The following is a 122296-nucleotide window of genomic DNA, read 5'->3' as shown; positions in this document are numbered from 1 at the left end:
TTTTGAGATTTTTGGAGTTACCTTCTAAAAATTCAAGATGTTGAAATTATAATATATGTATATATAGGGTTTTAGAGATAAATAACACTAGGTTAATTCGAGTGTTTTGAGGTTTAAGTAATCTCTAGATAATCTTAAGGTGTCTTTCATACGAACAAATATTTTTCACGAAAAATAAATATGGATAAAGTGAGTGAAAAAATTATGAATAAGTTTTTCTTCCAATTATTTAACTTATTAATTTTTCATGTTCAAAACTTAACTCAAAATTACTAGTTAAATTAGAATGATTCTACATCGGTTTATATGTGTTTGAATACTTTAGTTGGTAAATCGATGAAATTGATATAAAATTAAAATTATATCATGAAAATAGGTTATTTTTAAACATTTATTATAGTGAGGCTGTTTTTATCACATTATATCAAAATTATTAAGTCGCATTAAGTTACATGGTATCTTTTAATATGATCTGTCATGTGAGATACATTTCAAATTTTCATGTACCTTTTTCATGTGTCATACTTGGCCACATCAAAAAGTGCTAAGTTTAATATAGATTTTTCATGTGTCATATGAGATATATTTTAATTTTTTTGAGAAAGTACGTTTGTTGCGAAGATCTAATACACATAGTAACTTTTTCAAAAGTTAAAAAAAATAAAATAAAATTGAATAGTGTATTAATTTCACTATATTTTTAACGTAATCTCAATTTAAAAAAATAATTTATAGATTTATCAATTAACATTCTTAGGGTACTAGTCAGTAAAATTTTAAAAACATTAGCAATAATTAAGTATATGTTTTTAATAATTTAAAAAAAACTTTCTTAAAAAATGATTTTTGGATCTAACTTAATTTTATAAAATTAGTTTATAAGGTAAAAATTGTTCCTTATTTATATACTCTTTAATTTATCTATTTATGGTTAATGTAAGATTTGAGTTTTACTCGATAGACTCTCTAATGTCAAATATTATAAAACTTGATACATGAGTAAACGATAAGTGACATTTTATAATGATTTATGAGAGGTAGGATTTGAAAATTTTCCAATATATGTCTTTAGATTCAACATTATTGAACTTGATGCATATATAAACGGTGTGAAACCATTTTTCAAAATGAATTTAAGATATTTATAATATACACCATCTTAAAAAATAAGTTTTTATCTCCTACACAATTTTAAAAAATTAGCTCGTAAGTTATCCTCTATTTAAGTTTTATATGTAAGAGTATCAGGTAATTTATGGTAATTAGTTTAATATCCATAGGTACACCAATAAAAGCTTAATATCCATTGGGAAGCATGAACGATATTGAGAAAACCATGTGTATGGAAGTTACAGTTAAAAGCATTTGAAAATCTTCCTGGTCACTGGTCACATGCAAGATGAATGCAAGCATTCGTTGGGAATAATCGGGGAACTTAAATATTTATATTGTCATTAATTAAGTTGAAGAAATTTACCCATAAACATTAATTACTACTGAACAGAGCTTTAACGTTTCTCTTCTATAAATAGCTAACCAACTTAAGATGGTAATTCACATCCATTTCTTAAACCACTAGTACAATATTACAGTAAATTGATTTTGAGCAAGTCTCTAATTCTGTGATAATTTGAATCATGAGTGGTAAAGGAGGCAACAGTGGCGGTGGTTCAAAAGGTGGCAGTGGCGGTGGCGGTGGTTCAGGGGGATATATGAAGGCCCCTGGTGGTGATGGAGCTTATATTTCTCGTCCAACATTTGAGAGTAACCCACAGGGTTTCTTTAGTGGTCTGCATGCTGCACAAAAGGACAATAACAACAAGAAGTAGTGCCATTCGACCTACTGTGATTAAGCTGTTCTAATAAATATGTAATTCTGGTGGTGATTTATGTCACTACTATTATCTCTATAAATAAAAACAGCATCTATTATATATACTTATGAATTTTACTTTCTGATACCTCCTCGTCGATCAAAGACATAGTTATGGAATCGAAGATACTGTTCTTTTAATTTTATTTTTCTAGCACATCTGAAAGTCATGCATATTATTAGGCATACACTTTTTAAGATAAATTAATATTTCATGTGATATTTTTCTTAATAGTATTAATGATTTACATTTATAAAATTTAATATAATTATTGAATTTGATAAACTATGTTTTAATATATGTATAAATAACTTTTTAAATTAATATATATATATATATATATATATATATATATATATATTAAAATATTACTAAGTACAATAAGATTTAGATATTTCAGTATATATTAATTTTAATTAAAAATATTTTAAAGTCTTTTAAAGAATATTTTTCAATAGTGTAAAATTAAATGAGGCAAACTAATTATTTTAATATATAAGATGGGAGAAGCAGTATAGATTTTGTACTTTTTAGAGATAAATATATGTAATTTATTTTATGTGTGAAAAGTGTACTTTAATTTACACATGTTAGAAAAGGAATGAGTAATTTACTTTTACCATATTAAGTTAAATGAGTTAAAACGTATATTTTAACATGCTAAATTGTTAAGCAATGGAATATTCACATCTTTTAAATAGAGAATGTGTAATTTAATCGTTGTGTTACTATATATTGTTTTTTTCTTGTATTAACAAATTAAATTAATTGATTGATTGAATTTTTGTTTCTTTTTGTGTTTATAAATTTAATTAATTAATTAATTCAAATTAAAAAAAAATCAAAGTGTAATAAATTGATAGCCGAAAATATTAGTTATAAATTCATGTATTATAAAAAAATGTTAAAAGATATTTTTAATGTTGTACAATTAAAGGAAGTATAACTCAATTTGGTGGAAGAGAGTGCGAGAATCATTATAAACCTCTTTATACCTAATTGTCCGAAATATATTCTTTACATTATTATTCTCTCGTAAAAGTAAGTGTTACATTGTTCTACCTTAAAATAAATATTCTCCAACCTTAACATATAAAAATATGTTACATATTACACAAATATATACACTACAAAAAACTTGACTTCTAGAGATGGACAAAAACTGTCACTAAAAGTTAAAAAAGTGTTGGTATAACTGATTTATACATTGACTCACAGACATTTTATTTGTCCATTATGAGAGTCATATAACAACAACTATTGTTTGTCTCTATAGAATTTTTAACTGTCACTATAGCCTTAATTTTGATTTATTGTATTTGGTTCATTGCCTGTAGGTAAAAGTTGTTGATATGTACTTACAATTCCTAGCTGTAGGTAATTTGTTTATTATTTTAAAAGATTATTTTATACCTACAATCTCTATTTATCATTTACTATTATTTAACTAATTTAATTATTTTTAATATTACTTATAATTTTTCAATATTAATTATTAATAAATTTGATTTTTAACAAAATTTAATATAATTAAATTTATAGATATATTATTAGAAACAATTGTAAAATGTACTATATCAAACTTTGCATGGACAAAAATATATAACACTTAACCATGACTTTATTTGCAATATTCAATTATGTGTAATATTCTATTTATATATTCATGGATGTAGCTTTATAATTCTTCAAACATTCAGATATATTGGATAGTGATAATGAGCTCATAGTTTGCTCTAAAAGAAATATTATCTCTATACTAAAATCTTCTCTTTTATTTTATTGAATTCAAAACCACATAGAATACTTTCTTGGCTTGAGATGCAAAAATAAATGGGTCATCACAAATATCATTTCCAGTATGTTGCAAATAATTGAAATTTACTAATGACATGCCTAAATTGCCAATTTTGCAACCCCTATTTATGTCAACCCAATCGCACCTAAAAAGTACAACCTTATATCTTCCCGAGTAATCCAATTGAATTATATCTGTCAATGCACCATAGTAGTTTATTTCCCCTTCCTTAGGTTGCTTATCTCTTGTGCTAGCATAACTTCTTGCCTTAACAGTAACAACAATGCCACTGTTTTGAGTCTTTAAGCATCTTTCACGTTTCTTTGTATGAAATCTAACTCCATTAACAATATAACCACTATATTTCCTCACAATTTCTAGTGGACCACGTGCTAGCCACTTGATATCATCTGTGACAATAACACTACCTTGCTCCTCCAAACGTGCAACCTACCACAATTTTAATAACATTTAATCACAAATTTCAAATGATTCTAAAATTCAATATTATTAATGGATGTTTCTAAACACTTACTCGTTCACGAAACCAATCTGAAAATGTTTGACTATGAATTTTGTCAATTTCATACGGAGATAGTCGACGATTTCGTCTCTTAATAAGATTAATGTGTTCTCTATGTACATGAATTCAATCAATATAAATTTCAATAAACAGCATTAAGCTCTAGAAGCAAAAAGTAAAGCTAAATTCAATCAATTGGTACTAAAATACATAACTTATTGTATTATGACAATAACTTCTTATATTCTTGTGGGAATCAACCTGTTTTTCATATTTTTGTCGCTGTCAAGTACAGTAACTATATTTTTTTGGGGTTGGTTGAAGGCTTGAAGCTCTATATATTCTCAGTTTTAAATCATGTATTTCACCATGCACATTCTGAAATCATGACAAATTTTCTAAGGTTATATCTTCCTTCATAAACCAACTATAGAAAACTAATTCCCAACTTTAGATTTATGCGATATATGAGTAATCACTAAGGTTATATCTTCCTTCAAATCCTGCTACGAACTTATTAAAAAAATATTAAATGAAAATGCAATGCATTAATGTCTTGAAAATATAAAACGCGTCTAATACTTGCATCCAAAGTTCCTAAATTGCAACCACGGAGACACCAATTTCGACACAACAGAACAACTCAGCTACATAGGGAACGCGAAGTTGATGAAAAACAGAGACAGAGATTACATCTACAACATTATGTAAAAAGAAAGTCCAAAACTATAAAAAATAATATTGCTATTAAGAGTTGTGGTTACTTTTATCTTCTGAATTCAAGCTTTAAAAGGACTTTCTAAATAATATTAACAAAAAAAAAAAGAATCAGAACAGAGACACCACACAAAATATCATTTCCAATGAAGAACATTTTCACTATCACTCAATCAAGCAACAAAAATTCAATATAAGAGAAGATTGAGCAAAAGAACAACTCAAAAAGCAAATCGCAATGAAATAAAGGATTCTAGAAAAAAACCTAGATTAGAAGAACACAAGTGTTACGAGATCTACAAATTTGGAACCAATCCTTTAGATTGAATAAATAATGTGTGAAACAAAGGCATGAAAAGAAGAATATGAAATCAGACCTTAAGATTGTTTAAGTTTGAAGCGATGAACAAACCCTATGAAAAGTAAAAGTGATCTTCATTCTCTCCGCTGCGAGCTATTTTGATTTCGATCTCCAATGCAAGTTATGATGATTTCGATCTTCGCTGCTTAATGAGTTGTGAATATTAGTGGTTACGGTAGGAAATAGAGAGAAAGGAAGAATTTGAAATCATACCTTTAGATTTTTTATGTTTGAAGTGATAAAAAACCCTTATGTAAAGTAAATGTGAATCTCACTCTTACTACTGTGGCTATTTCGATTTCAATTTCCACGCAAATCTCTCTTTTCAAATTAAACTAACTAAAATTAAGAAAAAAAACACGTGACTAGTCAAATTGAAATAAAATAGATTAAAGTAGTTATAAATAATTTATAATTAAATATTTTTTACACCATAATTGTTTAATATTTATAAATCAATAATTATTAATAAACTCAGTAACTTACTTAAATAATTATTAGTAACTAAATAAAATATTGGCTATCAATAAAATATTTATTAATAATTTTTCAAATTTTACCTACATTAAGTGACTATAGGTATATGTTTTTGTGATTTACATACATTAAACATGCGTAGGTAAAAGTATTTTTGAGTTTTTACTTACATTAACTCATGTGTGTAGGTAAAATTGTGTGTAGGTATAGATCATTTTTCTTGTAGTGATATATATATATATATAAATGATAAATGTAAAAAAAGTATAGTAATTTATAACTAATTATTATTTTAAATGAATTGAGCTTGATTCTTTTTTTTTGTCCATGAATTAATTAATTAGTTGAAATTTTAAGTCTAAAAATGTAATAAATTAAGTAGATTTTCTTATAATAAATTGATAGCCGAAAATATTTTTAAAATACTAAACCTCCTCAAAAAAATTAATTCTATAATTGTGAATAATGGAAATGAAAATATAAAGTTAAAGAGTTACTAAGTATAAAAGATCTCATGAATACATCTATATTTAGCCACATTATATTAATTATAATTTCATGTTTGTCAGAAAATGTTAAAACACCTTTCTTTTCATATATTTTCAATGATCTACCTAAGTGGTCAACTTAAATTTGGTTGAAAAGTTGTGAATTATTGTTGGGTTTAATTTTGATAGATAAAAAAAAAAAAAAAATTCAATGTTATACCGATAGAACATTTATAATTTATGATTCTTAATTATCATATACATGCATGTTGATCTTTCTAAATATTAGTTAGGTGCTTTAAAGTTTATGGGACTCTCAGTGCCTAGAATTTTATAAAAGCAATGAACTTATTACAAAATTAGGCAGCTTAAAATTAGAACACGCAAAAAGGGAAGTAGTACTAAAGTTATAAGTAAATATTACTCCTCTGTCTTTGCCTTTAATTTTAAGCCACTGCCGATGCAAGAGGGAATATATATGTCAAGAGTTCACTAAATTAAGGCAATAAGGTCAATCAAATAGTTAATTCAAATTAATCCAAAATGCAGAAAACTGGTTACCAAACGGAAGCAAAAGAGTTACAGAGAAAACTACATTCAGCTTAATACCATGTTTGGTAAATATTTCAGGAAATGTTTATAGCTCTTTTTTTAATTATTGATTCCTTCCAAATTATATAAGCCCATTCTGAATTTCCCACCTCATCAAGGTTATGTTTTAGCACTGTATTAAATTTATAGGTTTTATAACATAAATTAAACTTCTTTTTTTTCTGTTTTTTATGAGTACGTGTTGTTCTTCGAGAATTCAAGATAAGCATGCATATGCATGCCACTCCACCAGTCACAACTGGCATGGTAAATATAAGAAATGAAGAACAATTGGGCGCACGAAAGCCGAAATTGTTGAACATTAAAGCACTGGTCAAAATGTCAAATGCATTAAATTAAAAAGTTCAATTTTCTTGGGCGTATATGTGAATGTATAGTATAGGTGGTTGGAAATACATGAAATAGGGTTCATTAATCAAGAATAACTTGGCCAATATCCTTCTATATAAATGGCCAGCCAGATAAAGCATTAGGTCACATTCTGCATAATATCCATTAAAGTTTTATTGTGCATTTCACGATATCCAATGGACTGCAAAGGTACTCATGGCGCAACTGGTGGTGATAATAATGTGACCAAAGCGAAAGAGGTTAATGATGGTAGCAATTCAGCTGTGATGAAAGCTCCTGGTGGAGATGGATCCAACATTTCAAGGGAAGAATTCGAGAAAAACCCTCAGGGCTACTTTGCTGCTTTGCATGATGAACAAAAGACCAAGAAGTAAAGCAATGCATATTTTCCTACCAATATTATTTAGACTGGCCATATGCTAAAACCTTATTATATATTTATGATGCCTCCAATAATTACTGCTATATAATAAAACAGTCTAAATTAATATTTATGCTGTTCTTTTTTATACGTACTGCTTTTAAATCGCAACTTTACATTCTGTTAATTATAGTGTTATGTACTTGGGCGGCGTTCAATTTGACGGGTAAAGGAGATTCATTTTCAATATCGTTTGGAAAGTGAATTTTCTGTTAACATCTATGGACTATGGGAAAGAAATGTTAACGTTGAACTTAGCTTATAATATTGGAGAAGATTTTTATATCAAAATTAACTCTACTATCAACTTGTTTTATACAAGTCGTAAATGTTTTTTTTTATTTAAATTTCTCTACTAAAAATAAGAAGTTATTTTCAATAGAAAAATTCTCAAAAAATATTTTCAAGTTTATACCCGAATATGTTTCTACAATATGACTAAATGAAGATAATGTTATTGTTGGCATCATGTATATTATATATAATGGATATTTCTGTTCTTTATTATTATGTTTAAGCAAAAAAATACATAATTTTTATTTTTAAATATAAGTAAATTTTAACTATTTCGCCCATAATAAAAAAAAAGTCAAAATTTTCAAATTATTAAAATAGAAAGAATATTGTGAAATTATTAAAATTTAAAGGAAGGACATACGTAACTGACTAAAAAAATTGAAAATTAACTATACAAACACGTAAATATACGCATTGATTTCTAACATCTACATTGTTATGTTCAGCGTATTTGAAGTGTTGTTTGCGTCGATGATTTTTAACCTTCGCAGTCTTTTTCCCTTAAATGTCTTCGAAAATCAAAGGAAATGAGATTTTATAAATTATCCTTAATTAACACGTACATATAATAATTTTAAAATTACTAACTGATCATAAATTATTATTATTATTATATATATATTAAAGGAAAGCATTATAATGAAATAATTTTGTTGTTAGTCATTGTAAAATAAGGAAATTTTAATTTAGTTCTTTAAAAATTTATTTGTTTTGTATTTCGTTAAAAAATTTGACAATTCCGCTTGTTAGGATAAGTTTCTTTTTGGGTGGGGGGACAGGACATGTCATCTGCGACACTTTCCTTACGTGGCTGCCTCGTGAATCAACACACAGCATCAAACCCCCATTATTATTGGACCAAAAACTTAAAAATTAAATAAGCCCAAGATGACTTTGTGATAGTAATTTCTTTTTAAAATATTTATTATTAAATAATTTTATTCAAATGTCAAATAAATGAAACTTAAATTATTAAGAGAGAACCACATAAAAAATAGTCACAACTACATTATACTTTTATACTTTATCTTATATATTAGATTTATTATAATTTTTTATATTTTAAAACATTCATTTTGATATTTTATTTTTTAAATTTGGGTTAATTTAGTTTTTTTTTTTTTAAATAGTGATTATTTTTAAGAGAAATTCTATAGTACCTATCTTATTTGAGAGGGTACCGGTACAGTTTTTTTATATTTTATATTTTTAATAATTTATTTAAATATTTATGATATTTTATTCTTTTAATTTTTAAATTATTTAGTCATTTTATTTTTATTTTATATATTCTAATTTATTTATAATAATATTATTATATATTTAAATAGTTTAATTTTAATAATTTTTTAAGCATATTTTAATCTTTTCACTTAAAATTTTTGAATTTCTATATTTTAATTTTAATAATTTTTTAAGTATATTTTTTTGTCTTTTTGTCCTAAATTTTTGAATTTCTATATTTAAATTTTAATAATTTTTTATTTCTACTATTTATTAATTTTTTTTAATATTTTATAATATTGTTGAAATCTTATAATTTTAATCTCTATAATTTTATCTTACTTTTCATTTTATAAATATAATTTAAATTATTCATTTTATAAGTAAATTAGTTTTTCTTTTAATTTTTATAAGTTTACATAAAGAATATATTGAAATCCCTCAATCTTTGAGGGTACCATAGCAACTCCCTTTATTTTTAATTCTAAGACATAATTTTATATCAATTTTTGATTAATTCAAGATTTAAAATTCGTCTTATTAAATTTACTTATATAAAAATTGTTGAATACAAATAAAGTTTAAATAAAAAAGTATCATAAATATGATAAAAATAAAATGAAAATAATTTTAAAATATAATTAAAATTTTAAAATCTATAATTTCATATTTTTCTTGTTATTTATGGGACTTTCTTTCACATGATTTTTATTATGTTTATAATTCTTATGGATTCAAATGTCAATTGAATGTTATAATTTTTATATAGTTGAATATATTTACAAGTTTCATGTCTTGAAATAGTTAAAAATTAATTTAAAATTGTATCTAAAAATTAAAAATTAATATTCTTTTAAAAAAATCAAATTGATCCAAATATAAAAGATATTAAAATGAAAATTTTAAAATATAAATGTGAACATCCAATTTTGGTTATTATTATTATTATTATTACTATTATTGTGATTTATATTGTCTTGTATACTAAAAATTCACTATTGTCAAATGATAGAACCAACAGTCTATAGCAAATGAAAATGAAATTGTGAATATCATGAGTGACCAAAAAAAATTCATAAAAAAGGGTAATAATATAAAATACAAAAAATGGTAGAACAAATGGCTTGTAGCAACGTGCAAACAGAGGTTTTGAGATGTTTTTGTGAATGTTTGTCTCCCCAGGACAATGGTCAGCAACAATACAACAATGCTTCATGATGCTCATACCCATAGAGATATTGAGAGGAGAGTAAAACAAATGAGTAGATAATGAAAATGAGAGCTCATAAAAAGTTGGCCTATATACTGCTCTCTTGCAGATTATTTTTCCACACCAAAGCAAGCTATTTAGATGAATGTGGCAAAATAAAGCTAATTTTGGAAACCAAGAGAAAAAGGTTGCACAGAGGAAACGTACAGAAAGTCTTTCGCGTTTGAAAACACAACAAAGGCAAATGACATCTCCCAAAAAGAAAGGTAGAAAGTATTCATGTAGCTGGAGGCTTTACGTGAACTGAAAAAAAAAAAAAAAGAGTCAAGTGCTTATAAGGAACTGATAGAGGAGAAGGAGAGGAGGTTTTTTTTGGAGAGGAATGAAAAATAGAGAGTGCAGTAGCCAAGAAGGGGGAAGGCTCCACTGGTTTTTACTATTAATTTTTTTCTTCACAAGTGATTTCCTTCGATTCATCATCAAGAATGGGATATAAAACGCACGCAAAGGAGATATGAGACCCGACCCTGAACAAAAGTTGTAGCAGTACAACTTCTTCTCAATCACGAAAGTTAAGTAAATACATTTGAGAGATGAGACCCGACTCTGAACAAAAGTTGTAGCAGTACAACTTCTTCTCAATCAAGAAAGGTAAGATCTAAGTATTCATTGCGTTTTTTCTGAATATTTTATTGTTTCTTGTTTTATTATAGCATAGGTTCAGTTTAGCCTTTTCACTCTAAAACTTAGAGCAACTCCAACATGAATTTCTTACCATTAGAGAAGGTTGAGGTGGCAGCAAGAGTTTCTTGCAGAGGAGAGAGGGTTGCTTCACTAAGCAACGGTTGCTTACTTTTATAAATTGAAGGAGGTGCGGCGGAGGCGTGCGATTGGACAGTGGCGACGTGCGGGTGGACAGCGGAGGCGCGCCGGTGGACAGCGGAGGTGGACGTTCTGCCACAAGTGGACAGTGGAGGCGCGTCGGTGGACAGCAGAGGTGGACGTTCTGCCGCGGGTGGACAGCAGAGGCGCGTCGGTGAACGATCTGGCTGGACCTGCACGCAGCGGCGGCGGCAGTGGCAGCGGCGGTGGTAGACAGTGTTTGAAGGTGGAGTTGGAAGAAAAGGAAAGGGGGAGAAAAAATGAAAAAAACCTTTACGAAGAGAAGAAGAAGAAGAAGAGCGTTTAAAGAAATAAGAAATAAGAATTAAAAATTAAAAAATTAATTTCATATAATGTTTATGTATTTATTATTGCTTTATTTTATTTTTAATATCAACTTATTGTGTATTTTTTTCTCATAATTTATTTTCTTTTATTGTAGTGCAAGTGTCCTTTTTAATAAAAATTTTAATTTGGTTCATAAATGATTTGAAAAAAAATTCTAAAAGTTGAATTTCTCAAAGTTTCTTACCATTAAAGTAAATTTCTGTTTGAGTTGCTTAATGCTGACATGGCACACTGAAGACCACTTTTTTCAGTTACCAATGCATGAAGCAACTCAAATGAGTTGCTTTCATTGGAGATGCCCTTAGATATAAGCTTGCACAACACTCACGTCAACGAAAATGAATTGGTAATATAAAGCCTGCACATCATTCATGTCAATGAAAATGAGTTGGCAAAACATACTAGATGACAAGGCGATATAAAGAATTAAATAAAGAAAGAATGGTAAGTAATATTAAGTTTTAGGAAATCTGTACATTCTTACGTGATATCGATTTGATCATTTTTTTTAATATCCTTTTTTTATAGTATGTTTAATAACCGATTAAATTTACTTTATTAAACAAATTAATTAGACATGTATATTTAATCATAGATCAAATTTACTTTATAGATTAATTAAACATGATGTCTTCTTAATCGTGAAATCTTAGAGTACAAATTGTGATAACTTTGCAATTCTAAGTTCTCTTCTAAAAAATGAAATATTTCATAATTGTTAATTTAGACTAAGTCATTATAATAAAAATAGTGTTATATACAATGAAAACCTAATAATTTTATTCACTATAAGAAAGGAAGGACTTTTCTAACATTTTGTTTTAAAGATAATGGATTAATTAGATGAAACATTTATTTAATCCTAAAGGTTTGGAAGCAATCAGTGACAGTTTGATAGTCCTAAAACTCCTCTTTAAAACTTTAAAACATATCAAACTATTTTTAAAAAAGAAAATTAGCTAAGGAGTACACCTTAGTTGGTTCCACCACCCTTAAGACACAATTGTGACAGTTCAAAGATCCTACAACTACAATAATAATAATAATAATAATAATAATAATAATAATAATAATAATAATAATAATAATAACAATAATAATTAACGTAATATTCTCTTATCAACATTTATATTAATAATATCTATCATTTTAAAAAGGAATTATTTGAATGTAACATTCTTTGATTCTAGAGCTTAAAGGTGCAAGTTGTGACAATTTGTCATCTTAAAGTCTTTATTTAAATTCAAAGTATGATTAAATATCAAAAATATATTTTTACAATATTCAATATAAATATTTGAAGTCATTATATCAAAAAATTTATTAGAGGAATGGTTAATTAGGTGTGACATCTTTTTAACCTTTGAATTTAAAATACAAGTTGTGATGACTTGATATCTTTAAATTTTTCTTCTCCAAAACAAAAATATCCAACCAAAAATTCTTTTAAGACAATAATATCTATAACAATAATTATAATTATAATTTTATTGAGTTGACTTTGGTGTACACCTCAGTCGATTTTATATTTTAGGGTGAATGAGTTAAGACAGTTCAGGAATCATAAATTAAATAAAAATAAATTTTAATTAAAAAATATCAACACATAAATATTTTGTACAAAGAATTACGTGACTCTGATTCTTTATTATACATGGAGATACGTAGGAGCAAGAAATAAATATTGTCGAGCTAAAAAATAAAAAAATGATATTATCTTCCTTTTTATATAACAACAGTAATTTTAACTTTTTTAAAAATGTATTAGTTAAATTAGTTAAATAAAATACATTTGATCATTATAGTTAATTAATTTAGGGTGAGCTAAATATTTTATAAGTTATAAATAATTTGTTTAATTAATAAAAGGTAATCGTCTTAGGACGAATGTTGTGAGGTGCTAATACTTTCTTTACATGTAATCGACTCCCAAACTTAAAAATTTAATTTTTGTAGATCATTTTTTATTTGGTAATTTTTCTAATATTTTTTTTCCATAAAAATAAACATTAGTGACGACTTCATTATTTTTAAATTTTATATTCGTCATCCCGTTACGATATCGGTTGCAACAATAAATAACCAAAATGAATCTAATAAAATAAATAAGATAAAAAAAAAACCAAAAATATAATTTATTCTATAACCATTCATTAAAAAAAATGTGTTTTTATGGTACTACTTTTCATCGTGAATATAACGTGGTATTTTCATATCATTTATATATATATATATATATATATATATATATATATTATAATTTATAAAATAAAATATATATATATATATATATATATATTTTTTAATGAGATTAGACATGTGCTATGTATATGGCTTGATAGGATTGGTTCTCAGCGAAGGTAGGTACATGTCATTTTTGACTTAAGAGTTATCAACAATTTGCAAAGCATAATTTCTTCATTTCAGTGTAACATCCATCAGTGTTCATCTTTTGCCTTAATTAGACCGTAATCGCCAACGTGGCCGGCGACTAATTTAGAAATATAAAATAGTTTGATGATCTCCATAGAGCATGTTTAGTGACATTCCTTAAGTTACTTGTACAATACTACAATTAAACATTGCTTGCCAAACTTATTGTATTGTTAGTGAAGGGTGAGATCATAATTCAGAAGGCAGGTAAATTTTTTAAAAATAAAATTATCATTTACTCAAATAATTAAACTGTTGCTTACTTAAGAAAAAAAAAAGTGAGTTAATTAACTTCTATATATTCTTACCGAGAACATTAAGCTGGTTAAATATTTTTCAAAAAGAAAATTAAAGCAAATTAAATTCGCCACTCTTCGTGGATAACTTATTACTTGTGGTTTTTTTTAGAACACTTGTAAAAATATGCCTTTTTTTTTTCTCGCATTTAAACATATTTGTATTTAGTATATATAGGCTATTGTCTATACAATAATCTGTGGCCAATTTGCAAATCAATCTACATGTTTTATTTTTTTCGGTAAAATTCACGTAATTCTTTATTTTCTACCGTCAACCCAAAATGTTTATTTTTATTATTTTTTTAATATAAAAAAATATTACATCTCTTTAGAATCAAAGTCATAATAATTTATAGATATTTTCTCCTTAATCTTTTAGAATAATTTTTTCAAGATAAAACTATGATAGATCATAATTTATAGATATCCTCTCTTTAATTTTTTAAACAGACAATACTTTGAATTCAAATAATATTATTAATAAGGTTGAAATCAAAACATTGACATTAAAAAGAGGATTTAGTCTACTTGTTTCAATACAGTACTAAAAAAACTTACATAACTTAAAAGTTAAAGAACAATATTAATTTATTAATATATTCCTCCTTTAATCATTGAGACACATTTTAAAAACAAAATCATGATAGACTATTATGTACTAAAACAAACAATATTTCAAATACAATAATTTTTAATTAAATATTAAATTAATAATTAAACATAAATGTAAAAGACAGAAAAGCAATAATCAAGTTGTAGATTGTAACTAATTCATATTTTTAATAAGTTAAATCTAAGTTTTGAGTTTTTTTTTAAAGGAACTTAATTTTTTTAAGGCCAAATTTAAATTTGAAGTGTTTAACTTAATTTGACTTTTAACTCATTTGATATCCTCCATATATATAGGAGGTGATTTTTGAACTTAAGATATTTTTAGTATAAATTTATCTAGAAGTAATTTTAATAGAAAAATGAAACTTCTCTTTAATTAAAATTAACTTCCACAAAATCTAAAATTAAATTTTATGATAAGTTAATATTAAATAATTTTTATAAATTAATTTATATATAAATTAAATTTAACTTATGAAAAGTTTGATCTATTTTTTTTTCGTAAAAATACTTTATATTTATACAAACAACACTTAACAGATAGATAAATAAAAGGTAAAAATTGTTAGAATATGGGCTTGGCCATAAGAAGAAGCCCTTCTTCAAACCAGATATCGTATTTATTCTAGATTATCAATACATTTTACCCTTAAATCCAAATAATCTAGAAGCTAGCAGCTATTGTCGAGATGATATGGTTCTTAATTAGAGATATCATATTCATATGCACACATAAACAAGGAAGGACAGAAGGCATATGCTAAGAGAACCAATGAGAAAGACAAGCCCAACTGCACCACACGCCAAACCTATAATCTCAGCAGATTCTGATATCACAGAATCTCTCTTGTACTTACGGTCATAACTATGCTTATAATTCCATCCTTGTGTGCTTACCCTCTCTCTCCTCCTCACTTGATGAATTCTTTCCCTTAGGATGCTCAGATTTGCATCAACAATATTTGCTGCTGGCTTCCCTGCCAAAACAATCCATTATTAATCAAAAACTTCATTAGTATAATAGCTGTAACATTATTCATGTTTTACGGGACAATGAAAAGACTGAAATCATAAAAATAATAGAAAGAGATGGATATACAAACAAGTTAATTAATGGATTATTTTGTGCAAGAAATTAAATTTTGTCATCTTCTAGTGCACAGGTATATTGTTCTTAATATATATGATATATCTATTACCATTGTCACTAAAACTTTGGGATCTTTGGGATCTTATTTTGGGGTATTGGAGGAGCTTATTGTGCCTGCAAAAAGCTTGGTTTAAGGTGCAGAAAGATGATAGAGAGGAAGCCATGAGGTTGATGGAGTGATTCTCTTTTGATTCTTAAGATTTATAAAGGGCCATGTACCTGCCTCAAAAATAAACTTGATTGGCACTAATATTTAGTGAAAGTAGCTATAGCCATATAGAATAATAATTTAAATTTGAAGCTATTTGATTCTCTTTCAGCTAGCAGCATGACGTGCCTTTGATTAAAGATTATAATAAGAAATTAAGAAAGAAAAGAAGAAAGTAGTAGGACATGTGTATCGTTGGGAGGAGTTACACTTGGCAAACCATGTTGACCCATGCACAGAAACAGATCAGTGAGAGTGTGAGATCTGATACAGTATCACTATCACATGATCAAGAGTACTCGTGTTTGATGCGAGCTACATGTCAATGCCGCTTTGGTTTAGATAATGCAAAATATGTATATGTAATACCATATGTCTAGGGTTTATTATTTTATTTGTCATGTCATCTGCATAACTTTCTAATTTAAAACTATTATTCATACTTTCTTTCATTAGCACTTCATTCTCGTAGGTTTTTCCTTCACTCGAAAATTGTATCCACTTATCCCAAATTTCAACACATAATAAAATTATGCTTAAATTTTGTATGTACAATCTCTTCTATATAGTGAGTTTATTTTTATTTTTATTTGTACACAAACTATATATAATAAGTTAGTGTGTATTAAAAGGAAGATAAACATCAAATTTAAAAATAACTCATTAAATTTTAACCGTTGATAGAGAAATTACCGCATCAAAATTTAATAATTAATTCAGTATTTCTCAAACACATAGCATCCTTGTTGCAAAGTTGTTTTCAATATTAGAAAGCGAATTTAAACTTCGATTGTCATAAATCTAGATCTCAAAAAATTAGATTATGAATCTAATTTATAAAATAGACTTATATTATAACAATTGTCCCTTATTTATAACATATACTATTTTCATCATATATCACGTGAACGTGAGACATTCAACATTAATTCAACTTTACAAAAATATTATTTATTAAATAAATTTTTTTCAAACCTTAAAAACATTAGAAAAATGCTATCAAATGTTTATTAGGTCTCTTATTAAATAATCAAAATTAAAAAAGCTTTTATGAAAAACTGTATAGATGCATGTTGTTACTTGTAACTTTACTGTAGTTTTCAATAAAAACATTTTACATATAAATTCACTAATCATTACTGTAAAGACACTGATCAGCAAAACTCAATACATTTAAAACATGTTTTAATAGTATTATTGTTATTGTTATAATTATTATTATGTAATGAATGTTACTTTTCGAGTTTTCGTAACTGATTTTAATTTCTTTTTCTATTATACCCTTAAATAATAATATAGATGTATCAATTATTCCTATTTTTTTTCCACTATTTTGCTTCATAACTAACATTATAATCTATACTACGTTTTAACTACATATAAAAATCCATATCCACAAACTACATATAAACCAATTTTAAAACTACTAGATGTACATTCCCATTCACTATTTAACCTTTATTTTCTACCTTTTATTATTCATTTTTTAAAATAAAAATAACTATACGTACGTCCTCACTAATTGCATATAGAAGATATGTAGAGAGATGTCTCTTTTATTTAAGTAATAGCAGCAGTAGTACTAATAATTTTAATAATAAAGGAGATTTTTCATTTTTGTCTCCCCTACAATACAAATCATCTTTGCATTTGCTATTCTATTTCAACCTCACACATCGGTTACATTAGTGAACAAAAAATAAAATAAAATTCACCAACCTCACGTACAACAAATTTAATTCTAAAAAGTAAAAAAAATGCAGAGAGATAAATGTAGTATATATTATTTTTTATATTTGTGAATTTGAATCATAGGGTATATATATATATATATGCGCAATATTTATAAAAACAAATTAATTTTAGTTGGATGAAGAAAGTAATCCAATGCTAAAGTGTTAATATATTATACTTTCTTTTAGTGTAAAGAGATGTGTATCCCTCAAATATGTGGATTTTCATTCTCAGAATTGAGTTCAATTCCTTCCAAAATTCATCTTTCTAGCATTACATTTTACGTGAGTTCCCGTTCATATCATCTTGACAAATGCAATCAATGTAATAAATTGTCAGAAAATTTTCATATTGAGAATCAGACGAAGGAGTTTGCACTACAACAAAATTTATTTTTAATGACAATTATTTAATGGCAATAATTTAATTGCCACCATATGTAAAAATATTAATGGCTAATATATAATAGCCACTAAAAATATATTTATATTACACTAAAGTTTACTATTAGCGACAATTATTTAGAAAAAACTTAAGTTCCACATTGATTAGAGATAAGATAATTAAATAGTATATAAATGAGTAATAACTATCACCTTACAGGTTCATTTTATAGGGTTGACTACTAATTCACTATTCTAAATTGGTATCAAATCACTCATTGTTACCAACTTCAATAGTGCTATAAAACAATTAGAGACTAACTTTGACCTTATAAATCTCACATCGCTTAAAAGACAACATAATTAAAAAATAAATTAAAATATATATAAATAAAAGACAACTCTCATCTTACAAATCTCATATCGAGTAGAGATAAAAAAGTATATAAGTTATGAATTTAGAAAATGAAATTATAGGAATATATAAATTATTTAAAGTAAAGGAGACAATTGAAAAAAATAACTTTTAATAGCCTTTAAAATGGCTACTAGAATTGCCAGTAAAAAAAATAAGTTTTTCCGACAATTTAGTAGATATTTACCGGCATTTTATATAAATGCCGGTAATAGTATTAGCGACACTGGATACACCAGCCATTAATTAAATGCTGGTAAAAAAATTATGACCATTTATATGGCCGCTAAATAATAAGTTAATTGTCACAAAAAACTAGTTTTGGTGTAGTGTTGGTACATTAATTCAAACATTTAGACTTTTAGAACTTAGTACTAATTGACAGTGGATTACTAAACGATTAGGCTATTTTTAATAAATGTACTTTCATCTAAAAGCAAAAAATAAATAAATTGTAAGACCTATTGAGATGATTGCAAGTTTTTAATTTATAGTTTCCTAGTGTAAATTTCAAACAAAAAAAATGTTTGATTAAAATGAACTTGGGTTAATTTTTTATTCTTTAAAATAATTTATCTCAATTAAATTTAAAAGAATGTTTACTTTTAAAATAATTAGACAAATTTTTATTTACTTATAACAATTACAATAATAACAACAACGATAAAATTTAAGATCTCATACATACTACTCAAAATTTCTTATCATTTAATCGATTCTAATGGTTTAAATAAACACAATAAAAAGTAAAATAAAATATTTTATAATATATAAATATTTTTTAAAGAAAATATTGAGCAAATGAACTTATTATTGTTATCACTACAATTATTATTGTCATTCTCGTTATCTCCATCATTAGTTACTACCTTCATAATTCATCATTGTCATTTTTGTTACCAATATTGTCAATCAATCTCTATCTTTAATATTGTTACATATTATTATCAAAATTATCGCTAAATATTATGAGAATTACCTATATTATAGTTGCTTCTATCATCATATATTGATAATTATTATCATTGTCACGATTATTATTCTCATGATTAATGTCAAAATCATAACAATTGTTACTCTTGATAATTATCATCATTATTATCATTACTTTATTGTTATATTTTATTATTATCTTTGCAACTACCACAACTTCTTTAAACCAACAAATACATAAAAAAAAAACATTTAAACAAGAAAATATGTATTTAGACCTCAATAATTTAAAAGAAAAAAATAGTATTTAATTGCTAAAATAATTCATTTTAAAAAATAATTCATTTTAAAAACTTATCAAAACAAATTATTTTAATCATAATGATACAGTTAAGAAACTTGCCACCAACGTATGTGACATCTCTAGTGGCATGAAGAAGTCATCACAAGAATGACTTCAAAAATTGTCACAAGTACTAACAACTTTAAAAACTGTTACAAATATTGATAACATTCGTTGAATTGACATATGCTTATAAGTATGACTTGATTAGACATACTAAAAATAATTAAACAAAAACTTTAAAAAATAATTGATTTATAAAATATATGCACACACATTTATAAAATGTACACACATAATTACACTAATTATAAGAAGAAAAAAAACATTAATCTTTACAAAGATTATTTTAATCAAGTAAATATAAAATATTATAAGTCAATAAATAACTGAAAAAATTATGAAAATACTATAATAATTATAAAAATATATTATATTATGAAAATATAATAATTATAATATATTACACTAATTATAATATATTTAAATAACCCCAAGCGTGTGGTTCAGCGGTAGGGGTTGATTCACGCTTAAGCAAAGTCAGGGGTTCGAATCCTGCTTTGTGTATGCAGCCGCGTTAAATCTTGGGGCTAGCTATCCCACCCTTTGAGGTGCCTCCAACGTAGCGAGGAGATTAGTCACTGCTGTCGGCGGTGGATACTCCAGGAACGAACCTAAAAAAAAATATATTTAAACAATAAAATTCAATAGCAAAGGAAATAATAATTTGTTTTCAATTTTTTTAACATCATCCCCAATTTAATTATATAAAATATTTATCAACTCAATGTAGGACGATTTAACAAAATAAATTAACAAAATACTATTATAATTATAAAAATATAATAAAAACATTTTTCCATTCATGCTTGACTAAAACAATGTAATATTAACATATCTAACTCATATATATTAAATATAAATTATTATATTGCGCAAAACTGTTTTTAAAAGTTTTTTTTTAAATGTAAGGATTTGTAGAAATTCTTTCAATTTTTTATCTAATTCATTTTTTTATATATAATTATTTATGAATTAAATATTAATATTTTAAAATAAATTATTAATAATTAAAAAGAATTTAATATTACAAAATAAATTATTTATCATAAATCTAAAATATAATTTATATATTTAAAATTATTTATTTATATTATAAATTAGTTTAATTTTGCTTTATGCTAAAATTCTATAAATGTGCATATATAATTTATAAAATTGAAAAAAAATTATTTTTTCCTTCACTGTTTTAAATATAATTTATAATTATTATAGTATTCTCATAAAAAAAATTTGGTTATTTATTACGTGTGTATATATTTTATAAATCAGTTTAGTTTAGTTTTTTTTTTTGCTAAATTTTGTTGTTAATTATTCCTTTTTTGTTAAAAATCTTTAGTTTTTATAGTTTCATTTATTTTACATTTTAGTCTTTATAATTTAAAATATGATTTTTAGTCTCTATATTTATTTGTTTCAATATTTTTTAGTCTTAATAATTTAAGATAAATGTTTTTAGTCCATATACTTGTATTCTTTTAATTCTTTTAATACTTATCCTTAATGAATGTAAAAGAGATATTAATTCAATATTATTCAATTTTGTATGTTTGATGTTGGATTTATTTTGTAATTATAGGAACATTAGAAAAAAAAATTATAAAAATAAATATTAATTATAATGTTAAGACAAATCAAACAACATTACAAAAAAAAACGATAAAAACTATAAAGATTAAAAACACTATAATTATATGAAATAAAAAGATCTATATTAAGTTATAAGAACTAAAAATAATTAAAAAAAATTAATATAAGGATTAAAAATATTTATTTTAAATTATAAATATTAAAAGATAAAATAAATAAAATTATATAGACAAAAAAAAATTAACCTTTATTTTTAGTTTGTCCAATATTTATCTATCCAACAGAAATTGTTAACACTTATGACAGTCTTTTAAGTCATTATACATTGTGACGACAACTTCTTCACACAATTAGAGACATCTAATGTGTTGGTGACTAAAATAATTTATTTTAGTAAATAATTTTTAAAAATATTATTTTAAATAGTTTTTTTTTTAAATTTATTGTAGCTAAAAAGTCAAGAAAATAACTTTTTTTGTATGGATGAATTTAAAAAATTTGATCTCAAATAAACAAATAAAATTTGGTAGTCTGTTATAGAAGTACAAAAGAGTTTGTTTTTTAAATTTCAAAAGTTATGTAAATCATGTAGAATAAGGTTGATGATTATAGCTTTTTAAAAAAAAGGTTTGTTAATTATAATGTAAAAATTTTATTAAAGTAAAACATGTATGAATGTGTCATTATAAATTAGTGTGCGCAAATTATATACATTCCACCAAATTTCACAACATAATTTTATTTTCATATATGAAGCCTGATTTGCCATAATTAATTTGTGCCAACATGGCAAAATCGAAAGCAAAGCTCATGAATGCAACTCAAAAAGAACATCATGGTGGTACATTAGTAAAAGTGAACATTTTATAAAATAACTTGGTTAATTTTAGTCCACAAATGTCATATTAACTCTACTTACACTCATACAATGAAGAAGATACACGCGGACACAAACCAACAACCAGCTTGCATATGTTATTTATTTAATTATTGCATCTAAATAACGCAATAAATTTAGTATCAAATACGAATCCAATCGATTTGAGTTGCTACTTCTCTGTTTTGTGAAACGTGTCCAAATTAATTATCGGGTACAAAGTAAATAAAGTCCACATAGTTATGATAATTATTAATCATATAAATATAATAATTTTTTGACAAAAAATTTTCTTTAACAAATTTCGGTAGTTATTCGAAACACGCTGATTAATTTTCCATCAACTTATTTTCTACAAAACAACTCAATTGCACTTGTCCCAAATATGCTCATGGTTTATTGTTGTTTTTTTTCTTCTCATAAATATAGTATAATTAATTAAAAATACATTTTATCTAAACACACATTTATAATTGATATCTATAAACTTATCATCCAAATGACCCACTTTTATTTGTTTACATAATTTTGATACCACTTGTTTAGATAACCCTTACTGGATGCTATTTAAGTAGCCTAGCTGGCGACCATGTAATCGTTGCCAGCAGTCGTGGCAAAAAGGGTAGGCCATGACATCAAATTTTTCCATAAAATTGGAAAAAAAAATTATTACACTAACCATTTAGAGCAATGCACAATCCTCCTATAAGATTAAGTTTAAGTCTGATTAGTTGGCACAACACAAGAACACCCAAACAATGTCCATCTCCAACAGATTCCTTCCCATATTCTCAATCGTATCTTACTATCTTATCCTTTAATGAATCAAAGTGGTAGGGACTTAAATCATTAAAACAGAAGAAAAAGGCAAAAGGAAAATAAGGAAAAAAGTACCCTTGGTATTTTCAAATGATTATTTAAAAGGTGACAGAAAATATATGCTTGTTAAATATTCTTTGCCTTTTCCCCCTCCACTTAAGGTAATTAGATTAATGGACACGTATACCAACCACTAATGGACCCTTTTTTCATCAATTATCAATTAATGTTACTAAACCAGTAAACCAATACTAAATTGACATAGGCTCATCATATATACTTTTTTTCTTCAAATAAGCACACCTCTTTTTTTCTTTCCTTTTTTTTTTCTAAAAAAAATTATAAAATATATATTATTTTTTATTTTTTACCTCCAACATTCAATTTAATACTTTATTTTTTTTCTTCTAAATACCTGATTTTCCATCTCTTTTAGGTTTCACATACATCCCCTTTCCTTTCTCTTACTCTTCACTTATTTCAGTAGATAATTTTAATTATTTCAAAAAAAAATTTATTTTTCACACGCACTCCAATAAAGTTGGTGTACAATAACGTTATAAATACATGTGACTTTCTTGACAATAACAACGGTGTCGAGTCATATGCATGTTTTCTCTTCAAATATTTTTTTTCCATTCACACTTTTAGAAACCCCAACATTAAATTCAATATTTTGGAAAATACTTTCTTGAAAAATTAATTTTAATATTTTGAAAAGTACTTTTCGAAATAGAAAAATTAATGTTTTGAAAAATATTTTTCAAAATTATATTTTTTACGTACTTCTGAAATGTATTTTCTAAAATACTGTTTACTATTTTAAAAAGTATTTTTTAGAATAATAAAATTAATGTTTTAGATAATAATTTTCGTAATATACTTCTGAAAAGTATTTTTTAGAACATTAGTTTCATAAAGTATTTAATTGGAAACTAAAAATAAGAGGGAAGAAAACATGTGAAAAAGAATGAAAAAGTGTTAAATTGAACATTAAAAACGTAAAATTTTAAAATTAGAGAATAAAAAAGATTAAAAATACTTTAAAAAATTATTTATTTTAAGAAAAGTAAGAGGTATACTTATTTAAAAAATATAAGTGTTTATATCATGAGTCATTTACAAAATATGAAACAGCATATTTATTTTGATGAATATTAGTTTTATAAAATGTCAGTTACTAAAACAGATAATTTAGCAAGATTTGGATGACGAAGTGATGAGAATGCTAATTTCTAGTCCTGGCTATTGTATTTCTCACCCGACTATATCGAAATGGTACTTGGCATTATATTTTCCTTCAAAATCTTAATCCGTATAGGAGACTTATAGGGACAGCAATCCTGTACATACTATATTTTTTTTGCCTACTCATCGTGTCATCATTTTGTTTGGCATTATTCATACAAGAAAAAAAACTCGAAAAGTCAAAATTCCCACAATTTATATACATTTCGATTTTAACCCAATAAAAATAAGAGAAAAAAAAAGCGATAAACTCCCATCTAATATATGTTTCCTCCCCGACCTCCCTTTGCAAGTGGTATACAAATATCGCATGAAAACACAAGCTCTACGGTATTGATAATCTAAGGACGAGTATAATCTCTGATTGCCCTAAAAAATTTGATAGTAGAAAATATATTAATGTAAATAAGTGAATATTGGGCAATGAGCGTTTGTTAGGGTCCATAGCTAAATCGCTCAGGCAGTAAAACCAATCCATAACAAATTATGGAGGAAAATAAGCATCCATTTCAGAGGAATATAACCTAAAATCCATTACCCATTGCTCCAATTCCAAATAAGTATTTTTCGCTAATATTACACCAGAGGTGTGTCCTAACAGTCATATGCACACCGAAAGATGCAGTTTCCAAATCTACAATGTGCAACCGCGTAAGATACAGAAGTCAAAACTACTATATGCATTCGGGAAGATCCGAATACTATATCTACGACTCAGGCCGCGCAGAAACAGTCTTCAATTTACAGAACTACACATCTGAAACCATCTTATATTACAGAACTACACATGGGAGGATCAGTCTTGATAAGCTAACTGATAGAGGTAGAAGTGACTCATATATCCATGTCAGCAAATATTTCTTCATCATACTCATTGTGCATCTCATCAACAAGCAATCCGTCAGTAATCAAGTTACTGCCACAAAGAACATTGTGCTAAGGATGAATAGATGCAACCAAAAAGTAGTTCAAGAAATAGATATTATGAAACTTGCAACTCACCTAAAACAACTGAATTGAAAAGTCACAATCCGCTTAAGCTTTCTATTATAAAACAAGAAATTAAAGGACCATCTGTGGCAAATCAAAAAAGATAGTTATTGGAAACAACCTATAATAGGGAAAATGATGGTAATAACAAGTTTTAATCTTTAGGCATGTGGCAAAGATAACTTTACATTGCTCCTCTATCCAGTAATGGATCTGCCTCGGAATCAGGGACATAACTGTAAATTTCACAGTCCACTAACTTCACCACCTACATCACAAGGTATCACAGAAGTGCCTCTTGATATCATTTCTATTCACTTTTTAAATAAAGCATACCTCATCAAGGGCCTTGAACAAGGTGCCCAGCAAACAAGCACCACCTACAGTTTCAGCCCATTCCTGCATAGACAAGTCAACCAAAACCTGAGTTAAGAAAATCACTGCAGGAAAATTAATCTTATTACAAAGAAACAACATGTAATAATTTTTACCCCAATAAAAGAGACAGATAGAATGAGAGATGCATATTTCAATCCGTCAAAATCTTTAGATGCCTAATGATGGAGAGAAGTTCTACTTCTAGTATGTGAGAGTAGTAAACCACTAAGTTAAGAACAGCACAGCCAAATAAGATGTTGGATTTAAAAATAATAAATTATTATAAAATTAAATGTGGATGGTTACAATTCACAAAAGCTGTCCAGAGTATTTACTTTGAAAGTAAGTTAGAAATTCTCCTAAAGATTACATTTCAAAATTGGTTTGAAATTCTCCTAAAGATGATCTTTTAAAATTGGTTTCATATTTCACCATCTGTTCCCTAATTTGTTTAAGATTAGGAATCCAGTCCAGTAGTAATATGAATAAGGATAAGTGCTCTATGCTTATCACATCAACTTTATGCTCTACTTAGAATCATACTGTTAAAAGTCTTTATTTTCTATTTTCACGTTCCCTACCTAAACTTTATGCTCACCTCTTTTTCTCTCCTTCCAAAATACCTCTGATCTGCACTCAGGTGGTCCATCTCTCATCATCAAACTCACCATGGTATTTATTGTCCTGAACTCAGCTAGTTGCCAAAGTTTCACAGCAGCCAGAGGAAGGATGCAACAAATGCCCAATTCTGCACATTCACCTTAAAACCATCGTTTTATTTTCTGTTCATTTTGCGGCAGCCACTACTGCCTTCAATCATCTCCTACTTGTCTCCAGTCAGGTCCAACCCCTCTTGATGCTATGTGCTACATTCAGGTGACTGCTTGGCTGCCATGGACAGTGTTTTGCCATGTTAAACACTTAGGTCTAGTGTGTACTTCCTACCTTGATCAGGTTTGAGTCGTTTTCAGTTGGCTTCAGCAGTTTCTTACCATTCTGTGGTAGTGATCTATTGTATAGTTTGTGCATTTGCACTTTGTCATGTTCTGTTGCCAATATACTCTATTGGGTTTCATTTTGGTAGCCATTGTGTGGTTTGAATTGTTTGGCTGCTTGTGCTTGTCATCTCATTCTTTCTTTCCCACTGATGCATCATAGCTCACAGTGGCTTCTATTCTTGTAGATGATTATTCCCACTCTTTCAATTGATGATCTTGGGGGAAGATTTAATTCTTGTGTATAATTGATTGCCAGGAAATTTCTGCTATAATCATTCCAACAACGTCTCTTCTTCCTTTGCCATGCAACATTTCAACCAATTCTTCCGGCTAACAATCACTCCAGTTATCTTCCAAGTTACCAAGTTATCTTTCCAGCAATACCTATCTCTAACATCTCTAGCATCCCAGAGTTGCCTTTCCAGTCATGTTTTGTGGAGATCAGTTCACATCTTTATATTATTTTCTTTTAAGTGTAAATTGTAACAAGCTTAAATCTTAGTAAACTATAGCTAAAGGAGAATTTGTAGAATATTTAAAAAATATCTCATAATATCGTTATTGTAAACTTTGATGATTTCTTAGAAGTGGTTTCCATGTTTCATTATATTTGTTTCCTTATTCAATTATAAAATTAATATTAAGAGTCCAATATTGATATAGATAGTGTTAGGAACTTAGTACTTTGTATTAAATTAAATACAAAATATCATATTATTCAAAGTCTTTTCCTACCTAAAACCATACTAGTATTTTTAGATATTCAGAGTTGCAAAAGACTATTATGTCGTGCAATAAAACAAGGTCGTCAAATATGTTTGTCAATCTATGATGTCATACCAAATATGGATCTTAAATACTAAATACCCACAAATTATATACCCAAGCATCCTATGCCTAAACATGAAAGAAGCCTATAAGATTTCAGTATATCAAACACCTAAGAGACAACACAAAGAATAAAAGAATTCTTGAAAGTTGAGACAATTAATGGAAATTATTTTTTAGGCTTCAATGGGTAAATTTTAGAATATTTAGGTCCATAAGCTTTAGCTACGGAAGTTTTACAATATTTTAGAAATGTCACAATATCATTATTGCATCTTAGAATGTTATGAGTATGTTAGATGGTCTCTTGCGAGTGATTTCCTAATTTAATTTACTTAGGAATTTAAATTCACATTACAAAATTAATATGAATAGGGTTTAGTGTTTGTATTTTGTTTCACATTATATACATAATATTAAATATTATATTATTATTATTCAAAGTCTTTTCTCTCTTTTTTCTGCTTTACTATCTAAACCCTGCAAGAAACTTCAGAAATTGTGCATAAGAATATTAGCTCCAACCAAACAAGGTCATTTATCATGCATTCATGCCTTGGAATAATGCCAACAAAGCCTTATCCCACTAGGTGGTCAGCAATATGAATCTTTAGATGTCATTTGGCACAGTTAAAAACCAAACAGTAAGTGCGTGTTTGCTTTTACGTTTCAAACGTGAAAGCAAACACAGGCAAAATAGTAAATACCAACAAACTATATAACCAATAAATCTTACGCCAAAACATGCAAGATGCCTATAAGATTTTAATGTATATCAAACACCTAAGGGGCAATGCAAATAATAAAAAGAATTCTTAAAACAAGACAGACAATAATATTAATAGTAGCACCTTTGAAGCTTCAAGCATGTAGGTATCAAATATCTGTTTAAAACTGTCCCATGATTCCTCTGCGAAAAACTGGTGAGCTTTAACTGCACTAAAAACCATTATAGGTGTATGGTATTATGAGGTGGGGAATGCATAATATTAAAGCAGAACAATTTAAAGTTTAAACACTTAAATGACCAAAAAAAACTTGGGAAATGGAGAGACTTGAACTCTCAGCTTCTAGAGCAACAGTTTTCTGACTGTCTGTCAAGCCTTCTGACAACACTCCCAATACAATAAAAAAAGGATTATATAGCGGGTTGCCATGTCGCCAACAAAGCTGACAGTAGCATTACCCATAACCCTCCTTTTTATCCTATAGTATATATAATAGAGAAGCATCTATGATACATCATAAGATACGGAGGTACCTGAAGTCATAATCGGGATACATGTGATATAGGGTAAGAACCAAGTAAACCAATGTCCTTCGGCTGGAATGAAAGAACATAAATAAAATGAAAACATTTAAAAGAAACTTCAGTGCTGATTTTCACTTTCCTGAACCTATCTAGATAGTAAAGGCCACCTGGTTCTGGTTAATATGTTTTGATCCGGTGATGACGAATCAGTGTCAGATGATTTCCCAAGATAATCAAGAATCTGAAATTGAGAAATTTCCAAAAATAAATATTCAATTGAACAGCTTATTCCAAGTTCCAACATCCAGTCATTTTAATTTTAAACATCCCCTTTTTTCAAATGCAAAAAAGAAGAAGATAGATTTACATTTCTATTACTTCTATAAGATAAGAATAAGATACAAGTTTAATTACCCTTTTAATCCCTATAGTTTCATAAACTTTACCTATTAGTTCCTATAATTAAAAAATAAAATATTTCATTTTAGTTCTTATACATGCCGTTTCTGTTTTCTTTTAGTCCTTACAGTTTCATAAACTTTATCTTTTTAGTTCCAACAACAATAACAATGGACGACAGACTAAAAACGATACAAAAAAAGCCAAGTATAGGGGCTAAAATAGAACATTTTTAACTATAGGAATTAAAAAGTAAAGTTTATGAAAACTATAAGGACTAAAAAGATAATTAAACCTAAGATATATCTATAGAAAAATCATGTATAAAAAAAATCTATCAAATCATAGCTTCCACATCAATCAATTTTTCCATTTCAACTGATGCTTGTGATGTTTTCTGGCAATTATCGAATGCGAGAACAAGACTTACACTTAACTAAGAAGGCACATACAAAAAAATATAAACAAAGTTTAAAACATTATAAATTAATTAATTATATCCTTAATTCAACTTTTAACATGCACATAACAGCTTATATATCAAAATCCACAGTGAAGTGAGATATGCAATATATTAGGAATCAATCTACCTCTGTCTCCAAACTGATGGAGAGTTTTTTATCCGTTCCAGCATGTTTGCCTATTGGGGGAAAAAACCGCTAGAATTTGTTAATTACTACCCTAACCAAATCCGAAAAATAATGCTAAAAAATTCACTCGTTCATCCTTACAACTATAAGCTTCAAGGCATCCTTTGACAGTACGTTCTCCCAGATTCAAATTACCCAAGAAATCGTTAAGCCTGAAAATGATTTTACTGGACTATTACGTACCAAAATTACGCAACGAAATCCCATAACTTAATTCAAACTCGTTTGAGGTTACAAATACCGATCTAAAGCAGCGCACTCCAGGAACTTCATGACGAATTGTTCCGACGATTCCAATTTGACCGATTGGATTTGCAGCGAAAACCCTTGTTTCCCGTCGAAGCGGCTCTCCCTGCAAGGTTTACGCAATCGGAAATTACGAACACTTGGAAACAATTCATGACGTCCAAGCATTAGCGATACATAAAATAGAGCGTCACAAAAAGCCGTAAGAAAAACCCATACGAGAGATCAAAGTCAAAATTAGGAAGTCAAAGAATGTCAAAATGAAATAAATCTGAAGAGGAATGAGAAGAAGGGAGAGAAACTTAAGTACCAGAGAAAGTTGATGATGCTTCGGAAAGCTCACCTGCGAAATTGGGATGTTAGGGTTTGAAAATTTTGGTGATAATGAGAGGGTTTCGAAGCGGTGAAATTCGAATATTCGATTTTTTGATTTGAGATTTGACTTTGAGATGTGGAATGTGGATGAGATTGAGCCTGGTGGCCGTTGGTCATGGTAGGTATGTTAGGTGAGAGAAATAGCAGTAAATGGGCCTCTTGTTGAGGGGCAACCCAAGCCCAATCCATTGGATTACATAGGCCGAAACACAAATGGACTTTTTTTTGGGCATGATTGTTGCAAAAAGAAAACCCATTTCCCAGCACAAGTTGACAATGGAAAATATGGTTTAAAATAAACCCTAAAATGGAACCAAATTTCCATGGCATTAAATAAGCCAAGACTATTTCGCTTGGCCGGAAATGATAAATAAGCCAAATAAAGAACTTAATCTTCTAAAAATATTAAATTTATAAATTCAAGGAGATGAAAACATAAGATTGGCATGTACCACATTCTCAATAAGTCCATCATGGTAGAATATAAAAAGCCCCTCGCCAAATTGTGAATACCAAATTTTATTTGACTATATATACAAATAAAATAAATTCAAATTATAAGTTTAAAAGAAATAGGATAATAAATCTTTCTTTTTTATTTAGTCGGTATCAAAGTAAGAGTTCGTGTTTTAGCTATATTTTAAAACTTGACTTGCCACTAGCCTAAGCTTTTAAGAATTGCAAAAGATCCAAATAATTAAAAGTCAAATCTTATGAAATGAAATTAAATAAGATTCAAATAAATAAATTTCAATAACGAAAATTTTACCACTCCCATGCTACATTTTATGCCAATCTAATTGAAATAATGAGTGAATATTTATATATTTTTAAAGAAAATATTTTCAATTTTTTCTATTTTAATTAGGATTTTTCATGTTTACTATAAAATTAAATTTTAATATTTTAAAATAAATTAGTAGTAAGTTTAATATTTTATAAATTTTACTTTTTAGTTCTTACAATTAATTTTTTACTATTTATATCTATAAATAAGTTCCAATAATATAAGAAACTCTTCATTGGTTCATTTTTTATTTTTAAAAAGTGAATTTTTACCATTATAATATAATAACAAAATGATAAAAATATATTTATGTTATTATTAGACTGATTTTAAGAAATAAAAATAAATTTTATTAATAATTAAAAAATAATTTTTGATATAATATCAAACATTTATGATATTAAAGGAGTGTTTGGGATACACTAAATTTTTTTATTATGATTTATAACAATTGTAAATTCTAATAATCACGAAAACTTATTTGATCAGCCATAAATATTTATGAAAATATTTTCAAATATTACATGAAAATCATAATTTTTATTAATTTAAATTAAAAAGTTAAAATAATATAGTATTTTTATTATATTAAAAATTTATTTTTATATTAAGAATCAAGCATTTTTAATGTCAAAATTTTGAATAAGTAAAAAGTTTATGTGTACATCCTAAAATTTTTATACTTTATGAGGGGATGGTATATTAGCTGAAATAAAATTATTTTAAATCAATTAATAATTTTGACTTCACCTCTATTTGAAAGAATAATTTTATATCATTAATTAGTAATAAATAATTTACAATTTTTCTGAAGACATTTGATGTTTGTTGACAGATAACATAGGTGACAAAGGAACAGGGAGTGATTCAAAAGGTTTGGTGTGCAGAAGGGAAGTACTTCCTTCCGCCATCTCCGATCCGAAGCAAAGCAAACGTAATTCTCACCCTTTTCTGGTTCACCTTTCCCTTCTCAACAACCCATCAAATCCAATCCCACTCTGCTATCACTAAACCTCTCTCACACACACACACAACAAACAACAACAACAACAACATCAAAAAAGTGTAACAGATCCATTTCTCTCTCCACCCCACCTTCTAAAATCTCGCCTTTCTTCAATTTTCGCCAATACTTCTCAAAACCCTAATCCTCTATCCCCTTTGATCCGCCCAGTTTCTCATGTCTGGGATGTATTTACATTTGGGTCTGTTTCTCTGCATGCTCTCTCTCTGTCGCTCTGCGACTTCGTCTTCTTCCTTCGCTTCGCGTCGTTCGATCCTTCGGGAGGTCAACGACAACGCCAAAAGCGGCGGTGATCACCCCGATTATGCCGTCGAGCTGAACGCAACGAATTTCGACGCTGTTCTCAAGGACACCCCTGCTACTTTCGCCGTCGTTGAATTCTTTGCCCACTGGTTCGTCGCTATGCTTTCTATTAAGTTATCGTATCTTATAAGTTTCTCTTCATGTAATTGCTTGAACTCTCTTCTGGGTGTTGAAAAGTTTGGTCTTTTATGGATTTTGTTTGGTGGTGGGGGGAGTTTTTTTTTTTTTTTTTTTTTTTAATATTGGTTTTTGGTTTTGGGTGATTGATGGAAGGGGGAATGGCCTTTGATCTTCAAATTGGATCTGCAGTTGTTGGATAGCTTTTGGAAGTTTTTGTTGTTTGGTTTGTTGAGTTTGCTTTTTATAGTGAAGTGGTGTTTTCTGTTGTTACCACTAATCGAGTTTAAGGTGATTGGAGCTGTAGAGAAACAGTCAGGGGAGCTAATGAGTTTTTTGTGGAATTGATGCTAGGAGTGTAAAATAAATAAATAAATAAATAATAATACAGTGTGGTGTTTTATCGAGACTTCACTTGAAATACCCCTTGTGGTCTTACTGAAAAGAGAGGAGAAGGCAGAGAAGAACTATTTGGTCAATTTCTAAATTAGATATACTTCTAACTCTATTTGTATATTTCATGTTTGCTTGGTAACAGACAGTAAATGTGAGAAATGATTATTAGACATGTATTTTAAAGTTCCCATCCACACTCCTTTTACAATTTTCCTATTATTTTAGAAGACTGGGTTGGTGTAGAATGTTTCGATTATATTAAGTTTTGAGGGAAAATAATATTCCCTTTTCAGAATCGCCTTCAATAACTTTTCAATCATAAGTTGTTTTAAATGTAAAACAAACTATTTTTGTTTTGTTTGAATAAGATAAACTAATCCAAACACACTTTGTTAACAATATATTGTTTATCACTGAATTAAATATCAAAAATTCTGTCAACTGAATATTTTCAACCGTTTTTTAATCCAAGGATTCATGAATGTGCCTTTAACCACGAAAATGAAAATTGAATCATTTTATAGTCAAATCTCAACGAAAACCTCTCGATATGCTTGAGGAGCTGATTATTTCACTTTGCCTTCTGATATTTCTTATCTTAGTTAACATGCTAATGTGGGAACAGAAATTTGAAAGGATTTTGTTTTTTACAGTCTAATGGAACTTATACTCTTGCATTCATTGGGAATAATTATTTTCTTTTCTGCACATAACTAGATTTAGAAGAATGAAATATTAGTATAAGAAATTCTCATTTCCTTTTTCCCTTGCTTCTCTGTCAGGTGCCCTGCATGCAGGAATTATAAGGTATTAATGTATAACAATTTTTTTTGGACTTTTTTCAATTAACATTTCAACTCGTCATTATTATCTCACTGAAATTTTAATGCAGCCGCACTACGAAAAGGTTGCAAGATTATTCAATGGGCCTGATGCAGTGCATCCAGGAATCATTTTAATGACAAGGGTAGATTGTGCATCAAAGGTGCGTGCATTTTGTCTTTCTCTCTTAATATGGTTAAGGTGAGATTAAATATTTATATTTTATATGCTAAACATGCCCCGGTGATTGGTACCTTTCTGTTCAATTTTTTGGCAGCACAGATAAATACTAAGCTCTGCGATAAATTTTCTGTTGGTCATTATCCTATGCTTTTTTGGGGCCCTCCTTCTAAATTTGTTGGTAGTGGTTGGGAACCTAAACAACAAGAGAAAAATAATATACGTGTGATTGATGATGCACGCACAGCTGATCGGTTGCTTAATTGGATCAACAAGCAATTAGGCAGGTATGAGGTATAAATAAATTCATTGTTGATGCAGTTATGATATGTTAGGTGAATATTTTATTTAAGCCAGATGATGTATATGGAATTTGGAATATCCACATTGTAGACATATAATGGACTACCAAGTAGGGACTAGACAGCATGGAAAAAATCGAAGTTCAAGTGCAAGAGTCTAGAATTATGACAAAGCATTTTCAGTTGTCTGATGGAACCTGAAAATTGTCATCATGCATTTTTGCTAAATTTGATGCAAATTGTATGCAACTTATAATGTTTATAATGTTGCAGTGCATTTGGCTTGGATGATCAGAAATTTCAAAATGAGCTTCTTTCATCCAATGTATCAGACCCTGGACAGGTCCTTTTCTTCACACACCCACATGTATGAATTCCTTTCATTTAATATTTAAAGATATTGACTTGTATGGTATGCATGACTTGGAAAGATTGCAAGAGCTATTTATGATGTAGAAGAGGCAACTTCTACAGCTTTTGACATCATTTTAGAGCACAAGGTAGATTTATCCATCCCTGAATGGTCTTTTGTTCTTATTGTTTTGGATGATAGTAGTCATGCTTTCTGTTTGGCAGATGATAAAAGCTGAAACTCGTGCTTCACTTATAAAGTTTCTTCAGCTTTTGGCAGCTCATCATCCTTCTAGAAGGTAAGATCAACCTTTTACTGATCCTTTATTATCTGCCCAAGTGCCTGGTATTTAATGTCAGTTTTTTTTGTGTTCTGGACTTTTTTTCAGATGCCGGAAGGGTACTGCTGAATTTCTTGTGAGCTTTGATGACTTGTACCCAACAGATTTTTGGTCAACTGGCAAGCAGGAAGATGATAAGAGTTCAGTTAGGAACTTAAAGATTTGTGGAAAAGATGTGCCTCGTGGATACTGGGTAGGACCTCAATACCTGTATTAAACCTTTAGACATTTCTGAAATGCAATTCTTCTTGGCTTTTGTATGAAGTATTTGCATTGTCTATAATATGGTTAACACTTTAGTCTAAACCTTTGTGCACTTTTGGCTGGCTACTGTTATCATATGAATCTTTGAAAGATCTATTCTCAGTAACCAGAAGTTATTAGTAGTCTATTATTTTCTGAAAATTATCATTTGTTAATTATAGTTGAATTGTTACTGAGAGTTGGATCTCAAATCATTACTTGTTATGAAGTATTTGAAAGCAGACCTCCTATTTTTGAGGAAAGAAATATTTTCTACTGTCAATGAACCTTTCTATTTTCTATACTTGTGTTTGTGTGTGTCATGGTTTGTCCTGAAGGCTTTACTACAGGATTTGTATTTATGAACATTGCTTTCACTATCTGTTTGGCGCATATATGGTTAAAGGGCAAAAAGAGGGATTTACATTGACTGTAACAAACTTGTGCAAGTAGTAAATTCTTTGAGGTAAAGTTAGAGGCTGTGTGGGACACAAAGGAAGAGATCAAGAGGTAGGCAATCCTTTGGGTAGTTGTGGGTGGCTGTTGCCACATGCATAGAAGTTTTCCTTCTCTGATTTGCTTCCTATACTTTTTTGCATATTATCCTTGTAATCAGAGCACTGTTCTCTGAGTATTTCCTCCATTAGTCTAAGTAAATTCAGTTCCTATCATCATCCAATTCCGTCACCTCTCACCACCCAGAGTGGGAAAGAGAAGAAGAAATTATATCTATGGTCTCCTAAAAAGAAAAGGAAAGCAGTGAGCCAAAGTTGGTAAAAAAAAAATACAGCCAAAGTGTTCAATTTCTTTGCGTATCAGTTGTGAAAATTCTGTTGAATTGATTTTGATAAGACCAAAACATTTTCATTCCATGTAACAAATAACAAAAATGTAAGGGGCAAGCCTGGAAAACAGGTGTAAGTGTGTATCCTTTTGTGTAATAAATGTAAGGGAAAAGCCTGGAGAACATCCATATCTGGAAGATTAAATGCTTAACTGCACATTTCTTGTAAATGAAAAAACAGCATTCCAGTTTGGCAATTACCCCTACAAAGAATCATATATCTGACTATCTGTATATATTGTCATCTTCTAGTCATTGAGAAAGATGAAAGCTTGTTATACATACTCACATTCTGTTTACCATATTCTACACAAAAAAAAATGCTTACATTCAGACATACATGCATATTGTGTTAACTCTTAAGTATCCATACTTTATTATAATTTATGATGCTGTCTTCAGACATTATATTTTGAATTTTCTTAGTATAAGAATATTTCTGCTTATTATTTTGATTTATTTTTACTTTTACAGTTGTTCTGCCGTGGCAGTAAGAATGAAACCAGAGGCTTTAGGTAATACTTTACCTTCCATGTTTTGTCTAGTTCGATATCCAATCAACATATTCAACTTTCCCATATCAACTGCCCTTGTTTTCATTTAAAATTAAGTTGGTATTATATTGAGTAGTTTCACTCTTGTCCCTTCTCATCTGCAACTTTTTTGTATGTGAAGAAATGTGTATATACCATGGATTAAGACTCACCTAAGTAACCTTAGATTGTACACTGACTGCAAGCCGTTGATTACAAAAAACACTGGACCAGCTGATTCGACCAAAAAAAACAAGTGAATTGGTCTAGTGTTTTGTCCATTTAACCAAAACTAGTTAACTTGACCAGTCATGAAGTTGTTTGAACTGTATTTTTTTATTTCTTTTGTATATTTTAATTTTTTTATGCCACCAAAACTATTTTTTAGTAAAATAAAATTTATTCCTCCAAAACTATTTTTTTGGAAAATAAAATGCCGTGTTACCAAAGTCCATGCATGATTTTTACTTAGGTTGATATTCTTTAGCTTATAGGACATACAATATATTTTATGCCAATTTAAAAATTTTCCTAATTTTGTTTTTGTATGGTTGCGTTATTCAAAATATATAGAGTTGATTATTACTGGTTCAATCCCATACAAAACAAAGAGCCTGTGCCTTTATTGGCTAAATGACCAATCTGATTTTTGGAACATTTCTGCAAACCATCTCTATGGCATATCTTAACTTGATACCCTATCTTATCTCTCTGTTATTCCAGCTGTGGTTTATGGGTTCTTCTGCACTCACTCTCTGTGAGGATTGAAGATGGAGAGAGTCAGTTTACATTCAATGCAATATGTGACTTTGTTCACAACTTCTTCATCTGTGAGGAATGCCGACAACATTTTTACAAGATGTGTTCAAGGTAAGGGAAGGGAATTGACTGTTACTTATGTTGTCAATATCATTCAACCTCCTTTTCTTACCACTCTTCTAATTTTGAATTCAATTTTCAGTGTTTCTACTCCTTTCAAGAAAGCCCGTGACTTTGCTCTCTGGTTGTGGAGTTCCCATAACAAGGTAAATGAAAGATTGATGAAAGAAGAAGCATCCCTAGGCACTGCTGACCCCAAATTCCCGAAGATAATTTGGCCACCAAAGCAGCTTTGCTCTTCCTGCCACCTTGGGCTTGACCAGAAGAACAACAAAATTGAATGGAACCAAGATGAGGTCTTTAAGTTCTTGACTGAGTACTATGGTACAACGCTGGCATCTCTGTACAAGGACAGAAATGTTGTTTTAAATGACGGAACTGAAGCTGTTGAAGATTTAATAGTAGCAACTAACGCGATTGTGGTGCCCGTTGGAGCTGCATTGGCTATTGCTGTTGCTAGCTGTGCTTTTGGAGCACTTGCTTGCTACTGGCGTTCGCAGCAAAAGAGTCGGAAGTATTTTCACCACCTACACTCTTTAAAGAACATTTGATAATTAGGAGGGTAATGAACTCTTTCAAAATTAACTAATGACTGGATCCTGAAGAATTAAAAGGGGGGGTATAAGGAGTGAGGAGATTGTGTTTTTTGAGTTGTTGAGGTTCTTATTTATCATTTCTCTGTTTGTTTGCATAATGTTTCAGGCCAAGGAGAACATGGAAGTAGGGAATTGTAGACAAGTGCACTTCAAGGCGTATGAGGTGAATAGCGGCTTTTATAGGCATCATCCAATTTATGGTCTCACTCCAAAGAGCCTTGCCAAGTTCCTTTTTGAATCTGTTTCCATAATAGAATGTACAGAATACAATTCTTGCTCTGGAGACCATTACTGATCTGTGCTATTTTTTCTTTCACTTTTCTTTTTTCGTTGAGCTCATATCTACTATACAACCTAGGAATTTGGGGGAAAGGAGCACATGACATGTAACATTTTTGCTTTGTAATTTGGGGTTTATTTTTTCAATATCAAAGTAACTGTATAAGCCATAAAAGCATGAATTACATTATTGTCTGCTTCACCTTTTACTAAACACGTGAATGCAATCACAGGAGTCTAATATTGACCTTCATTTTGTAGGTCTTCGGTTGAGTTTTCTAACAGGTTCCTGCGGCTTTTTTGCTAGTCCCATGCTAGTAGTTATATGGAATTATATACTCTAACCCCCCCAAAAAAAAAACTTGAAATCTTCAACACGTAATGGTCGGTGAATTATTGTAAGACAATTTAGATACAGATGTTTAGAAGTTTTTGGTATTGTTTTGTATTAAAATTGAAAATTTACTCTAATAAGGTTTACATTAAGAAATCGTTTAGTACACGACAAATTTTTTCATGCTTAGGAATTAAAATTTTAGAAATCATAAAATTCTGTTTAGTCAGTTATAAATATTTTTGATATTTAAATGTTATTGAATAATCAAGTAATTTTACTATATTAAATAATCAAAATAAAGGTAATATAATATCTTTATAACATTAAAATTTTATTTTATTTCAAGAAAATTAATTTCCCACTTCTCATGGAAGTAATTTCATGTAAAATTTATATAAAAATTATTTTTGAAAATAATATTTCTTAGGGATGTTATTTTTTAAATAATAAATCAAAAGTTAAAAATTAATATTTTCAACATTAAATTTTCAGAAAAATAAAAAATTCATATATCAAACACTCCTCTAATCTAAAAGTCAGTGAGTTACTAAAATAAAATTTTAATTTTAATTAAAAAAATCGTGCTTAAAAGTATAGTTAGATTTAGATTTTGAATGTCACGATTAAAGGAATAAATATCATTTTGAACTTTGGTTCAATAATGACAATTTGTGGGTGCTGTACTGGTTTAGGCGTTCATCCTAGTGGAAGCTACACCCTCATTTTTCTCCTGTAACTGGAATCATGGACAGGACTATGTTGTTAATTTAGATTATTGAGTGGTGCCACAAGTGGTCATTCTTTTGGCAAGGAAAATCGTATAGTGAAGTAGAGGACAACAGAATTTGGTAAGGGATTGAGAAAAAAAATATGAAAAGATCAAGGTAACAATGACTCAGATTAGAAGGGCTATTTGAGAGTCGAAAAAGAGTGACCAACAAGGATGCCATAGAATATTATGGCAGACACAGTCATTTTCTATGTCTTTTCATTAATTAACCATACAAGTAAAATGAAACTCAAAATGTTAGACGAAGTTAGCATCCTTTAGTGAAATATATGCCTCGAAAGTACCCACTTAACTTTCATTGCAATGTATACAAGTCATCCATTTTTTTTATCTACCCATGTAATTTCTCTATATAATTATAAATTTCTATCTGTACATCTGAACAATTCCAATCAGTAAATAGAAACAATAATAAATGTATAACTTGTTGCTGCCAAGACTTCTCAAAAGAATAGCTATTACAGGGACTTGGTAATACAAATGGCATGCAATGCCCTCTTACGAGACACATGTTGCACATCTGAATTTCAGTGTAGCCATCCGTAGCAAATTCAATATTCTCAGAGAAGTTGTCTCCATCCAATTTTCATAAAAATCACAAGATACAGTGCAGCAACATCTAAAAGCAAGAGCTTTTCATATTTCAAATAGCTACTGGCTACAGAAGTTTTACAGTACATGTATGACATGAGGCTGAGGCTGTAAATCTGCTTGCTCGCTTTCATCATCAGATGAACTGGCTGAGGAATTAAGATGCTCCTAAAAGTTATAAATGGCAAAGCAAAAATACAAGAGACTTCATTATATGTAATTAGATGATTCATATGACATAGTGAATATGAATCAAGGGACGGAAACCACAGATTAACCCATGGTAGGTAGAGTAAGAGGTAGAGATTTACTCGATGCTGTCTCCGATGCCGCTGGATTAATGCCACAGCTCTAACCATGAAGTATATGGGAAGAACAACTCCGGCAGTCCGAAATAATAACAGCTATGAAAACTCCATTAAATTGAATAAACCTTGGTAAGTACAAGTATGATCTAAAACTCTTGCTAAAATTAAAAGTTGAATTGTGCAAAACGTACCAAAAAGAGTGGGAAAGAATACTCCTTATTTCCACTAATTACGAGGGGAAGTGTGTGTCTTAAAATCAGAAGAACCATGAACTACACAAGAGAAGCAATGAAGATTTGGAAGTGTCATAGCCAGTCGGTGTAAAGGCATAATCATACATGCATAAGAGGAGAAATGAGAGAGGTTACAATGACAGCAATTGAACGACAGCAAATCAAACTTCCTGTAGCAGAGGCTGAATACTGATCATAGTTAGAACTCGTAAGATTCTGGTCTGTGGGGACCATGCTAACCAAATGAGTACTATTCAAATCTCTTCTTGAAATCTCCCAATTTCCCCTGACATAAACATCACAGGATCACATTGGAAAACTGAAAGAGAAAAATAATGTTCACATGTTAACTCGTGGGGAAAAAAATAAGAATACTGCATGAGAGTTACCTGAAACTCATTGGAATACGACCAAACTGAAAGAGTGGTGGAGGAGCAGTATAACCAGGCTTGAACTGCTGAAATTTACAATATAGGGAAAATAATCAATTACAAACAATTCAAGTGAAAATTGATATGACAAATATAATGACTACCCAGAGCTGTATAACCAAGCTTGAATTGCTGAAATTTACATTATAGGGAAAATAATCAATTAACCAAATCAGGTCAAAAGATATGACATGTAATGACACCCGAAACCCAAATAATCCAGATGCTGAAAAGTATGCAGAAAGAATACGAGAATTAGGGATGAGAACAAATTACCTGGTGGCATATTTCACAGGTGGTGTCACCCTTCTCATTACACCATCGTTGTATACATCTGCGGTGGGCGTACTGCAAAAGTTCAATTAATAAAATACAAAATTGATCAAGATATCCAGCAATTACTCTGTATGAGTTATGATCAGACCAAACAATTGTTAGAGTTTGATAAAATACCTGTAGTTAATATATGCGAAACTAAAATAAAATGAAAAACCAAATACAGCATGCTCTAATAGAAAGATCTTTGGTTCCTAGCATTTCACCAATTACCAAAATCCTTTGGCTATCTTGGGTGGAAAGGAGGTGTTTTATGTGTAACTTGGTAACTGACATGTTAAAATGATAATTGTTCATTTGTTCTCATATCTACAAATGCAATCATATAACTGAATTACAGATAAGAAAGAAAAAAAAGGTTTTATGGTTAAAAATAAACTAGTTAACATCAGTAAATTCGTGTCCCTCGTAATTGTTGGTTTTCCATTAAACTTTAAAACACAGATATCACGGATTCATGTTAAGAATAACGCCACCACAAATTAAAATGCTTAAGCACAATATACTAGTAAAAGAACTAACCTCCAAACTACCACAACAGGAGCAGGGTGTCTCCATATTGGAATCTTCATCATCATCATGACAAATCCTGCATTCTACCAGTTTCCCTGGACATTTTATATCATCCATACCCATCTTCTTCAAATTGAGATCAATTTTTGCATCATTCAGTGCTGAGGATGTAGCCAGCATTGACCTATTCCTGCTTTCAAGCGCAGCTTCTAATGTGGATTCAGTAAGCAATCGATCAACCAACAACTCAAAGTGATCCCCCATATTTTCCCACCTAATACCACAATTCACTATACTCCCAAGGAAATTCCAAGTAAATACCCTTCAGAATTTCTGGAAAAGAATGCCACATGCAAGTAAAGAAACAAAAAAAAGGATGTTAGCAACATCGATAAGCATATATAGAAAAGGTCAATTTCCCATTTGAGTGCTCATTCAATTGGGAATTTTATCTTCATGCAGATATTCCCAGTTAGCTGGACCCCACATAATGCTTGTAGAAACAGGAGGTCAATATCATAAACACAAAGGAACACAAAGGTCCAAAAGTGGAACAAACACACCCCATCCACAACAACAACAAAAATATATATTTTTTTTAAATAAAGTTAATCGAATCTCACAAACTGTTGCAAACATGAATAAAACTGAATCAAATAATTTCAAAATTCATGTCATAGAATTAGGAATTAATTAGTATTTACAGTGAGAAACACAGCAACTTAAAGGGGGAGGGGGGTTGCACCCCCAGTAAGTCGAAACAAGTGCAGAAACATTAGAGAGAGAGAGAGAAAAAAAAAAAAAAAAAAAGTACCCAGAAAAAGTTAAGGGTGAAAGGGGGAAGCCAGATGAAGAAGAGAACAAAAAGCGAGCACCTTTACTCAGAGAATGAGTTAAAAAGAGAAAAGAAGGGAATCTTACAAGAAGGGGATCGCATTTTGTTGAAGCTAAGAAAGGTTTTGTGAGCTGATGAAAAAGGGGTTTGTAGAAACTTGTGGGGAATAAGAGGTTTGGGAACGAAGCAAGAGATTGAGTGTGGAAAGGCAGATACAATGACAGGTTTTATTATATATGGGAATGAAGAATGAGGTTGATTGAGAGATAAGAGAATGAGAATGAGAATGGGAGCTTCATGCGAATGGCAATGCCATGATTCAACTCTCTCATTCTTTTTCTACCCTCAACTCTCTCTCCTTCGTCCTTTCTCTAACTACCTCCCACATCGACATACTGTGCCATCAACGTGTCCCAACTGAATAAAAATATCTTTTTTAAGCTAATTTACAACTTTTGCAACTATAATACTATCTCCTCTTCTCTGTATACTATCTTATTCATCCCTCTAATACTAATTCATTCAAATTAATTAACTTTATTTTAGTTCATCATATTACACATTTAAATTTTATTTTATGCATATCTATACAATTATTTAATTAATTTAATTTTAGTTAATGATGTTACACATTTAAATTTTATTTTATATATATATATCTATATAATTAAATTTAATTATTTTTTTCATCGATAAGTATGACTTAGAATGAATTTTCTTTCATGAGAAATTAATTAATGTCTTATTATAAATTAAGAATATAAAAAATTAACAATTAATATTCTTATACTAAAAACAAGATGTAATAATAAATTTTTGGTGTTTTTAGTGTTTGTAATTTTTTTATATATTTTTTTACTCAAAATAATTTTTAATTTTTTTAATTAAAAATTTATGGTTTTAATCTCCAAAATATTAAAAAGAATGTTATTTTAGTTCATCTGCCCACTTATATTATTAGTAGTTATGAGAGATTAAAATAATTTTTTTAAAATTTTCAACTAAAAAGATAAATTAAATTTGTATAAAAATAATAATTTTTAATATTTTGAGACTAAAATTATAAGTTTTAAATTTAAAAAATAAAAAAATATATACTCTAAATTTAGAGGACTAAAAATATAATTAAACTTTTTTTAATAAATAAAATTTATGATGACAAAAACAATTCAAAATTAAGACAATATATATAAACTATTTCAATCATTATATCAACTCTAATAGTTATATAACAATAGATTTCAGAACTTAATAAATATAGTTCTAATAATTCTTTTTTTTTTCAATAAAGATAATCCACACACATATATAAATTATTGTCTTAATAACTGTTTTTTTTACAAAGATATTTTTAACTGATTTTCTTTAATAAAATTATTTTTTTAAAAGTTTCTCAACATCCCATTTCTTTCAGTTTCATCTTTTTTTATTTTCGTTTTTATGTGTACTTTAAATTTGTAAAATATCTTTAATCAAACTAACTTTATATTACAATAGAAATTATTCATATATACACATGTATTTAAAAATAATTTTAATCATAAATATTTCAATTAACAACTAAACATCTATCTCACTTTGAAAGAATTAAAGAGAAAAAACTAACTTGATCATCAACGATGGAAAATGTTTTATAATAAAAATATAGATTATTTTGTTGAATTCACTTGTTCTGCATCGTTAATGTATATATTAACAAATTAATTAATAAGAAATTAAGATACATATAATTTTAAATATAATTATCATAAAAATCAATAAATTTATTCTACATTATCATTTATAATTATATAATATAATAAAAAAAATGACTATTGATACATATAATATTTAAGATAAAATTTAGATGTAGTTCTTTAGGGTCGTTCTTTAAATACATTTAGAGTTTTTCATTGACAACTTATGTTAATATTTAAAGCAAACTATTATTATGCATATTATAATGTTGGCTAGAAAATAATGCTAAAAAACATTCATTTTTTATTCTTTATTATTATTATTTTTAGAGAAATTAGTTTATACACTAACAATATAAAGATATTTTATCTCATCATCTAATATAAATGGTTATATATAGTATGTTTATTTACTTTTACAATATCAAATTTTAGCAATGCATAAAAAATAAATTCATTTTTATTTTAATGGTACATAAAATAAGAAGTATAGAAAAAAATACAATAATTTATTTATATTAAACATATAAATGAATTGTTTTTAAAAAAAATATTTTTTTAGTATTTGAAGTTGCATACTTAATATATAAAATACAAAATAAATAAAATTAATTAAAAGTTTAATTAACATTAGTATCACAATTAGTTATTTTAATTTTCAGATTTTCAAAAATTATTTTAAAATTCATTACATATTTTTCCTAAAAATTTTATCATTAAATATTTTTTTTATCAATTTCTTATTATATCAATTTTAAAGTTTTATTATCTACATGATTGAGAATTTGAGACAAGTCTAAGATAGAAAATAAATTATTTTTTTCTAAAATATAAATTTAATTTTTTCTTATTTTAACTTAAATTTAATATTTTTAAGTAAGCTTTGATAAAAGTGAAAAAATAATTTAAGCAATTCAATTTATAAAAATAATAATTTACGAGTTTTTGGAAAAAAAATTAATGGGAATAGTTTATTGTAATAATTCAAAGAAAATAAAAAATATATAGTCTTTTATTGCATTTCCCCACAATTTACTCTTTTAACTATTATTGATGTACTATAACTACAAACTAACTACACACCCTCTAATTTATACAACCTATAGCCTATACGGAACAGAAACCCAATTCATTGTAGTAGGGAACATAGTGTTCTGAGCACTAAGAATGAAATAAAAAATATTTTTAGTGGACTTTACTTATTAAAAAGTAACTTTAAAACATCCAGAAATCATATTGAATAAAATTTTTATTAACATATTGAATAAATTTAAAATGGTCACAAAATAAAAAGTATTTCCCTCTCTTGGGCTTGGTTGGAAATAGGAATGTATTCTTTCACTTTCAGCACAAACAAACAACCCTTCTATTTCGACCTTCGAACCAAAAACAGACATAGTCTTTTTTAAATATTGAAGTAAAAGCTTTGTACATAGAATAGAACGGTAGAAGACATTTATTCGTGCACGTGAGGCATGCACCCCAATTCTTTAAAGCGTCACTCTAGCGTATTTCTGTTGTATATATTAGTGTATTACCGATATATCACTTTACCCTAATTCTCTTATTACAATCTTCAAAGTGATATATAGAGAGAGACTTTTGTTAAAGGTTACTCATGGTATATGTATTTTTTTTACATTACTTTAACCCGATGATATTGTACCTTCAAATTTAAAAGCGGATTAAGGCAAGCTAAATCGATTAGTTATACAAGCTTGTTGGTATTTATATGTTCAAAATTTAGAAATTGTGTGACTTTTAAGACAAAGTTAATTAGAGTAAATTATTTTAATTAGATATATGTAAATCATTGCTTGGTTATCTATCGACTTAAATAAAACAATGTTAAATATTTAAATATTATAATTAAATATATTTATAATAATTAGGATCAAATGTAACTATGGTGAGATTTTTGAAATATGTCTCTAAAAAATTAAGATTTAATACATCCAAACATAACATATAATTGATTCTTCTTTGTATTGGTAGATATGATTTAAGAAGAATTTAAAAAGAGGAAAATTGATTAGAAGGGATTTAATAAAAATATTCATGTTTGATAAAAGTGATTTATGAAAAAGTGTGTTAAAGTTTATGTGAATCCATAGATTGTAAAAATATCATTTTCAAAGAAGAGATTGTGTGAAATTGAGGTTGATTGAATAAAATGAAAAATATAATTATGTGTATGTTTTATTTTTATATGAGAAATTATCGTGACCATCATATTTCAATATTATCAAGATAATAAAATATGTAAAAAGAACATAAATAGATTAAGGTATCATAAGTGATCATATTAATACATATTATCAATAAAATACAATTTGCATAAGAATAACATAAATAATAGGATAGTTTAATCAATTATGTTAATTAGTATAATAGATTATGCTACTATATTAAAAAAAAAAAAATTCAACTTCGACACATCATTATAAAAAAAAAAAGGTAAAATAGTAACTATATATTATTTATTTATACATAAAAATCTAACTATATAAAATATTATTTTAAAATATTAACTTTTCTATATTTTTCACTTAATTCTATTCTACCATATAATTACAAATACCATTTTATTTCACTTTATTTCCTATTAAATCAATTATTACACATTCCTTCTAGGTCTGTTTAATATCTCTCCCTTCCTCATACATCATTAAAATTAAAATAATACATTAAATTCTTTGAATATTTGGACTTTCACTAAGTTATTTCAGAGGAAGTCCTTATCATAAGAATAATAAACAAGAAGAGATATATTGTTAAAAAAAAACAATTACTATTTTTTTTAACGTTTTATGTTTTTTTTTTGTTGTAAATAACGTCAATTACCATGATTTTATAATTAATTATTACTTTAAAAATTAAAAAATTAAAAAATTATGTCAAAAATGATTTCTTATACGTACGTTTATAGTATGAATATGTATGTGTATTAAACTCAAATTTATATATTCATGACAGAGACAAAATTTGAATAGATTAGTTGCTAACAAAAAGAAACCAAACAACATTTGACACTATACAGAACAATTAATTTCCTTTGACTCGCGACATTTTCCATTTATTGCTTCCATGATATCATTTTCTCACCAACCCCATCAAGTAAAACTAATAAAAACATATTTAATTTTCTCTTATTAATTAAAGCTTATTCTAAAGTTGAAGTATCTGCTGTGATATAAGATTAAAAAAAAAACAAAACAACAACAACAATAACACGGTGAAGTATCGTGTTAGTAGTAGTAAATAGATAAAATTAAATGCAAAAGTTTTACTCATATTGGATTATTTCCATCTAGTGTCGTGTTTGCCTTTTTCATGCATATATTCTCCACCCCTTCCCTTTTTTCTTTGTGAGCTCCTTTTAAGTTTTAAACCCACCTTTTCCCCTTAAAAAAAACAAAAAAACCATGAAGTCTTAATTTCAAGTTCCATTAATTGAATACAAAAGGATTTGAACTAGACCCAATATGCCTAAAAATAAAAACAGTCTGGTAGTTGAATCAAATAACAGTCAGCGTCATTGACTATAAAATTCAAGAACGTCATTATATTAATTATCATAAGAAATTAAGAACATAAGCATTAGGTTAACCCACAACAATTATGATGTTTGACTGGTTAGGTTGAGCAAAGTTGAATGATATGGACTTTACTCATGCATAATGTCAATATATCCCATTTAATACATGATCTCACCTTCTCTTTATAAGAATATATATATTTTGATTATTCGATGGTTCTTTTTGCTCCTGCTCCATTCTAATCATGGAGGACTAAGCAAATCTCGTGGTACAATTAATCAGATTCGAATTATTGTGTAGGTGAACGACCAAACTAATTTAGGAGTTTATAAGTGCACGGAGGAATATGAAAGATGGTGCCTGATGAAACTGATTTTGACTTATTTAGAAACTTTTTAGTCAAAAGACGAAAAGCCAACATGGCCATAAATTATACTTACGTGTTTATTGAATTATTGAGTTAGTAGATTTGTTAATTTGGTTTATAAATTCAAACCCTCGTGTCGCCATTAATAAAGGAAAAGAAACTAAAAATGACATGTTAATTTTAGAGTTGTTCTCTTAAAAGTTGAAATCGTGAAGCTAACCACTGTACTAACATGTTGATATTTGCATATCAATGTTATATAGTTATTTCTAGTTGATGCTGCGCTGTCTTTTACTATCCTTATTACCACCTAAAATAAAATACTTCCGTACAATGAAGGTGTATGGCTGGAAAGATGAAAAAATAAGATAGAATATTAAAGATATGATAAATGATAGAAATTGAAGAGGGAGATAATAATAAGAAAAATAGAGCCAAAAGAAAATAAATATACGTCAAGTATTTTTCACAAATGAAACGAGGAGAGAATCACTCATGATTATGGGTAAGATGATAATATAACTATAGATTTTTGGATTTAATTTAGCTAGAAAAATAAAAAACACTGTTTCTCGTAAATTTCATGATACTCTGATTGTAGTATTGATGGAGTAAATAAATGTATACCCATTTTGATATTTTATAGGGCAAAGAATGAGATAATAGATAAGGGTAATATTAATATACATTTTACAAAAATAGCTGCTTAATTTTATTACACAATATTTTGTCTACTAAAATTTATTACCTGTCACCTACAAAACAAAATAAACAAATTATGTTAAAAAATAATTTAAATCATTAATAATATTATCAATATTTTCTAATATATCGTTCTCAATAAAGAAAACTGTCATACCAATTAACCTTATGTTTAGACATGATGACCTCTAATATGTTTTTATTAATTTCAATTTTGAAGAATTCCTTTTAATCGATGTTACAATCACACACATTTGGCAAAATTCTATAAGTAATAAAAACATTTAAACAATAATATGCAAATTTGACAGACTCAAAGATTTCAATAGCTAACATTAATTTATTAAACAAATTCATTTGCAACCCTTCAAATTTAAAGGAAATATCATCTAACAAATCAATATCTGATAAATTGTTGTGAGAAAAGGTAAAATGAAAATTAACGCAGTATTCTATTAATTATTGCAATCTAATAACTTGAAATTCTTTGAATCAAATAAAAAAAAAATTCAAATGTCTTTTATTGCTCTAAATTCATGAATATGAGTAAACGGTAGAGGTCAAATGCAAATAGGTGTTTAATTTTTTATTTTTTTTTGTTAGCCTTAATGTTTGGATGAGTTGAAATTTGAAAATTGAAGGAATATTGGGGAAATTAAGAGGATGAAGTGGAAACATACTCTCTATGATTTGAATATAAGTAACAAAATATTCAAATTTGTTGGTATTAAATATAAGCAAATCTTAATCAATATCACTCTATTTGATATACTAACATCCTAAAATACTCCTTTATTTACTTGAGGCTGTATTTTCAATGTCTTTTTTCTTTTTTTATTCTAAGAATGATAATTTATGAAAATAAGTTATTTTTAAGATAAGATTAACAAAATTAAATGATGCAAATAATACTTTTAATTTATGTGATTTTTTTTTGTTACTTATATTCACATAAGGAGGGAGTACTTGTTGAAGGAATTTAAAAAATAAAATAAAATAAAAAATTTCTTCTAACATTAAAGTTGATCCAGACAACTTTTTTATTTTTTCAAGCACCTTAGTCATGGCTATGGGCCCATGCTTGTTGTCCTCGAAGCTACTCAAAGTCAACCATGAAATGATATTTTTACACTCACAGTGATTCTACCTATATAGATTTGATTAGATGGAAAAATGAAATTAGAGAAAAGAAATAAAGGAACGAAAAATGAGAAAAAAAAGTTAACTCTTGGAGATGAAAACTCAAAAAGGAAAAAAAAATCTTTCACTTTTATTTTTACTAAAATTTCGAAATTTCTCTCTTTTTATTTTCTTCCATCATACTAAAGAGGTACTAATAAAGTCACACTTAAAATAATTTTTTAATTTACACTAAATGTACATAAAAAATTAAACTCATATAAATATGTAATAGATACTTAAAAAAAATATAAATTATAAAATAATGTGCCTATTTAAGTAAAATTTTATTTTCATAAACACTTGTAAAAAAGAAAATAAAATGGTAAAGTAAAATAAAGTAATACAGGACTGGTTGTGAAAATATGAAATTAGAAAAATTAGGGCTTGAAATACTTGGAAAAAAGTGTATGTAAATAATAGAGAGTGTTTAAGGGAGGGAAAGAAGTAAGAAGTAACGAACTGTGTAACTACTTAGTGGCGGCGACGAATAGCAGAAGGGCACGTATAAGATTGGAGTTGGCGCCAAAACAAGAGGCTGATCAATGGCGCCCTTGGCACTGCCACTGCTCTTTCTCTCTTTCGTATTCTCCTTCCCCTCTTTCAGCGACGCTCTTCCGCGCGAAGCCATATTCGACGCCGCCGACGTACTCTCCGATTCAGGGTTCGTGTCCATGTCCCTCACGCTTGAAATCGTCGCCGAAACCCTCCTCGAGCAGTCGCCTTCAGCCACCGTCTTCGCCCCCTCCGACACCGCATTCAAGAAGTCCGGCCAGCCCTCCCTCGACCTCCTCCGCCTACACTTCGCCCCGCTCCCCCTCCCGCCGCCCAGCCTCCGCCTCCTCACCGCCGGCGCCACCATCCCTACCATGCTCCCCGGCCAGTCCCTCACCGTCACCACCTCCGACCGCGTAACCTCCATCAACAACGTCAGGCTCACCGGATCTCCCATCTACGACGACGGTTTTCTCCTAGTCTACGGAATCGAACGCTTCTTTGACCCTACGTTTCAGTTCAACACTCAAAGACCTAGTCCCGATTCCAATTCCTCCTGCTCCGGGAAGAACCACACCGCGGCCGCCTCCGATTCGTTCGACCAAGCCGTCCAAGCCCTAAAATCGGGCGGATACTCCGTCGTCGCTTCGTTTCTCGGAATGCAGCTCTCCGGCGTGGCGGAGCAGGGCGGAATCACGGTGTTCGCTCCGGCGGACGAGATGGTGGCGAACCGCATCGGCGACATCGGCGAGTATCCTTCGTTCTTTCGGCGCCACGTGGTGCCGTGCCGGCTTCTGTGGAACGATCTGGTGGATTTCGGCGACGGATCGGAGTTGGCGACGTTCTTGGAGGGATTCGCCATCAACATTACCAGATCAGGCGGCATTCTGACTCTAAACGGAGTTCCGGTTTTCTTCCCCGACGTGTTCTTCAACGACAGGGTGGTTGTTCACGGCGTCAGCGATGTTCTGGCACCACAGGAGAACGCCGTTCACGTTGACGTTGAGCTTAACCTGTTTGATCCTTCTGAATTTTGACGCACTGTAAATTTTTAGTCCACTTCGCTTTCATGCGTGTCATTTTCAAACAGGGTTTTTCATTTTTTTATTTGTCTTCCCAACTGCCAATAAAGATGGAGTAAATAATTTCAAACAATATTCTAATTCTAATACATTACATTACATTCAGAAATTGTTATGTATATTATATTCTCTCTGGATTTATTGCTCCAAATCCAATTTTAGTCTTTTAAGCTTCAGACTGGAAATTCGTCTGGCCCAAACTAATGCCGATCTTTTAGGTAAACCTTCTTTAAGGTCTGTTAGGGACCATAGTAGAGAACACGATCACGCTAATGCAAATAATTGTCTCCTACGGGAACTTTCACTTACAATGGCTTCTGAGGATTTTCTTACTACTAAATATATGCACATAATATTGATTTTAATGAATCTTTACTTCTTCACCTGATAGGATGACAAAAATTATATAAAAAAAAAAATTTGTTCGGAGAAATTCAATAAATACTTGCTAGAGAAAAAAAATAACAACGTAAACAAAAGTTAATTTTAACTTGGGTAAAAGTATAATTGATTTTATTCTTTATGCTGAGTTTATTATAGAAACAAAACTTGACTACGAGTGTGGTACCAGGCACAGCATTTAGGAAGCCAAAAATCTAAAGCTACAAACAAATAGAATGCTCTTTCTTTATATGGACAAAATGTTGCAGTACACTAGCTTTGGCTATATACTCTTCAAACCCAAGATGCAGCTTCGCTCCATCTTTGTTTCTTCCCGTAATATAATAGGGAATTGTAAAACAGTAATAGTCTACCTTATGAACTGATTTTCTATTGTACAAACTATACTTGACTATTTGCATTTGACAAGGGTAAAGTTGTGGTTGTTTCTGGTAAGGATGACTTCTCAAACACTTCCCTCCTTGGGGGGCGGTTTGCATAGAGTATCCAGAGAACAAGGCAAAGTAGAACACCAACGGAAACTAGGCCAAGTCCTACATTAATAATCTTAAGGTAATGGTTCAATGGAGGACAGTAGCTTGAAGTGATTCCTGTGAAGGCGTCCCTCACAAAATTGCAATTCTGAAGGCTAAGTAAAGGTGGAGTATAATGTTCTAATGCATAGCTTTCGTTCACTGCAGCTACTAACTGCAAGTAAATATCGGGGGTCACCCTGCCAACTGTGGTGCAAATACCATATTCAGATACCTCACATTCATAGTTCTTCCAAACCTGAAAAGTTTAAACAACGGACTTAATGAGATTCTATATATATCGTTGTCTGGAACATAATACAAAACATTTAGAACAATTCAACAGTAAAACTAAGAGATATGGCAAATAATCAAAATAGTTACAAGTCATGCATGTACCGAACGAAACACCAATAAGCCTAGGTTTCAGATGCCACAAATATCCAACGCCAAAAAAGATAAAAGATAAGATATATAGTAAATCATTTCCTATTAAACAAATTATTTGATACACAATTGTAGTGCATAGCAATCTAATCTTATCCCTTTCAGTATTTAACTAGAATTCAAAGCTTAAAAGAACCAACAGTTCTCTCTATCACAAACACACGTGAATTTTCTATTGGTGGGCAAGGGGAAAGAAAGCTACCAAAAGCTAGCAAGTGGCAAAGCTCAATAATAACCAAGTGATGAAAAAAAAAAATACCATTGAAGCATTGGCGGAAGAAACTTCTTGATCTGTACATTGACGCTCTTGAAGCTGAGAGTCAAAAGGGTAGCATAAAGATGGCATTCTAGGCCCAGACTGATTGTAGTACCCCAGACTACCTTGTGTTGAATTTGAGTTTGCAGTGTTATAGATGAACTGATTGACAACACTCGCAATATTGGTGACCACTTGTTTACTTTGAAATAGTGTTTTGTTTGTGGTTGTCTGATCAACACACGGAAGGACATTACTAAGAGCAGATTCGGTGTGAGGATTTGCTACCCATTCTCCCATAGCCATACAGGTATCAGAAATTGCACTGTAATAGAAATAATTTACTATGTCAGGTCTGGTTGTTAATTTTAGATTTTGAACAGAAACAAATTTCCATAAAATAAAGAAAATTGGATTTCATTACAATACATGTTATCAGCCCGGACAAGTTTAGTTATGGAGATACAACTTTGAATTGAAGGTGAAGGAGAGGGATTGGATGCACTGAATGCAACAAACTTCCTCTAATGGCACATGAATGCCCGGAGGGAGCCTAGAAAGTAGAAAGTGAATAGTTCCTACTAATTCCTGGTAATAAGATAAACGGAAATATATTGTATATAATGACTTACTTATTAAGGATCATGAATACTCCACAAAGAATGAATGTGGTTGCAACCAGTAACCATCCAGAGATAACAAATCTGCAAAACATTTTGAAATCAGATAGAAGAACAAATATAACAAGGATCCTTCATATACATACGAGGCACGATAACAAAGGTAATATCAATGGACCATAAGCAAAGATAACTTACATGAGGATTGCATGTTGATATCCAAGGACAGACAGGACTGCAAAAATAAGTGTCAGTTATAACCGAGAAGTGTTCAGGGATATAAATAATTAAATATATAATTAACTCAATTTATTCAAGATTTTATGATCAACACATACGTAGTCCAACAAGAGCCAGAAGAAGCATCACAGCTGCCACAACAAACAAAGCTGTCCGCCTACAAAATGCACCAAGTTTAGCATCATACAATGGATGGAATATCAAATTCTAGAAAGAAGGGCTTTATATTTTATGATTGCATACACGTCATTGAATACTCTTCGAATTTTAACTGAATTTTCATTTGTCTTCTCAGAAAGTGTGTTTGCTGCAGTATTTAGATCCAGATTGAGCTTGTCAATACCATCCATGACATCAGATGGGAGAAGAATCTGGGTGACATTGATAGTTTTTGCAAGGGAGAGATACTCTGTGACATTTCTTAGAGTCTGTACTGTATAATCTGACTGATTGACAAAATAATGGAGGGTATCCAACGCTTGACCATGGAATTTATCTTGCCCAACAGAAAGGAGGACACATCCAGTCCTGTGTGATTAGAAAATGGGGCATGTTAGTAACCAAGTTTGAATTTGTGATGAATAAAACTTTTGAGCTAGCAATATACATAAATTTCACATGTATTGCGCAAAGACCAATTCTCAAAATTTAGCAGCAACAGAATGACATTATTACCAAACTATCATTAAGATTGCTATTTTTTTTTTCATTGAAAAATAATAAACATCCATGCACATGATTTTTAATTACAAATGCAGAAGAAAATGTGGTAACCGTCCATGAAAAGGCTTATTAAAGAACAATTTTCCCACATCTTGATAAAGGGGGGAAGAACAAGGGGAATTGTGAGGAAATACAGCATCCCATGAAAAAGTGTGTTTAGATTCACGTCATTGATCCATGTTTTCTAACAAATTCACATCAATTTGACGGAGAAGCAAGTAATATTAGCTTCTTGTTTTCACGTTTTTTACGCGGGTCAAGTACTCTGGACGTAGAACCAAACATGCACGAAATTAACAAGGGGAACATCAAAATAGAGCCTTACGCTGCAGCAAAAGTGAACAATATAAGCAGTATGAGACAAATCCTTTGTGAACGATTTGATCCTTTGTCCTTGATGTTAATTCCCCATCCGCAGCATAGATGTATCCCAAGCGCCAAGCCAAATGAGATAAACCACAGGACAGCAAGAATAAAACCAGCCGCACCAGTGAATCCAACTGACTGCAGATATAATGGTTAATTGAAGTGAGAAGAGAAGAATCTTCTAAAGGTAGAACACACCGAGTAATCTGAACAATAGACTCCAAACTTCAAAGAATCGTAAAGTCAAAGAAAGAGCAAAACAAAACCAAGACAGAAATACAGTTTACATATAGATGTACATTTGCGGTTGTTAATTATACAGCAGTGGCAAGAAGGCATACAGTAAAGGTTTATTTGGATAAACAATTTAATGAAACACTCGTTTAATCATCTCTTATTACATTAGAGATTTTGTTATAAATTTGACAAGTTACCCCAAATAAGAACTTATAGGAGTCATGAGTTATTTTCTTAAGTCCAAATAATTAGTTAAATCTCTTCGATATGCTCCCTGAGACTATGATTACAGAAAATATCACTCATGTGAGTTTCAAAAGTTGCCTTAGTTACCAGATATCAATCATGATGATAATTCAGTTCACATTTCCTAATGATAGATATATGAGCAGGAAAACAGTTGAAACGTGTAGAACAATAGCATTCTTGATTCTCCATTTCAATCGAATACAACAAAGATCTAGGATGTCCAAAAAGAATTGTCAGGCAACATGCAAGAACTTCATTTCTCAACATGGATTTGACACTGATCATAGAATAAATCATCCACCCATTTTAAAACACGATGATCAAGGAAGTAATCTTACAGCCCAATAATGCTGATTTGCAATATCCCAGCCACCTTGGTAGCGTCGAAATCCTCGCAGAATGTCAGGCCTTTTGGTCCTGTTAGCCGCCAGGATAAGAACATCCTCACCCTTAGGCCCTGGTGCTGGAGCCACCCGGGCAAATTCACTCTTCCATGGACCCAAATTCTCTTCTCCCTCTCCTGCAAAGCGGAAACAGACACAATTAAAAAAGAAAAAGTACTAATCAACCACACTTGCAAGCAAAGCAAAACAGATGAAACCAAAAGAACCCCACAAGCCAACATGCAACGATTAGCCATAAGGCATCCGAAATTTCCATTTTTCCAATCCTGAAAACCAAAAATTGGGAAACCCAACATGATGAAATGAAGCAAAAAGCTAGGAGCAAGCCTTGATCTTTCCTTCCAAGTCCTAACCTTTCCACGACCTACACCAAACCCAGAATGAATGAGAAAATCGAACCTATGATAAACTTGACGGGGTGGCGAATGGAGCCAGTTGGAGAAAAAGCTGAAATGGAGCTGAGGAACAGTGACACGATGAAGAGGAACAAGGCATTGAAGGAAAAGGACTTCATTGTGGTTCGACAAAAATCACTTGACAACTAACACTTAACAACTCACACCGCCATTTTGGACTCTGGGATTGTATCACATCGATTGGGACGGTCGGAATCTGATAACCCTTGTGCTTTAGATTTAGCGGTCGCAGAGAGAGAGAGAGAGAGAGTCACATGGGAGTGTGTTTGTGTGTACACACTCACGTCAAGAAAACCGAAAAGGCGGGTGCGCTTTTAATCCTTTTAATTACCCTAAATTATGCTTACGGAACTATAATCACTTTAATAATCTTTTCTTTTATTCACCACCATCACTCATTAACCATTTTTATTAGGATTTCTTCTTCTTCTTCTTCATTTCTATTTATAATATCGAGTTCCACTTTAACTAAGATTTGATGATATTATTTTATTTTAATAATAATATACTTGTAACATTAATTATTTATGAAATCATAAAAATCGTCATAAGTGATTACCTTTTACAAGTTATTATGAATTATGGATATTTATTTATTTATTTATATTTTTGTCACCTCACTTTTTTTTTCTTTTCTACCACATTAACTTTTACACGCATCACTTTCTTTTATTTTTTACGTTCATCCAAAATGGGATAGCGTAACTCATTTTCCTTTTCTTAAATTGTGTATAGTTTGGAACATTTGTTTCTAAGGATAATATTACATTTCTAGAAATCTTATCCCTCTAAACATATTTGGTTGATATTTAGCAATTATAAGGGAAAAAATTGGATAAATAAATGTAGAAAAATAAAGTAGGGATAAATTAATATTTTAAAAAAGTAACTTCTATTTCAATAAAAAAAAAATGTATGATACTCACGTTTTATCATGAAAAATAAAAATCAATATTCATGGCAATTTGTGATAACAACTTGTATCGCTTTCTTGACCTCTTTACTCGCATTTTGATGAAAAGTAAATAGTGAATTTCCTAAACCGACACTAACTGGTGGCGCGCCCAAGCATTCATTGGTTCGCCTGACGCGGACTCACTTTTCTTTTTTAGTTTTGTCCATTTCCTAAGTTACTTTTCTTTTTTTTTTTTCATTTTCTAATCCCATTTAATTAAAGGTGTTAGTTGAAGTGATGTTATTTGCAAATTCACTTTTTCTAAGATTAACGATGATCTCATGTTCATCATTCAACACAACACAGGGTAGGGTACTATCGTGCGTGTTAGTTTAACTATTGAAGTGCAAACAATAAAGTCACAGCTATGGACAAGTGCAAATAATGCAGCTGTCACTCTGGCACCGAAAGATTCACACATGTCCAACAAGTGGATGCAAATGGAACCAACAAACCACTATTACTTCATCATGAATAAGACTTTTTTCTTTTTCATTTTTTCAAGACCTTTTATTATATTCTATTTATATTTGTTTTAAAAATTTACTAATATGTATTTACCTTGTTTTATTATTTTAAAAAACATAATAAAATATATATTTAATTTATCCAATGTTAGTATAAAAAGTTTTTACAAGAGTCATCAAAGTGAGTTTCAACCTGAACTAACTTAATCCATCTTGAAAACGAGTTAGGTTGGGCCAAAAAATGAAAAAATTCATAATTGGTCAAAAAAATTGTGATCAGACCCACTTTTGACCCGACCCACCCAGACTAAACTCATGATGAGTCAGACTGTTCACCTAACTCACTTATAACATTTCGACCCAACTCACTAACAACCCACTTAGTCATTTATTATTATACATGTATTATTTTAGTAAACCATAATTTTTTTTAGATAAAAATAAAGTTAATGTCAAATAATATGAAATTGTTATAAGTTTATTTACTTAAACCTCTAATAAAATTTAAATATTGATGAATAATCACTATTATTAAGGGTTTTTATTTTTATTTTTTGATTATTTAAAATTGTACACGTTTTAATTTAAGTTTAATATTATATACGTGATACTTAATTTGACAATTTTGCCTTTCGTTTAGTGATTATTTTAAATTAAATTTTTTATAAAAAAAAATAGGTGAATTGGTAGACCAACCCATTTAACTCACTAACCTATGATGGGCGAATTGGATTAAAAAATTATAGATTTTAAGATTGATAAACCAAATCAAATCAATCTACTTAAAATGTGAATTAAGGTGGGTTGGATCAAACGAATCAGATTGACCCGTCTTGACAGCTCTAACTTCTCTCGTCAACATTTCAAAATTTATCTAATATGATTAGGTTCACCATACCAAAGTTGATGATTAGGATACTAATTAGGCGAAATATGATGGATGTAGGAGGGGAGTGATAAAAAAAAAGTATTATATAGTATGATTAGGTTGAGCATAGCATCATTCTGTTAAATTAGCTTGAGATTTGGTGAAAAACGAATAAGATTTGGTGAAGGGTGGGTCCGTGAGGCTGAGATAAATAGGCGTGACTTTGGGCTTTGCGTGTGTGAGCAGGCACGTGAGCAGCGGCGAAGGGCGTGTGGGCCCATTATGGTTTTTCACATGGGATTCGATGGGCCCATACCTGACCCTATGACACTAGCCTTTGCTAATTGTCTTCAAGAATTGCTATCACCTTCCCTTTCCCTCCGACAATGCTTCATAAATGTATGGTAGCTTTACGTTCCCACTAAAAATCATAGCAAAAAATTAATGGCCATGCAAATTTTTTATGATAGGAAAATGTTAACAAAAAGACACGGTTAAGGTTTATTGAGAAACGTAACAACATTTTTCTTTTTAATTAAAAAAAAAAAGTGTGCACATTGATTCCTTCGATATAATTCTTAAATATTGTTTTGGATTATGATACTTCTTCATTTGAACGTGATGGAAGAGATTAGGAGAAGTGGAAGATGTAGCTTCTCCTTAGCTCTCCTTATGTACGGATCTTCAATCAAGGAGCTAGGACCGAGAACTTGAACACCTTTAGAAGAGGAATACGTGAGGATTAGAAGCTCTAATCCATTGACGGAAACATCCAAACACAATTCTCAAGGGATTGCACACTTCAAAGAGTAGGAAGCTAGGTTTCCTAAGGGAATTGAAGGCACTCTCTTAAGGCTTTCTCTCTTGGATGATTTCGGTGACTCTTGAGGGAATTTGGCTGAAAACAAGTTCAGAAAATTCTCATATATTCAAAAGTGTATTACAAGTTGTAGGAAGTTGCATTTATAGGAGAAAACTAGAGCTACTTGGCGGCACCTTGAGTGAACAAAAGTGGCGCCAAGTTTGAATTTCAAATTTGAATTTGAAATTCAAACTTTGGCCACCTCACTTAATCACATGGATGCTACCTCCATTTAGGTGTCATTTAGAAGTGATTTGAGGTGAATTTGGAGCTCACATGGCCGGACCCATCCCATGCAAACCATGTGACTCAAATTCAACTCAAATTACTTCTAAATGATGTCTAAATGAAACCTAATTCTCCTATTAATGTTTTCTTCATATAATCCTATTCTAATGACCGAAATACATTGGTCTAATGAATACAATGAATAGAAAAAAATATAAGAAGAAGAATGAGCCCAATATTGGGTATCAAAAGCCCAAAGCCCAAGAAGCCCAAAATTAAGCCCAAAACACCTAAACCCTAATCTATGGTCAAAATACAAGACCAACATGAAAATAGATTCCTATACTAAGAAAGTACAATTAGACATGGTGTATAATCAATCAAGCCCAAGTGAGAAGCACCCTAGGCCCACCAAGCCCATTGGGCCCTGACTGGCCCAAACCTTCATGTCTAGCCAACTCCTCTTGGTTCTTTGAGTATGTCACCTCTTGCACTCCAAAGCATGATTCCATCATCCCCTCCCTCTTGAAAAGGATTTGTCCTCAAATCTCGAGGATGAATGGAAGAAGAAAAATTAACACCTACATATAAAACATGCAAGGAATAAGAAGTAACATGATAAGATAAAAGATCATGGATCCTAAGAGGAGTCTTAGTATATAACCCAACAAAGAAAGATAAAATATTAGACTCTCTAGAAATAGGCTCCTCTTCTAAGCATAACCTAGAAGTAAAACCTAAAAATGTAAGAACACTATGACTAAGACAATGAAAAGACTGATTTTTAAACACTACAATATCTTGCCTAAAGTACCCTAAATGGTATCCTAGGCTTTTCCTAAAATATAAAGAAAATACTACTAAAAAACGTCCTAAACAATTTTGGATTTGATTGTTTATTAGATACTCATAGTCATATAATCTATTTTTGTCTTGTAGGGAAGGAAGCATATTAAGTTCAAAAAAATAAGAACTTCCCATAAGATCAAACATAGAATATAGATTACAAGTTATATCTACTAAACAATGTAAACCGAAAATTGGGTGCTTTATGAAATCTAAAGAAATACTTCCTTCCTTGTGCACCTTCAAGGAAGTAGTATAAGGAGTAACACTAGGTATAGTCCACTCCTTCTTCACTATATCTCGAAGTTGAGAAGAATTCTTTACTTGAAATTCATTTTGTTCCTCATTCTCAACTTTAAGATAAGTGGCAGCATTAGGATAAGAGTCAAGACTTTTGTGAATAAAGAGAGTTCTTTTCAAGTCTTGCTTGGTCATAAAATAACTCTCTTTTGTCATAAAGGTCTTAGTGGAGTCCCCTTTATCCACACTCTTTCCTTCTTTCTTTTCTTTGTTTCTTTTCTTTTTCATTTGCTTTTGATCCTCAAACACTTGGGATGGTGTTAAAGGATTAAAAACAATTTCCTTATTTTTATGAGTGAAGGATATTTTGTTAGTGAGGCCATCATGTATAGTTTGTTTATCAAATTGTCATGGCCTACCAAGCAAAATATGACAAGCTTCCATAGGGATCACATCACATAAAACTTTGTCTTTATAATCGCCTATGGAAAACTTGACCTTCACTTGTTGATTCACCTCCAATTCCTCACCTTCATTGAGCCAATGAAGTTTATAAGGGTGAGGGTGAGGAATGGTGGTAAGGGCTAACTTGTTAACCAACCTTGTACTACAACAATTAGAACATGATCCACTATCAACAATGAGAGAACAAGTTCTTTTAGAAACCAAACATCTTGTATGAAAGATGTTCTCTCTTTGAGATAGTGAAGTGGGACAAGGTTGACTTCCAAGAAGCCTTTTGATCATAAGAAGATCACCATCCACAGGATATAACTTTTCAATTTTAGGATCTTCCTCACTAGTCTCACTACCACTTGAAGTGGTAGAACTAGATTCATCAAGACTACTATAAATGTCTTGTCCTCTCAAAATCATGACCTTTTTAGTTGGACATTGAGAAGCTATATGGCCTCTCCCAAGACATTTAAAGTATTTGATGTCACTAGTTTTACTACTAGAAGTGACAACATTTTTATCATTTTCTTTTTCTTTTTCTTGACTTTTACTAGAGCTTTTAGAAGAGTCATATTGACCCTCCCTCTTGTAGTCATTCTTGATATAAGAGTTAGCTTGAGTTTTTCCTTTTAAAGAATTTTTCCTTAAATTTTGTTGTTCCACCCTTATACAAAGTTGGACCAAATCATCAAGGTCCCTATAAGGGAGTAACTCAACTCTATCTCTTATGTCAAAATTTAGACCACTCAAAAACCTAGCAATGGTCAATCTTTCCTCTTCCCTTATGCCAGCCCTCATGAGATACAACTCCATCTTTTGTCTATACTCCTCAACACTCATATTCTTTTGTTGGAGTCTTTGGAGCTTATCCATAAGCTCCCTACTATAATAAGAAGGTATGTGCCTTCTTCTCATAGCACTCCTCAACTCATTCCAATAAGTGATTGGAGGGTCATTGTGAAGTCTTCTCTCTCTCTCTAAGGATGTCCACCAATACATAGCTTGTCCTTGGAAAGCTAAGGTGGCCAAGGGAACTTTTCTTTCTTCACCTACTTGGTGACAAGTGAAGATTTGCTCCACTTTCATTTCCCAATCCAAGTAGGCATCCACATCTTCTTTTCCATGAAAGTAAGGGAGATCAACCCTTGATTCCCTCACTTTGTGTTCTTTAATGACTCTCCTAGGATGAGGTTGGTAGTATGCATCCATGTTCAAACTACCATCATATTCTTGGCTTTGAGAATCATTGGAGCTCTTGGTTGAGCTCCTAGAAGAACCTTTTGGACTTTTATTTTTATTTAATCTTTTCAAAAGTTTTTCTTCTCGTTGCTTAATCTTTTGAATCTCTTGTTCTAAAGCCATGATTTGTACTTCCTTTTCAAGTTTTTCTTTTTGTTTTTGAAGTATTTCATCATGCTTCCAAAGTTTTAGTGCCTCAACCTCCTTGACAATTCTTTTAAAACTTTTAGGAGATTCAAAGTCACTACTACTTTGAGAATGTTGACTCATGATTAAGCAATAAGATTTTATATGCTATGCAAAAAGTTATAAAATGTTTTTGGTATTTTCTAGGAATGAAAATAGCACTTGGAAGTCTAAGTGTACAAGTTGCACTATCAAGGGAGGTGAGCTACAAAGAGCCACTTAATAACCAAGCCTTTTCAAGTGGAAATCACTAAACTCCTTTGTGGTATTTCCAATTCCCCAAAACTTTTCACAAAAATTTTGTATGCTTTTCACAAATTTGTTTGTTTTTGACACTTAACTAAGCGTGAGCAAATAAAACTACACAATTCTAGACGTTTATAGGCAACAAAGTAAAGCAATTAAGTACAAGAAAACTTAAAAAGAAGCAAGTTAAGCAACTAGTCGGATATCCTAAGTGGAAGCTTGAAACATATGAAATTTCCAAGCCACTTCCACTAGTACTACACGTGAGAGTCTATCAAGGATGTAGATATACCTGACCAGCTTCTTAATACTCCCTCCAAGCTTTACAAATTGGTTTAAAAATACAAGAGAATTGACAAAAATTAAACTAGCCTAAAAAGCAATAAAGTGGCGGCTTTGGTGACCAATTAGTGGCGGTTTTGTGTTCAACTTTTCTAACACTTGTTTAAGTGTCTTAATCCGCCACTAATCCTTCAAATGGATGCTACTGAACCTGCAAAAGATACACAACAAGAGGTTAAGGGTGGCTGCCTCACAAGGTGAAGGAAAAGGTCACTCAAGTGAAGGAAGTTTAGGATAAGTTTTGGCCACTAAATTAGGTCAAATTTTTAGGTCTTAGTGTCCAAACTTTTCCTAATCTTTGTTGAGCAATGCTTGATCCTTGAGCAAGGATTTGAGGCCACTTCCAGCACAGGAATTTATTGAAAGAAAACTAGACAAGCAATAAAAGCACAATTTGAAAAGTTTATACCAAAATTAAGAGTAATAGATGTATATGACAAGACTCAAAGAGGTTCAACAAGTAAAACTGAAAATTAAGACTCCAAATAAAAGCTAGCACTCAGAGAGAAGAGTTCCTAGATAGGTACTAGAATAGATGAACAAAACAAAAAAAATTTGAAGACAATTGGACAAGTATAGCAAAAGTAGTAGCCAAAACAATAACAAGGAATCAAGTAGGTTTTTCAACTTGTATACCTCTCGGCTTTTTCCTTTTAATTTTCTTTCTCTATTTTTTTTTTAATTCTTTCTTTTTCTATCTTCAAGTTAAGAGTCCAGAGAGTATATTTGCCTTTTGTTTCAAATTTTATATGATTCCAAGCTATAGAAAAATGAGAAAACAAAACAGCCAAAAATTAGGTCAAATTTCAAGTAACTTGAGTAACTAGTGCACTAGTCTTTAGGTTTTTGATTTGGATTCCTTTTGAACTCTTTTCTTTTTGATCTTTTGAACACTTTAGGCTCTGTTTTATCTCTGTTTTCAGCCTCTAATTTTTTTTTAAATTTGAATCCACAAGAAGAGTGCACTAGAAGTAGGTTTACACTTGAAATTTTGAGTCACAAAAATTTTTATAAGATTTTCAATGGAATGTGATTTGAAAACTTAAGAACATAATAGAAACCTAACTCTAAAGAAACTTGCTAGGACTAATAGCAAATTATGAACACAATAAGGTAAAGAAAAAGTACATATAGGTAGGCACAAATGAGCAATGACCGAGACCAATATGTAGACACAAAAATCAAAATAAAACTAGGTTAAACATGTTATTCAAGGAATTGGCAACATGTAAGGATTAAACACAAACTTCTAAGACAAAACATAGATTCAAAACCAAAATCTAAATGCAATGCATGAGGTCCAATCACGGACACATACAAGAATGGAGAGACTCAAAATAAAATCAAAATAGCACAAGCAAATAGTTCCTAAACAAGTTGATTGAGGAAGAAATTCAAAAACAATCAACCAATGGATCTATGGAACAAAATGTGAGACAAAGCATATAAATCCGAATTGAAACTCTAACAAAACAATAAGAACAGCAAGAACAACACAAAATCACAAGAAGAAGACGGACACAAGAAGAAGAACTTATCTCCTTGAAGAACCTTGCTCTTGATACCAAAATTGATGGAAGAGATTAGGAGAAGTGGAAGATGTAGCTTCTCCTTAGCTCTCCTTATGCACGGATCTTCAATCAAGGAGCTAGGACCGAGAACTTGAACACCTTTAGAAGAGGAATACGTGAGGATTAGAAGCTCTAATCCATTGACGGAAGCATCCAAGCACAATTCTCAAGGGATTGCACACTTCAAAGAGTAGGAAGCTAGGTTTCCTAAGGGAATTGAAGGCACTCTCTTAAGGCTTTCTCTCTTGGATGATTTCGGTGACTCTTGAGGGAATTTGGCTGAAAACAAGTTCAGAAAATTCTCATATATTCAAAAGTGTATTACAAGTTGTAGGAAGTTGCATTTATAGGAGAAAACTAGAGCTACTTGGCGGCACCTTGAGTGAACAAAAGTGGTGCCAAGTTTGAATTTCAAATTTGAATTTGAAATTCAAACTTTGGCCACCTCACTTAATCACACGGATGCTACCTCCATTTAGGTGTCATTTGGAAGTGATTTGAGGTGAATTTGGAGCTCACATGGCCGGACCCATCCCATGCAAACCATGTGACTCAAATTCAACTCAAATTACTTTTAAATGATGTCTAAATGAAACCTAATTCTCCTATTAATGTTTTCTTCATATAATCCTATTCTAATGACCGAAATACATTGGTCTAATGAATACAATGAATAGAAAAAAATATAAGAAGAAGAATGAGCCCAATATTGGGTATCAAAAGCCCAAAGCCCAAGAAGCCCAAAATTAAGCCCAAAACACCTAAACCCTAATCTATGGTCAAAATACAAGACCAACATGAAAATAGATTCCTATACTAAGAAAGTACAATTAGACATGGTGTATAATCAATCAAGCCCAAGTGAGAAGCACCCTAGGCCCACCAAGCCCATTGGGCCCTGACTGGCCCAAACCTTCATGTCTAGCCAACTCCTCTTGGTTCTTTGAGTATGTCACCTCTTGCACTCCAAAGCATGATTCCATCAGAACGTGTCGATCTCTACCAGTTTTTATAGCTCCATTGTTCTTGAGAGAAAAGAGAAAGCTCCATTTGCCTTTCACACTATTCAGTCTTGACAAACAAGCCTCTCTTGCTCCAAGTGTGCTGTTATCTTCTCTTGGCTTCTTCTTCCTCCTCAGAAATTGCCATAGTCCTCTCTATATCTATGTCATTGTCATGCACAACCTTCTCTTGAGTCGATGGACACGGTTCTAATGTCCAAAACTATCATAAAGTAAAGCAAATAGTGTTAACACAACTTGAAATAAATAAAGAACCCTGCACTAGTTGCTACTGAGTCACTAGTAGGAAAAAGGAATTGCCATAAAAACCAACGGTAGAGAGTGTATGGCTATGCAATATTGGTCGAAAATCCTCATTGCTAAGCTATCTAACTCATGTACCACACAAATAAAAAGCACAAACAGTGTTCCACATTAAACCATCCTTACAGTAAAAATAAAAAGAAAAATATTTCAAACACCTTGCTGGATTCAAACTCAATTAACTTATTCATTCAACTTCATGAATCAAGGGATTTGTAGGCCGTCCTTAATTATCTTCACAGCAATGAATCTTGAGAGCCTCCTAGCTTTTTCAATTTTTTTAAAAATAAAAAACTCATACAATAGCCACATTTTAGTATATCTGTTTACACTTCAAAAGATATTGTCTTGTTATCCAAATTAACAAAAAACTCCTCTGAACATTGAACATATCATTTCCAAATACATTATTTCTTTTAACCCAATTCTTTAAAATGTAACGCTACCAAAACTTGAAATAAATAATATTTTATTAGTCTAATTTCAATTCAATTATAATTTTTGTTTTAGTATAAGAAAGATTAAAACAACAATAAGATCGAATTTAAATCCTCGTATAACCTTCAATTATCGCTACAATTCAAATTTATGCTATATAAATTTTAATGAGATTGCTCCGCATAATTACTACTATCATCATTATAGTCAGATTATTTTTTGCAAGTCCTTGTATAAAAATTATAATAAGAAAAAAATATTCTTCACAAGTGATTACCCTTTATTAAGTGATGAATTAGAATTCACAAATCAAAATAACTCCAAACAACAAATTTATTTAACTTTTAAATTTCCATATAATAAATGCAAAAGCCATGAGTTAAATTTAAATTAAATTGGAAAAGATATATAGAATATTAGTACAGAATTTTGATTGATGGTAGATATCATAAAATTATAGCATTAAACTTTGCATTACTATCTATTCTCTAAATTATATTATATTGTACGATACTTGTCCGAGGCACGTCTAGTCTGCTTTAGACTTGTTGCTTTTGACAAAGCACCACATACATTTCTTTCTACTCACTCGAGGAATCGAATGAAAAGTATTCTCCGCTCTCACTCTCAGTATCAGTGTATGCAGGACACTCAGAACGAAAATTGCAGAACCCACATTTCCATTGCTCTTCCTCAGCAACATAACTGGCTTCTCGCTGTCCAAGCCAAAACTCGAGACAATTCTGGATTTGACTTTTTATCCAGCCTTCATTATATTTAACTTTTTCTTCATCCAGCACTGACCGATCCTTCTGAGATTCATATTTCAAAACAAGCTGATCATGGGCAGGTGACAGCTTCTTACATGTATTTTGGTAACACATCACCACATCCTCAAGGGTCAGTGCCGAGATTTCAAAGTCAGCACATACAGCTCGTAGATCCTCACTTAGAGCATGTTGAGGATTTAACTCAAAATAATCAAATAACTGTTTGGATGGGAAATCATGATTAGCATGAGCAACTAAATTGTCCCACAAGTACTTGTAACACATTAACTGAATCCTTCCATTTCTTTTCTGAGGTTCAGAAGGAACTGTATCGTGGAAACGAGTCTTTGTTTCAACCAGTATAGGTTTATGACCACTTTCTTCCTTAGGCATTCGAACCTCATCGATCTTCCCCACCATCCATATGCCTTGTGCAAAAGCAAAGCTCACTATTGGAAGCTCACGTGTTAATTCTTCACTGAGCAATTGATTCACGCCATTTATGAAATTAACAAGCTTCACTGCCATATCATCTTCAAGTGACTTTACCTTCACTTTCACTGGTGATAGAACCTCTTGTCGAAGTTGAACATGTCGATCCACACCGGCTTTGATAGCTTCGTTGCCCCTCCTTCCTCTTTCATAAAAAGGATCCAAATCAATTTGCTTTTGGTTCTCACGGGGCTTACTTTCACTGTTCTTGGATTCATTGAAGTAAAGAGAAAACTCCATTTTCATATCACACCATTCTGTATGGGTAACATCAGTGACTGATAAACCCCTCCTGTTCCTAAACGTGTGCAGTAATGTGTCATCTGCTCTTGATTTCTTCCCAGTACTCAGCAAATTGCCATAATCTTCTATGTCTGGTTCAGCATACATGAATAACTTTCTCTTGGTTTGAGCCGAATGACTGATATGGCATTTCCCTGCAACTGAGGCTGAAGTTGGTGATTGTATTGCAGAGATAGCAGCAGAAGTAACAGGAGAACTAGCTGCTGAAGCTAAAGAAGCTTCAGTTGAAACAATCCCTTCATCACTTCTGATCTCAGTTGGGATGTTGGAGGATGTTCCAGCCATGACCACTGCTGATCTAGCAAGTCTGTGAACTGCGGTTGGAGTGCAGAATTACTTATGCATCAGTTACCGTATTGAACACGTAATTATAGAAAGTATTGAGAGGCAGCTGGTACGGATTGGAATTCTTAACCAGCAAGAAAGGTAACATCATTGAGAACAAAAGCATAAAAACTGTATGGTATCTTAGTACAAGTTTTAGACAATTACAAAAGGAAAAGCATAGAAGATATAAAAGCAGTCTTGGGATGGAGACTCTTAATTTGTAGGATTTGGTAGTGATAAGAGGGTCATAATTTACATGGTAAACTAAACAATTATCATTCCTTAAAGACACAGTTCATGTGCCTAAAAATCACGTAAAGCAAATACTGTCATCAGAAGATTATATATACCAAGAGGAAACAAAAGATACAATTCACATTTGAATAGTGCTTGTTGAACGCTTCACCTCCAACTCCAACATTTTTTTTTATATCGGATAGTAAAGAAATCCCTACACTGGTCGCTTAAAGACAACTAAACGAACATGACTCCCACATAGTAGGGATATTGGGAGTAATTTACCGTTGCGTCATGGCTCGCCCTCAATTGTTATAGAATCACAATTTGGAGAAAAAAATAGTTGCCCCTAAAAATCCATTATTAAATAATCAAAGTATTCCAGATGATATATATGGCTCTCTAATCAGTCAAAAAACCTTATTGCTAAGCTATTTAATAAGCCATGCAGCCCATAGATATTAAGCACAAAACTTTGCATTTTAAAACATCCTTGACTGCAAATGATGAGAAAAATATAAGAGACAGAGACATGTGGAATTACAAACACCTTGCTATTATAGTCAAGTCAGCTCGGGATAAATACATTTGTTGTCCCTATAGTTTAACCTCGGTTATAGTTTTGGTCCCTATAGTTTAAAACTTTGGTTTTTTTAATCCCTAATTGACGTAAACTATTCAGATGAAAATTGTATTTAAACCCATTTATTGTTTCAAGAGATTTTACAAGCTGACCATATTCACAGAACTAATTAGACGGCCTCCTAGTTTATTCAGTATTAAAAAAAAAAAAAAAACAGGAACATGTAAAATGAAAGAAACATACCTTAATGTGCATATCACATCAAATTTCTAAACATTTCTTCTTAACAAGACAGAAATAGTTTACCTATGATCTAGCTCACTGAAGATAGAATCAGCTACACTCCCCGGAAATCTCAACTTGTAACTGGGAATAAACTGACTACCAGTAAAAGCTAGGTCACCAAGTCCAAACCATAACAAGCTTCCCATAGGGAATCAGGAAGCTATAACACTTGCATAAAACCCATAAAAACTATCAAATCAATTTAGTGTTCAATTTAACACCAGCTTTGTGTTCAAGCAAAAACACATTCCTTTGCTAGTTATAATTATAATTGAGAACAATCTAGTACTCCAATGATATAGTTGCACATTAAACATCATAGCTAACATGTTTTTAATATGAAGAAACAAAAGTTGATTAACCTTGATAACTTGATTATAAGTATACCATTAAAACTTACTAATTTTCAGAGAACCCAAGTATAGACATAATTAAATACACTAAAGAACATCTAGATATCCAATTAAGCCAGCATTGCAACTAACTTCTCAATGTATCAATTAAAGTAGGTTGCAGGGAAAGCAAAAGCAGGAATGAAGTAAAGGTTTGAGCATCCCAGCCACCTGACCCATAATCAACAACAGTAGCATAGGTAAAACAACAACATTGCAGTTGAAAATTGTTCAACTTCAGCTACCCATGGCAATTGAAGCAATGTGCTATTGTTTCTAATAATGAAAGTGTTATTGTATGCAAAAACCAACTAAAAGCTTCCATTCTATCGATGCTTCTCTCGTAAAGGAACAAGTAAATCCTTCGTTGGAGAATTACATCCAGTAAATTTAAGTATTGCTAGTTATTTAACACACGTACTCTGGTCACAAATGTGATATCAAAGCCATAAGTAGATAACATTACACATAAACCAATCCTTTTGAAAGTCAATGACTGAATAACAGCGGTTTCTTCAACACATTAACCCATACAATTGACCGTTACCGTTACGCAAGTAGCAAAATTAGAAGGAAGAAAAAAAAAAGGACAAATAAAACATGAATTTTTGTTAACAAGAGTACCTCTAGTCAGGTTTCAAATACAGAATAAGGTTATTCAAGTCTAAAAAGCAATTAAATGGATACAAAAGACTAACAACGATTTCTAAATTGAGAATTTGAGAAACACATTAACATCAAAAGAGAAAATAGCTTGGCTATCACCGATAACCAATTCCTCAGACAGTGACAAGTTCCAATATAAAATCTGCAGTTAATTAAATCGTGCACACATCCCAATTACATTTAGTTGTTCAAAATCAATTCTACCTAACATAACCCTGTGTTTGGTGCAGGGTCTACAAGTGCATGTTTAGCCAAAATTTACAGTCAAATGTATAAGATTGACACGGAAGCAACTAATGTTTGCTTCAGGCTGCCCCGTGAAAAAAGCTACAAGGCAACAATCCAAACATGCTATAAAACAAATAAGCAATAAATAACAACCATACAATTCAATAATAGCAAATCAAAGGGGAAAACAATGAAAATTTTGAATTAGCTACATTCGACATGTTAAACACTGTCAACCCAACCGAAAATTGTGCAGCCAACTGATCCAGCACCACACAACAGCCATTGCATGCAATTAAAATACTAATATTCAGCCCTCCAAAAAGTCTCCATTCTTCTCTGCTTGCTCAAACTAAGTCCACGACCTACAAGAGCACGTTTAGCCAAAATTCACATGCAAATGTAATAGATTGACGCAGAAGCAACTAATATTTGTTTCAGGCTGCCACATGTACAAAGCTACATGGCACCAATCCAAACATGCTATAAAAGAAACAAACAATAAATACCATCCATATAATTCAATAATAGCAAATCAAAGGGAAAAGCGAAAATGAATTGGAATTAGATAGATTCAATATGTTAAACACTGTCAATTCAACAACAAATTGTGCAGACAATTGATTCAGCACCACACAACAGTCATTGCATGAGATGAATATTCTAATATTCATCTCCCCAACAAGTTTCCATTTTTTTCTGCTTGCTCAAACTAAAAGGAAAAACAAAACTACCGGAGAAATAAGAAACTTTCTCCAACAATTGTATTCAGTAACAAAAGGATTTCATTAAAAATCCCCCCTCCCCACCTCTACTAATACACCATACCACACAAAGTGTTAGAACCGCAAGTCAAGCCTCCACCTTCCCTTACCCTACATTATTCTCCAAAAACCCCTACTTATTCTTCACCGTCAAGCCAAGCTCCCCTGCAACAATCACAGTAGTAGCCATATCGAGAAACATGCCATGCTCCACAACCCCCGCAAGCTGCAAAATGGCATCACTGGCAGCCTTCAAATCCCCAATACTCCTCTCGAAATACAAATCCACAATATAGTTCCCATTGTCAGTAACAAAAGGTTCATCCTTTTCCCCAACCCTGAGCTTAGCAACACAGCCAGCATCCTGAAAGAGCTTCTGCAGCCTCGCGGCAGTGAAACTCCAACAAAACTGAATAACCTCAACCGGCATGGCCAACCCACTACCCCCCAAAAAGTTAACGAGCTTGGACTCATCAACGATAACCACAAACTTCTTGCACGCACCCTCCACCATCTTTTCCCGAAGGAGGGAGCCACCGCGACCCTTGACGAGGTTGAGGAAGGGGTCGACCTCGTCGGCGCCGTCAATGGCGAGATCGACGACGGGGTGGGCGTCGAGATCGGAGAGGGGGATGCCGAGGGAGAGGGCCTGCTCGTGGGTCTTCTTGGAGGTGGGGATGCCGATGATGTCCTTGAGCTTGCCCTGGCGGAGGAGCTCGCCGATGCGGTCGACGGCATGGCGGGCGGTGGAGCCGGTGCCGAGGCCGAGGACCATGCCGGACTCCACGTACTCGACGGCCTTGTAGGCGGCGATTTTCTTGAGGTCGTCCTGGGAGAGCATGGCGGAGGAGGAGGGCGCGTGGAGGCCGGCGTCCAGGGCGGCTTTGGCGGTGGCGATGAAATGGGGGTAGGGAATGGCCATGATGGGTGGCGGAAAAGGGGGGAAAGGACAAGACTTTATGAGGCGTGTGGCGAGGGATGAATGGTGATAGATACTAGATAGGGTTAGCGTGGTGGTGGAGGGGATTGTTTGGTTGCGTTGCGTTTAGGGGTATATATAGAGAAGGGTGGTGGAGGAAAACCAGTTTGATTCAAACACTGCGTTTTTGTTTTGAAGGGAAATGAGATTGACGTGTTTCGCGCGGTCCAGGGAAAGAAAGAGACGCTGAGAATGAGATTCTAGCGAGGAACGCAGACATGGAGCCTTCCACTTTTTTTCTTCCAATACCTAAAATCCAATATTTTTATTTTAACCATACTCATTCTCATTCGATATCTTCCCTAAAGGGAATCATCCACATAATTCAATTTTATATTATTCATATATAATAATCTTTTTCCTTTTATAATATCAAATGCTAGTATTTTTATTTTTATTTTTATCAAAAACACTACTGGTTTAGTGTGCGACATACATAAGGTAAACAATGTTAATTTTAAATGTTTTTTATTTTATAAACTAGGTGACTTTTGTAAAACCATTTTTTGGTTTTTCACCTTTTAAGTTTTATAAATATTATTTTTAATTCACGTAAAATGAATAAATTTTACAACTGGTATTACAATTATTATTTGTCTTTGATTTTCAATCCTGTAAAATCTAAAACAACTATTACTATAAAGTTTTAATTGTAATAAAAGTTAATAATTATCTTATTCATTCTACAAGTTAAAATGTTAAATTATAATAAATATTTTTTAACATACAACTTATATTTTGAAATTATAGCAAATAAATTGTGTTATGATATAAGGTAATTTTAATTATTGATATTTTAAAAATAATATTCAATATAAAATTAAAAGAAAACAAATTTGAAAAAGATAGAATGTTGAAAAAAAATCTAAAGGCATACTCTGCTAAATAAAATTAATTTAAATTGTTATCATTGAATAGTTCTTAAAGCACTCTCATTCAAAATATAATAAGTTGTATTTAAAAAATATTATAAATTTAATATAAATTCATTTGTGTATATTAAATATGAACAACTGTCTTTAAATGATAGTATATTTTAAGTTTTTTTTAACGATGATAAACTATATACTTAAAAGTGATAATTAATATTATATTAAAAAATTAAAGTTACACGTATTTTAAGACTTTTATTTTTTTATCATGATACTTATCTCGAGACAAATAAAGTATATTTGCTATTAAAAAAATGTTATTCACTCTCTACATGAAAAAAGGACATGATCAAAAAAATGTCAACTTCCCCCTTCTTTAACCCCTCAACTTGTTTAGCATAAATCATTCCTTCTCTCATCAACATTTGAGAAGATCAACTCCTTGGCATAATCAATTAGGACATGGTTAGCAGACAACCAACTTATCTTCAAAATTATATCTAGCCCCACAAAAGACAAATAAATAAGGTTCACCTTACACCATCGCCTAAATACCTCAATCAAACAACCCAAACAACACACAAACATAATAACTAAAGTAGAAGTATGTGTAGACATTATCAAATTCACATTCAAAAAATCTACAACGAGCTTCAACTTTTATACACAGTCAATAGATATAAAGGAGTGCGTAACCCATGTCAAATAGGATAGAAATATCCTTATCCTCCACCTTGCCTTTCCCTTTCACTTAATGTAATGAAGTACAAGCTTCAAAATTCGTTAATGCAAGTACTCGACTCTCGACTCACAATTGTAGGTAGCTTCACCCTTGATGCACTTTTAGTTGGAGAAGCCCTTTTTCGGGTAATCCTTGGCTATGTGCTCAAACTTGCTACATCATAAGCACATAGAAGTAGTAGCTATGCAATCTTTGATTATGTGATAGCCTCCACATCTATAACACTTCACACTTTGAGCTCCTCCTTCTAGTGCGAGTTTCCCCGTGAGAATTTCCTTGTTGAAATTCATAATAATAAAACTTAATCGACTATAACATCATAGAACTTCATAACTTAATCACCCATCAACTTACAACTAGCTTATCTTTAGAATTTATTAAAACATGAGCTAATAAGATTCACATTCTAAGAAAAAAATATATATCCTTTCTTAAGTTAATTGACTTAACTAAATTTGAAATCATCTATAAAACAATATAACTCTCAAGATTCTTAAACCTTCGTAATTTTTAAATAATTTTCATAACAACACAATAATTTATAAATCATATAATTAAATTATTAGAAATTTAAATCACCCGTTATAATAAAGGCAGATGCAAAATATAGTTTAGTATTATATGTCTAATGTCTAATTGTTTTCAACTTTGTCTACCTCATTAATACTATTATGATGCTTACTATTATGTTTTAAAGGAGTAATATTATATTTTTATATATGTTTTTATTTATTCTTCATTATTTTGCACAACAATATTGAATTAAATTAAATATATTTAATATAACAAAATCACGTAGTAATAACATGGTTAAAAATAAATAAATTATCGTAAAGCTGTCATCCTATTTATCAATTTTTCCGCGTAATTCGGTTCTCTTTACAATATGCTACCCGTTGATTATTTATATATTTATTAAAATCAAAATATTATTGATATATTGGAACGATTTTAACGTGGACCTATATATATATAAAATAAAATAAAATTAACCATGAACTCGTTAGTTGGAACACCGGTGCTCCATTCAATAACATCCATTGGATTCACACAGCATCCTTAAGGATGAATGGCTCCGATGCTTGCTTAATAAATATTTTAAAAAATTTATCATCAATCCTTTAATAATGCTCATTTGGTACGGACTCCGGAGAAAAGAAATATAACAAAAAATAAAAGTGAGAATAAAAAATAAATAAGTGAAAAGATGATGAAATTTTAGTTTGTTAGGTTTAAAAAGAAATATAAATGAAAGAGAAGAAAAATAATGTTATGAAGTTGTTTGATTAATATAAAAAAGAAAAAATAAATTATAAAAATACATATATTCGATTATATTTTAAAAAATATATCTCACGGGAATGACGTGTTTGCAAGTTTAATCAATTAAAATACATCCACAGTCAATCATAACAGAAGTTAAAAATTTGAATCAATTAAAATGAAACTGTAATCGAATTAAAATATAATTATTCTAATCGATTAAAATAAGGGTTCAATCGATCAATTAGAGATAATCACGTTATCACAGTATATTTAAAAAAACATTACAATTGATTAAAAAAATACTCTAATAATTTAACATGAAACATCCTTTGCAAGTCACAAGGTATTTTTATCAACTTACATTGTGATTCAACTTTCTTGGCAATTTTTTTTAAGATTAATAACTACAAAAATTTCAATTCTAATCGAAGAACAATGTTAATATTATTGAATATCAAGATTACACATTTATATTTTTATATTGATACAATATTATTCATTTTGAATCTAATTTATATTTTTTTAATTATTTTTCAAAAACTTTATAATGCATATTTTATAATTTTTTTATTTCTCTTGAGATTTTATTCATATTTAACAAATTATACTTAAGAAATTACATTTAAGGTTTAAGCTTTTTTTATTTGTTGAAATAAGTTATGCGAAAGAGTGCAGCAAGAAAGGAGAGGTTGCAATGTGATGGAATTATTTCATGGTATTTGTGTGAGAGGATATTTTATAAAAGTTATTTTTATAAGGTTATTAAACAAACATACTCCATAATGATAAGATATTGTCCGCTTTGAACCTTAGCCCTCACAGTTTTATTTTTAGTCATTATCCAAAAGGTTTCTTAAATTTTATTGATGTAAAACTTGTTTGTATCCCAACACAACGTAACATAAAGTAAAAGGTCCATGTTCAAAGTCTTACTCTTTTCTAAATTCTCCCATTTGAATGGACCACAGCATGCGAATACAAATTGTTCCCACACCGCACGGATAGGATTATGATAAATTCCAAGAAATTTTATATATTTTATTTTATTTTTGGCCTTATCCTTTTGGCTTAGGTAGCGTGTTTTTTTTTTTTTTTTTAATCAGTGTGAATAATTACAACATATAAGAATAAAAAAAAAGTGAATATGGAAGATGAGCCTCACGGCTAGACATGTTATGGTTTGGTAGCGTCTAACTAAATGAAATAAAAATAGAGTCTTGGTTGGAACTTGGAACTTGGAAGTGAGAAACAAGGCGTGAAACTTGCTTTCCTTACGAATCTTCGCATATCCCTTAGTCAACTAATATCCATTCATTTAGGGCTCTCTTCCATTCTTTGGAACATATTCTTTGCATTCTTAGGGGATGGTGGCTAGAGGAGGTCCAAGGCCACTTTGCTTTTTTCGATAATGACATCCAATTAAAACCTATATTTTTTAATTAAAAAAGGCATCTTCTTGGGATTGCTCAATGCTTTGGCTCCAAAATTTCCTTTATCTGCATTTTCCAAGGTCCACAAATAATCAGAGTTTCATAGTTGGACTTGGATGTGAATGCAATATTAGATTAAGATATTAGTGTAATTCTAACGGGAATTGTTTGTTCCATGAAATAATTCAAGTCTCAGTTTTTTGTCAGTGAAGAATTATGATGTGACAACATGAGTTATTTAAAAAGAGAGAGAGTTATTTCTTTAAGTAACTGTTCTTTACCAGATTTTGTGGGGAAAGAAAAATTTGATTCATAAATAATTAGAAAAAAAAATTTAAAAATTAAATTTCTTAAATTTTTTTATTATTATAATAAATTTGTGTTTAAGTTGCTTAATATTGGCATGAATCACTTTTTTTATTTTTCAATGCATGAAGTAACTCAAATGAGTTGCTTCTTCCATTGAAGATGTCCTTATTAAACCATTCTTTTTTCTTTTATGAAAAGGCCTAATGACACAACCTAAACTAGCTAACATAAACACTAATTAGCAGCATCCCTAAGAAAACAAAGAATCCAAACAAAATCAGGTGAAATTAACTAAAGCATCTATCACAAAATTGCCTAGCTAATATCTTGTTTGGTTTAAGGAAAATAAGAAGTAAAAAAAATTATGATTTTTATTTATATATGACACAAATATATTTTTTAAATACATAATTGACACTAATAAAATAATAATTTTATTTATATAACATAAGTATAATGATTTTGATTTTTCACTCTCTTTTTGCAACTTTCTCTCCAAATCGGAGAGAACAGATTTTAGTATAAGGCTTACAACTTTTTTTCCTTCCTTTGTTATCCTTATATGTCTCAAAGGAATTGAAGGAAATATTTTTGAAAAAAGTGAATTTCTTCTTTCAATCAACAACAAACTTTGGTAAATTAGAACATAAACTATAATGCATACCAGATAATTTAACAGAAAACCATGCAAAGTCTGGAACACAAGTTATTAAAGAAAGTAAAATTTTAATTTGGTTACAGTAGTTATAGCTGAGAAAGCAATCACATTTTTAGTGGTTAAATGCATTTCAAGATCTAATTATCATTTACATTCCTAGTAAAAAGAGGTTTCTTTCCATCTTTATGTAGCAACTTCAATGAACTAAGTTTTCGGTACAAGTTGGGATAGGATAAGTATAGGTTGGGTTGGTTTGGACTTATCTTTATTCTAATCCGTCTCAATTTTTTAGTTAGATTGTTTTTTAAAATTCATAATGCTTGAAAATATATGAGACAGATCAATCAAGTTTTAATATATTATATTAATTTTAACACTATGTGTAATAAACTTATAAATTTTAAAAAGTGTAAAATGTAAATTAAAATATATTTTATAATACATATTTTAAATAGATACTTCATTATAAATATAATATAACATTATAAAAATATCATTAACTAAATAAATCTTTATTATATATTAAATAGATCAGACTGTCCGAAATCAGACCTTGTCATAAAAATATACCGGATTCAACTGTAAAGTTTAAACCTGTCTAAATAAACCTCTGGGCCTTCTATTGAATTGAAGCTCAGCTTTGGGCTCTAAATTTAACCTGGGCTTTCGTTTTGGTCAAACATGAGTTGAAGCCATGAGCTGGGCTCAAAATAGTATAAGATTTTTTTGGGTGCTGCTCCTCATTTTGGCGCATATCTACTCATTTTTTTTGGTGAATCTATTAACTTTCATCACATTTCTCTTCTATTAATTTCAACTACACTAAACAACTCAAATTACTCAGCTTCCTTTCACTTCTTCGATGAACTTCTATAGTATTTCTACCATACCAAAACACCATTTTAACATCAATTAACAAGAAAATTAACCTAATTGTGAGTTATTGGTTGGTGAAAAAAGCGAGAAAAAGAAAGAAGAAAGGAAGTGAATGAAAAGACAAGACAAGGCGTGTGCATCGAAAAGATTCCCTTGATTTCTGGAAACAATCATAAGTGGAGAGCATGAGAGTTTGAGTGTGAGTGAGAGTAGCTGATAAAAATGTGAATGGGAAGTGGGAACCAAACCAACATGACAAAAAAGTACTCATCCACCCTTTTCATCATTATTTTGGAGTGAACTCTGTCCTGTCCTCACTGTGAAAGCCTTTTTAGTTTAAACTTAGCAATATATCCAAAATTTACCGAGAGGTTAGAGCATCTACAATGAGAATTGTTTATAAATAATTCTCAACCATTTTAAATGGCAACTTTTTAAGAATCAAGTATATGGTTCCGAACAAACTAGATTTGCCAACACCATTGCTTTCTATGTATGTGGTAGCTCACAAATAAATATATAATTGAAAAAATATAAAAACAGAAAATAAATGACAAATAATAGTAATGTTTGATTTATTTTTGGTAATTTTAGTAATGTTTGACTTAGAGAAATGAAAAAAAAAGAGAAAAAATAAAAAATAAAAAATTGATTTTAAAATAAAAAATATTTTTTTGACACATAAAAATCGATTTTGGCTTTAATTAGGGATTTTTTTAATATTTAGATATATATCAATTCAATGCAATCAAAATTATATATATATATATATATATATATATATATTATTTTGTGAGTCAATCCAATTGATCATATAATAATAACAAGTTACTATTTGAATAATTATTTGTTTAAGATAATACTTTTTGTCATTTTTGCTCAATAACGAGTTTTATGTTTTTAGATTATAACATTGAAACAATATAACTTATATTTTAAATTTTATCTTGTATTGATATTAGTTATTTTATTTGGATCGAACAATAAAATTATTTAAATTTAGTCCAACTTAACCCACTTCTAACCCTAATTAAGTTAGTAAAAAGTGATGATAATCCATTACAAATTAGCGATTAAAGTCGATAAAAAGCATATGGCACTGAGTAATAAGAAAAATAAAGAAATATATGTACCGCTAAATCCTATTATACGGGAAAAAAATGTGGGCCAACATTATTTTCCCCTCTCCTTTTTTTTTCCTGTCATACCAAACAGTTCGTGAGTAAATATTGACAAATATAGTGAAAAAATATGTTTTTATTTTGTTAACGTATAAGTTATTTATTTTTACATGTTTAAGAATAAACATTATATAAATTGATAATATAAAGCTCTACAATCACAATATAAAAATTTGTGATTTGTGGCGATTGTTTTTAGCATTTTGTGAGGGTTATATATTGACATATAATGAATATTATTTTTATAATAATTATTTTAAAAATTATATCAAAATATTTTTTTATTAGTTAATAGTATAAACCACATACAAATTAACTTTCATTTTTCATGACTTATTTATTTTAATGGAGAATGTTTCACATCAATGTTTCTCCCTTACTAAATATGATGTAATGACTTTGGACATTAAGTTCTATTCTTAATTAATAATATGCCTCCAATTTTTTCAAAATAAAAAAGAACAAAAAGAGCTTGTCACTTATATTTTCTATTCACTATCATTAGCTAGGCCAATAAAATCTTGATCCAAATCTGCAATCCATTACTCTAGCATTCTGGCCACATAATATTTTCTTACCAATATTGATGATGAAAGGGGGTTGAAATTTCATCTCATATCAGCTCAACTTGTCTGTTAATAATAAGTACTACTTAAACTATGCATTACACACGAAATATTAGTTGCAGAAGATTATAAAATTTTGGAATAAATTTATCTAGCAAGAGAGGTGACAAGCAGTTGAAACTTGAAACTCGATGTGGTTTGTAACGCACAATAGCATCCAATTACAGCAACGGCGTCGAGAATCTTATGTCATCGGAATGCTTGATGTAGATTTCTGCAAATAACCACCAACACTATTTTTTAAAAGTGATAAATCTAAAACTGCAACATCAAAATTGAATTAGATGTATCAAAATGAATTAGTACTAGTTTATTCTTAAATTTTATTTCAAAGAAAAAAGTTTAACTAAGTTTTATAAAGAACATTTGATCCTATTTCTATTCAATATATATAAAATATCTCAACTCTCACTGCAGACGCTTCTACTGCATATAACATTTTTTTTTATAAGCTTTAGCATATTACAAAAATTACATTAAGCATATGAATGTTAGCTTAGGGCAGTGTCCACCATTTGTAAAGTGCAGTCGAACAAAAAGAAAAGCTTTTTTGCACATTTAAGTGTGTTTAATTAGTTTACCATTTGAGATGAGATAAACGGACAATAATCACTACAAAATGCAGAAATAAGTCTTTTATCTCATTGTAGTTAATTAATATAGGTTAGGTTGAATGTATCTTTTACAAACACACCTTAAGTTGAAAGAATCATGTACAATGAGTTACATAATTACATATACAATGCTGGAGTGCTACAATTACAATTGCAAATTAAAATAAAAGATATCAACTGGTTTGTTTTCATTAGAAAAAGAGGGCAAAGAAAAACACCAGATATCAATGTACTAACTAAAATTAGGTTACAGTCTCATGGCAATTAACAATCGAATTTTTTCATCCTTATCCAAGATGAGAGCTGTATATATATAGCAAATTCCAAAGCATAAGTAATACAAACCCTATATATGAATATCTCATAAAATTAAGCACATATTGCTATCAAGTAACTTACATTAGAACTCGTTGAGTTGACAAGCGAAATTATTTAAAATTAAGCATCATTTCTTATTTAAGACATAATTGCTTAAAAATAAAAAAGCTATTTAATTGCTCAATATTATATTTTAAGAAAAAAATACCAAATATATTAGATGTGAACCTCCACATATCATTCATGATAGTAAGAGAAAAAGTGAGTTTTTTAAAGAGTACTTATAAAATACACTATTAGAATAAAAATGGATAAAATTTACTTATGAGTTGCTTAGATCCTATGTGACTTATGAAATCATAGGATAAGATATTAAGATGAAGAACTTATTAAATACCCCATTAGTGATGCTCTAACATCTAATATATATAAATTCCTATTTTTTCTATTTCTCTTCTTTCATTACGTTACATTATTTATTACATGTACATTTTTGAATGTTAACCATCCTTTTTAAAGTAATACATTAGTGGTATTTAATTACCTAATCTTATATTGTTGTTTATAGGTATAAAAGTAAAGTAGTTGTGTAGGGTTATGGAGAAATGGTACCCTACATTAGTGTAGAAAAGACCTGGCAGGCAGGCTATATAGTGCTGTGGTATGTGACAGCCACACCAGCTGTTTGATTAGATATAACAAAGTGTACCATTCTAACAGACTTGTCTTCTTTAATTGAAAAGGCCTCGCCCCTCGCTCCTCATCCAGAATCTCCACCTCACTCTGCTCTTAGATTTCCATGTCTCCAAATATCTCATGCCTTTTCTTTTTTATACACAAGAGTTGCCCTAGCTTTATAGTTATTATATTAGTAAGACTCTTCTTCCTCGCTTGTTTGTGTTAAGAGTGTGGGTGAACTGTTTGAGGGCTATGGAAGGGGCTCACTTCAGTCCAGTCCGAGGCAGTGGAAGATGGCTGTGACTCAGCTGCTGACTCGTTGGTTCGAGAGCTCACCATTAAGATCCATCCATGCCGCAACATATATTTATATATAATCAATTTGGTGCTGTGCTCCTGATCCAACGATGCGGGAGCTGCATTCAGTTGTTACTGTCACGTCTTGGACTGAAGGGGCCTCTTCATCTCTTCTATCTTTCACTAACACTCACTCGTTATAATCTTCTAACTAATGCACCTTTATTCTTTTTTTTTGTTGTTGTTATATTAACAATTGCTTTGTATGTAGTTTCCTCTTGATGTGAAATGTGTGTCTCTTTTATATTTTTCTCCACAAGACAGGAGTACTCTTAATATAATTTACTTGGTATTTAACTACTCATAAATAACATTGCTCTTGTGATAAGTTTCTCCAAAATCAATCAGTGTTTTTACATGAAATAGAAGACTCTTCTTGCATTTCTCCATGTCGTTTAGTTTGCAGAAAACCTGCGTGATCAAAAGTTTTATTCTGGGAAACTACTATAGAAGTGAGCAAATTCAAAGGCTGATGTATGGATGGTGCATGTCAAAGTCAGTTGAGGATAAATCTCACTTTCAAATGCAAAATCTTTTCAACCACGCATCAGTAACCACTTATGATTCAAACTTCTATCTTCTTTCTGTAGTTTCACATATAATATCTGTATTGATAATGATGGCAATATTCTGGGGTTGTTATTGCATTTCCTTATGGGAATTGTGATTGTTAGTGTATTGCATGATAAGAAGTGTTTTGTGAATGTAATATTTATTTACAAACAGTATAATTTATGTATTGTAGCTTCTAAGAACTCAGGTTTCACATCTTTTAGTTTTTGAAGCAAGTATCTCTCTGGAGGCAATTTTATGCTTCAAATCTGAGGAAGCAGTTTACTTCTTGTTGTGACCAATATGGGTGGCACCTTGACTTCCCTTTTTGTTGCCTGCAAGCTGAAGGGAACACCTGATCCAAACTATATGCATCAGATTTGTAGATCTACAATTAATGTTGAATTTTTCTTTGAGAAATTGTCTTTCAAGAGTGTGGCAGGAGAAAGAGAACCGATAGTTCAAGTAAAGCATTGCATGCCCTTTATTGTTACCGTATGTGCACATAAATGGGTAAGAAACAGAAGCTTAATCCTTAGCCTTTTATGATTTTACTCAGACACTGGATGCGATTGGGCTAAGCTCTTTTATAAAGTAAATTTCTGATCCTTGACATGCAAGATAAAATTGCTCCCATAGATTTGTGATTTGGACCTAATATATGTATAATTCATTATATGATGAGAAAGAATCTGATTTATGAGGTAAATTTTTTTCCATTCTTCCATTTTCATTTTCCTCTCGGATTGAAGTAAGAAAAATGTGGGCTATATATTTTTTAACATGATTTTTTTAAAAAAATAATACTTTATTATTTGTTACACTAATTATAAGTTATTATGAATCTAAACTTTTATCAATAGCTTTTATCTTGATCTTGAAGTTCTTCAATAAAAAATTGTCTAATGGAAAAATCTGTATTAGTGATGGTATATTTGAGACTATGTTAACTCCTTCCACTACTGCATTTAACATTTTTTTTACTTACATTTTTTTAAATGTTATTATAGATCAAATTAAAACATTATTGCAACATTTTTTTTTCTAAAAAAAATGTTATTATAAATAAAATAACATTTTTCTTATCTCGATGTTCTTTTTTTTACAATTGTATTTCAAAGTTTAGTTTCATATAGGATAGAAGAAATATATATCAAAAGTATACTTTTCTTATATTTAATTGTTTTCTAAAATTGAAATCTTGGCTAGATCAATATAGATGTAGAATATATATAACTGTATAATGAAATTTAAGATAAATAAACTTTAATGTGATCTATATTTGGTAATAATTAATTAATGATATTTTAAATCTTATTAAGGGTCTTGTAGACAAAAATATAAGTGATAGTAAAATGTAATTATTATTTTATAAAATACATAATTTTAGTAATATTATTAAAATGTTACCAAATACTATTTTGATAATATTTTTAAAAATGTTAAGAGTCTTTAGTAACATAGGATTTATCTTATACTTGATAAAATCTTTTAGGATTAAATATGATTTTGATCCTCTTAAATTGTCTTTATTTGGTTTTAAATTTTAAAAAAAAATTCCTTGATTTTAGTATTCCAATTTAATATAATACTTATTTTATTTCTTTTTTTAAAAATTGTCAGTTTTTATTGTTAAAATAGGCTTTCTTAACATTTAAATTGTCATTAGTTTTATTAATATGATATTTTTTAATTTAAAATATTAATTATTTTGGAGTTAAGTTTTAAGATCAAATAATTTCACACTTGAAATTTTTTACTTAAATAAAGAGTCTCCTATTAACTCAAATAAAAGTAAGATTATTTTCCCTACATTTTCATCACCATATTCATAAATGTTTAGTTTTATGCTTTCATCCACAATTCTCTAAGTTTTAAATTATTGATTTTTGGTGACACTCGTTCATCTTTAAATAATGTTCATTTTCCCCTTTTTGGAGTTTCAAGTATTGCCTTTTAAAATAGACCCTTGACTTCCTTCATGAGAATAAAAGTAAAATAGAGAAAAAAAGTAAAATAGAATACTTTTGGAACTCCCATGCTCAAGCTCAAAAATAAATAGTGATAAATTGAAAGTGTAAAATTAATTTTTATTCTAAAATTTAATTTAATTTTGAAAATAATTAATATTTTAAATATAAAAACTTACATGTTAATAAAATTAATAGTTCTTTAAATGTTGAGACGATTTATTTTAATAGTAAAAGTTGAGTGTTTAAAAAAAGATTAAAAAAAGTATTACATAAATTTAAAGGACTAAAATAAAGAAAATTCTTTTTGAAAAACTAAAATTAAATATAGTCAATTTTTAGAGAACCAGAAATATATTTAACTTAATTTTTATAAAAGTATATTAATAATTTATTCATAATTTATCAATTTTTTTTAATATTCTTAAAAGCACATTTTATTGTAGTGATAGAAATAAATTTTACGATTTTTTCTTGCCAAGTTTTTAAACCAAATTAACGACAAGAGAAACAATATATATATATATATATATATATTCTGTATAATATTTAGAATTGTGATATAGATTTTAAAATTACATATAAAATTAAGGGTACGTTTGTTTGAACATTAAAAAAGAGTGTTTTCGAATAAGTATTTTTTAAAACTAAGTTTAGAAAAAGACGTTAGAAAGAGTAAAAGAGTATTTATTTGATTAAAATACAGTACTTTTAGAAAAATAAAGTTTGAATAATCGTTAATAAAACAAAATTTAAACAAACTTACTCTAAACTAATTAATTTAACCTGGCCCGAAGGAGCAGCTGGTTAATAAAACTTGAACCCATATACAAAGAGTGCAAAATTGGTTACTTAGTTCACGTATGGGATGGGCCTGCATGCTTCTGGCGCTACAAAACCATTACACCCTAATTTTTACTTTAACAATATATTGTCAATTTTGATCATAGTAAAATCATTACGAGCAAAAAGAAAAACCTTTTTTTTTTCTTTTTTTTTTTTACGTGTTGTTAGTCAAATACGGAGAACGTGGAATTTGGCCATCGATAATTTAAATTATAAGGGAAAATTGAGACGGAATAATTTATAACTAAATATTTTAAAATATTCATATAATGAAATTTTAAATCTAAAAGTGTCTATTTCCAGTCTCGTTTGAATATTCTTTTTTATTTTTTTTTAAATATGAACAAATATAATTTTTATCTTTTATATTTCTTATTATTGTTTTCATTAATTTTAAAAAATTTTAAAATGATTTTCAACAATTCTTAGTAATGATGAGACATATTAAAATATGTCATATCAATAACTTTTCTAAAATTTTGTTTAGTTAAGCACTAAAACTAAAAAAATTTAATGTATAAAACCAATTTTATTTTATATTTATATTTATAAAAATTAAACCCCCCCACACACACAAACACACACACACACACACACATATATATATATATATATATATATATATATATATATATATATATATATATATTCTTTTAATCAAACTAAATTTTGGAGAAATATAGAATTGAATTAAATAAGAATGCTACTAAGTGTATTGGAGAGGTAATAAACAATTATTTGAAATATTTCAGAGCCTCATTTAATAATAAAAATTATTAAAGTCACAGTACAGTGACATAATTTTTAGGGGTTTTCTCTTTTGTTTTTTTAAATAGCAAAGCCATCGTCCCTTTCACTCCCTCGCTTTTTATTATTATTTATAAATAGTATCTTTGGGAGTTCGAAGAACACGTCTCAATTAGATTTTACAAACCTATCTATAAAAAGAAACTTCAATTATATTGGGAGATCTAAGATCTAAATCTCATTCCATAGCTACAATAGAGAAATAATAAACTAATTATAGCAATCACATGCAAATGGGCTAATTCTGTAATTTGCTGATGTATGAGCTGGTATTCATCCTGGATGCCTATGTGATGATTTATGTAAATAACGATCAGTTCCAAGGCCTTTTCTTTCTCTCTATTTCGTTTTAAGCTGATCGATGATAAGAAGAAGAAAAATATAACGAACCAGTTAATTAGAATTTCCGACCCCATTTTAAGAATCTTCAACTTTTTCTATAGCTGAATTATTTGGGAATCTGATGACAACATATTCTTGAAGCTAAAGCAACTGATCATATTATAAAGAGAGTCAAATCATAACATTTCATTACATGAGTTGTATAGATCACAAATGACAGACACTTTGACCGTTGCATTAATTTTTGGATAAACTTATATCTATCTCCCCACCCCTAGATGATAAGATGGAAGTTCCAAATCCTATACATGATAATGATACATATTCTATCTATGTATAAATGAATTGAATTGAATGGTTTTCTAAAAGCTAAACCATTAATTCAAAGAAGAAAGAGCCTTGGCCAAGTCAACTAAATGAAAAAAAAGCACAGCAGTAGAAGTTGGGACACTGATTGCAACCAAAGCCATGGCACCAAGAGCCAAACTTGGCCTAGTGTTCATCAAGTGTGTCTGTAAAACTCCCACAGCTTCACATATGATGGAGTCGTAACTCGTGTAATAACGTTTCTCCCAATCCATCCAATCAGAAGGTGGCTCATAGTTTCTCTCAATCATATTCATCTCATGGATCCTCTTCCTAAGTATGATCATGCTCTCATCCACCAACCTCCCACTGAAGTTCTGGTCCCTCATTGATGCCATAATAACTGAACTCAATTTTCTCCCTTTTGAACCACATGTCTTGGAGGCTACAGAAAATGGGTGGAATATTTGTGAGGAATTGATCAAACAAATGGATTGCATTTTTTTTTTTGTGTGTAGTTGATTTATTGATGGAAATGGGAGAGGAATTATGTGATATTTATAGGCATTGGGGGAATGTTCTTTTTGTTGTGCTTATTATTATAATAATAATTTGGTAACGGAAGGAGGGACCTTGGGAGAGAAGTAATGCGGCAAAACCGTGTTTGTTTTAATCGACAGTTAATGTTTTTTTAAAAGCGCGTTTCTAGTGTGTAGTTGGGTTTTCGGGGAAGAAGCAATAAGTGGATGTACAAAATTGTGACGCGTGGTGGTGGAAAATAGAGTAACCATAAAGTTCCTCCAAATTTAGATTAATGAGATTCTCGATTTACGTCGTTGACTTGTATTTTAAAGCACAACTTGCTAATTATAAAAGAGTTTTAACATCATATACAAATGTTTTGCACCATTAGTAAGAGGTGTAGATCGAAGGACCGATCAATCTAGCTAAAGTTAATATTAAGTATGATATAAAGTGATAAATTATAATATAATATAATAAGATGTTTACAGGTAGAAAGAAAAGATTTTATTAAAAAAGATTACGAGTTTCACATATATATGTTTTTATATATAGTATTTGTAATACAACAAAAAAATTAGAATACAAAATAAAAAAAGAGAAAAAATATTTAAAAATAATATTAAAAGGACATAAAATTTGCAAAAAAGTAAAAGTTAGATGATAGTCCCTTTGAATACTTATATCACAACTTAATATATAAACTATTATAATACTAATTAATGAGACTTCTTCCTTTCCTAATACTTTATATATAATAATTACAAAGTCAACAAACTTATTATATGGTTATTTGAAATTAAACAATAATATGAAAAAAATTTCAGTGTTAATAATACATGTTTTGTTTATTGAAAATTATTCACTTACGAAAGAAGAAAAATTTGACAAATAACTTTTAAGTTGTGGCAAAAGCATCTATATTACGGTAACATTTTTATTTTGTTGAGAAAAATAAACATATCTCAACAGTAAAGTAAAATTTGACAATAACAAAAAAAAATCTTGAAAATATAGTTTTATGTAGTGTATATATTTAGCATGTGAATAAAAGTAGTGTAAGTAGGGAACTGAAAATGATAATCTGCGGGAAGCATGTGAATGATATTGCATTATTGATGATAAGAGAGAAGAAATTAATAAAATAATGATATTAAAGTGTAAAAGTAGAACAAGCGTATAAGAAATCCCGTGTGTTTCAGCGGTAGGGGTTGATCCACGCTTAAGTAAGGTCAGGGGTTCGAATCTTGCCTTGTGTATGCAGCCGCGTTAAATCTTGGGGCCAACTATTCCACTCTTTTGAGGTGCTTCCAACGTAGCGAGGAGATTAGTTAGTCACCACTGGGAGTGGATACTCCAGAAACGAAAAAAAAAAAAGGAAGGTATAAGAGGGCCACGTGGCAAGGTAGGCTTGACCTTTATTATAAGAAACGATGCAGGACGGCGATTTGTTCATTCAAGTGTCAGGTACTCTGCATCTTATCTCTCTGATTCTTATTATGAGTTATCATGACAATTGTTAACATTTTTTTTAAGGATTAAAGTTAGTTAATATGATTAAATTTGATTTTAATCGATTAAAAATATTTATATTAATTTTAGTCTTTATAAAAAAAATTAAATTTATAAAAGTGTTTCTTATTAGTAGTGATGTGATGTGATATATATATATAAGGTCATTAGTAAGTGCTAAATAAAGTTATTTGTCAAAATGTTATCCGAGATCAATGATACAAATGTTTTGTGCAATATGTTTTTAATGCTAATTTTCAACAAAAGGTTGTAAAATAATTGGGGACTTTAAACTTAGTTTAACATTTTTTCATATAAATTAATTTTAAATATTAAAATTTTTTTAAAAGTAAATTCATGTGACTACATTGTAATGTTGTCGCATTTATTGGAAATATAAAAGGTAAGAATAGAGTTTACGAAATAATGTCTTTTATCGTTAAAAAGGATAATAATACTTAAAAATTATATAAAAATAAATAAATTAAAAGAGTCATTTGAAAATATTGGAGTCATTGTGAATTGGATGAACAATATGCATGAGTTGTAATAACTTGTAAATTTCTAATACTGAATTCGATTCTTCGATTTTTTTTTTCTTTTTTGAAATATTGGAAGACAAAGTTATGCAAAAGTATGCTGTTGTTAATGGAAATAATAGATATTTATATTGTTTAAATTTTAAGAGAAAATAAACATGTTTTCTATTGTATCAACTTTTGACTTTTTAGACACCTATACATATATTATAATAGCTATAACGTTGTTGTTAGAATTTTTATTTTTTTTTGGGAAGCAGTTAGGAAGTTTTTTCATGACGGTCAAATTAAAAATAATAAATACATATAAATTATAAAGTTTGCAATCTTTCACCCTAATTTTTAATTGATTACGTGTAAAGCAGGTGTTAAACATAAAACTTCATCGGAAATTGTTCAACTACAAAAAAATAATAAGTGATGCATACTGGAGAGAATATAATTCATGCCACATATTAGGACTTAATTTTTTTTTTAATTTAATAGATAAGTTCATTTATAAATATTTATTAGTAGGACATGGACCTTTTTAAGATTTGATTTGACTTGTTTAATCATTTATAATTTAAATTAAATTAAAAAATTACAATACTTATATAATTTATATGCATGTGTGTTGGCTTTTATATGTAGTAATTTGTTTCAATTGTGTGTATAAATATATAACGATTTTTTAAGTCTAGTTTTGCCAATATTTAATATATAGAATAAATTTGAGATTTAGATTTTTTGTTAATCTCTAATATTAGTAATGGTGATATTTTAATTAATTAAAAACTGGAGTGAGACATGTTAACTTGGGAGTGATTAACTAGTTATCTTGGGACAGATTATTGGGGGTATTGGTTCTAGCTGTTGCAGGAAATTAATATATACCTGCAAAATTAAAACGTGGGGGAAGAAGTTGTTAAAGGATAACAGATTCTGTTATATTTTGATATCCCTATCAGAATATATCTGATTAGTTATTTATTATTTGTTTAACAAATAGAAAGATTTTCTTATCTGAGTAGCATATTTTAGGCATTCTGTTATCAAGTTGATGTATATATATATCGTATACTGATCAATGCTAAATCATCACTTTCTGCCACTTCTCTATTTTTCCAACTTGGTTTCAGAGCTTTAAGCCTTAACAGCATCTTGACCGATCCAACAAACCATGGATTCTGCTGCCAACTCAAATCAAAAAAATACCCCCACTTCATTGTGTTCTGTCAAGTTGGACAGAAACAATTATCTGTTCTGGAAATCTCTAGCGTTGCCTTTAATTTGAGGAAGCAAACTCGATGGCTATATCTTTGGGACAAAGGAGTGTCCTGAGCAATTCATTATAGAAGAATCAACAAAGAAAATCAATCCTGCTTATGAGGAATGGTTAGCCACCGACCAGTAGCTATTAGGGTGGCTTTTTAATTCAATGACAGAAGGCGTTGCCACTCAGCTTCTGCACTGTGAAACATCCAAAGAGCTTTGGGAAGGTGCTCAAAGCCTAGTTGGAGCGCACACACGTTCTCGGGTCACACTACTCAAGACTGAGTTCCATAGCTCTCGCAAGGGCTCAATGAAGATGGAGGAGTATCTCATCAAGATGAAATTATTGGCGGACAGTCTCAAACTTGCAGGGAGTCCTATCTCCAACACTGATTTGATCACTCAAACTCTAGCTGGCTTGGATATTAACTACAATGCTATAATAGTCCAATTATCTGATAAAAACGACTTGACTTGGATTGATATGCAAGCACAACTCCTAACATTTGAGAATAGACTTGAGCAGCTAAATTCCCTCTCAAGTCTGACCCTTAGTCCTTCACCAAATGTTGTAACCAGATTTGACCAAAAAGTGAATCGATCTAACAATCGTGGAAGCTGGAGAGGTAATAATTTTAGAGGTACGAGAGGTGGTAGAGGAAGAGGAAGACTATCCCGAGACAAACCAACATGTCAGGTTTGCGAAAAAATTGGCCACATTGCTGTCCAGTGCTTCTATAGGTTTGACAAGTCATACATGGGCCAATCCTCTGATGACAAGCAGGAAAAGCACAATGCCTTCATTGCCTCACCAAATTTCAACGCCTCATCAAATTCAATTAGAGACCCGGAGTGGTACTTTGATAGTGGTGCTAGCAATCATGTCACACATGACCCTAATCAGTTCCAGGAAATCTCTGAGCATGATGGTAAGACCTCTTTAGTTGTTGGTAATGGTGAAAGATTAAAAATACACGCTTATGGTACTGCAGCTTTAGACACTTGTCAAAGATCCCTTAATCTACACGATCTTCTCTATGTGCCTAAGATTACTAAAAATTTATTAAGTGTCTCCAAACTTGCTACTGACAATAATATTACAATTGAATTTGATGCAAGTGACTGTTTTGTGAAGGACAAGTTAACAGGGAAGGTTCTACTAGAAGGGAAACTTAGAGATGGCTTGTACCAGCTCTCTAGTGTCAACGCTCGACCGAGTGATGGGTCACATATCTACTTGTCAGTAAAGGAGAATTGGCACAGGAGGCTTGGACACCCTAACAGTAAAGTCTTGGATGAAGTCTTAAGGAGTTGCAATGTCAAAACTTCAAAGGATGATCACTTTAATTTTTGTGAAGCTTGTCAGTTTGGAAAATCACATTCTTTACCTTTTAAATCTTCTTTGTCTCGTGCCCAGGAGCCCCTTGAGTTAATTCATACAGACGTTTGGGGCCCTGCACCAAAAAATTATTGTTCTAGTTTTAAGTACTATGTACATTTCATTGATGATTTTAGTAGATTTACTTGGATTTATCCATTAAAGCAAAAATCTGAAACGGTGCAAGCCTTTATTCACTTCAAAAAGTTAACAGAAAACCAATTTAATAAGAAGATTAAAGTGGTTCAATGTGATGGTGGAGGTGAATTCAAAGGTTTACAGAAAATTTCCCAGGAATCTGGTTTCCAATTGAGAATGTCCTGTCCATACACTTCACAACAAAATGGTAAGGCAGAAAGAAAACATAGGCATGTTGTTGAACTTGGTCTTACCTTATTAGCACAAGCCAAAATGCCACTTTATTTTTTGTGGGAAGCTTTCTCAACTGCCGTGTTTCTAATAAATAGGTTGCCTACACCTATAATTAGGAATAAAAGTCCTTACTCAGTACTACTTAATAAGGAACCTGATTATAATAACTTAAAGTCCTTTGGTTGTGCATGTTACCCATGTATCAAGCCTTATAATGCCCATAAATTGCAGTACCACACTACAAAATGTGTATTTCTTGGTTATAGCAGTTCTCATAAGGGATTCAAGTGCATGAACTCAAATGGCAGAATATTTATCTCAAGACATGTGATATTTAATGAACATGAGTTTCCTTTTCATGATGGCTTCCTCAACAAACAAAAATCAGCAGAAATTTTTACTGAACCAGCTTCCTCTTTCTATCCTTTGATTCCTGCAGGGATTAGCCATAATCATGGATTTGAAACCTACAGATCAATTAGTGTAGATCAATCCAATAATAGCACAGAAAATGATGGTGATCAACATCAGAACAACTACAACACACAAATCCCAACAGAAAATTTATCACCTACTCATGAACAACAGATTGATGCAGAACCAACAGATACTTCATCTGAACTAGTAGCTGAAGAAAACTCACAAAACATCAACAATAGAGCAGATGATGCAGCAGTTGACAACAACACCATTCCAATCTCAAACACTCATAGGATGTGTACAAGGAGCAAGGCAGGAATTCTCAAGCCGAAACTTCCTTACATTGGAACAGCTGAGAAACATGAGGAAGTGAAAGAACCAGAGACAGTAACAGAAGCTCTTCAAAGATCAGAATGGAGAAAAGCTATGAATTCTGAATTTAAAGCCTTAATTTCCAATGGAACTTGGACCTTGGTGCCTTATCAAGGTCAGGAAAATGTCATTGACTCTAAATGGGTCTTTAAAACCAAGTACAAAGCAGATGGGACAGTAGAAAGAAGAAAAGCTAGGCTGGTTGCAAAAGGTTTCCAACAAACTGCAGGTGTGGATTTTGATGAAACTTTTACTCCTGTAATTAAAGCTAGCACAGTGAGGATCATCTTGGCTATAGCTGTACATTACAACTGGGAGGTGCGACAGATGGATATCAACAACGCTTTCCTAAATGGCTATCTAAAGGAGACAGTATTTATGCATCAACCTGAAGGATTCACGGATCCTAACAAGCCTCACCATGTTTGTAAATTCATCAAAGCTATCTATGGTCTCAAACAAGCACCAAGAGCTTGGTTTGATAGACTCAAGAAAGCTTTACTCCGTTGGGGGTTTCAAAATACTCGCAGTGACTCATCACTTTTTTTTCTTAGAGGCGAGAATCATATTACCTTCCTATTAATTTATGTAGATGACATAATTGTTACAGGAAGCAATACTAATTTTTTGCAAGCTTTCATCAAACAACTCAATGTGGTCTTTGCACTAAAGGATCTTGGGAAACTACATTACTTCCTTGGCATTGAAGTGCATAGAGACAGTGGTGGCATGTTTCTCAAACAAATCAAATATATTGCAGATATCCTCAAGAAATTCAAAATGGATCGAGCTTCCTCTTGTCCAACACCTATGGTTACAGGAAGGTCATTCACTAATGAAGGAGAACCAATGAAGAATCCTACTATTTTTAGACAGGCTATTGGTGCTCTTCAATATTTAACGAATTCAAGGCCTGACATTGCCTATTCAGTAAATAAATTATGTCAGTACATGAGTGCTCCAACTGATGATCACTGGCAGGGCATTAAAAGGATCCTTCGATATCTTTGTGGAACCATAAACCATTGTTTGCATATCAAATCCTCGGCTGATCTCGATATAGCAGGTTTTTCTGATGCATATTGGGCCATAAGTATAGATGATAGAAAGTCAATTGCAGGACAATGTGTCTTTCTTGGAGAATCCCTCATTGCATGGTCATCAAGGAAGCAAAAGGTGGTTTCTAGATCAAGTACAGAATCTGAATATAGGGCACTTGTAGACTTAGCAGCTGAGGTTAAATGGATTAAATCACTACTACAAGAGATAAAACTACCTATGCCAAGGAAGCCAATTTTGTGGTGTGACAACTTGAGTGCAAAGGCACTAGCATCGAATCCTGTGATGCATGCAAGGTCAAAACACATTGAGGTTGACATTCATTTTATTAGAGATCAAGTTCTACAAAACCAAATCAGCATAGCCTATGTTCCAAGTTCTGATCAAATAGCTGATTGCTTAACTAAAGCACTCACTCACTCAAGATTCTCACAACTTAGAGACAAACTCGGTGTGGTTCAATCACCCACTCGTTTGAGGGGGGTGTTAAAGGATAACAGATTCTGTTATATTCTGATATCCCTATCAGAATAAATCTTATTAGTTATTTATTATTTGTTTAACAAATAGAAAGATTTTCTTATCTGAGTAGCATATTTTTAGGCATTCTGTTATCAAGTTGATGTATATATATATCGTATACTGATCAATGCTAAATCATCACTTTCTGCCACTTCTCTATATTTAAATTAAATTAAAATGTTACAATACTTATATAATTTCACTACAAGAAAATGACGATTTTGCGACGGTTATAAGACCTACATTGCGACGGTTATAACTGCCGCAAAGACAACATTGCGACGGTTTGGGAATCGTCGCAGAGTCGTCCGTCACCAGGCAATTTTGCGACGGTTATCAGAACCGTTGCACAAACCGTCGCAAAATTGGAATTGCGACCGTTTCATCAACTGTCGCACCAAATGCCTCTATATTAACATTGCGACCCTTTCATCAACTGTCGCACCAACTGCCTCTAAATTAATATTACAATCCTTTTTTTACCAGTCAAAAATTATAATTTTTTTTATTTTAATAAATTTATTAATGTAACAATCCTCATATTTGGTCTTTCAAGGATTTTATTTCACGATATTTCACTGTTTAGCATGTTTTATCCTTACTTGTGCAATTTCTGGGAAACTTCCCAGAAGGTCACTCATCCTTGTACTACTCCAGGTCAAGCACGCTTAACTGTGAAGTTCTGATGAGTAAGCTACCGAAATGTATATGTATGTTGTCAGTATAACTTGTACAGATTAATTCATTTAAGTCATCCTCAAATATACAATCTCATATCTGTATTATAATAATAATATATAATAATTTTATATTACAAATAATAATAATAATAATAATATATTTAGTTATTCTTTATTTATATGTACTTACTTTTATAATTAACATCTACTTATTTCGATTTAAAATTATAATTTAAATTATTTAAATTTTTTAATTTATAATGATAATATAATTTATAAAATTATAAATATTTATTTATTACATACTTATAAATTATTTTAATATTTTAAATAAATTATTAATTAATTTAATATATTTATTTACCTTAAATCAAACATATAAAATTAAAAAAAAAATGTATTTATCCTTGTTTTATTTTCTAATTATCAACTATTAATAAAATACTAACTTAAAATCTTATCTAATTATATATAATATTCTCATATCAAATTTAAAACCAAGTATTAGTTATACAAAAATATTAAGATCATATAGTAAATTGTCAATAAGATTTTAGTTAAATAATTTAAAATAATTAATGTTTTAATTATATTGTTAATTAGAAAATAATTTATTCCAAAACTAATTAATTTTTTTATATTAATTATTAGTAACATTTAATAATTTTTAAATTAACAATTAATTGGATCAATGAAATTCAACACACACGATGAGTTATTGAGCGGAATAACTTTACCAAGAGTTATTTTGTAAGTTATCTTAAATCAAACATATAAAATTCAAAAAATATATTTATCCTTGTTTTATTTTTTAATTATCAACCATTAATAAAATACTAACTTAAAATCTTATCTAATTATATCATAATATTTTCATATCAAATTTAAAACCAGTTCTTACATTTTCGACAAATATAAATTTTTCTAAAATATTTCATCAATAATATAGTTTTTCCTACAAAAATTTTCTCATCAAAAATATAAATTTTCTGACAGATTTAATTTTGTTTTTATAAGAAATCATCTTCGATTAATTTAACATTTTGTATATATGATTTAACAGTAAAAGATTTTCAATTTAACGGTTAAATTTACAAAATTCACATTTAATATAAAGTTATTGAGTTGTGTAACACTTAGTAAAATTTACAGTGATGTAATTATAAACCCCCTCATATATATATATATATATATATATATATATATATATATATATATATATTAAATGTGACTTTTACTAAGTATTACACCGCTCAATAACTTTATATTAAATGTGAATTTGGTAAATCCAACTGTTAGATTGAAAGTTCATATCTCTCAAAGATTATATATACAAAACTTTATATTAATCCAAGATGGTTTGATACTTCATTTTTATAAAACAAAATTGATGTCATATATTCATTTTAAAATACACTAAAATATAAACAATTTGATTACCTTCCAGTTGTTGTTCAATTTTAACAAAATTTGATATACACTTATAAAGTGATATGAACTTTCAATTTAACGGTTGGATTTACAAAATACACATTTAATATAAAGTTATTGAACAACATAATACTTAATAAAAGTTACATTGGTATAATTATAACCCCCTATATTATATATATATATATATAGGGACGGATGTACATTTGGAATAGTGGGCACTTGCCCCACTACTATTTGACATATACATAATTTTTTTATCTAAAAAAATATTATATTTTAAAAAAATAAAAATTATATTCTAATAAAATAAAAATATAGATTCAGAAAAAATGTTTATTTATTTTATATCTATCAAATTTTTGAAAGAAATTAATTCTCATGTAATAAATTTTTTTTTCTTAATAATGAATTAATTTTTTAAAAAAGTTTAATTATAATATATATATATATATGTATATATATATATGTCTTAATATTCACATATATAATGTAATATATTAAAATAAAAAGTTTTTTGATAAAATAAAATTTTTACTATGCATGTTTATCTTTTGTGTTTTTTCTTTATTGTATACGTTGATTGAAAAAATCAAAATAGTAAAATTATATATATTGATTAAAAAAATCAAACTAAGAAAAATCAGAAGATTTATCTTCCATTTAGAATTGTTATTATAAGATATATTTTAAAATAAATTATCATCTAAAAATATATATTAGATATTAAAAACATATTTATATCATAAATAAATTAAACTGGATTTTTATAAATTTTAACATATTTATTTTTATATTTTTAAAGAAAGTATATATAAAATTGTTAATAAAATATAAGTTCGTTAAGATAATATACATAATACTTAAAAAAAAAACTTTTAAATTCTAATAAAAAAAATGCTGAAAATTTTGCGACGGTTTATGACTAACTGTCGCAATGTTACATTTGCGACGGTTATGATTAACTGTCGCAATGTTAAACTTGCGACGGTTTATCATAAATCGTCGCAATGTTAAACAAATTTTGCGACAGTTTATGATAAACCGTCGCAATGTTAAACAAATTTTGCGACGGTTTACGATAAACCGTTGCAATGTTGAACAATTTTGCGACGGTTTTGAAAAACCGTCGTATGAAGGGTCGCAATATCAAAGCGACGACGGTTTCTAGATAACCGTCGCAATTTGTCCGTCGCAATTTATCATTTTTCTTGTAGTGTTTATATGCATGTGTGTTGGCTTTTATATGTAGTAATTTGTTTCAATTGTGTGTATAAATATATAACGATTTTTTAAGTCTAGTTTTGCCAATATTTAATATATAAAATAAATTTGAGATTTAGGTTTTTTGTCAATCTCTAATATTAGTAATGGTGATATTTTAATTAATTAAAAACTAGAGTGAGACATGTTAACTTGCGAGTGATTAAGTAATTATCTTGGGACAGATTATTGGGGGTACTGGTTCTAGCTGTTGCAGGAAATTAATATATACCTGCAAAATTAAAACGTGGGGGAAGAAATTACCAAAGTGAAGGTAAGCAGATAGGGATAGGGTGATATAACTAATTGTTGGTTTTTGGTAAATGGTATCCTAAGAGTAGTAATTATAAAATTAATATTTATAAAAAATAAAATAAAAATTATACGAGAAATTGTTCAGATACACTTTTCATATCATATCATATGCATGCCGTTTTCCTTCTTGTTGATCGGCATCAGCCCTTTTCTGCATTCTGCATAATAAAACATTTAGCTTAATAATAAGTTTAGAGAGAAGTAGGGTTGACTTGAGTGGTTATAGATATTGATTGAGGTGAGAGAGTTGGGGTTGTAGCTGAGACTTGAATTTTGAGGAAGAAATCAACTCTGATTCTAAAAGCTAAGATGCATGTCTAGAAAAGATTGACCTTCTCAACATGAAAAAAAAAAAAACGGCACGTAAGAGGCTAAGGACTAGTATTTCTTCTGCTCGTTACCAAACTACAATCTAGAATACATTTACTTTTCCAACGTGGGTCTCACGCTAATTCCATGCTTTTTTATAAAAATTATTGATATTCATATAACTTTTCATGTTTCTTTCTTTTTTTTTTATTTTTAAATTGTAATCATTTCAAAAAGTTTCATCTACATATACAATTTTAAATGTTCTCAAGAGTTTTAATAAGTAGTAAGTACATATGCACGATGGTATATTGATAATTCTATCACTTGAATCTTCTCTTTAAGTTTTCGTCCGGATATTTATTACCTCTTACCTATAACAAACTTGATAATGTTTAGTCATACTCATTTAAAAGAATGAGAGATAAATTATTTACAAAAGACATTCTAATGCTCAAGTTACTATTTGGTTCTAAACAAGTCAACGATAATTAATTATGTAATAAATATAAAAATATCTTTTTATCTTCTTAAACTTCATTATTTATACTAATCTTACTAAATTTAGGCTCATAAGATAAGTTCATTAAGGATTGTAGGGTCTCAATTAACGCCTTTAGACTTTATCATTTATCGGAATATGTATAAGAGTTTTCAATTATTTCCTCTCAAGCCTTCTAATATAATAAACAAGTCACACAAGTGAGTTTGACGCCACAACATAACCTAAAACCTTAAAATATTAAATAAGTAAATCTTTCTTATTTATATATTATTCTACATATCCAACTCTAACTAATGTGAGATTTAACTTCATACTTGAACTCCATCATGCGTAGCTTCAAAAGGGTGAATATCAAATGTTTGTTTAGTTAAAATTTTTCACAAACATTTATAAGAGAAAAGATGGAAGGAAAAAAGAAATAAAAAATTGTTAAAATTAACTTATAGATGAAATACTTTATAGAAACTCTCGAGTTAGTCTTTTTTAAATATATATATATATATAAGCTAGTTTTTGTATAAAAAAAATCATTTTTTTATGTGTTTATAGAAAATTCATGCAAACAAACTCAAATGATTTCAAACAAACGAAAGCACGATTCCTAATTTCCTACTTTCTGGTATAGCGGTGTTGGCGTTGTGTGGGAGTGATGTTACTCTTGATATGTGAATGTGATGGCATATGATTCCTAATTTTCTAATTTCTGGTACAATGGCGTTAGCAGTGTGCGGGGGAAGATCTTTTGGAGAAATTCCAAACAACTCCTTTTTTATAGAAATTAAACACGTTTATACATAAAATAATTTGTGTAGATTTAATATCCTATTTCTTTCTGATTTTACGATTGAAATATTCAAAGATTTCATGTCTAGCTCATAACATAATAACCAATGAAAGATGAAATCTCGTCTGATATCTTAACTCATTTTTAAGAAAGAAAGCCAAGATGAAACTCAACGACTAGAATTATATTTCAAGAAACCAAATTAAAGAGAAATTGATCTAACTTGTATAAAAATCCAAATAAATTTTTCTATGAATATTTTTTAAAAACTAAATTAATTAATTTTTACATGAATTAAAATTAACTTATATATAAATTAATTTATAGAAGTTCGTTTCTCTTATTTTTTCTAGAAACCTAATTTTAACTTTTGAATAGTGAGTGTTAATTTATTTAGAAATTTATTTTAATTTATTTTCTCTTAAAAGTATTTCTTAAGAAGTTTATCTAATTATAACTTGTTAAAATTGGGTTTGGTTTCCAAATTCTTAGAAGTTAACTTTTTCGAAAATGAATATCATTTCACAAATAAAAATAAATACTATATATTTAATTTAAAAAATTACAATAAATTATTTTAAAATTTTATAATTAACTAATTTACATTTATTTTTTCAAATATTTACTTTACTTTAAGTTTCTAATTTTTTTTAAAGAACTTAACAGTCATGCATTGTCAATAAAGAATGTTGCGCATAATTAATTAAATACAAATTATGATTTATATAACTTTTAAAACAATTATTATAAAAGTTAATAAATTTATAATTTATGGTGATTGAATGTTTAAACTATTGGTGTATTACGATGAAATTTTTTTAATAAAGTTAATTCAAAGAATTTATTAAAAGAATGTACGAAATAGACAAATAGTGTTTTCTTTTGCATACTAAACATGTACGTGTCGCCCTCTTTAATTAATAGGTAAAGTGGTTCTAATTAACAAACCATAAGTTTTCCATTTAAAGGATTGTAATCGACATAATGATGATTGTATGATATAATCGCACGTAAGATGAAAAATCATTCAACAATCAGCGTATATTCTCCTATAGTAATAAAGAGCATGTTTTTTTTTTTTGACAGAATATAAAGATCATGTTTATTACTCGTTTATCACGCATTATATTCAACATGTTTTACTTGTATTTAATTTGCAGCCCCACTTTTTTCTCAGTCATGGTGACCTGCTCATAAAGTGGGCTCTCTCTAGTGTCAAAATTTAGAAAAAACGACATTACTTTCAATTTCAAAGAATACGTACTGTTTAAGGAATTTTGTTAGTTGTACACATAATTTGTACATCATCAAAGTATGAACATTTGTACAACAATGAACAATGCATGGCACCTTTGATAGAAACAGAATATTGTGTACAGTAGTGATTATGAATATATTTTCCTACTTGTGGTTGATCTCACATATATTATATGATTCCCTTAGCGAATTCTACAAAATGAAACACAAGTAATGACATTGAGATGGACATGCTAAGCATAAGAAGAGCTAGCATGGCGAGGGCAAAAGAAGGTCTAGTGTTCATCAACATTCTCTGCAACAATCCAAGTGCTTCAAATACATCCGAATCATAATTCCCAAAATACTTCTTCTCCCATTCACTCCAATCCGAAGGAGCTTTACCCTTCATTTGCAACATCTCTATCTCACGGATTCGCAGTCTGAGAAGGATCATGTTCTCATCCACCAACTTGCCATCATATTGGTGCCCAAACGAGTCTCTTTTTGATGCACAGATTAAACTCCTACGTGTAGTGTTGTGGGGAGGCAACGAACGAGGGAATGGTAGAAGCACACGGGAGCATAGAGAGGTTGCTTGCATTTTCTTGACTTCAACGTGTTGCAATGGCTAGCTTTGTGATTCGAATGTTTTTATGTTATGTATATATAAATGGTTGCAATGTTGTTGTTATTGGTAGTTAAGGAACTTAAAGGGACCGTGGAGTGGAATTGGAAGAAAGAGAGAGATTGCGGATTACGGCACAACACACATAATTGGAATTGGAGTAGCGTGTTCGTTTAATTCAATGTTTCTTACGCCAATAAGGAACCTTCTTCTCTTACGTCACCACGTTGGATTTGTTTCCTGTACGATTGCGCACCATAATTTATTGGAATTTGGTAGATACTAGGTACTTTCATTTTTAAATCAAATAAACATAGCTAATAACGTCTTGATCGATAGTCAGGCCAAGCCGCAGAGCCTACGATACAATATTCAAAAGAATTATTTGAATGTCGATGCGTCAATTAAGTCTTAGTCTTGAAAAAAATAAATCTTTTTTTTACGTGACATCTTTATTTATTAAAATTTATAAATAAAAAAAAACAGTATAAGAACAAAATACGTGATTCATAAATTAAACGACTAAAATGAAAAAATTAAAAGAAATGAAGGCAAATCAATAAATTGACCTTGTGACATGATGGCAACCCAAATCGACGATGACAAAGTTCTAACCTTTGGTACACGAAAATAACAAAGCTATTAACGGACAAAATAAAAGAAGAAGAATAATTTTAAAAGAAAACGGAGATCCTTTGATTGATTTGAAATGAAAATGAGAGAAAAAAAGATAATTTACTTAATACCTTATAAATAATTCAATCAACGCAGTCTATATTACTTTACACTTTCTCTCCTTCAAATGTCCGGGAAAAAAATCATGATTTTCTCATTCGATTTAAAAAATAAATTAAATTAAAATAACTAAATTTATTTCATTTCCGTTTATCTATTATTAGATTAGATGCAAGAAAGATTTAAATGAAAAGAAAATAATGTCATTTAAATTTTGTAAACTAAGTTGTTTTTAAATATTGTTTTTGTCTTCTCCTTGCGAGATTACAAGTATTATTTACTGAAAGATTATTTCCTCCTGTTGAATTAAATTAAACTAAAAGGAGTTTTGTTTTTCCCTCACCTCTCCACTTCATTAAAATAGCTATTCTCCATTCATCTTCTAGCCTTTTTTAACCCAATCAGTAAAAGGTGATATTTTGACTCCTATACTTTTCTTGTCTTCTAAATTTTTCTATACGGAGTTTTTTCTTCATATATAAAAATTCCCCGTTTCTCACCTTCATTTTTAAACCCACATTTCACGTAAACGGAATTCAAAACTAAGTTCATCGAACGGAAATCTGTGACCGACCTCAATTTCAACAAATTGTTGGTCATAGCGGTTACGTTACAATCAAGAAAAACCCATCTCATGGATGATTTCCACATAATCTATGATCATTGAATGAAAATAGATACTATAATCAAATGAACCAACATGAGACAGCCCAAGATGTCACTGTTTATTATTACATCTAACAACTTGTAAGTCGACCAAAAAACTAACAACCTGTAAGCATAAGCTGATGTTTTCGTTGTCCAATTATCACATTGTGATTGTGATCCTGTTCTATAGAAACGGCACTTTCTCAGTATTTGCAGATCATCCTTGCAAAGTATCTCTACTTAGCACCTGTATTAGACAAATCAATAAAAAAATAGATGAATATCTTATATGAACAGCAGTAGGCCCAGCTGATTACAAACCTTCTAGGACAAATGGGCCAACAAGATCTACTTCAGATGACTCAAGGGGCTGCTTGGAATCAACTTGGCTGACTGGCGGAGCTTCAAGTGTCTGATCAACTTGTTCAGAATTGAGCTCCTCAAGTTTTAAATGCGGTTTGTTGTGGCCAATAATAGGGCTTTCAAGTTGCTGGTATTTAGGTTTGTTTTTCTCGAGAAGAAGGTAGGTGGTGCAATACCAAAACAGCAGTATTCTATTTTGTGCTATCACCGTATCCCTGATCCTACTTTTTCCGAAGGAAATACGCTCTAGTGCCTGTTAAAAAGGTAAGCGTATAAAAAAGGGAACTGGATCAGCAATCAAGAAAGCACATTTACAAAAAAAAAAAACTTTTTCATGTATTCTGACAGTGGAAAAGCAGGTAGTTTGTGTGATTCTTGAAAAGGTTATCTAAGAGATGACAACAGATCACAATTTAATTTCAACTTTAACAGAAATAGTTGAATGACGGCATATTATAAGTCCAGGTTAATATCCTAAATTTAGCATTTATATGATGGAGAGATAATAGTAGCATTACTACTCGAGCAACTATAATATTTCAGTAATTTTATAACATGCAAGTTGACTACAGGGTTGCAGGTTCTTTTTCCCTTCCTCACTTGTACATCTTACGGAAACCCAGATGGAACCATACTTTCCAGCTTATTTTTCCCTTGATACTTCATAAAATTTCTATAAAGTTTTGGTGTCCAGTGGTCACAGCATATCCCTTCTTTCCCAATTCTACTGAAAATGGTCATAGTTACAATTGAATTTAAAAGATTCATGGCTCTACTCTCACCTGTTCTCCAGTTTGAATATCAAATGAATGTTGATGGTCAAATTGAAGGCCACTAAATTCGTTGATAGAAAGTCCCTGAAATGCCCTGAAAGTGTGCATAAATCAATTTGGTGTTCATTAGTATTAAAGCAAGGGAAACCCATTATTTAACTCTGCAAGGATATTTAGTTCAATAAAGTTGTGTTTCCTAGTACAAGCTATATAGTCGAAGTTAAATCCTCATACTCACACATAAATCAGAACTGTGCTTACCATCTAATCAGAGAAACATTAGGAATCCATCGGAAGACGATTGGGGTATTCTCAGGATTTACATAGTAGCCTCCAAATACAATAAAAACTGTCATAAGAGAGGGACCTACTGCCATTGCTGCTTCCGTGGTTGGAACCATAGCACCAACTGTAAGACCCATAGCGGATGCAGCAAAAGATTCCATGGTGACAATGCCACAAAATTTCCCAAATCTAGAAAGTCAAACTAATAAGTCAATTATAAGAGATGGAAAAATTAATGGGAATAAAGCTCTCAAGAGGATAAAGGTGGAAAGAAAGTGAGGAGATGGTACACAAGGGATAAACATTTCCCCCATTTACCCTTGCATTTTTTTTCTTCTTATAATGAATACAGAAATAGATCAAGAGGAAAAGGGAACATATTTAATGTTAACTTTTATCTATAGAACATTCATTGGTCACCACCTATGTATATGTATACCTCTACAGCCTTTTGGGACTTGTCAACATAAATAATCCTCTGAAATGTAACGGGAAGTAATGGATTGTGAAGGACAACTTGGAAAATCATGCACATCTCTTGGTCGTCATCATATAAAGAATTACAGAAAATTTAAATCTACTACCCCAACAAAAAGTAAAATAAAATGAAAGAAAAATGCAAATTGATCCAAACTATAGCTTGTAGAGGCCAAGATAGGAAACTGACCTCTGCAAAGTAGGATGAAGACGTGCCATTGGATACAAAACAGCACCAAACATTAATGGAAATGCTGCTCCAATCGGAATCTCAGCCAACAATTTTGAGAACAGATAAGGACCCAGGGAATAGGAACCTTTAGCACGTTCTCTATCTACAATTGCCCGTTCCTTTGGAAACACACCTACAGTCTTTGTGAGAGCAGCCATAGCTGTGTTTATTGCAGTAACCTGTGAGCCTCACCATGTAATTAAGGAAAGCAAACTTAGCTAAAGTGAAACTGCAATTTTGATAACATAACAAGATTTGGGTTTGACGCATTTCAAAGTGATTGTCAAGATAATTACACAATAAAAGATGGAACTGAAGTAGTCAAGTGCACTAGATTTCAGATAATACTATCGCTGCACAATTAATTGATTGTCTCCACAATATTTTTACTTGTCAATAAGCAAAAATCTCCCTATTATTTTAGGAATTTGACCTTAAAAAATCAACTAAACCAATAAAACAAATAAATAAAATAGGTGATGAATAAATATGTTATGACAGGAAAATTAATTATTTTTCGTTTTTCTCCTTGGAACTAATTGATCTACATCATGAAAAAATAATCAATCATGAAAACATGGTTACTTTATTATTAATATCTTCTACTTATGCACAATTCTTCTTTTTCTAACTATGTGATACTAATAGTTAACTCTTGAGAGTATCCAATCACAAAATAATTGGATTACATAGGATAACTAGCATTCTAGTGCACAGTTTTGAACAGGAATATGCAGCTTATTCACATGTCAAGTATGCCCAAAACACATACATACTTGCAGAAAGGTGTCTATACTCTACTGAAAATCAAAGGATTAATAGTCAAAGGTCTTGTTATCAAAACAAGTTATCTGAAGACAAAAACTTGTAGATGTTACCACATAGAAGATCATTCTAATATGAATAATAATATTCATGAGTTTGAATGTAAACATGTTTTTTCTTCAACCATAGTGTTAGTTAGGACAGATGGGCTGCTGGGAAATTGAAAAATAAAGAAAGATAAAAGGAAAAAAAGTTAAGTATTGAAAGTTAGAGTAGTAAGAGGGGATTATCGGATGAATAAATAGGGAAATGTAAGTGTAGAAACATCATTCAGTTTTATTAGTTTTGATGAACAGAGCATTAGTGCAGTTGTCAACAGGGCAACCCTTGATGAAGGGGAAGCCTTCAGTATTCCTCCTATTTTATGTTTGTAATTCAATCACCAATAACAGAAGCATTTTTTTCCTTTTCCCTTCTCTGTTTTAGTGTTTACTAAAATACCTCTCTGAAACATCATATTCTGTTTATGGGTTCCTACCGTACAGTAGGATAAAATTGAATATGTAGCAATAGAAACATTTCAGAGTTGTTCAACAATGTATGTAAGCAGCAAGCGAATATGAGAAAAAAGCTGACAGGAATCAAGAACATCACAAACCTGAAGCAATCCCATTCTATCTTGTATTGAGGTCTGAGAATTTCCCATTCTCCAAAATACTGACCCAAAGATAATTGCCGATGCAATTGACATCCTTGCCCGAACTTTGTTGGTTGGTGCATCACGGGATGCCTAGTTATCCAGACAATCATGAAGCCAAAGAATGAAAAATAAGTTTCATCCTCCTTATACTGTGTATAAGAAATAAATGATCCTTTATTGTCTTCCAAAACTATGTCTAATATTTAGTGATCAGAATTAAGAATTTAAGAAAACTGGTGACAGTGTTGAATCTGTAATATGGAGAAAATAAATAATTTGACTACACAATATAATGGGTCCTGTCATGCAATTTATCCCAGTCCTTCCATTCTATGATAAGACAGACAACAAACTAAAAAAGGCACACCTGCATCCATGCTCTTTTAAGGAGCAACCAAAATTGCTTCCACCAAACTCCTTTCTTCTTTGCTACAGCCCTCTTGTTGATTTTCTTTCTACTATTCAAGAGATCATCTACAGTAATTGGAGTTGCATATATAACTGCAGATAGTCTTTGTGAGAATGACTCAACAAGACCATCAATCCTTTTTTGAGAGGTATAGACACTATCAGCAGAACTGTAGTCTATGGATATAAGATCCGCCAAGAATTCAGCAGGATTTGTATGATCTGGGCAGTGGTACCTGTTACATGGACAAATAACAACCAATTATTCATAACAAACAGTAAAAAAGGTCATAGATAGAAGAATAAATAATATATGCACTGACAATATAAAGATCTTTTACACTATCATCCAATCACAAACCATTATTTGTGATAAGTTTGTTGACTTTTATAAAAACTACCTTAAAAGTCATACCAAGGAGACTTTTTATCGGTTGACAATATAAAAACTTTTATACCAACAGTGCATAACTATTAAAATCTAGAAAAAATTTATGGTACAAAATTATTTCAATGCACTATTTCTTACTTACATTCAGATATTTGCAACAAACTAAAGGTATGAAGAATGGGACTATGCTTTTGAATTGAATGAATGAACACATATGGATTGTTCAAATAATTTAACGAAGAAAAAGTCAACAGACAAAAGCAAAACATCTTTCATTTAAGATCTCAACTTGAAGCCAAAACAGAAATATCTACCAAATGCATAAAAATTGAAAACTAGGCAAATATCAAGGTTCAGAACAAGATCAAAGAATCCTTCCTCTCAGAGAGATAGAAATATATATACTCCAATTATGCTTGTAAAAATTCAATTCATACACTGCTCAATATCATTATGATTTATGACTTGACTAGAAAATCCTTAAACGTGTGATAAAGATCATCGTTAATATAACTCATACTGGTTTTGAAAGAAAACAAGAATGATAGCAATAGAAGCTTGATACTACTCCAAGAATATAGCTTATAACAATGTTGTTACCAATAATAAGCAAAGACTTCATTAAATCATAAGTTAAATGTAAATATTAGATTTGAAATTTTGGCAAGCTAGTAATCCGGATTTCTTGGCTTTTCTAGAAGTCAAATTAAGATTCTGGAATAAGTATAACAGAGAAAAAGGTTGTGATATCAACCAAGTGTTTGAATATAAAGAAGTCAGTTACGGTGAAAAGGGTTGTATGAAGCTAACTGAGCAATAATTTCTTAAATAAAATACTGGAGAGAATTCCCAGTGTGAAGAATGTACAATGGCATAATATAAATAAGGTTAAGATGATGACCCAAATTTTGAGAAGTATGTCAGTGGTTCATCACGAGCAGGACCAGCATAAACAAGTGAACCCTCTGTTAGCAAGATGATGTCGTCAAATTTACTATACACTGAACCTCTTGGCTGATGTATGGAACAAATTACAGTATGACCATCTTGTGCAAGTTGTTGGAGAGTTTCCATGACTTTCTCAGCCTGGAAGGCATCAAGTCCTGACAGCAAAGAAAGCAACTCCATGTCAAAATAATCGAAGAGAGAGAGAGGGGTAATAATTGTCCGTACAAATTGACCACATTTGGCAGCAACTACTGGCAGGAAAATCCATTTACATGTTATAAAATCAAAGAATGTGTACCTGTTCACATTGTTATGCTATATGTCCTACATGTAGACTAAAATGCAAGAAACCCCTTCTTAAGTATAAGTTAATGTTAGAAAAACCACTTGGGGTTCAAAACTTATCTCTCTAAACTATTTCCTAATTTTTATTTCAAGCATGCATACCAGGAATATACTTTGTGTATGTGACATTATATCATTGTTTTATGAGCCATACACCTACACCATATCATATGCAAAGTTCAAATTCAATGCAAAGCAAATACTGCAAGTGCATGATTACCTGTTGTGGGTTCATCAGCAAATATAACGGATGGGCTTGCAAGCAGTTCACATGCCAAGGATAAGCGTTTCTTTTCACCACCACTAATTCCACGAACTTTTGCATCACCAACATTGGTATCAGCACAACTAACCTTTTGAAGAAAAAGCATACAGATGCCAAAGGGAGTATTAGTAACATAGGAGGACTATCGAACAAGAGCAATATATTTTCAATCACATATTTGAAAGAGGAAAGTGAAAATAATTATGTAAGATACAACTTGTAGTTGATTAAAATGGATGATCAAAATTCATTCTTCAAGGATGATACAAAAGGATTGTACTTGTAGATTTAAAACTGTTCCTATATTCCAATATGCTAACAGTAACCACTTTGCCACCAACACAAAATACAAGGTACGAGGCAATCTCACCAAGCCTAGTTTGAAAAGGAGATTGTTCACGAATTCATCCCTCTCTTCCACAGAAGATATGTCGGGAAGCTGGAGTTCTGTAGCAAGAGACAGCGTTTCCCGCACAGTGAGCTGCGAGAAAAAGAGATCCTCCTGTCTCACATAAGCAAACCTACACCAAATCACCAATAAAAAAACGGCATTTTAATTGATCTGCCTAGCAACTGAAAAAATATAATAAAATAACTATTGGTCTGTTTGGATAAAGTTTAAAAGTATTTTTTGAGAGTTTCTCTATCGAAAATAAAAAGTTTTGTTCCGGTAAAAAATTCTCAAAAGTGTATCCAAGGCTCTACAGCAAACACAATTCACAAACAAACAAGCATACTTGTAAGCGTTATTGGAACCAGGCTTTCCATTGAACTCCAAAACGCCACTCAAATGCAACCGAGGAGATGCTGTGAGCTGACCCGCCAGAACATTTAGCAACGTTGTCTTCCCTGAACCTGAAGGTCCCATTAGGGCTAATAATCTTCCAGGCCTCGCTTCACCACTCACATTCTTAAGCAAAAACCTCACCTGTTCATTTTACATCACCTTCCAATCATCACCGCATTTAAAGATAAAAATAAAAATAAATCAACAAATCCCTACGAAACAACGACACTATTACGAAGGTCGAACCAAAATGTGCACTGCATGTAACCAAATAACTAAAAGAATAATTACTGTAACTATCCAAAGCTTAATAAACAGGATTTTAGCTAGCATTCACGAGAAGTAGGAAACAGGAACTCACGGACTTGGAGGATTTATCGGAAACGGAGCAATTGATGTTTCTCCAGCGGATTGTGACCGGCCTGACCTTTCCGGATGGAGGAGCTTCGGCGTCGCCGGAATCGTTGTCTAACTCATCGTCGGCGTCGTTCTCCGGCGAGAGAGCAGGGCCGGGAGCGGAGAAGACGCGGACGAGGAAGGATACGGCGACGGCGATGACGACCTGGCCAAGGCCGCTACCGCCGAAACCGGCGATCATTTGGTGCACCTTTTTCCCGCCAAAACCCGCCATATTCGTCTCTTCTCTTCCGTCTGAAGTGTGCAGTGTGAAGTGCGTGCTCCGAGCGTTAGAGGTGAAATATCCTAACGGAACGACGGCGTTTTGGTCGCTGAAGTGAAAAGCATGAGTGACGCGTGTCCACGTTTAGATAAGGTGCCTAGGAAAATAAGCACTTATGAAAACTGAAAAGAATTGGATGCTGTTTTTGTTTTCTTTTGTTGACATGAAAGCGATTTCCTTATCTCAAAGCGAAGGCCATTTGGCATTTCATCTCAAGCCAAAACAATCCCTTAACGTAAGGAGAATGGTCACCAATCGGCCATCGTATTTTGTTTTTTTTTAACTTTTAATTATTTATAAGAATGAAGTTCAATGTGAAAAAAAAAATTGAAAAATATGCTAATAAAATAGTTTGTAAGAATTGCAAGGTAATTTCATGAAAGAGTTTTACTGCGCATTATAGGTTTTATTCTCGGTGTTCATCACAAAAGGTGTAAATGAAAATTCAACAAGTTATAAATTCAATAATCTAGTGGTGGCAATGAAATGTCTAAAGAGACTAATGTTGCTAGAGTAGTACTAAGGGAATCAAAACTTTGGGATTGAAATATAAAAAATATCGGTCGCAAATGAAAGCATTTAATATATATATATATATATATATATATATATATATATATAAAAACAAATAGATTTAAACGAGTCTAAATGAAATATGTTGAAAGTTGGATAATACATTCAAACATGATAAAAAATTTGCTTATTTCACAGCTTAAAAATTTATTTATGGAAATAGGAAGTTGAACATGTCATATTCTCATATTTATTTAGAGTTTATTTTTAGAAGAAAAAAAATTATAATATATTTTACTTTATTTTTATTCTCACAGTGAGGGATGAGAATATTATATTCTTGTGAGAATGTTAGAAGTTATATTTTAACTCACTTATTCAACTCTTAATTTTTATTTTAATTATATTTAATTTTTTAAGTATTTTGAATAATGTTAAAATCCTATTAAACATATTTTAAAAATTTCTTAAGAATAACATTCCAATAACAATATCCCTAAAAATGTGATTCCTATGAATGTAATGTTATACTTTGAAATAAATGTCTCCTAAAAGTTTTGAGTGAAACAAAGACTTACATTTATAAGCTTTAAAAAAATAAATAAAGAAATAACAATGATAGTTTTTTAATGTATAAGATGTGTGAAGGATAGATAATGGAAAATTTTGGTAAAATATCAATATATAAGGTGGAATTGGAAAAAAAATATAATTTTTTTTAATTATAGATAATGATCAACTTGTAACATGAAGACAATATAAATACAAGATAAACAAAATTTTATTAACTGTCATGTACTTCAAATTATAGGCGTAAGAAATGCCCTTAAGTATGTGAACAAGGTAAAATTGTTGACCCAGATAATATTGTCGTTTAAGTTTGGACGTGAGTAAGAAAACGAGGTATCATTTAGTTTCCTGTACTATTTAATGATTTTTTGATATTTGAGAAGAAGCCAAATGAATGGAGGAATAGCCCTTTGGTTCATATATTTGAGAAAATGCATTGTTATACGTGTTGACTCAAAATGAAAAACTTATGGATCATACTATGAATTTGTTGGAAAAGGTGATTGAGCATTGATCATGAGAACAAATATAGGGATTTTAGACAATCAACATGATTTTGTGAAAATATTTTCAATAAAAAATATTTATCTTTTAAATGATTAATTGAAGAGTATTAAAGTTAAGGAAGAGACTTACATATGGTTTTAATTATCTCAAAAAAGAATATGAACAAGTGCAAAAAAATCGATGTGAAAAAATGTGGAAAATAATGGTATTCATGTGACTTACATTTAGATTGTGCAAGATAGGTGGAGGCTATGATGGACTACCTTGTTAGGTGATCTATGGTGGTTTATTATTTTTAACCATTAAATGTATCTCATCCATGTGGTTATTCAATATATTATGATTCCATCACCATGTTAGATTCTTTTATTATTATTTTTATTTCTCCCTCCCCCTTCGGTTCCTAAAATCTCATTTACATCAGTCTACCATCATTCATTCCTAATGGGAATGTGTCTCGTTGTTAAACTTTAATTGTTGAATATAAAAATCTATGACTAGAAGACTTGACCCCTTTATCACATCAAAACTACTTGCAACCAACAATTGAAAGAGAACAAGAAATATCAAAGTTAAGGGTCTAATGATATAGATTGAACTTAATTTGGAAAACATACACAAAAATTAAATGACATGCAACTTGCAACAAATTAAAAATAATTTTAGAAGGTTTTGACCTAATGAAAATATCTACAACCTTCAACCAACACGAAGGCAAATGACACAGTAGTGTGGAGACCCATGACTAACTGCAAAGGAGGTCACAACTCAGTGCGAAGGCAACATGTTATTTAGCACAACAAAAATACTTAGAGTAGAGGCGACGTCTATTTTTGGTGGTCAATGACACTCTAATCTCCCTCACTATGGTGGGCAATGCTCCAATGGTTCATGGTTCCATAATTAAATGTTAGGAAAAGTAAATAGGAAACAAGGCTACAATATATAAATCCTATAATAATAACCTGTACCTACTTTGATTCAAAGGTCCATAATTATTATTTATGATTGACCACTTACAACCTCTTTGCAAGATATGCATGGTAAAGTAACTAGTAACGTAAATACCATGAGAAGTGAGATTAAAAACTTTTTCTATTAAGATAAAATTACATAAAATGTTTAATTCTAAATATTTACTTGTTTAATTTAATATTTCGTGTACTAAAAAAACGTAATGCATATATTATGTTTTACTTTTACCTAAGCAAAATCTCTTAGGTCATAAATTTTGTCAATTTGTTTTCTTAATTCCTAATCAAAAATATTATCCAAAATTATAATTTTTTGTAAATGATGTACTTTTGATTAGGAATCAAAAAAACAAATTGACAAAATTTACGACCTAAGAGATTTTATTTAGGTAAAAGTAAAACATAATATATGCATTACGTTTTTGGCAAGAGGACAAGGAATTTGACTTTAAAGTAAAGTTAGGATAAGTTCTTATATTCCATTATAAGTTTAAATACTTGCAACCATAGTACAAAATGATAGGAAAATTAATATGGATGTTAAAAACAAGATGTCAGTGGATGATTAAATTGGAGAAAAAGGTGCAGGAGATATTTGTGATTGTAAAGTACTATTTAACAAGTTTAGTAGCAAAGCAAGTTTGTGATGGAGGATTTAGATAATATATATAAAGTTTTATACTTGAATCTTATTGTCATTATTATATTTTTTTTTATTGATAATAACAAACAAACTCAAAGGCAAGTTTTATTGTAACATTATCATGGAAGTAAATGTTAGGTATTAAAGGAATTATTTTAAAAAATGTATTTGAAGTGGTAAAAGTGAGAATGTTAAGATTTTCGAGTAATAGTACAATAAAAGATGAATGCAAAATAACTATATCAAAGAGAATACTATTGCAACATCATTAGAGGAAAGGATGATAAAATTATAAATTTTTTTTTTACAGTGTAAACACATAAAAAGGTCACTAAAGAATAATAATCTATTTAAAAAGTATATTACATGATTGTCAATCTTGACCAAATAAAACGAGAAAGACAGAAGAACATTAAAAAATATTTTAATAAAATATCATGATAAATAATATATTTAAAGATTTTATCTTTAATAGAATAAAATGACTTCGTGTAATTCATATAACTAATGTGATCATAATTTTTTTGTTTTCAATTTTACTTAGTAAATCCAATAAACATTTGTTTGAGTTTTATAATATTGTCATCATATAGTCACCATCAAATTTGTTGTGTTAGTTTTATTTTTTTTAAGAGATGTTTATAAAAAAAAAAGTTAAATAATAGTAACTATATATATTTTTCAAACATTTTTTTATGACTTTCATTAAAAAAATAGAAATTTACTTAAAAATGAAAAAATCTTTTCAACTAAAAAACTCATAAATTCTGCATCATGATTCATGAACGAAAAAAACAACAAATAATATATATATATTTTTATCATAAATATAGTTTACATAATATTTTAAAATTAACAATTAAGTGAATTTAATAAAATTAAGTGAATATTATTCCAAAGACTTAGTAAAATTAAGTGGAGATTTTTCCAAAAAAATCTCTTAAAATGCGATACGAAATTAAGAATGATGCATTTATTAATTTATTTAAATGCAACATTTACCGGAGCACTCCAATACTAATCTCGAGTAAAATCTTAAATCCAAATTAATGTTTGGTTGGGTTGTTTTAAGAAAAATATTTTGAATCCACGAACGAAGCCCTCCGCCGCATATCGCCACTCACAAACCGCCGCTTTCTGTGACGGAAGGAACCCTCTGGCCTCTGCTCTCACTCCGTCACACAGCTGTTCGCGGCCTCGGCAACCTTCCTCCGCACTCCGTTAGCAACCCACCTCCTCCGTTCACAGTTCACAGTTCACGTTCGGTTAGTGCTTAATTCAATTATAAATTATCTTATTGCTTAACCGTAATTATTCTGTAATTCTGTTGTAAATTATAAAATTTTAATTGTAGGCTATAAAATAAAAGTATTAACTATAACTTAATTATAATCTGATTTTTTTTTTATAAAGGCAAAACACAATTGCACATCTCAAATCTCAACATTCAACATCAAACAAAATTTTAATATGAGAAATCTTTAGATATACTTCTTTATAATGATTAATAATTAATTAAGTATATAAAAAGGATTTAACGCACTTGTAAACACTTTGTTGTCAATTAAAAAAGAAAATTCTCATATTTATATAGATGACATGACAACGGTTGATTTCCCAGGCTTTCCCTCGTTATTGTTTTCAGAGAAGAGGAAAAGGAACACTGATGACTGAACCCTAAGGTGAAATTTGCCGCTGCGGCACCGTAATACCGGTACGTGTTTTTGGTTTTATTAATATTACTGCTCTTTGATTGATGTCTCGTAATCAGTATTTTTAACAATTATTGTATTGAAAGTAAAGTTGTAAGTTGAGTGATGTGATAATTTCGATTTTTGAATGGAACTTTGCTGTTCTGATGATGTAGTTATCGTGAAGGTTGATTTGTGTATTTGATGAGATTGTGTTGATACTTGATGGTGCCGAACGATGAAAAGTAGTCTGGATACTTAGGCATTATTTGAATATTTAATCTGAGAGTGAAATGGAATGAGATAAAATAAAGTTGTCATTGTATTGTTTAAATATTATAATTGAAGACAAGAAATTAATTGGTTCCATCCTGTATATTACAAATCAGAGGGAAGAAAATGAGATGTATCGGCTGGAATAGCAATGTTGAAAAACTTGGTTTGTCTGGTTCATCTGTTGAATGGGTAAACTGGCCAATCTATTGGTCTGAGTTGGGGTGTGTGAAAAAACCAAATGAACCAAATCACTCCAAAAATCAAATAAAAACACACCTGAAATTACCGCACTGGTTTTAAAATGGTTTTAACCAGACTTGATTTAGATAGTTGAATGGTTCTAGTGTGCTGTTTATGAGTAAGTTAGGAGCACTAAAGTCCAGTCCATTTCCTGTCTCATCTCCAATGAGTACATCTAGACTCACAATTCCTAACCTTACTTCCATCTCAACCTCTCCCAATCAAAGCAAACAAACCCCTATGGTGTGTTTGGATAGGAAATTTTAAATAGGAAAAGTACTTATTTAGGGGATTTAAAATCTTATATACTAGAAAATGTCTTGTTTCAATACTCTATTAAAAAATTAAAATTTCAGAAATTTAAAAACGTAATTTTATTTAACTAAAATTTTAAATTGTAAATTCCCTCCAAAAACAATGAATTTTAGAATTCTTTCCTGCTCAATGATTCTCGCTCACCAATTCTTGCACTACTCAATCTCGCTCGAGTCTCACTTGACAATCACTCATTGTTGCTTGACGTTCTCTTGTTCTTGTTCTTGAGCTCACAATCTTTCTCTGGTTTGCCTCTCACTCTCTCATCTCTACATGCTTGGGTTTGTCGCTTTAGATTTGGTCCTAGGATTTGTTGATTTGTGTGTTTGATTATGCTTTTCAGTTAAGCTGGATTTTGCATTCTTCTACCTTGATTATTTTAGGATTTTTAAAATCTCAAGCATATGAAGTGATAAGCCTCCTTAGGATCCTTGTTCATATACATAACATTTAATCATGATTGCAAGCAAGGATCCTAAGGAGGCTTCTCAACTATTTAATCAAATGGCACCTTTGAGGGTGGCCATGCAGTTGCAGAAGGAACAATGATTGTCTCTGGTATTGTGAAGTGGTGTCCCTTTGGAATTGCAAATAGTTATTAAGGGGCTGGGTTAAGACTGGTGTTACTGTGGGACATGTTGCAGATTAGGAGAAAGTAACCACAACAGTTGGGGAAAATAGTAGATAGAGAAGAGAAAAGGTATGGATTCGATAGAGTGGTGATGCCATGTGAACTTGTGATTGAGCCAGAAAGGAACATGTTCAATGCAGCTGATGTTGAGCTTACCAAAGGTCTGGCTGCTGGTGGTAGTGGGTGATTATGGTTCCCTTCATAGGTGTGATGAGAAGAGTCATCCTTAAAACACCTTTGCACCTATTACAAATGTAAATACCACCATATATGAACTGTTCAAGAAACTTTCAAGCCATATGCTAAAAGAGAATTTAAATATGGAGAGGCAAATGTGGATCACAATCACAATTGTCTGTCAGGCAAAATAGAATGAAGTGAATGATGGGTGGTGACAACCAGGCTTCTCACAATTGCTACCTATAAATATTTTAACCTGTGGATACACCTAAACAGTATGTTAATCATTGAACAAATAACATAATCAGGTGTCATGTGCCAAATATTTTAGAATAGTTCTTTTTCCCTCGTTTTATATAATTTGTTTCAGTTCACACAAGCAAGAAAAACTGCAATTTAATTTATCCCCCAAATCCAAGACATTCTCTAGCCTTCCAGATCTAGAACAAATCGTAGCAACATAATAATTAATCAATTCATTTAGTTGAGGGTAGGTTAGCACAAAACCTAGCTGCTTAAAGACTGTCCAGAAGCAAAACTGGCATTGAGAGTCCCAATGTTTTAGCATGATGGTGTTGAGAGTTTTAAAAGGTTCTTTGTTAGAATTTTTTGATTTTTTTTGTATTTCATACGCAAGTTACATGTGCAATCTATTAATTGTTAAACCATTTTTTTTGACAGAAAATCAGAAAGTCATTTACATAATGTGGGAAGGCTTCGTGTATATATAATTCACATATCCTTTTGTCCATGTTTTTATAATGCTGAGTCGATTCTATGCTCTTTATTTTCATGTTAGCTATTTAAATTTGTGCTTTTTTTTGAATGAATTTGATTATGATAAAAAAAAAATGTTCCAAACAGGCTGTCTCAGGTTTGTGATATACTTCCTACAAACCATGGCCAACAAATCTCAAGAAGAGCCAAAGAGTGCTCCTGAGCCTGATCGGTGGTACAATCTCACCCTTGGATCTTCCTTCAAAGATGATTCCTCTAATAAATACTGCACTCTACGATGTAAGTTACCAAATACAAAAGCCCTTTCTTATTTTTTATTTATTTATTTATTTTCTGGTGGGTCAGTATTTTTTTCCTCTTTTATTCCTAGCAACTAGACGAGGAATGTTCACACTTGATTTTGCAATTATTTTATTGTTTTGCTTTTGACATTGATTTTTTTGTTTAGCTTGTTTATTTTGAAATTTAATATTTAAAATCTTGAAATCTGTACAGATGAATTTAAACCAGCTTCAGTTGATAAGACTAAGCCAGGATATCTACGCAAGTCCAAAGAGAACAGGGTTGCTGTGGAATTTCAGAACAATCAAGTAGGCAAACCCAAGGTGACATTTGAGGGGAACAGTGAGGAATACAAGGAAAATGACGCTGTATTGTTCTTTGATGGTGAGACACTTCGATTGGAGCGACTTCATAGGGCTGTAAAGCAACTGCGGCACCTACGAATGCCTGGTGAATCTGCAGCTGCTGCGGCTACAGGTCTTGCTGGTCCATCTGGACCAGGTTTGGATCCTCGATCATCCCCAGTTGGAAAGCCTGTAAAACCAGCATCTCTTGGCAGGAACTCATTTCAGGCTGTGCCAGTAAGTGCTCACTAACAATCTATATCATAGTTATTTGTATAATAGTTAAGTCCATTGAATCTTAAAAATGGTTGGAAATAATATTCCATTATAAATATTGTGACTTTTGCAATCCTTCAAGATTTGTACTGTTTTTATGGAAGTTAAAATCTTATTATGTGTGGTACTTTGTGTATGATTAATAGATTATCATAATTCATATCCTCAAGATACCATAATAGCATCATAAACATGATTGTTTTTACTTGTTATCATGGAGGTACTTCTCACTTGAGGACAGGGCCAATCTTTGTATCCTTGAATTACTCAGTAAGCTAATTTTCATTTTTTTATCAGCATAATTGAAGTACTTGTTAATTGAAGGAAAAAATATGAGGATTATAAAAGGAAATAAAGGCTGTAATTTTATATTTTTAGATTGGCATACATGGTTTTCTAAATGAAGCATAAATACCCTGCAAATTTCTTTTCCAAGGTGTTGACCATATTTTTTCTTTCGGTCAGAGTCATTGCTTGCAGTAATGGAAGGATGGCAAATAGTTTGCTTCTTGTTCTTTTTCTTGTCTCTTTTTCTACTCAAATAACTAATGATATTTATGTTGATTCTGCATAGGTTGAGGTGGAACGTATTGATATTGGTGAACCTGAAAATACTGGTATGCATCATATAGTTTGAAGGTTTATGTAATTGCATATTTGGACTGTGTTGAGTTTTTAAACATTTTCTCGAAGTAAACAGGCTCTAACCTTTTCATATTCATCGTTATGACGTGATGCAGCTGAGTATAATATGTTAATATAATTAAATCTGTGCGAGGTTATTTATTATATCACCTGTTATGTAAATATCTTTAATTCATGCTTTCCAACTTGATTTTTGTGTTTTCGTTGCTGCTTATTACAATTTTCCGCATTGTCTTGTACAAACTGACAGATGACTTTTTTGTTGGATGTGGTGCATTCACAATTGATGAAACAGTTTGCAGTGGCTTTGCTATTTATTAATCAATGAACTGAGATTAATTTAATGTTGTACTCGTCATATGGCAGGCATCAAATCTGGTTCTAAGAGGTCAGCTGATAATCTAAATGAACTTCCCATTAATACCTCACCAGGTGACAAGAATGAAGTCGAGGAACATCAAGATATAGATATTCATGACCTTTTTGGCAGTGAAACACCTGAGGATGACCATAATATGGAAGAAAAAGATAATGTTGATGTTGGATTTGACATGAATGTTCCACAGGCACACACTGATGATGAGATGGTTGATGTGGATGATAGTGGTGATGAGGTGGACAAAGGACCAGACACCACAGAAGCTCTGAGAGCCCAGGTGAATGCAGAGGGGAGGGATGAGCAGACATCTTCTTCTAGCAGTAGCAGTGGAAGTGGCAGTAGTGAAAGCGGAAGTGGAAGTGGGAGTGGGAGTAGCAGCAGCAGTGACAGTGAAGGCAGTGATGAAGACTCGGTTCACTCAATCTGAAGTTATACCACTATGGTTTCTTTCTTTTCCTTTTCTCATTGGTAATTACTTTTTGCAAAATAATCCAATACATAATGAATTAAATGTATTTATCAAATCTGGCTTAGAAGAATTTAATAAGCCTGTCTTGAAGTTGGGAATTCAATCATCGCACTATTTATCGGTGTGCTGAGGGTTGTAAGTTAGAGAAATGCTATATTTTGTGTTTGTATTAATCGACATTAAATAATTTTTCTTTGGCATTAAAAAATGTGAAGCAAATTTTAACTAATCTAACCTTCCAGCGGTGAAAAACTGGCTAGGTGGAGGTTGATCTTTGGGAGACGAAATGGATTTTGAATTCTTTATTTTTTTTATTGTTAAGTGGACAAATTTTAGATGCCATACTTTAAGTATTTCTAGTGTTATTTTTTAATCAATTAAAGTTGTCATAATAATTTGTGTAATAAAGATTAACATTAGAGAGGCGATGGTGGCTATTTAAGGGTTTTTAATGGTGCAGTCAGATAAGATTTTGAAAAAAAAAATATTATTCTGGTACTATATTTTATGAAAAAGGTTACTTTAGTTTTAAAGAAAATAAATACTTTTTAAATAAATTTTGTATTGAAATTTTATTTAATCACTGTTAA

General features: G+C 30.3%; 11 protein-coding genes and 1 long non-coding RNA gene across 18 annotated transcripts; 3 read left to right on the top strand and 9 right to left on the bottom strand.

The window, feature by feature from the left end:
* Positions 1 to 3304: 3304 nt before the first annotated feature.
* On the bottom strand, positions 3305 to 5597 carry LOC145949479 (uncharacterized). Its single transcript, XR_014427689.1, has 3 exons — positions 5487 to 5597; positions 5290 to 5415; positions 3305 to 4122 (listed from the first exon to the last, which is right to left on the bottom strand). It is a non-coding gene; the product is annotated as an uncharacterized LOC145949479 (long non-coding RNA).
* A 19597-nt stretch (positions 5598 to 25194) lies between these two features.
* LOC109791140 (transcription regulator) lies at positions 25195 to 30920 on the bottom strand. Of its 2 annotated transcripts, none has more exons than XM_020350405.3 (11): positions 30772 to 30920; positions 30424 to 30534; positions 30264 to 30334; positions 30123 to 30172; positions 29301 to 29374; positions 29143 to 29205; positions 28733 to 28820; positions 26014 to 26076; positions 25866 to 25945; positions 25690 to 25761; positions 25195 to 25603 (listed from the first exon to the last, which is right to left on the bottom strand). In XM_020350405.3, the coding sequence occupies exons 1-11, from the start codon at positions 30918 to 30920 to the stop codon at positions 25522 to 25524; spliced, it is 903 nt and encodes a 300-aa protein (XP_020205994.2). In that variant the 3' UTR covers positions 25195 to 25521. The 2 variants fall into 2 exon arrangements, with proteins under 2 accessions (XP_020205994.2, XP_020205993.1); XM_020350404.3 differs by having other exon boundaries at positions 30739 to 30880.
* Positions 30921 to 32404: 1484 nt separating this feature from the next.
* QSOX2 (quiescin-sulfhydryl oxidase 2) lies at positions 32405 to 39053 on the top strand. 2 transcript variants are annotated; one of them, XM_083060217.1, is made up of 12 exons: positions 32405 to 33006; positions 34213 to 34237; positions 34323 to 34415; positions 34535 to 34719; positions 35008 to 35077; positions 35166 to 35234; positions 35311 to 35384; positions 35475 to 35619; positions 36988 to 37028; positions 37770 to 37916; positions 38008 to 38487; positions 38628 to 39053. In XM_083060217.1, exons 1-11 carry the CDS (start codon positions 32771 to 32773, stop codon positions 38474 to 38476), a joined length of 1554 nt encoding a protein of 517 aa, XP_082916343.1. In that variant the 5' UTR covers positions 32405 to 32770; the 3' UTR covers positions 38477 to 38487; positions 38628 to 39053. The 2 variants fall into 2 exon arrangements, with proteins under 2 accessions (XP_082916343.1, XP_082916344.1); XM_083060218.1 differs by having other exon boundaries at positions 32406 to 33006; positions 38008 to 38439.
* A 1270-nt stretch (positions 39054 to 40323) lies between these two features.
* LOC109791136 (RING/FYVE/PHD zinc finger superfamily protein) lies at positions 40324 to 43580 on the bottom strand. Of its 2 annotated transcripts, none has more exons than XM_020350400.3 (8): positions 43261 to 43580; positions 42349 to 42672; positions 41767 to 41838; positions 41449 to 41513; positions 41195 to 41345; positions 41018 to 41098; positions 40830 to 40922; positions 40324 to 40686 (listed from the first exon to the last, which is right to left on the bottom strand). In XM_020350400.3, exons 2-8 carry the CDS (start codon positions 42601 to 42603, stop codon positions 40597 to 40599), a joined length of 807 nt encoding a protein of 268 aa, XP_020205989.1. In that variant the 5' UTR covers positions 42604 to 42672; positions 43261 to 43580; the 3' UTR covers positions 40324 to 40596. The 2 variants fall into 2 exon arrangements, with proteins under 2 accessions (XP_020205989.1, XP_020205988.1); XM_020350399.3 differs by having other exon boundaries at positions 41449 to 41516; positions 43261 to 43578.
* Positions 43581 to 51083: 7503 nt separating this feature from the next.
* LOC109791137 (putative fasciclin-like arabinogalactan protein 20) lies at positions 51084 to 52323 on the top strand. Its single transcript, XM_020350401.3, has one exon. The coding sequence runs from the start codon at positions 51183 to 51185 to the stop codon at positions 52167 to 52169; it is 987 nt and encodes a 328-aa protein (XP_020205990.2). The 5' UTR covers positions 51084 to 51182; the 3' UTR covers positions 52170 to 52323.
* A 488-nt stretch (positions 52324 to 52811) lies between these two features.
* On the bottom strand, positions 52812 to 57402 carry LOC109791139 (uncharacterized). Its single transcript, XM_020350403.2, has 9 exons — positions 57070 to 57402; positions 56605 to 56786; positions 55740 to 55918; positions 54935 to 55219; positions 54790 to 54848; positions 54650 to 54686; positions 54464 to 54535; positions 53835 to 54156; positions 52812 to 53387 (listed from the first exon to the last, which is right to left on the bottom strand). Exons 1-9 carry the CDS (start codon positions 57182 to 57184, stop codon positions 52998 to 53000), a joined length of 1641 nt encoding a protein of 546 aa, XP_020205992.1. The 5' UTR covers positions 57185 to 57402; the 3' UTR covers positions 52812 to 52997.
* A 10328-nt stretch (positions 57403 to 67730) lies between these two features.
* LOC109790014 (exonuclease V, chloroplastic) lies at positions 67731 to 72026 on the bottom strand. The gene is made up of 2 exons (XM_083060216.1): positions 70374 to 72026; positions 67731 to 69234 (listed from the first exon to the last, which is right to left on the bottom strand). Exon 2 carries the CDS (start codon positions 69203 to 69205, stop codon positions 67937 to 67939), a length of 1269 nt encoding a protein of 422 aa, XP_082916342.1. The 5' UTR covers positions 69206 to 69234; positions 70374 to 72026; the 3' UTR covers positions 67731 to 67936.
* A 147-nt stretch (positions 72027 to 72173) lies between these two features.
* RPI2 (ribose-5-phosphate isomerase 2) lies at positions 72174 to 73606 on the bottom strand. Its single transcript, XM_020354594.3, has one exon. It carries the CDS (start codon positions 73322 to 73324, stop codon positions 72536 to 72538), a length of 789 nt encoding a protein of 262 aa, XP_020210183.1. The 5' UTR covers positions 73325 to 73606; the 3' UTR covers positions 72174 to 72535.
* Positions 73607 to 87957: 14351 nt separating this feature from the next.
* LOC109795207 (uncharacterized) lies at positions 87958 to 88680 on the bottom strand. Its single transcript, XM_020354647.3, has one exon. It carries the CDS (start codon positions 88629 to 88631, stop codon positions 88203 to 88205), a length of 429 nt encoding a protein of 142 aa, XP_020210236.1. The 5' UTR covers positions 88632 to 88680; the 3' UTR covers positions 87958 to 88202.
* A 14114-nt stretch (positions 88681 to 102794) lies between these two features.
* LOC109813538 (uncharacterized) lies at positions 102795 to 103208 on the bottom strand. Its single transcript, XM_020377739.1, has one exon. It carries the CDS (start codon positions 103206 to 103208, stop codon positions 102795 to 102797), a length of 414 nt encoding a protein of 137 aa, XP_020233328.1.
* A 1312-nt stretch (positions 103209 to 104520) lies between these two features.
* ABCG7 (ABC-2 type transporter family protein) lies at positions 104521 to 112124 on the bottom strand. Its single transcript, XM_020380616.3, has 12 exons — positions 111716 to 112124; positions 111305 to 111495; positions 110938 to 111088; positions 110523 to 110655; positions 109911 to 110112; positions 108578 to 108854; positions 108169 to 108300; positions 106704 to 106924; positions 106013 to 106225; positions 105761 to 105845; positions 104937 to 105231; positions 104521 to 104862 (listed from the first exon to the last, which is right to left on the bottom strand). Exons 1-12 carry the CDS (start codon positions 111983 to 111985, stop codon positions 104852 to 104854), a joined length of 2181 nt encoding a protein of 726 aa, XP_020236205.1. The 5' UTR covers positions 111986 to 112124; the 3' UTR covers positions 104521 to 104851.
* Positions 112125 to 116261: 4137 nt separating this feature from the next.
* On the top strand, positions 116262 to 121830 carry LOC109816690 (RNA polymerase II transcription elongation factor). 4 transcript variants are annotated; one of them, XM_083060215.1, is made up of 7 exons: positions 116262 to 116505; positions 116886 to 116954; positions 119255 to 119294; positions 119438 to 119590; positions 119807 to 120174; positions 120788 to 120830; positions 121225 to 121830. In XM_083060215.1, exons 4-7 carry the CDS (start codon positions 119473 to 119475, stop codon positions 121662 to 121664), a joined length of 969 nt encoding a protein of 322 aa, XP_082916341.1. In that variant the 5' UTR covers positions 116262 to 116505; positions 116886 to 116954; positions 119255 to 119294; positions 119438 to 119472; the 3' UTR covers positions 121665 to 121830. The 4 variants fall into 4 exon arrangements, with proteins under 4 accessions (XP_082916341.1, XP_029126534.1, XP_020237373.1 ...); XM_029270701.2 differs by having other exon boundaries at positions 116862 to 116954; XM_020381784.3 differs by lacking the exon at positions 119255 to 119294 and having other exon boundaries at positions 116263 to 116505.
* The last annotated feature ends 466 nt before the right edge of the window (positions 121831 to 122296 follow it).

This window comes from Cajanus cajan, chromosome 7, assembly GCF_000230855.2.
Source record: "Cajanus cajan strain Asha chromosome 7, NIPB_CcT2T_4, whole genome shotgun sequence".
NCBI lineage: Eukaryota > Viridiplantae > Streptophyta > Magnoliopsida > Fabales > Fabaceae > Cajanus > Cajanus cajan.
The sequence above is the reverse complement of the archived record's forward strand: the minus strand, read 5'-3'. Positions and strand labels throughout refer to the sequence as shown.

Bases quoted from the DNA above. Each gene is read 5' to 3' on its own strand.
- LOC109791136 (XM_020350399.3), bottom strand. From the start codon at position 42,603: ATGGGGGATCACTTTGAGTTGTTGGTTGATCGATTGCTTACTGAATCC. The intron at 41,099-41,194 runs GTAACCTCTCTC...TCTCTTGTGTAG, and splicing joins GTCGTTCAATTGCTGTCATT to TTCATGGTTCTTCTGATTTT. The intron at 40,923-41,017 runs GTACGTTTTGCA...GAGTTTTCATAG, and splicing joins ATTCTTTCCCACTCTTTTTG to CTGTTATTATTTCGGACTGC.
- LOC109791137 (XM_020350401.3), top strand. From the start codon at position 51,183: ATGGCGCCCTTGGCACTGCCACTGCTCTTTCTCTCTTTCGTATTCTCC.
- LOC109816690 (XM_083060215.1), top strand. From the start codon at position 119,473: ATGGCCAACAAATCTCAAGAAGAGCCAAAGAGTGCTCCTGAGCCTGAT. The intron at 120,175-120,787 runs GTAAGTGCTCAC...GATTCTGCATAG, and splicing joins ACTCATTTCAGGCTGTGCCA to GTTGAGGTGGAACGTATTGA. The intron at 120,831-121,224 runs GTATGCATCATA...GTCATATGGCAG, and splicing joins TGGTGAACCTGAAAATACTG to GCATCAAATCTGGTTCTAAG.
- LOC109790014 (XM_083060216.1), bottom strand. From the start codon at position 69,205: ATGGCTGGAACATCCTCCAACATCCCAACTGAGATCAGAAGTGATGAA.
- LOC109791139 (XM_020350403.2), bottom strand. From the start codon at position 57,184: ATGAAGTCCTTTTCCTTCAATGCCTTGTTCCTCTTCATCGTGTCACTG. The intron at 54,687-54,789 runs GTATGTGTTGAT...TTATTTTTGCAG, and splicing joins TCTGGCTCTTGTTGGACTAC to TCCTGTCTGTCCTTGGATAT. The intron at 54,157-54,463 runs GTAAGTCATTAT...TTTCTATTACAG, and splicing joins GTATTCATGATCCTTAATAA to TGCAATTTCTGATACCTGTA.
- ABCG7 (XM_020380616.3), bottom strand. From the start codon at position 111,985: ATGGCGGGTTTTGGCGGGAAAAAGGTGCACCAAATGATCGCCGGTTTC. The intron at 111,089-111,304 runs GTATGCTTGTTT...GATTTGGTGTAG, and splicing joins GGTTCCAATAACGCTTACAA to GTTTGCTTATGTGAGACAGG. The intron at 108,855-109,910 runs GTCATCATCTTA...TCCATGTAACAG, and splicing joins ACATACTTCTCAAAATTTGG to GTACCACTGCCCAGATCATA.
- RPI2 (XM_020354594.3), bottom strand. From the start codon at position 73,324: ATGGCCATTCCCTACCCCCATTTCATCGCCACCGCCAAAGCCGCCCTG.
- LOC109791140 (XM_020350405.3), bottom strand. From the start codon at position 30,920: ATGACCAACGGCCACCAGGCTCAATCTCATCCACATTCCACATCTCAA. The intron at 30,535-30,771 runs GTGAGCTTTCCG...TAAACCTTGCAG, and splicing joins CTAACATCCCAATTTCGCAG to GGAGAGCCGCTTCGACGGGA. The intron at 25,946-26,013 runs GTATGCTTTATT...CTTGTGATGTAG, and splicing joins TGTTCAAGGCCCTTGATGAG to GTGGTGAAGTTAGTGGACTG.
- QSOX2 (XM_083060217.1), top strand. From the start codon at position 32,771: ATGTCTGGGATGTATTTACATTTGGGTCTGTTTCTCTGCATGCTCTCT. The intron at 33,007-34,212 runs GTTCGTCGCTAT...CTTCTCTGTCAG, and splicing joins GTTGAATTCTTTGCCCACTG to GTGCCCTGCATGCAGGAATT. The intron at 34,238-34,322 runs GTATTAATGTAT...ATTTTAATGCAG, and splicing joins CTGCATGCAGGAATTATAAG to CCGCACTACGAAAAGGTTGC.
- LOC109795207 (XM_020354647.3), bottom strand. From the start codon at position 88,631: ATGCAATCCATTTGTTTGATCAATTCCTCACAAATATTCCACCCATTT.
- LOC109813538 (XM_020377739.1), bottom strand. From the start codon at position 103,208: ATGCAAGCAACCTCTCTATGCTCCCGTGTGCTTCTACCATTCCCTCGT.